Source organism: Callorhinchus milii, unplaced genomic scaffold (genome assembly GCF_018977255.1).
Source record: "Callorhinchus milii isolate IMCB2004 unplaced genomic scaffold, IMCB_Cmil_1.0 Scaffold15, whole genome shotgun sequence".
Classification (NCBI taxonomy): Eukaryota; Metazoa; Chordata; class Chondrichthyes; order Chimaeriformes; family Callorhinchidae; genus Callorhinchus; species Callorhinchus milii.
The window spans coordinates 3,634,149-3,744,577 of record NW_024704756.1 but is presented as its reverse complement, the minus strand read 5'-3'; the positions used below and the strand labels follow the sequence as shown (position 1 = coordinate 3,744,577).

Here is a 110,429-nt window from a genome sequence, read left to right as displayed (position 1 = left end):
AGTTAAGTAGAAACTGTGTATTTGTCACCGAAAGCTGCAGCGAATTTGCACACAGCAATGTCCTGCAACTAGCCAGGTGGTGAAAGACGCTGTACAAATGTGATCTTGTTGTTGTTGTTGGTGAATGATCAAACTATCCAAAAGATTGTTGGTCAGGCCACTAGGAGAACCCTCCTCCCCTTTTTTCAGATAGCACCATGGGATCTGTAACGTCCTCCTGGACCTGCAGACAGCACATTATCTTAACATCTCATCTAAAGGATGGCACAACGGATAATACATTGCTCCTTGAATCCTGTACTGGACTGTGCTCAAAGTCCCTGACCTGGGGCTCGAACCACAACCTTTTGACTTGAGGCAAGAGTGCGATCATTGAGAAAAACTGACATATTTGAATGTAAAAAGGTGCAGAGAAAAAGCAGGGATTTGGGATTTCAATCGTCAGCTCCAGCATAGGTTCAATAGGATTCCTCTGTAACATAATTTCTGTGGTTCTGTGAAAGAATACAGAGCCCCTTTGTATCGCACCGACAGCATCACCATCCATGGATGCACCCTCCACCTTCCTAAGCCAGTCCGAAACCTTGGCATCTTGTTTAACTCCTTTCTACCCTACATCCGTGCCATGACCCGCTCTGCCTTCCCCCACCTCCGCAACATCGCCCGGCTCTGCCACTGTCTCACACCCCAGGCCACCGAAATCCTCATACACGCATTCATTACATCGAGGCTCGACCTAGCAAACTCCGTGCTTGTTGGCCTCCCCAACACCTCCTTTCATAGGCTGCAGATCATCCAGAACTCTGCCACCCGTGTCCTCACCCGCACCAAGCTCCGTGACCCTATCACCCCCATCCTCGCCCGACTCCACTGGCTTCCCATCACACAGAGGATACAGTTCAAGATCCTGGTCCTCACCTTCAAAGCCCTCCATGACCTTGCTCCTCTGCCACCTCCTAACTCCCTACCATCCTGCCGGCTCGGGTCCAAAACACTGACTGTCCAGCGCCTTGGACGTGAAAAGCACTAAACAAATGTAATGTTGTTGTTGTTGTGTTGTTGTTGTTGTTGTTGTTCTTTTAGCCACAAGGTGGCAGCAGTCTCCAACCTGCAGCAAGTAAACATGTTCATTTTTTTTGGAGGGTGGGGAGTGGGGGGAGGTTGGTACAGTGAGGAACACAGAAATGCTGATTAAAAAAGCACTGATAATTCTCCTGAAATTAATTTTTTTTTAAATGGCAAGTGCAGACAGACAGACAATCAAGCTGACAGATGCAAATGACATTTCCCTCACTATTACAATGCTTGCCTTATCGCGTCATCAAGACTTTTCAATGCACGTTACAGGATTGTACTGTGAAGTATACCAGTTTCGACCAGTTTTATATCCGCGGATTCTGTACTGGACACTGGGAGAGTGCGTTCTCTTTTTCTAATCGTACCGTGTTTTTTTTTCTTTCCTGTACAGGAACGATATACGACGAGATAATGCCAGGCTGTCAGTGAAGTTGAGTTTGCCTGAATCATAGAATTCTCAGTTACCCAACAATTAATTCCTCCCCACCAGGAGGCTGCACCCTTTTCGGGTTTAACTTTCAGGAATTAAGGAACACTTTCGGAAGCAGCATGCAAATGAAACCACACTCAGCACAGTCAGGATTAATTCGAACCCTCCACTCATCTTAATGTTAGGCAACCTTCCCTCCACGCTTATCATCTAGCTGCTCTCCATAGACCTGGAGTTTCTCGTGAACTTAACCCTAACACCACTCGTCTTAGCATTTAAGATCATGCAGAAGTTTGGAGAACTCTTGATTCACTTTTAATTTAGCAGACAGTTTTCACAGATCTTAAAAAGGAAATGGCTTCCAAACGAATTAAGACTAGGGGGTAAAATTTGCAGAGTTATGGGGTAAGAGCAAGGGAGTGGGACCAGTTGGTAGCTTATCAAAGAGGCACGATGGGCCAAATGACCTGCTGTAAGATCCTCTGAACTCAAGTTCTCCACAAACTTTTTTATCATGACAATTGGGTTAAAAATGTATTCAGTGATTGTGCTCATCCAATTTAAGACGATTAGTAAATGAGCAAATGGAGAGCTTAAGATAATTTTTTTTCACGCAGAGAGCAGTTAGAATAAGGTATGCCCTGCCTGGAGTGGGAGGGTGACGCAGAATCCATATAAGCATTCAAGAGGGAACTAGATACATACCTTAAGACATGTCAGCTTCAGGGGGTATGGGGAAAGGGCATGTAGTTGGGACTGAAAGGATTGCTGTTGAGGGAGTCGGCATAGACACGATGGGCCGAATGACCTTCTTCTGTGCTGTAAATTTCCATGGATCTATAGTTCATGGCCTTTGCCGTTAGCAAACGCTCCAGGTGTGACCCAAAATGGAATTTCTACCCAAATAAAGAAAAATGAAAGTTAAAACCATGCGATATTTCGCGTTTCAGGTCTGTATTTCTGTCAACAACTTAATGCTGCTACCTGCCAAGCAAGATTCTGCCCTCTCTGATGTCCACGCTCATATACTTCTCAGCTACGGTTAAACAAGGACCAGAAGCAGGAACACTGGCTGGTTCAGCCCAAGGGATGCTGAAGCAAATGGTAGCCCACAACTATGGCTCAGACAGAAATCAACTAAACTTGGCACAAATGGAATGTCAGCCTGGACTGTGAGCTCAAAGCTTGATGTGGGGCTCAAACCCACAACCTTCTAATGCAGACGCAAGAGTGTGAGCAGACTCAGCCAGGCTGACACCTGAGCTTCACAATAGGCAGTGCCCTTCACATTTATGCAACTGGTGGAAAACAAAGAGATAATGCTTTGAAACATCTCAACGATGTGATAAAGCATGATATGAAATGCAAGGGTAATTATTATTAAAATAAAGAGACAAAGAGGAGAGACCCTTCATTGCAGCTACAGGAAGTAGAAAAAAACAGCCTCAATGCAATGTGTTTGGGCTCTTGTGTCTGCTTCTCATCAGGCAACAACAACAACAAATTACATTTGTGTAGAGCCTTTCACGTCTGGAGGATGCCCCAAGGTGCTGGATCCGCACCCGAGCTGGTGGTTTGGATCAGGAGGGGTGGAGGGCGGGGAGGGTAGGGGTAGGAGGGTGACCAAAGGCACAGTCGGAGAAGAGGGTCTTGAGATTAATCTTGAAGGAGGCAGGGGAAGGGGCGAGGTGGAGGGACTGTGGGATGAAGTTCCAAAGGGTGGGGGCAGAGAGGCCAAAGGCCTGCCCATTAATGATGGGGCGGGTAAGGCGGGGTACGTGAAGCAGGCCGGAGTTAGGTGTGGCCAATTACTCCCTCTACACCCATTAGAGCCTGACCCAACTGCACCTCTTCCTTATTGGCACCACCCTGTCAGCATCTCCTAGATTCCATGATCTCACTGTGAGCGTGTTGGTCACAGAGCCATTAAATTGCATTCCATCCCAGCAGTTTACCTTCAGATGTCACCTGCAGATAAGGTGAGCAGCTGTCTGACTCACTTGACAAAATGATGGCTTGCAATGAGGCTGAGGTATTGAATGCATTTGGCTTCAGCAAAAGAGCTGCAGTTCAGCAAGAGATAGGAATGGTTTATGGCTCCCAGACTAACGGCGCTCCTAGTTTCCCTTAGCCTGTTATTTGCATAAGACAAACCACACAATGGGGTGAAATTTGGAGCAGAGGGTGGAGTAGGGTTGAAACAATTGGCTTCCGTTTGCCTTCAGATGAGCGAGAAAGCAAGCAGGATAACCTTCTGCTGACCACAAGCCGGTGACCAGGCATGGAAGGCTGTGGACAGGATCAGGCTGGACTGTGATGCTGTCCGTGTGTTGGACAGAATGCCAGCGCCCACGGTGTGGGTTCACAGGAACAATGGGGGCTTGGGTCAGATTCCCCTAAAGTGTGCGTACGGCCCTCGTAAAATGGTAGCCCGGTCCAAGTGAGCCACTACAGGGAGAATGGGGCGAACACAGAGGTTTGGGGAGGGGTGTGGGATAGATAAACAAATGCCTGGAAATAATTGAACAAAGATTGCGGAGAAAGCCCAGGTTGTTTGTGAGATGCTGCCCCAAATCCAACAACAACAACAACAGATTACATTAGTATAGCGCCTTTCACGTCAGGAGGACAAACCAAGGCCCTTGACTGTCAGAGATCCACACCTGAGCTGGTGGTTGGGATCAGGAGGGTGAAGGGCTGGGAGGGTAGGGGTAGGAGAGTGATCGAAGACACAGTCGAAGAGGAGGTCAGAAATCCAGCCTTCTGTCCTCTATCTATCAGTACACATGACCAGTAATCCTATTCCTAAATCCAATCGGCCATTACTTTTGTCAAAGCCACGTTGATTTGGGACTCAAAGGAATGCTTTTTTGGACAGCGCAGCACTGGGTGGAATCAGTTTGGGCAAATGTATAACAGAAAGACTTGCCTTTCCTAGTAACTGAATGGTTGATGAAGCTTTCTAAATATTGACTTTCCGCCTGTCATAGTCCATCGTTTCAGTTTATGGAAAAGAATCGAATCAATCACCACCAACTCTCTCGATGCTTGCCAGTGCAAAGAGCTTTGAGCAGCAGGAATGAACAGCTCCCACAGCAGCATTCTGGACATCGTCCAGAAAGAAAACACCACATTGGTCTTGAAGATCTTCCTGGTCATCATCACCTTAAGCCTGTCGGTGGCTACGGTGTTCAGCAGCGTGGTTCTCTGGACCATATTCAAGGTGAGAATCCTTCGAGAGGAAACTCGGTACCTGTTGCTCTCCAACCTCCTCATCAACGACTTGATGTACATTGTCCTGGTCCTGGTGCAAGCCTTGGTTCTGGTGACCGACATGCCCGTCTCTTATTTCTGGTGCGGCTGTAACATTACCCTGGAGCTGGTCACCTTCTCCTGCGGCATCTTGAGCCTATCGGCCATGACCGTGGACAAGTACATGGGTATCTGCTGGCCTCTGCATTACAACTCCCTTTGCCTGCGGAAGCGGGCTGTGGTGGTGTGTGGCATCCTGTGGGCCTTCGCCCTCCTGGACCCAGTGGTGAGCTTTGGGATCCTGACGGCTTCCAACACCCAGATCCTCTTTGACATCATCCCCTGGTGCTGCGCTGGGACCCTCTTCACCGAGCAGCTCATCTCTCGTTCCTTTCTCTTCGTGCAGGAAGTGGTCCTGGGAGTCCTCCTCCTCATGTGCTGCATCCTCACCGTCTTCTGCTACGTCGGCATCTACAAGGAGGTCAAGGTGACTTGGGAGCGGCGCTTTGTGAAGACCAATGCCCATAAGATGTTCTGCCTCTACGTCTTCTGCCTGATCCTTTACCTACTCCCAGCAGTGCTGCTCTTCATTTCTGCCAACGGATACCTCTTGCCTCACTTTTTCACTGAGCAGAAGGCCTTCATTCTGGAGCTGGTGACGGTCATGGTCATCGCTGTGCTGCCCAGGTGCTTCTGCCCACTTGTCTATGGATTGATGATGAAGGAGATCCAGCAGTACTTACCTGACCTCAAACCGCGCTGCAGAGCGAACAGAGTGAACCCCGAAGTCAATGACGAGCACTCTGCTTTTTGGAATTTATAATTATTTGATAAATAAATCACCCTTGTGTTTGGTGAAGCGCCTCATCAGGATTCAGGATTGTCTATGAAGCTTAGTGACTGCGGATTTGTAGGCAAATGCGCCAGCACAATTGCGCACAGCAACGTCCCACAAACGGGCATGGAGTGAGTGACCAGTTTTATTTGGGGGTTTGTTGGCCAGGACACCGGGAGAGAGAAACTCCCTTCTCGTTTTGAATAGTGCCACCATGGGATCTTTAACATCCATCTGAACAGGCGGACAGGACCTTGGTCCAACAATTCATCCGAAGTACAGCACCTCCGACAATGAATGTACCTCAAGTAGAAGGTTTAGGTTTGACCCTGCATCAGAACGCGACCGTCTGAACCATTCTGATGAACGGTCACGTCTGTGATGTTAACCGATTGTTCTGTGAACATAATGAGAACAGGAGCAGGAGGAGGTCATTCAACCCATCACGTTCGTTCCACAAGTGTATCATGACAGGTCTTTCAATTATGTTTCCACGTTCATTCTACACCCGTTAACGTTCCTTCCAACTAGGTACCCAATTAGCTAACCAACTCCATTTTAAACATCCCAATCAGTTCTGGCTTCGAGCCTCTGAGCCAGTGCGTTGCACATTCTCACAACCCTTTTGTGAAGAAAGGACCTCCTATCTCACCTCTAACCATCTTAGCTCTAAATTTGAGATTCCGTCCCCTTGTTTTGGATCTCTCTCCCCTGGGTTGTCGATGAGCCTACTGCGCTGGCTGGCCCTTTTCAAGAGGAGGAAATACAGTAACTAATGATTCAATGTTTCCAATGAAGGAGAATTGGCCAGTGACCTGACCAATTAGTGCTGTTTGGCTTCCCTGTGTATGCTGAAGTCTTTCTTTCCCTCCTGGTTAATAGCATTTCTGTTTGTCGTTGTTAAATATAACCCTTGTCTTTGTGGTAATTGAATCTGCTATTATTTATTCATAATAAAATTCTGATTGAAAACTTCTTAAACATTTTTCTTCCTCTTCCTGGTATTGTAGCTTATGTTAAAATGTGTTTTACCCCCACTTCCCCCCCAAACCTCCCCCCCACCCCTACCCCATCAATTTCCCTGAGGTTTTTTTTAAGAAACGGCAGAAAACAGGCTTCAAAGTTAAAACCGAATTAGGCAATTTGTCCCGACCCACACACTCTGAAATGTTATGTAAATGTAAACCCAGCTGGAATTTGTACCCAAATGAGACAAATACTGAAATTAGCAACACAAAAGGAAATAAATTGTCATAAATCAGGTTTACTTTGAAGTGAATGAATGAAAGTGAAGCCTCTTCTGATATTGGTAAATTTGCTGCTCAGTGTGGAACAAAGAATAACAAACAAACAACAACTTGCATTTATATAGTGCCATTCGCATGGGTAGCATCTTGGAACATTCAAACCAGGAATAGCCTTGGTTTGAACTCTGTCCTGAGTTAATCTCTGTCCTAAATTCATTTCTAGACTAAATTTAAAGTGCTCTAACATATTATTTTCCCTGAAGGGCCCTGTATAAAGTTGTGCTGATTGACTTTAGTTATAGTGGCTGTGGGAGAGGGGCTATATTTAGTGTAAGTGTTTTCTGGGCTTCCTAGTAACAAGGAGCGAGAGAGTTCCTGCTCTGGAGCGCTATTCCGTGACCATTGCTGCAAAGTGCAACCGACTGAGCTGGACTGTGATGCCTTGTTGGTTAAATAGCATTGAATAACACGCCGAGATTCACTGCCTAGGCTCAGGCACTCACAACAATCAAAGTAATCCTTACATTTGATATCTCGCCTTTCGTGTCAAGTGGATGTCTCAAAGCACTTTGCAGCGATATACTGTAAATTGTAGTGATTGTGTGTTTTGCAGATGCAGATTATTAATAATAATAATAATCCTTGCATCACGTCTTCGAGACGTCTCAAAGCGCTTCGCAAAAACACCGTAAAGTGAATTGACTGTGTATTTTGTGGACGAAAAGCGGCAGCCAACAGCAGTGTCCTGTGTATTGAGTGACCAAATTACCATTATTTTAATAATAATATTCACTGGTCATTGGAAACAAAGTTAATGTTTTCAGAAAAGGAAGAGAGAAAATTAAGGTGAGGAGGAAGAAACAAAAAAAATTACATGTACAATACCCCTTTTACGGTCCGAAACATTGATTGTCCGGTGCCTTGGGACGTTCTCCCGACTTGAAAGGCGCTATACAAATGTGATTTTGTTGTTGTTCACATCGGAAGGACGTCCCAAGGCGCTGGACAGTTAAGGGTTTGCATCCGAGCTGGGGGTTGGAATCAAGAGGGATGGAAAGTGGGAGGGTGGCTGAAAGCACGATCAAGGAGGAAAGTCTTGAGATGGACCTTGAAGAAACCAAGGGAGGGTAAAGAAGATATTTGAGGGAAAGAGTGATCCTGGGAAGATCCAACCTGCTTTGTTCGTGTCCTTTTCACTGTTAAAACCATTGTTACATGAATACACCCAACAGGATAGAACTTAGTCACAGTCTATTGAGCTTGCAACACTAACGGGAGCAACTACAATAGAACCTGTTGTCAAATGAATGTTAAGACAACCGGTCTGGAGCTGGTACCTTTTGTTCAAGGGTTAAAGTGCTTCACTTATCAGCAACTGTAATCAGTAACCAAGGCATCAATCACAGTGAACATAAAAAAAGGATAGAGATTGTTACAGGGCTCATTTCTTTCCATTGGGTAATTCCCCAGCAACCACTAATTGGTCTGTTGTTGGTGTCATCAGCATCCCTGGCACTGATGTTGCAACAGGGTTTATATTTGCTCTTAAAGATGCCAGCTCCCAAGCCGAGAACCATCGTGGCTCTGGGATCTAAGTAGCCAGCGACGAAACAGAGCCCTAGAAAGAAGGAGGGAGCAAAGGATGGGGTCAGTGGACTTAATGACTGGCACAAAATTCTACCTAGTCTGAGCCTACAAAGCAAATTTTGTCTTAAAATTTCGATTTGTGTAGAATTTGCTGAAAGTAGCTTCCAAATTGAGACAAAATTCAATTTTTTTTTACAATTCTGCACAATCGTAACATAATAAGTGGAGTCCTGTAGGGTAGTGATTACAGCAAGCGAGCGAGAGGAGCTGGATTTGATTCTGGGGCAGCGTGAATCCTTAGGCAAGTTTCCTTACTCCACAGGCCGCTGTTTACCTACCAGTAAGTAGAAACCCAGTTAATCCGATTGGCGGATTGTAACAATCCCTTCAAAATAATAATAATAATTTGGTCACTCAATCCACGAATGCTTGTGGGACACTGATATGTACAATCGGCTGCTGCATTTGGCCCATTAAAAATACACAGTCAATTCACTTTACAAAACAACAACTTGCACTTACATAGCACCCTCCACACAGGGTAGCGTCTCAGAGCGCTTAACTGTGGCGGAGCCTGACTCCGAGCCGGGGTGGTGGCCGCAAGCATGGTCGAATATGAAGATCTTCAGGCGGGACTTGAATGAGGGGAGAGAGGGGGCAAGCCCAAGGGCTTGTGGGAAAATGTTCCAGAGTTTTGGGGCGTAGTAGCTGAAAGCGCAACCTCCAATGGTGGGGCATTGGGTGTGAGGGACGAGCAGGAGGCTGGCGCCAGTCGAGCAATCGATTAGGGAGTGAGGAGGTCGGAGAGGTAGGGAGGTGCTTAGGGAGGTAGGGAGGTAACGGATTTGAACACAAGTGTTAAGATCTTTACAGTATACCCTGTGAAGCACTTTGAGGCGTCTTGAAGATGTGATAAGGCGCTATATCAAATGCAAGGATTATTATTCTATTATGAGACAAAATAGTCTTTTAGGTGAAGACATGGTGGAAACTCAAAATAATGACTCGTAATCATGAGTTACAATTTTTCCTTCAATGGCCTGAAATCTGCAACAAAACTCGGGCACATTTCATCTCGATCGGATGTCTTTTATTGTGTCTTTCGACCCGCTTGTCTTTGCAAACAGTTTCTGATACATTTGGTTGCCGTGATCTATATCATTCGCACAATACTCCCACTTCCATATCAGTTTACATGGAGATCAGTCAATTTTATTTAACTTAAAAAAAAGTTGAAAAAGGAGGTCACTTAATAAAAGGTATTCTGCTCTTAGGAACACTTTGTGAGGAGGCTCGCAGTGAAAGTTATAATATTAAGTAAATGTGTTATCAGTACTGACTGATAGGCCACACGCAACACTTAGCCACCTCACAGATACTATTGTAGGTTCACTGTCTTCAAACAGGTTACAGGGGGTAGATGATATACAGAACAGTTAACAATAAGTTCTTAATTACATTTCTGACCACAAAATAAGGGTCAGATTCCCTTATATTTAACTTGAGTTTCTATTCACTCAACATTTTTTTGTATGTAAATATGTATAGAGCGAGAGAGAGAGAGATTATATATGTACAAGGCCTAAAACTTCAAGAATGTCATGTTTAATAAGTCAATTTCATGCTGTGATGTGATCAATAGTTAGCCCTGTCCTGATCCAAGCATAATGCATTGATTACAAGGTTGGAGATGTCCTGTGTATATCATACAATGCTCCTCGGGTTCAACAGACTATCATTAAAGAAGATCTATGTACTAGAGTATGTGTGTGTCCATGCACATCGTGTGTGTATATTTTGTGTATATATAGTTGTGTGTATGTGTGTGTATACACATCATGTGTATCTTTCTGTGGATCTTTTTACCAATAATGACAAGTTTCGGTTTGTATTTTCATCTCTTCCAAAGTTGTTCCGTCACCAGCGTCACACTGCACTGCTGCTCCCCTCGCAAGCACTCAACAGAGCTAGGAACTCGCTCGTGAACCTTTGTAAGTTTTTAATACTGAATGAGTTTCATGCAATCAAGTGTGAATACTATGCTTTTTGCTCAATCGCTTTCTGACTTTGGGCTTGTGTTTGGCACTTACTCCAACGTTGCATATTGGAGCCATGTCAAGCAACAGTTTTTGGCCTATAACCCAACCAGATCTTGGCGAGCAGGGTTTTATGGGACAGAGTTGAGATCATGCAGGATGAAGCCTTGATGTACATTTGAACATTGCAATTTGATTTCCTCAAACCTTCCTCGTTTCAACAAAGCCAGTGTTATCGCTGAGAGGAATGGGGAGCTGTGTAGATGGGGAACTGTGAAGGGCCCTTTGCCTGAGGATCGAGCCTCTCCTTCCTATTTATCTATGGGTTAAAGTACTAAATAACAAACCAATTGATCTTTCACAAAGTTGTGATAGAGGGAAGGGTACTGTTTGGTGAGTTTATACAATGGGAGGGGTCGCTTAATTTCATGACATTTTATTCAGTCATTTTAAGTTCCAACAACTCTGACTCTCTCCGTACTTATCATACAAGGATTTGTGAGCAGCGCTAAAATCAGACGAGTGGACAGCTTCCTCTCCAGTCTACATTGCAGTCTCGCCAGAACGACCACTCAATTGGTCCTTGCGTTTGATATTGCGCCTTGTCACGTCGGGCGGGAGGACGTCTCAGAGCTCTTCGCAGGGATTTACCGTGAACCCACCAAACCCACCAAACAGTCCACGAATCAGATCAGCTGCGAGCTACCTCTTCAAAGCTATTCGGATTACATTGTTAATTCTTTCTAGTAATTGGTCTCAAGCAAGCAAGAAAGCAAAGCTGGAACACTGCCATGAAAAACATCGATGATTTCAGGGGTGAACTCCAAACACGGGAGAATGGAGGCGCTGACTCCAATTCCACTGCATTCGTAGCGACCGGGACTTCCAGGAGGTCACATGCTCCTTCGGAAAAACCGAAGGCCTCTTTCGTACAGCTGATCAACCAAGATGCCCAGGTCCCTGAATAGAATGGACAAAGAGGGACAGGTTTATTGACTTGCAAACACTTCAGAAACGTTGATTTAGAAACAGAGGAGTTCAGCCAGGCTAGATGTAACGGAGGCCATTTGAAAGAGAGAGTGTGGGAATTGTAATAAAGAAAAATAATCCTTGCATTTGATGTAGCGCTTTTCATGTCTTCTAGACGTCTCAAAGCACTTCACAGTGTATACTGTAAAGTGAATTGACTGTATATTTGTGGGCGAAACGCGGCAGCCAATTGTGCACAGCAATGTCCCACACATAGTTGTGGATTGAAATGACCAATTTTTTTTTTTTTTTTAGGGATTATTATCCGCAGAAAAGCGGATCGACTACCAATCGACTAACAACCGGGTTCCTACTTACTGCTAAGTAAACAGAGGCGTGTGGAGTAAGGAAACTTGCCCAACATTTCGCCCTGCCCGGGAATAGAACCCAGGTCTCTCGCTTGCGAGGCAAGTGCTCTAACCATTGAGATACAGCACTCCACAATTAATTAATAATAATTAATAATGATAATAAACCATGCATTTGATACAGCGCCTTTCACATCGGGATGATGTCGCAAAACGATTCACAGGATTCACTGTGAAATGGAGTGACTGTAATTGTAGGAGAACGCACAGCAATGTCCCTTGAATCCAATGACCAATTCTATTTGGGGGAATTTGTTGGCCGATACACCAGGAGAAACTGCTTTCTCTTTTCTTTTCCTTCGTTAGAGTTTTGAAGGACAAATTTAGGACAGGCACACCTTTATACAGAGGATATTCAACGGCTGGAATGGGTTACCGGGAAATGTGATTGAAGCCAGGACATTGAACATATTTCTCGATGACATGATAAGGGGTTATATCAAATGCAAGTATTATTATTATGATTATAATTATTATTATTATTATCTCGCGACTGCAAGTCTGACCCTAACTTGTGCAGACAAGATGATCATATCAGTGACAAAGCAAACCTGGTTATTAATTCTTCGAAACCACCAATAAGTGATGCCTGCAAACCGCATTACATTTTAATTGAAGAGATAAATTTATTGTTTGTGACTGTTTGCACAGCCTTCTCATTAAAGTTGGTCATCAAATCTGTATGTTTCCAAGTCCAGAAAGCAAAGGGGCACAACGGGAATTTGCTGTCTAACCATTTTCAGAGCAGCGATTTGCGGGGTTTGAACGATGACTTGCTACGAGATAAACAGGAGCAATATGAAATGTGGACAGATATGGATCTACTCATTTCAAGACTTTAATTATTAAATTGGATTCCAGTGACACATGAGATTGCAGATGCACGGATACTTGCTGTCTCTCTAACACTTGCCACAAGATTGGTTGAGATAACCAAGGCCCTTCAGCTCATTTGATCTCACTCTTCCAGAATACCCACCCGACTGTTCTCTAACCACAGCTGTATTATAATAATAATAATCTTTGCATTTGATATAGCGCTTTTCACGTCGGGAGGACGTCCCAAAGCGCTTCACAGAACACACTGTAAAGTGAATTGACTGTATATTTGTGGGCGAACGCGGCAGCCAATTGCGCACAGCAATGTCCCACAAACAATCATAGATTGAAAATGACCAATTTATTATTGTTTTTGGTTTTGGAGGAATTATTATTAGGTGTGTGGAGTAAGGAAACTTGCCCAAGGTTTCGCCCTCTGCCTGGAATTGAAATCAGGTCTCTCGCTTGCAAAGCGAGTGCTCTAACCACTGAGCTACAGGACTCCACGCTTTGGTGGTGGTGGACTTTGGGGTTTGACCTCCCCCCAACCAATTTGAATATTGCAATTGTTTACAGTCGAGAATTTCTCGCCTGTAAGCCAAAAAGAGAACATCTCGTACCTCCAGATGCCACCCCTCCCCCACTGTAAGAGCTGTGCTGCCAGACACTGGGCATCCAGTTCACTCACCGAGTTCCTCCTGGGATGCCGCCTGTCTTGCTTGGGTGAAGGCAGAGAAGGGAAGCGATGCAGGAGAAGCAGCAGAGAAAGACCGAGAGCAATCGTTGTTTGAGGGACATCCTGGTGCGTGACCACAGCGGTTATCACAACAGCAGCGTCAGAGACACTTAATTTGGATTTGCTTGTTATCCTCAAATGAAGTCACTCACAAGATGGCTCATTCAGCCTCTTCGCTCTGCTTAGACAGCGAACTGCAGTGGGAAGGGCATCGAGGCAGCGGTCGCTGTGTGAGACTCGCTCAATTATTGTTACATAAAAAAAACAAGGGACCGTCCAGAAGGTCGTGACTGCAGTGGAACGTTCTAGATGCTTAATGTGCAGCTTTGCCCTCCATTGTGTACAATAGCAATGAGTGAGTCACCCGTTTATACCAGCAAACGTAGTCACGTGCCAAATAGAAGCCTAGAAACTTCCACGTGAAAGAGCTTTCTGACTGCGTCAGTGTCAGGGATGTAGCACGGAGCTGGGCTCCCAGAGCTGAGCTCCTGGCTTCATGACTCAGCTGTATCTGCTGAAGGCCCAGGGAGGGCCTCTCAACCCCCTCAGACCACTCAAGTGTGTCCGCTTCACTTGTGTCACCTTTGCCCATTGGAGGAGCTCCATACTGTATTGAAAAAGAGGGCAAAATACTTGCAGATGCTGGAAATCTGAAATAAAAACGAAAGTGGCTGGGAACACTCAGCAGGTCAGGCAGCATCTATGGAGAGAGGCAAGTTCTGGTGAAAGTTCATCGACCCGAATCGTTGACTCACTTTCCTCTCTCCATAGATGCTGCCTGACCTGCTGAGCGTTCCCAGCCACTTCTGTTTTTATTCCTCACTGTGTTATACGGCAGGCTGGCTCAGCGGATAGCACTCTCGCCTCTGAGTCAGAAGGTTGTAGGTACAGAGGCATTGAACTCGCTGTCTAGGCTGACGCTGGAGAAAGGGATTTCTCTCTCATGGTGTCCTGGCCAACAATCCCTCGAATAAACAAATTGCTCATTCACTTCACGGCTGTTAGTGGGCAAATTGGCTGCCGAGTTCACCCACAAAATACACAGTCACTGCACTTTACAGTAGATCCTGTGAAACGCTTTAGGACGTCTCGACGACGCGATAAGGCGCCATATCAAATGCAAGATTTTATTTGCTTTCCTGAGCTGTAGTAATGGAAACAGCCTGAACAGTGTGGGAGTCAGACTGCGGCAATCAGCTCATTTAGTGGCACCAGGGCCGAGTGTCTGACTATCAGTCTGTTTGAGGCTGGCAGCAGTGTCTGGGTCCCATGTTATCAGAAAGTCCATCGAAGGCCGAGATCACAGTTTGTTTTGTGATGTAAAAAGTACGCAAGCGGCAGATGGTGATATTTACCTTGCGTTTCACCTGTTAATTAACTGAAAGCAATTAAAATTCAGAGCTTTGCTGCTCGAGTCCTCGTTACGCTCTGTGAGCGATCACCCCCTGCCTTCCCCCGGCTTCACCAGCTCCCCACCCCCCCAGAGGATCGAGCTTAAGATCCTCGTCCTCACTTTCAAAGGCCTCCATGATCTTGCTCCTCCCTGACTCTGCGACCTACTAAACGTTTACTGATCCCTACACTTGCCGGCTCCACGACGAGAAAGAAGCTACGTACGTGCAATGAGTTGTTGTTCTTGTCGAGAAACGGCAGGAAATTATTCTGGGAGGATGAGATCAGATGGGTCGAAGGGATTTCTTCACCCAACCCAATCTGGCGATCTCACGAAAAGACAACAAAACCCTCTTAAAGCCAAATAATAAATGATAAGCCTTCCACTTGATACAGCGCCTTCTCACGTCATTGTGGGTTCCCGTAGCGTCACGGTTAGAGCGCTCAACTCATAAGCGAGAGGACCTGGATTGGATGCCCGAGCAGAGCGAAACCTAAGGCAAGTTTCCTTACTCCGCTCGCTTCTGTTTACCTAACAGTAAGTAGGAACCCGGTTGTTAGTCGATTGATGGATTCCAGGGGTAATAATCCCTTAAACAAAAATTGGGACACTCGATCCACGACCGTTTGTGGGAAATATAGTCGATCCACTTTCCAGTATATTCTGTAAAACAGCCTAAGACGTCTCAACGACGTGATAAGTTCCGAAATCAAACGCAAGATTTATTATTATTATTATTATTATTATTGAGACGCCTCAATGTGCTTCACAGGACATACTGTAAAGTGGAATTGATGTGTGTGTTTTCTGGGGCAACATTTGGCGCAGAGCAGTGTCCCGCCCGCCAACCGGCCGCGGAGTGATTTGACGACATTTTATTTCATTTGGGGGGTTGTCGGCCGGGGAGGAAGAAACGTCCCTCCTCTTCCCGAACAACAAGTCCTGTAGCTCAGTGGTTAGAGCAGTCGCTTTGCAAGTGAGAGACCTGAGTTCAATTCCAGGCAGAGGGCAAAACCTCGGGCAAGTTTCCTTACTCCACACAGAGCCTAATAATAATCCCTCCAAAACCCAAAACAATAATAAATTGGTCATTTTCAATCCACGACTGTTTGTGGGACATTGCTGTGCGCAATTGGCTGCCGCGTTCGCCCACAAATATACAGTCAATTCACTTTACAGTGTGTTCTGTGAAGCGCTTTGGGACGTCCTCCCGACGTGAAAAGCGCTATATCAAATGCAAGAATTATTATTATTATTATAACAACAACAACAACAACCACCGCCACCACCGCCGCAACAAGATTCCATTTACAGAGCGCCTTTCACGTCCCGAGGCGCCGCGGGATCTCTGAACGCCCACTTGAAACAGGCAGACAGGACGAAATAAAGTTAAACCCTCCACTCCCCCCCAACCCCAACCCCCCACTCCCCCCAACCCCAACCCCCCACTCCCCCCCAACCCCCAACCCCCCACTCCCCCCCAACCCCCCACTCCCCCCAACCCCAACCCCCCACTCCCCCCCAACCCCAACCCCCACTCCCCCAACCCCAACCCCCCATCCCCTCCAACCCCAACCCCCCACTCCCCTCCAACCCCCCACTCCCCACTCCCCCCCAACCCCCCACTCCCCCCCAACCCCAACCCCCCCACTCCCCTCCAACCCCAACCCCCACTCCCCTCCAACCCCAACCCCCCACTCCCCCCCACTCCCCCCCAACCCCCCACTCCCCCCAACCCCAACCCCCCACTCCCCCCCAACCCCCACTCCCCCCCAACCCCCCACTCCCCCCAACCCCAACCCCCACCCGACCCCATTGGCTGCACGCCCTGGGCCGGCGGGTCCTGTCCTCCCGCCACCAGGTGGTGATGTGAGATGGAGACGCTGTTGTCTGCCTCTCAGCCTCTTGCCTCGTGCTCTGTGTGTTTGGGACCTGGAGCTCAGGCCGCGGAGAGGGAGAGGGAGAGAGCCGCAGAATGAAGTGAGTAGAGCTCCAGCTCAGCCCCCACCCCCCCCCCCCCACACCCCCCCTCCCCCCTCCCCACACCCCCCTCCCCCTCCCACACCACTTCCCCCTCACACCCACCACCCCCCCCCACCGCCCCACCACCCCCCCCCCCCCACCCCACTCAGGGTCAGGCTGGGTGTGGGGGGGGGGGGAGGGTGTGGGGGGCAAGTGGTGTGGGAGTGGGAGGGGGTGTGGGGAGGGGGAGAGAGGGTGTGGGGGGAAGTGGTGTGGGAGGGGGCGTGGGAGGGGGTGTGGGAGGAAGTGGTGTGGGAGGGGGTGGGGGGAGGGGGTGTGGGAGGGGGAGGGGTGGGGGGAGGGGGGTGTGGGAGGGGGAGGGTGTGGGGGAGGGGGTGTGGGAGGGGGAGGGGGTGGGAGCAGATCTGTTGTTTCCGCTTTAGGTCCTCCGGCACCAGTGGCTGTGCTCCGGACGGGCAATCCGCTGCCCGCAGCTCGGGACGTTCGAAACGAGCGATAATGGTCTTTGCGCTGTGACCCGGTTCCCCGTCACTCAAAGCCTCACCGCGGGACACCCCGTAAAGTGGGGCGACGGCGCGGCCTGTTTTGTGGGCGAAACGCGGCAGCCGATTGCGCACAGCAGCCTCCCCGCAAACAGTCGTGGATTGAGCGGCCGAATTATTTATTCTGTTTACTTTCGGGGGGAAGTATTATTTCCCCCCCCCCCCCACCCCCCCCACCCGGGGAAAGCGATCCGTCGATCGACTAACAACCTCGTTCCTACTCACCGCCAGGCAAACAGAGGCGTGCGGAGCGCGGACACTTGCCTAAGGTTTCCCCCCTGCCCCGGGATCATACCTGGGTTCCTCTCGCTTGCGAGGCGAGTGCTCTCCCAAGGTGAAGCTCGTTATATCAAATGTAAGGATTATTTATTGTGCCCGGCTCTAAACTGGCTCTGATCCACTTGCCGTGTTTGTGTCTCTCTCTCTCTCTCTCTCTCTCTCTCTGATTCCATCAGTCCCATAACCAAAGTCAAGCTCATCAATGAGCTGAATGCCCGGGAGGCAGAGCTGGGAGTCAAGGAGAACGCTTCCTGGCATTCGGAATACAAGGACAGCGCCTGGGTGTACATAGGTACGTGTGGCCATTCCAACAGGTGACGCGCACGGAAATCAAGCCGCAGGTGGGACTTTGTCTGGACCAGGAGCCTCCAACCAGTCGATCACCAGTCGGTGGCACCATCACACACGATCAACAACAACAACTTGCGTTTATGTAGCGCCCCTCACGCCGGGTAGCGTCCCAGAGCGCCTGATGGTGTGGAGCACGAGGCCGAGCCGGGGGTGGGGGGAGGGGGGAGGTCACCGTAGGCACGGTGGCAGAGGAAGGTCTTCAGCCACGACCTGAAGATGGGGAGGGAAGGGGCAAGGCGGAGGGATAGAGGGAGAGCGATCCAGAGTTTCTGGGCGCAGTGGCTGAAAGCGCGATCAAGAAGAAAAGAGGAAGGAGCACTGGAACCTGCATGAGTCAAATTGAAAACGAAGCCAGAAGCATCTCATGCAACTGGAAATAAAAATGTCAACTTTAATGTTAAAACTCGGGTAAATTTCGCTCCGGCCTCTCTTTTCACTGAGCAAGTACGAGACCTAGCGCCACCGAGCCGTGACCGACTGGGTGGAGACCCCTGGTCTAGGATATCTGCCATCGCTGAGCTAAACGCACTGATACCAACACACCGCGGGAACCTGACTTAAACCAATAATCGTCTCAACTGATGCAATTCATCAGCTCAACCGACTCCCACCAACCGCTTCACCACAGTCGCTTCACTCCAGTATTGCAAGGCTTAACATAGGGTTTCCCCTTCTCCTGCCTATTCTCCTCTCTCTCTCTCTCTCTCTCTCTCACTATCTCTCGCTCGCTAGCACTGTAAGTTTGATGTCTTTTCCTGTTGCAGGCGGCTTTCCTTATGAGCTAACTGAAGGAGACGTGATCTGTGTGTTCTCACAGTGAGTATTCTGTAAAACTTTGTCGCCAGGAAGCACTTGCCGAGGAGAGGCGGGGGATAGGGTGGTTTGGTCTCCGTGCCTCCCAGGTTAAGGGAGGAGAACGTCAGTCAGAATTCCCGCTCCTGATCCCGACCGAGCACGTGTGACCCCCCCTCTCTCTGCTTGAAAAGAGAAGGGAGTTTCTTTCTTTCTTTCGCTGTCCTGGCCAACAAATCCCCCAAATAAAATTGGTCAATTACTCCATGGCTGTTTGTGGGACATTGATGCGCGCAAACTGTCTGCCACTTGGTCTCAAAGACGTGATAAGACACTACATCAAATGCAAGGATTATTATTATTATTATACACTGGCCGAGTGTCGTATTTGGTGAAATTGGTCTGGGTTTGTGCCAGTAGGTGGCACCCTTCACCATACACACCAATGACCCCAGTGATGCCAGACTTCTATTGAGTGAGAGAACAGCAATTTGCATTTCTATAGCCCTCTTCACATGGGATAACATGTCAAAGTGCTTTGCACTAACTGAGCTGGACAGAGGCCAGGGAGAGGGGTGAGGTGAGGGGTGGAGACGACCGTAGGCATGGTTGAAGAGGAGGGTTTTTAGGTGAGAGGTAGAAAGACGTCTCGGGGTGGGGGGTGGGGTGGGGGTTGGTAGGGGAAGAGGGAGGAAACAGCTGGTGGCACAGAGTGGGAGGGGGAACGGTAGTGAGTGTTGGAGATCGAGCAGAGGAGTGGGGAGAAAATAAGAGAGGGGGATTTTACAAGAAAATGTAGCAGTGAAGCATTGATGTTCTTGTGGCAGGTACGGTGAGATTGTTAACATCAATCTGGTTCGGGACAAGAAGACGGGAAATCGAAGGGATTCTGCTTCATCTGCTTTGAAGACCAGAGAAGCACCATTCTGGCTGTGGACAATCTTAACGGCATCAAGGTAAACAGGGCGAGAGCACGGACTTTCAGGGCCGTGAGCAGAACGTGATGTAATATTAATATTCACAAATGGAGTGAATCATCAGCAGTGTTATTAAGCCTTGTGTAAAGCAGTTAATCAACATTACAGTAAGTAATATGGGCACATACAGCAAACCGATAAGAGGCACAGTGGGAGCTCGCTCGCTCGGATCCAAAGCAAACTGCAGGGAATCGTAATAACAATCCTTGCACTTGATCCAGCGCCTTTCACATTGGAAGCACATCTCAGAGCACTTCACAGATAACATGTCCCTTACCGACTGTCCTTGAGATGAGACGTGGAACTGGGGTCCAATCTGCCAGTTCAGGGAGACGTTAAAGATCCCATGGCGCAATTTGAAAAAGAGATGGGAGTTACTTCTCTCCCGGTGTCCTGGCCAGCAATCCCCCCACCCCACCCCTCTCCCAAATAAAAATAATTGGTTACCCACTTCATGGCTGTTTGTGGGAAATTGCTGTGCACAACTTAGCTGCCGGATTCACCTACAGAACACACAATCACAACACTTCACAGTGGCTCATGTGAACCTCTTTGAGACGTCTTCCCGATGTGAAAGGCACTGTATCAAACGCAAAGTTATTATCTCTTTCGTAAAGTGGAAATCTGGAACTCCACTTTATAAAGTTGAGTTCGCTTTATGCTGCTTTAGGAAGATCTTTTAGGAAAAAAATAATAATAATTTGGACACTCAATCCATGACTGTTTGTGGGACAATGTTGGGCGCAATTGGCTGTTGCATTTCGCCCACAAATGTATACAGTCAATTCACTTTACAGTATATTCTGTGAAGCGCCTTGAGACGTCTCAACCATAGGATGAGGCACTATATCAAGTGCTAGGATTATTATTTATATTATTATAACTCTCCACCCCCCACCAAAGGCGGTGGAAGCTGGATCACTTGAAATTTTGAAGGCAGTTAGATTTTTGTTAGGTCAGGGTATCAAGGGATATGGACCAAAGTCAGGTAATTGGGGTTGAGGTGCATATCAGCCATGAACTAAAATATTGGCGGAACAGGTTCGAGGGGCGGAATGGCTTACTCCTGTTCTTATGTCCCCTGTAACCTCTAAACATCTCCCACTGCTCGCCTGATATTTCGACCGTTCTTATTAAAAACTCAGAGAGCTGACAGAAACGGCACTAAAATTACTGTGTTCCCTTTTCAGATCAAGGGAAGGACAATCCGAGTCGACCACGTGGCCAACTACAAGCCTCCGAAGGACAGGGAGGATATTGACGATGTGACCAAGAAGCTGAGAGAGGAGGGCTGTGCCCCCAAAGTCCCAGCTCTAGCCCCGGCCTCCCCTGAGTCCTCCGAAGAGGAGGGCACGAGTGAGGCAACTGCGAAGAAACGCAAGAAAGGTGAGTGAAGTGAGAGAGGCAGATAGGCTTGCCCTCGGGGTTAACGGTGGTTGGCTGCAGATTGGTAAATCGTGCAGGATTTGATAGACTGAGCTCGAATCTCAATGTGGGGTTCGAGCCCCTCAACTTTCTGACCCGGAGATCAGTCTGTACATAGGAACATAGAAACAGGAGGAGGCCATTCAGCCCCTCAAGCCTATGCTACAGTGATGGAGATGTTGACAGCAATTAATTCTGTATGGATTAGTCTACAACAGAGTGGAAAGCTTTGGGAGCCTTAGGTCCAAAGTTGCCTGGTTGCCTAAAGTATACTACACTCACTGTACGTCACGTCTCAAATTACTCGTACACTGTATCCCCAAAATATTATTTTCGAAAAGAAATCTCTCGTTCGTATTTGAATCAATCGAGACGTTCTGCTTCCACTGTCCCTAGAGACATAATATAACAATAATCTTCGAGACGTCTCCTTTACACGGATAGCTAGATAGATAAATAGGCGAAGGCATGCAAACTCGCTCGATTCTTTTTCCCAGATAAGAAGAAGAAGAAGAAAAAGAAAAAGGATACGGCAAAGAAGATGAAGTTGGAGAAGCGAGAGGCGGAGGGCGGGGAGTCCAGGCAATCGTCAGGGATCTCCAGCCGACCCCAGTCACCCTCTCCCCCCATGCGAGTCAAGAAGGAAAGGGAGGATCCGGCTTACGAGAAATACTCAAACGTTGTCCGGGAGCACAGGAGCGAGCAGGGAGAAGGAGCGGAGGGATGGAGGAGCAGAGAGCGAGGGAATGAGAGGAGTCTCCACAGGAGCTCGGAGAGGGATGGGAGGCGAAGAGACGGTCAGGCCAACCGAGGGAATTCAAGCGATCGGCCCGAGAGGGACGAGAGGCATCATCGCAGCGACGGTGGGGAGACCGGGGCCGAGCAGGCGAGGCAGGTGGAGAAACGGGGGAGGTGGGAGAGACAGGAGGAGGCCTCGGACAGCAGGGGCGACGAGCGAGACAAGTCCAGGAAGCACGAGAGGCATTCCCATCCCGACAGCGGGGCCAGGTACAGAGAGAGAAGCCAGGACAGAGACAGGCATCACAGGGATAAGGACCATCACAGAGACACTGATCGCAGAAGAAATTAAGAGGGGTTTCACTAGTTAAACCTGGTCTGATCTCATCCAATTGAAGCCAAGTTGATAGCGGCTGAAGGTACTGCCAATATTTGTTCCAGTTTTTAATATCAGAAGACCCTCACTCAGAGGTTTATCACCTACCTGTGGGACCTGTGTTTGTTAACGTCTAACAGTACATACACTTGGAGTATATATTTTTTTGTACATAAGGTGAAAAGGGGTTGTGTTAACCCATTGAATACTGCCAGGCAATGTCCGTTTAAAGTGACGCATTAAACTTTTCCGGAGCCAGGTTTTATCAAGTCCCATTTTGGACACTTGGGTCAGTTAGTAAACTGAACAGGAACTTAGTCCTGCTCTGGACATGGTAGTGCAATCCTCAAAAAGGATTCTGAGTGGTATTTTCTTTTACCACTCCCACTCGCCCTTTGCAATCTACTTCTTTAGTCATTCGAGGAAGCCATCTCACACTGACATACACGTCTCACACATGTGCCTGGATTTCATGTGTGGGTCTGGGAGATTAGGTGTTCAGGTCACGTGAGCGTAGCACATGCGTGGGCTGGGGGCTAAATCGCAACAAAGCAATAGGTCACTGCACAGCGATCGGAAGTGGGAACGAATGAGTCAAAAAATGTGATATTTCATGTGCTATTGATCCCATCACCAAGAGTTGTGATCCAACTTGTTTTGAACTTAGACAGGTTTTCAAATGAACACTCTTTAGTAATAATCCGTGCATTTGATATAACGCCTAATCAGTTCATTGAGACGTCACAAAGTGCTTCACAGAATATACTGTCAATTGAATTGACTGTATGTTTTGTGGACGAAACGTGGCAGCCAATTGCGCACAGCAGTGTCCCCATAAACAGTCGTGGATTGAGTGACCAAATTATCATTATGATTTTTTCAAAAAAAATTGGTAAGGATTATTACCCCCGGAAAGCAATCCGCCAATCGACTAACAATCGTTTCTATCAGCTCTCTCAGACTGCTTGGTAAACGGAAGCGTGTGGAGCAAGAAAACTTGCCTAGGGTTTCACCCTGCCCGGGAATCGAACCTGGGTCTTCTCGCTTGCGAGACGAGAGAGCTAACCACTATGCTGCAGGACTCCACCTTGACGTGGGTACCGAGAAGGAGAGGGGAAGGGGGAGATATCTGCAAAAGGTTTGTCATTTTTGATTACAGAAGGTGGCGAGTGCTTCAGTACGGACCAGAAATAGGATAGCAGCTAAACTCGGGCCTGTGAAGCAGCGTTCAAATTCCTGGCTCAATACCGCTTGGTGGTAATCCCAATGCACTATTGTCGTGAATGTCCAGGAAAGGCAGGATGAGAAACTTAATCTGCCTTAAGGCTAATTGCAGGGTTACCCTGGCACTACTCAATGTGCTAAATACCATCAGTGCCGTCCCTTGCCTTAAACGTCACATACTCACACCCTCACGTTGCTGCACTTCAGGAGGTTCACACGACTTATTGCCAACCCCCCCCCCCCCCCAAACATTCATTTCCCACACACAACGAGGCTAAAAGGCGTTATTCAGAGCTAAGGTGAATTAGCGCTCGCGGCTACTCACCTGAAAATATATTTTTGATTTATTTTGTACAAAGGAAAGCTGCGTGAGGGAAACCCAGGTGTTTTCTCAAATGGAGAATTCTATGTCTTAACTAAGCTTGTAAAACTCCAGTCAAACCCGTTGAAATACTGTTGTGAATCATTTTTAGGTTTTATAAATACACTTCTGGTCAAAGTCTGTGAAAGTGTCCTTTTTGGCCCAGCCCCAATCACAGAATTACATTTACACAGCGCCTTTCACATCGGAAGGACATCGCAAGTTGCTGGACAGTTAAGGGTTTGCACCCGAGCTGGGGGGGGAATCAATAGGGTAGGAGGAGGGGGGGATAAAAGCTGAAGGTCCATCTGCCAATGGTGGGGCGTGCTGGGCGGGGACATGGAGCAGGCCAGTGCCCACTGAACAGAGGGAGCAGACAGGTTGGTATGGTGTTCAGAGGTCACAGGTAGGGAGGAGCACCACCGTAGAGGGCTTTAAACGTGAGGATTTTAAACTTGATCCTCAGGCACGGCCAGCCAGTGGAGCCGGACGAGGAGGAGGATAATAATAATAATAATCTTGCATTTGATAAAGCGCCTTATCACGTCTACAACACCTCAAAGCACAGGATATACTCTATAAAGTGAATTGATTATATTTTGTGGGTGAAACATGGCAGCCAATTGCGTACAGCAGTGTCCCACAAACAGTCGTGGATTGAGTGACCAAATTATCATCATGATATTTTTTGAAGGGATTATTTTACCCGGAAAAGCGATCCACCAACCGACTAACAACCGGCTTCCTACTTACTGCTGGGTGAACAGGAGTGTGGAGTAAGGAAACCTGCCCAAAGCTTCACACGGCTGGGAATAGAACACAGGTCTGTCACTTGCTAGGCGAGTGCTCTAACCACTGAGCTACAAGACTCCATTACAGGATGGGGGTGTTTGGTTCACGGAGCTTGGTATGGGAGAGGAAACAAGCTGCAGAGTTCTGGGGTAATCTACAGTTTCCGGAGGTAAGAGTTGGGTTTCCGGAGAGCAGGGAGTTAGTGTAGTCCAGCCTGGACGTGATGAATGAGGGTCTTGGCAGCCCAGTTTCACTGATTTTGTAAGTCAATTCTGTAGAAAGGAACCTTATGAGGAACCTGTCATTATCTGGTTAGGGACTTGGAATTAGAGGAATATTAAACTACAATGCATACAGCCCACACGGGACATCGCATTGACAACAATAACTTGCATTGATATGGCATGTTCCATCACCTTTATCTTTACATCAGAGTTTTGAGACGTCCTCTCGATGTGAAAGACGTTACATAAATAACAATAACAATTCTTGCACGTGTTGTAGTGCCTTATCACGTCGGAAACGTGTCTCAAAGTGCTTCACAGGATTTACTGTGAAATAAAGTGACTATTTGTAGGCAAATACGACAGCGCAATTGCACACAGCAACAGCCCACAAACAGCCATGCAACAAAAATTTTATTTGGGGGATTTGTTGGCTAAGACACTGGGAGAAGCTACCATCACTTTTTGAACAGTGCTGTGGGATCATTAACGTCCACCTGAGCAGGCAGACACCTCTGACGATGCAATAGCCCTGCATTGCTGCATTGGAACGTCAGCTTAGACTATGTGAGTTCAAGTCCCGACCTGAACCTTAAACCTACAACCTTCTGACTAAGAGGGGAAAGTGCTATCGCTGTGCCAGGCTGACATACAATTGTCATACCAGAGAAGGTGGAAGGGTGAGCTAAAGCGGAAGAATTTGGCTGAACTCTTTTCTGTTTGGATGTGTGCCGAGATACTGTCACAGTAGCAAATTAAGTTTAATAACGATAAATACAAGGTACTGCTTTTAGGTAAGTAAGAATAGGAAACACATGTACTCCATTGGATGTGATAGAAGTTGCCAAGAGATCGGGCTCTTCAGTTTTGATAGGAAACCTCTCAAAAGGGGACCTCATAAAGGTGAACAAAAATTTAAATGTGAATGACAAAGCAAACCCAGAATAATACTTTCAGATGCACCAACCCGTAGAAAAAGCAGCCAAGGGCTTAGGTTAGAATTGCAAAAGGCAATTTCGGGGCAGTCACCAGGAAGTATTTCTTTACCCAGAGGATAAAGGATAAACACCGGCTTGTTGCTGTGATGGGAGGATGGTAAGGTGGGTGTTCTGGACGGATGAGATTGAAAGAGCTTTGAAATCTTAAACACGAGCCAAGCGCTACGCTGGTTTCAACCACGTTCCAGCAGTGGCCACTGATAGTGACCAGGAGACAGGAATCCTGCTTGTTTTTTTTTCATCCCACCCTGGACACCTTAAGCTTGCACCGTGTTCCTGAACCTCGATTGTCTCAGCGTTATTGCCATTATAATAATAATAATCCTTCCATTTGAGATAGCGCCTTATTGCCTTGTCTCAAAGTGCTTCACAGAATATATTGTAAATTGAATTGACTGTGGGTGAAACGCAGTAGCCGATTGCGCACAGCAGTGTCCCACAAACAGTGGTGGATGGAGTTTTTTTTTGGAGGGATTATTACCCCCGGAAAACGATCCCCCAATGGACTGACAACCGCGTTCCTATTTACTGCCAAACAAACCCAGCGTGTGTTTGTGAGGGTTTGTTCAGCAGCCTTGCTCCGGAGCACGGGTTATTTTGAAATGAATGCTATCTTCAAGATGCATTGAACCGGAATTCAGAAATGAACAGGTTACCCTCTAAAGTCACAGCCATTTAGCGAGATTCACACAAAAATAAATCTGTACTCTCTGCACAAAAATCTCCATCTGATGGTAAATGTACATTAGTTCTGAACCATGCCCTGATCACTTCTCTTTGTGGGAGACTTGTCTCTTTTTTCTGAAATGAATTTTGAACCTCGCAGAAATGTCATTACCATCTGCCGAGGCTTCACATTTCACATGAAACGGTTTCTGTCACTTGCCTCGTCAAAGGAACTAAAAGGGGAAGTGGGGACGGGGAGGGTGAGAGAGGGGCATGGATTTGCGGTGTTTAAAGAGATGAGAAGGCACCATTTCAACAGCTGCTTCTGCAATGAAAACACGGCCCATTCCTAAGGCAAATGATCATAGATTATTAAAATCTAATTACTACGCAGTATTCAGTTTGGGCAAAAAAGGGATTGGAAGTTGTGCAATCGGAATGCCTGGAGATACGGCTGATTCAATTCAGTGCCTCTTCTGATGCTTATTAGATGCTTGTCTGAAGTACATTTTGTTTTGAAGGCTTTTAACTCTGATCCTCAGTTGGCCTCTGACAGAGATTATTACAGCAGTGTTATCATTGTCTTTTTAGGCTTCGGGCAGATCATATGATTAGCAACTGGTAACGTCTGTGCGCTTAGGAATTTTGTGAAAATTGAGTTTAACAAGCCTTTCCCATCTCTCGATCCAATTGGAATCATTGCTTCGAAACACTTTCCTCTCAAACTACCAATACATTGTCTTCCCCCTTCACTGCTTCCTCACTGAGCATCTCGACAGAGTCCAATCCTGTCCGCACATGGTGCCCAGACACATGTACTTTCCAGTAGGGATTTTGACGAATGTTTTCCTTCCCTGCCCCAAGGGCCAATTGCAGTGTCTTCACCATTAGCTAACATCACAGACCAGAGATTAAACCTGGGACCTTCCTGGTCTGTTTGGCTCAGGACATTAGACAACAACTTGCACTTGGACAGCACCTTTTACAGAGGGCGGAGTGGTCCAACTGGCGGCCCGGGGGCCACATCCGGCCCAAAGGATGATTTCATCCAGCCTGTGAATCATTTCATATAGGCTCCGAGCCAATCAGATTTTGATTTTGATTTGATTGGGGTGTAAGCCAAACGACATCAAGTTCTTCAATGAGTTCTCCCAAAGCTCCTTTCATTCAGCCAATGCTTGCAAAATCAAAATTATATCAATAGAACAGAATAATAATCCTTGCATTTGATATAATGCCTTATCACATCGTTGAGACATCTCAAAGCCCCAACGACCCAACTTACTGCCAGTTAAACAGAGGCGTGTGGAGTAAGGAAACTCGCCTGCCCGGGAATTGAACCCGGGTCCACTCGCTTGAGAGGTGAGCGCGCTAACAACTAAGTTACGGGACTCCACAATTAAAAAGAGTGAACGCGCCCAAAATGATCTCACGATTAGAGTCGATGCCCCTTTAAGCAAGCGTCACTGTAATTGCCCATCACAGCAATTTCTCCGGGTGATAATTGGCTGGTGGCCGGCACAGTCCCCGCAGCACATCTCCACAACAAAGGAGTAGGAGTTCGACATCTGCAAGTCATCCCCTTCCCCACGGCCATTACTGTTCCAGCACAGAACAAACATGCAAATTCTCTTTCTTGGAACTCCAGCTCACTCACTCACTCTCAACTCTCACAGGCGGCACAAATGTCTTAAAAATCCTTCGACTTACGGGTGGGATCCAACCCATTGGATAGATGGAATGAAAACCTCGATCAGACTGCTGTAGGGGCATTGAAATAGAGCAAATTTACACAGCATCAATTAATAATAATAATAACAATAATCCTTGCATTTGATGTCACGCCTCATCGCATCTTCGAGGCATCTCAAAGCGCTTCACAGAACATTCTGCAGTGAATTGACTGTATATTTTGTGGGCGAAATGATGAATGGCAAGCGACAGCATATCCTACCCTCAGCAGCACGCTCAAAAGCTTTGTTGAAGACGTTTTACCAATCAGCCACCCTGAAAATCTCAAGGCTTTATTGTTCCCGACAGAATGTCAACCATAACAATAACAGGCAGCTCCTGGACATTTAGCTTCTAAGCTGCTTTTTTGAGAGGGTTATTGCCTTGGAATTATTTTGTTTTACATTATGTCAGCCTCAATTCTGTCTTTCCGATGTAATTACGAGCTTGTTTCTTTTCAAACGAAACCTCGCAGCTCTTTTCATTTGCCGAGTAATTTGAAATTGCGTACCACCTTGCAATAAAGAGCAGATCCAAACGACTCGCTAGACGATGCTAAGATTGCATTCGGGTGAGTGACTGGTTACATTAACAGGAGGTCGGAACGAGTGCCTGAGCTTACAAGTCAACCGCAAAGAGATAGCTGTTCGGCATGTAAGTGGTTGTTTTAAATCAGGTCGGAGCAAATGAAGGAAGACACTTTAACATCGCAGACTTCTGATTCTTACGGGCAGAAATCTGTGGCTGTTTCACAACCAGCAACAACAGCAACCTGCTCTGGTAGCGTCCCCGAGTGCTTCAATCCGTTCCTCGTCACGGTTTTCGCACGAAGACGTAACTAACGAAAAGCCCCAAATTTCAGCCTCACACTTCTTTAAGTCGCTTTCACTTCTCAGTCACCCCCCACAGCCCTTTCCGTTACTTCCCAGTCACGTGGGCGTCCAGTTAAAGGGGTCGCAAGTTCAGTTCGGATGAAGAAACGCCATCAGCCTATCACATTTCAACCATCCTTCCTGGCAATCCTGTCCAGTTGTTAATCGGCAACAACAACGACGACAACAACAACAGATTGCATTTATATAGCACCTTTCATGTCGGCTGAAGGTCCGACCGCCAATGGTGGGGCGGGCCAGGCAGGGGATATGGAGCAGATCGCTGAAGGTTGGTGTGGTGTTAAGAGGTCGCAGAGGTAGAGAGGAACAAAGGACGTGGAGGGCTTTAAAAGTGAGGGCAAGGATTTTAAACTCAATACTGAAGAGTATTTCTTTGTAATACAAAATACAATACAAAATGATGTTTGTGTAGCGCCTTTCACATCGGGAGGCAGTCCTCCCCTTAAGGGTAGAGAATTATTTCCTGGTGACTGACCTGAAATTGCCCATTGCAACTCGATACCCACGTCCTCTTGTACCACTGTCTTGGTGCATCCGAAAATATCCGCAGCTTTTGGTCATTCTCTCGCCCTCCCCGCTTGGCTCCCACCACCAGCTCGGGTGCCAGGAACGTTAAGTGCTTTTGGATTTCAACCCAATGTGAAAGGTGCGATATAAATGTAAATTTGTACAGTATCGTATTATCAAGAGGACATCACAACAAGAAGAACTAGCCACGCAGATGGCACTCAGCCTTTGTTTCCCCAAAACCCAGCGACAATTGTGTTGCTGTCGCCTCTGTATTGTAGCTTCTAATCAGTGTTCTTTCCCGGGGGAATGTTCTGGATGAATATATCCTGATCTCCAAAGGCATAGAGCAACAATCCAAACACACACATGCACACATCGCCTATATTAATCTGTGACGAAGAGTCAAGGGACAGTGTAAATGTTCCACACAAAAGAGAACACCCACAAACAAAATGTAAGCAGATGTATTCTGAGATTACAGCCTCTTTGATGCAAGTGATAAATAATCTTGTGAAAACTAGTGCATTCGCAGTGTGCGCTTGCCAATTTTACACACCGCCCGCACGCTTCTTAAAAAAAATTCTATGACTCCTTTAAAATTCAGATCCAAGTGAAATGAATTGGGTCAGCATTACTGCCACCTCAGCACTACGCAGTCTGCAACCTTCAGATAACAGCTACAACAAAGCTGAAAGCTGCCTTTTGTCAAGAGGCAAAGGCAAAAATGATCACGGCACATTGCTATCGCACTTCCGGGCTGAATTGAAAGAATGGGACGAGGAGGGCTACAGCACAACAACAGAGGGATTTGTTTGGTGGAGGAGAAAACTCCAAGTGGATTAGAAAGTTAATATTGTATAGAACGCATTTTAACCAGTCAGGAGATAACACTGCGGAGACCACAGGGTGTTTTTCAATTAGCCACTCTTTAGACTGGGATTACACTTGTTTGTTGAATGAAACGATGGGAGGGGGGGATTTTGAGTTAAGTACGAGTTCTCTCAGGGATGACCGTCCAGAAGAAATGGCCTGCAAACAAAAAAAAATCATTGCATATCGCTGTAGGCATGACTTACGCGAGAGCAATTGGTTTGGGCATTAATAATAATCCTCGTATTTGAAATAGCACTTTATCATGTCATTGAGACGCCTCAAAGTGCTTCACAGAATATACTGTAAAGTGAATTGACTGTACATTTTGTGAGCGAAACGCGGCAGCTAATTGCGCACAGCAGCGTCCCACAAACAGCCACGGAGTGACCAATTTTATTTAGGGGATTGTTGTCCAGGACTTGGGGAGAAACTCCCTTTTCTTTGCGAATAGTGCCATGCGATCTTTAACTTCCACCTGAATAGGCAGAAGGACCTCGGTTTAATTTCTCATCCGAAGGACACCATCTCCGACAATACAGCACCCACCCACACCCCCCAGCACTGCCAGTGTCAGTTTAGACTATCCCGAGGTGGGGCTTAAACACACAACTTTGTGGCTCAGAGGTGAGAGCGCTACCACTGTGCTAGGCTGACCACATGTAAGGATTAATATTATAGCCAATGTAAAATGAGTGGAGGTTATGCACATGTTATGTTATACTGTTCAGAACCTGAGACTTTCGGTCGACACCAACACTCCTCCAGCAATATTTAGGATCAGACCCCAATCTCTTCATCTCAAAGCTTGTTGAAACAGCACGATGATATTCCTAATCACAATTTCCCTTTCAACATCTAACATCTAAATCACTCTCCCTTTCATCCTCGTTGCAATTTCGATTTTCCACAACTGGCATCAATCAAATGTCACACGATCATTTAAGACTCGTCTTTTTTTTCCCAGAGCATATGCATTGGCCGCTGCAGAAACCAAGCAGTTCATCGGGTCGCTCTGTCGATTTTATTTTCATGCGTGAAGAGAACAGAAACATTCATTTTTAAAATATTTTGTGAGCGATTACCCTCTGTTCTCTCTTTTAAAACTCAAGTGTAATTGTGTTGCGCTCAAGCTGTGTGAGCTATTATAATGTCCTGCAAAGATTAGCTCATGGTTTGTAAATAACTCTTTCGGACACAAAATTCTTCATCCCTTTAAAACCAAACCAGATCCAGAATACCCGCTCTACAAAACCCCTTGAGATTGTGGTTTTAGTGTTTAGTAAATCTTTACAGTCTTAGAGGGAGCTTTGTATATCAATAACAGTGTCAGATGGTGATGAAGATGGAGCAAGCCGGATGGGGACCTGAAGCAGGCCAGTGCCTGCCGAGTGTGTGGATATCAAGCGAGGATAGGATTGAGCTCAGATGTGATGTCCTCCACAGACAAATACAACAACAACAACTTGCATTTATATTTATTTCGCGCCCTTCAAACCGGACAGCACCTCGGAGCCACTTAAATACCTGCAGGAGGAGAGGGGGTGAACAATGGTCATTTCTTTCAATGAAACGAACAGCGGCATTAACATTCGCGCACAACAATTCAATGCAGAGTTTGCAAAGGTTTAATGAGGATGAGATGAGAAGGATCTGCCAATCACTCTGACTGACTGACTGACATGCCAGCATCACACATCACTGCCTGAAGATCCATTAGAATTAAGCCTCTCTGGAGCCATTGAGGCTCGTGACATTTCTGTCACACCACAAACAAGTGTAAAGGCACAGATTGATCAGTGGGTTAATCAGCCTGTGACTGAGAACAGTTCAATGTGAGTTTGCGTTAATCTAATTACAGGGATGTTCCTGTTGTTAATGTCTTGATTCCTGCCATCACAGATGGTTAAACGCCGATATTACCATAGAATACAGCAAGTGACCTCCTCATTCACCTCCTCAGTCCGGGAGCTAAATGTGACAAGTGGGAGGCAAAAAAAAAATTGCATCTTAATCAATAAAATCTTGCAGTGCATCGAGTTTTACATTCGTTTAATTCGGCAAAGATTTCTGCTTTCATTTTCATGCTAATCGAATGTAATCTGCATGGCCGCAGCTCTGATTTAACTGAGATACAAGGGAGTTATCGCAAAGGTTCATCCCACAACCTTGAAGAAAGTCGCTGTGGTTTGGTGAAGCCTGTTTTATGGCTCGGATTTGAAGGTCGGTTTCCAGGGGCATATTATTGTGAGATATGAGATTACCCTCTTCTTTCTTTTAAAACTCAAGTGTAATTGTGTTTCACTCAAGCTGTGTGAGCTATTATAATGTCCTGCAAAGATTAGCTTGTGGTTTGTAAATAACTCTTTCGGACACAGCATAGGGATTTGGAAGAAGAAAACTCTTCATCCTTTAAAACCAAACCAGATCCAGAATACCCGCTCTACAAAACCCCTTGAGATTGTAATTTTAGTGTTTAGTAAATCTTTACAGTCTTAGAGGGAGCTTTGTATATCAATAACAGTGTCAGCCTGGCTCAGTTGGTAGCGCTCTCTCCAACGAGTCAGAAGGTTGTAGGTTCAAGCCCCACATTGGGACTTTGAACTCACATAGGCTAGGCTGACTCTCCAATGCATTACTGGAGGTGCCATCCTTTGGATGTGCCTATGTGCCCGTTCAGGTGGATGTTAAAAATCCCTTGGAAGTACTCATAAAGAGAAGGGAATGTCCTAGCCAGCAATCTCCCAAATAAAATTGATGGTTCAACTTCATGGCTGTCTGTAGAACAGTGCTGTATGTAGGTTGTCTGCCACATTCTTCTACATAATACTCAGTCACTACACTACAGTAAATCCTGTGAGGTGCATTGAGCTATCTTCCTGACATGAAAGAATTGTATTAAATGCAAGGATTATTATTATTATTATTAATAATAATATCACCGCAGAACATTATATAGTGAACGAATGAACAAAGTCGCCTTTTTGTAGAGCCTATAAATTGAAGCATGTTAAAAAGCTCCACAGTAATTATGTTTTTATGGCCGCTTTTTTATAGGCAGTCATATTTCACACAGCAAAATTGCTCACACAGCCATGAGGTGAATAAGCAATTAATCTGGAGGACAGTTGGCCAGGACACAGGGAGAAACTCTTTTCTGTCACAAGTGTAAAGTGTCACTTTTTCTGCTTCCCAAGAGCAAAAGGAGAACTTAGGATTTTTTTTTAAATGCCCAAATAAGAGCAGAGGAAAGTAGACAAGTAATAATAATAATACTATTTATTAATCCTTGCATTTGATATAGTGCCTTATCACGTTGTTGAGTTGTCTCAAAGAGCTTCACCGAATATATTGTAAAATGAATTGACTATATATTTTGTGGGCGAAACGTGGCAACCAATTGCAATAGCAGTGTCCCACAAACAGTCGGGGATGAGTGACCAAATGAAATATAAAGGCTTGAAGCGGAATAGGGATAAATTGGGGTAGTGGGATTGAAAGGACAACTTGCTCTGAGAGCTGATGCAGAATCGATGGGCTGAATGGGGCTCTTTCTGTGCTGTAAATTTCTGTGAGGGTGGCGGGCGAGAGGGGAGAGAGGGAAAGGTGAACGAAAGCATGGCGGAAGAGGCAAGTCTTGAGGTGGGAGCTGGTCGGAGGGACATCGGGATGGATTTCCAGAGAGTAGGGCAGCATGACTAAAAACTCATCCAGGGATGATGGACTGGATAGGATGGGGGACGTGAAGCAGCAACGAGAACTTGTATTTATACAGCCCTCCCCGAGCCTCTCCTCCCCACGCAGTGTAGCGTCCCAGAAACAGAACAAAAGGAGCCACGGGTCAATAGTGTTGTAGGAAACTATACAATAAAAATACACACCTCGAATAATTCCCTCTTGGATTCCATCCAATGACTGTAGTTATTTTTAGAAGTATTTAAAACTTGCGGCTGGATTATTCCACTGAGGTGCACCTGACGTGGAGGATCACAAAAGACTGGCAGAAATAATTCAAAGGCATACTGCGTTTGCCTGAAATGTCATTCCGATTTCTCCTTGACAGTTGAAAATATTTAAAAATATTCTCCGAGCTGAGGAACGCTTCATTCTGATTACAAGCCAGTCGCTGAACTGTGTCACTGCAGACTAAGTTATCCATCACTTGATGACTAGTTAGCAAATCTCGACAGCCCTGGCGCTGTTAATTGAGCAATGAGCTATGAGCACGTTTCAAAGGCACCATCTCCAGGACGTCTCTGACATCTCATCAACATGTAAAGCTGTAGGAAAGGCAAAGCCGATGATGGAAATGACAGGAGATTCCAAAAGATGTACATATGTAAACCCAAATTTGCCTTGATTATAAATTGATGCCGTTTGACTTCTCGTGTCTGCACAGCAGTTAGTGTCTTCGCGTTCTGAAGCATATCTTGAAATACCTGAAATATCTCCCAATATTGCTTCCTTCCCAGTACGCCCGAACGATTGATATCGTAGAATATTATCGCTCAGAAATACGCTGTTTGGCACATCACGTCTGTGCTGCACTAGTGATTTATTTCCACACGGAATGCCCAGAGTCTGAAGACTGCGCGTTCAAAGACCTACTTCAGGACTTTAAATTCATAATCTTGGCTGACATTTCAATACAGTTCTGGGGGGGGGGGGGGGGGGGTGTTGAGTTGTTGAAGGTGCTGCCCTTTGCAGTAGAGTTAAACTGAGGTCCCACCGAATACCTGTTCAGGTGAGTTAAAGATTCCATGGCACTATTCAAAATGGGAATAAAGTTTCTTCCAGTATCATTGGCCAACAATCCCCCAGATAAAATCAATCAATTGGAGTCCTGTAGCTCAGTGGTTAGAGCACTCGCTTTGCAAGTGAGAGACCTGAGTTCAATCCCAGGCAGAGGGCGAAACTTTGGGCAAGTTTCCTTACTCCACACAGAGCCTAATAATAATCCCTCCAAAACCAAAAAACAATAATAAATTGGTCATTTTCAATCTACGACTGTTTGTGGGACATTGCTGTGCACAATTGGCTGCCGCGTTCGCCCACAAATATACAGTCAATTCACTTTACAATATATTCTGTGAAGCGCTTTGGGACGTTCTCCCGACGTGAAAAGCGCTATATCAAATGCAAGGATTATTATAGGATTATTATTATAATCATTCACTTTATTGGCTGTTTATGTGATATCACTGCGTGAAAATTGGTTGCTGCATTCGCCCACAAAATACAGTCATTACATTTCACAGTAAACCCTATTAAGTGGAGTCCTGTAGCTTATTGATTGACGCACTCACCTCACAAGCGAGAGGACTTGGCAGGTTGAAACGTTGGGCAAGTTTCCTTAGTCCACACACCTCTGTTTACCTAGCAGTAAGTAGGAACCCAGTTATTAGTCGATCGGCAGATCAGTTTTCTGGGATAATAATCCTTTCCCCAAAAGATTAAATAATAATAATTTGGACACTCAATCCACGACTGTTTGTAGGAGACTGTTGTGCGCAGTTGGCTGCCGCGTTTCGTCCACAAAGCACACAGTCACTACACTTTACAGTATTTCCTGTGAAGCATTTTGAGACATCTCGAAGACTTGATAAGGCGCTATATCAAATGCAAGGATTATTATTAAGTGCTTTGAAACATCCTCCCAATCTGAAAGGCATTATCTCAAATGTCATTATTATTATTATTATTGTTATTATAGTTGACCCTCATCCCTTCACTTTGGTCGGCCTGTAAGGCTGGAGTTAGACAATATAGACTGTACAATGTTCCCTTTGTACAAAGAGAGGAAGCGTCATTCGATCTTTACACTGCACAGCATTTTGACTGGTGAACCAACCTTTCATTCTTAAGCGATCTCTTCTGTATTACCACCTGTTTTATTTAAAAAGATGAAACCTCAGTTAGCGTACATTTACTTTGAGCATGTAGTGCTCATCCATTATTGAACAGCATCGGGGTGAGTAGACAATAATTCTCTGCCTTCACCTCGCCTCAAACTTTGTGTTCATAATAATCGTACAAGTAACTTATGGTGACAAGGTGGTGATTTACAGACCATATGCTTTGCCTTTCGGCAATGCTAATGCAGAAAATGGGTGTCAGTGATAAGCGTGTTTGAAGCAGGGAACTATTCTAACTAACAAAGGGAGTTACAAGGGCGTTTTCGGTTACAAGTCACCCCTGTTCCAGGACTATTATGTTACGAAAGATTTATCATATAATCATACCATACATCATTATAGCAGACACTCAACGCAGCTGTAAGGTTCTATGATTCCATCTCAGTTTGTTGGTTCAAGTCACTTGGACCTGGAATCACATAGTGTAAGCTGACACTCCAATGCAGTACTGGGATATGGGGAGAGGATGGGGGGGGGGGGGGTGGCGGTTGAATTAACAGAGGTGCCGTCCTTCGGATGACACATTAAACTAAGGTTCCATCTGCCTGTTCAGATGGATGTTAAAGATCCCGTGGCACTATTCAAAAATAGAAAGGAGTTTCTCTCTCCCGGTGTCCTGGCCAACAAATCCCCAAAATAAAATTGGTCACTCACTCCATGGCTGTTTGTGGGACATTGTTGTGTGCAAACCGGCTGCCGCATTTTGCCCACAAAACACAGTCAATCCTGTGAAAACGCTTTCAGACATCTCAACAACGTGATATATCAAATGCAAGGAATATTATTATTAATTATTATTATTATAATGTTCTACGATTCACACACCAAGTCTGTGTTGGAGCCACCTAATCTCATTCCGCTTTCCTACTCAGTCCATATACATTTCTCTTGAGCGATCGTATTCCCCAATTATTCTTAGGCTTTATTGGGCAGGTATTGGGGATCTCAACTTGGAAGATACAATGACAAAAGTTTTGTTGAATCCACTTTGGGCTTTGTGTAAACTGAAGGGTTATATCCCAATAAGCCAAGCATCAGAGCTTAACTTTATTAAACTTCTGCAAAAGAAACGATTATGGATCCGGAAGAATTATATTGGCATTAATGAAACGCACACCGGTGTAAACGGTGTAATAATTGCTGAGCCACCGACTTGTGCGGTGATTGAAAATGACTGTGCCAAATAATAAAAGCTATTCACTTCTACTTTGCCATGTGTTTTGCTGACACTGGCCCGTTCCTGCAATGATCATTGATTTTGCTCTTCCCCAAATGAAAAGCAACGATAAGATCCAACTTGGAAAGGGTCCAAGACACAGAGGATCCTCTTGTCATTGTGTGTGGGGTATAAAAAAGCAACTTGTTTCTCAGTGCCAGAGGGGAGGCTCTCAAAGCCTGTACTTAACCCAAGCTTTTAACAGGGACAAGGGAGTGGACTGAAATTACGCCATATAAATAAGTCCTCAGTGCCTTGGTCTAAAGCACTCTTTCCTGGTAACCTGTCCTGCTGTTGATGACCCTCTCAGTTAGAGAAGAAATACTTCCTGGTATCTGTCTGAAAATTATTGGTCGTAACTTGTGACGTTTTGCCAAGCAGCTTGTAATCGCTGTGAAGTGCTATGAGATCCTCTGGCATGCTCAGCGAACAACAACAACAACTTGCATCTATACCCTCACGCAGGGTAGTGTCAGGGAGAGCTTGACAGTGGCGGGCACGCGGATAGTCGGAGCCAGTCGAGCGGAGGCAGAGGGTTGTGGGTTGGGGGGGGGGGTAAACAGGTTGGAGAGATAGGGAGGTGTCAGGGCATGAAGGGATTTGAAAATGAGCGTGAGGACCTTGAAATCGATAAAGAAGAACGTCCAAACTCCTCCGCATGAGTGATGTAAACGATGCATCATCAATAACCGCAGGTTACCCAGACCAATGAATCCCAACTGGCCACAGAGGAATCTCGCGAGTTATAAATTTCCTTATTTTATTACTTACTTGGACCAAAACTCTCAGCGATGGTGACTGAGCAACACACAATACAATTAGTGTTATCACTGTTTTCTTTTCTGCCTGACATTTAAATCCAAGATTAATACCGCGCTTGAAATGGCAGATCTGTCTCCTATAGACAAATGCCTGCACACGCAGGCAGTAAATCGCTTTGCTCAATGCCTAATGATGGGTGTCCTTGGGTAGATCAGATTAAATCCAGCGAATTCAGCCCGTTTAGCATGGATGACAAGAAACCCCCAGAAAACAGAACCGTGAGAAGGGAATATAGATGTGATGAGTGCAAACAGTTAACCTTAAACGTAGCTAATTCAAGGACATAAAATTCTTTCCATCGGACTGGGTTTTGGGATAGGGGAGAAATAGTGCTATTTCTGCAGCGAGCTTGTCTAGCGTTAGTTCACCTTTGAGTTACTAAGTGGAACAGTGGTAACTAACACACTGTCCTGGAGCGCAAGCGTTTTCCTGGTGTCCTCCACATCTCGTGGAGTCCTGTGACGTAGTGGTTAGCACGCTCGCCTAGCAAGTGAGAGGACCCGGATCCGATTCCCGTGTGGAATAGGAACCCGGTCGTTAGTCGATTGGTGGATCGCTTTACCAGGAGTAACAATCCCTCCCCCCACAAAAAAAAATTCACTCTACAATATATCCTGTGAAATGCTTTGAGACATCTAAAAGACATAATAAGGCGCTATATCAGACGCAAGCATTATTATCTTCTCCTAACATTAGGTATCTTCCCCACCTCAGTAATAATAATAATCCTTGCATTTGATATAGCGCCTTATCACGTCTTCGAGACAGTCGGATCATAGCAACCATTTTCAGGCAGAAGAAGTCCATTCAACCATTTTGCCAACCCACCCAATTTTCCCAGTGGTTCCTTTAACACATCTCATCAAATAACACTCAACTTTTTTTCCTTTCCAGGAACTTGTCTTGTCCCTTTTTGAAACCCATTATTACCCGGACATCTGATCCCGGGCCTGCAATCCCGTAATTGGCCACCAGAAGGTGCTCAAAAGCAACCCGAGGGCAACCCTTCCTCCTTCTCTGATGAGACAGCAGTTGGAGTCTCCAATGTGGCCCCCTTTACCATTAACACGGGGACAGTGCAATCCCATAGAGAGATGGAGACGGACGGAGGAAATCAGGGAGATAAAGGCAGAAAGAGGCAGTGACTATTCACAAAGCATAATTACTCTCACCACTGCAGACCTTCATAACATAATAATAATAATAACCCTTGCATTTGATATAGTGCCTTATTAAGTCGTTGAGACGTCTCAAAGCGCTTCAACAACAACGACGTGCACTTATATAGCGCCCTCCACGCAGGGTAGCGTCTCAGAGCGCTTCACAGAGCATACCGTAGAATGGAATTGACTGTGTATTTTGTGGGCGAAATTACCTCATTCCCACGTAAGCTCTGCTCTCTGCTGCCAATTCTGGGACAAGCCACAATTAACTGTATTTCTAAAATCATGTGTACAGTTTAGGAGATGACCATTCAACCCACAAGAGCCTAAAATAGCACTAGCTTATGCACAAGAGCTATTGTTCATTCCAAACTCACGCAGTTCAAATGCAGATTGTCATCAATCTTTGTTGAGTTTTATTCTCTGCCAGGCCCCGGATCAGTTGCTGGGCATGTTGAAGTGAGGCAGCTCCCTCGAGTGGAACAATTTCACTTTGTTACAGTCTGTCACATGTAGCACCACTTTCCCTTCATCGTCCCCATCTATTTACTTTGTGCCACTCATCACAGGCTGTCTTCCTTCAGACAATTAATCACATTCGCTTCGAGAGCGTCATTTCTCACAGTGAGCTGCTCAGAACCGAAGCAACACCTCACGGGAATATTTTGCCCGAATTATTGCTCGCCCCCACCCACCACTGACCACCCACCATCCGGGCACCCAGCTTGGTTGCCTAATAAGCTGTTAGTAGATTGGCGGATCACTTTTCCAGGGTAATAAAATAATAATAATTATAATTTAATCACTCAATCCATGACTGTTTGTGGGACACTGCTGTGCGCATTTGGCTGCCGTGTTTCGCCCACAAAATATACATTTAATTCAATCTACAGTATCTTTTGGGAAGTGCTTTGAGAAGCCTCGAAGATGTGATAAGGAGCTGTATCAAACGCAAGGATTCTTCTTATTAATATTATTATTATTGTTGAATGAGCCCTGGCTGACAAAAAATCTGAACGTGTACTGCAATAGATACTGCAATTCTTAAATGTCAACCTGTTAAACGATTTGATCCATTTATAACCTGCAAACTGTCAGGGTTTGAGGACATCCAGTTTACTCACTCTTAATGTCCAGATTCTGAAACAACACCAAAACTCACATTTGTATGGTATCCTTCACACAGAGCAGTGTCTCAGAGCGTTTAGAATCAAAGGATTTCCGGAACTGCAAGGTCAATCGTAGTTTGATGAATATTGGAGGAAATTTATCTAATATTTCCACAGTGACAGCCACCTATTCAGACCTTTTATTGTGTAGAGAGGCTCTTTTCAGGAATATTCATTTGTGAGGTCTCCTTGCGCAAATAATGAGTTACTCGTTTTCCAGAGAATCCCTTGGGATGCACAACTCCTAGTAACTTATCAATGCTGCAATGTGTTTTGATGTTAAAGGCACTGCATCGAATGCAACTTATTCTGAGCTAACGAAACTCAAGACCCACCTGGCTGGAGCTACACATTTCACTTCAGGGATTCTTTTTGTGTTGTTTTCATTATTTTTCTCACAATCACCGTCTGTCTCAGGGAATCGTAACTTGAGAGCGAGGAAATGGACAATATCTGTCTCACTCGCATGCTGGTTGCTCAATGAACAATCTTCATCAAAACCTTCGCCTCATACTTCAGGTGAACCGCGGAGTTTGTCTGCTATCCACATCTTGCTTGGCCTTCCCTGTCCTGTTGTATTTTATAATTCTGCTGCTTTCCCAATTTAATGATGCCCTGTGATTGCTACTGTCATACACAGTGCCGATACCCTGCAAAAATGTCCCTAAAAGGAGCCACTCCAAACACGTCAATAACAATATTAATAATCCTTGAATTTGATACAGTGTTGAGACATCTCAAAGCACTTCACAGGATATATTGTAAAGTGAATTAACTGTATACCTTGTGGGCGATAACTCGTGCGGAGGATCAAAAGTCAACTCAAAGATCAGAAACGTGATAATTGTTTTTTTTTACTATCGGCCTTTGGCGGCTGGGAAATGGAACAGGATTTTCAAGTCAAGTCATTTCAAAAAAGCAGTAATTTGCTCTTTCCATTAGTCCTGCAATTGAGTGTTTCATAGGACACTGAATTAGTCACATAACAAGATGTGTGGACTGGGCTTATGCACCGGGAGTTTCCATTTCAGGAGCTGTGGGAACCCTTGACCTTACATTACCCGTGGTTTCATACACTGACTTGGACATAATAATAATAATAATTCTTTTGTGGGTGAAACGTGGCAGTGAAATGACCACAGCAATGTCCCTTAAATAGTTGGGGATATATTTTGGGGGGGGGGGTGGGGGGAGTTGCACAGAATCAAAGCAACACCTTGTAACAACAAACTATTTTGGCCGAAAACCTGAAGGCATGTTGTTATAGCCTTGTTGCCCAGTCAGCTGTGTAAAGCCCTTGAACAATACTAAGAATAATCCTTGCACTTGATATAGCGCCTTATCAAGTCATTGAGACAACAACAAATTGCATTTATATAGCACCCCTCATGGAGGGTAGTGTCCCAGAGAGGTTGACGGTGGTGGAGCACGAATCCGAGCTGGGGGGACGTGACTGTAGGCACGGTCAAAGAGGAATGTTTTCAGGCATGACCTAAAGTTGGGGAAGTAGGGGGTGAGGCAGAGGGATAGAGGGAGAGTGTTCCAAAGTTTGGGGGCAGAGTGGCTGAAAGCGCAGTCATCGATGGTGGAACGGAGGGCACAGTGGACAACAACAACTTGCACTTGTACAGGACCATCCACACAGGGCAGCGTCTCAGAGCGCTTAACAGTGGCGGAGCCTGACTCGGAGCCGGTGGGGGAGTGAGGTGGCCGTCAGCACGGTCGAAGAGCAAAGTCTTCGGGCAGGATTCGAAAAAGGGGAGAGAGGGGGCAAGGCGGAGGGATTGAGGGCAAGTGTTTCAGAGTTTTGAGGTGTAGTGGTTGAAAGCACGACCTCTGATGGTGGGGCGGAGGGTATGAGGAACGAGCAGGAGGCCAGTGCCAGTGGAGTGGAGGTGCCGGGAGGTGGACTGGGGGAGTGAGGAGGTCGGAGAGGTAGGGAGGTGCCAGAGAGTGACAGGATTTGAAGATGAGTGTGAGGATCTTGAAATCGATCTGTTCGGTGATACAAAGTGCTTCACAGAATATACTGTATTTCTTAATTCTGCTGATTTTCCCATCTTGGTGATGCCCCATGACTGACTCTCAGAACGCTTTGGTGAAACTCAGTGAGAATACCCCACAAAAATATCCCTAAAATGAGCCGCTCTAAACATGTTGATAGCAATATTAATAATCTTTCAAACTTGAAGGTTTCATACGTTGACTTAGTAATCGTTGCAATTGATATCGCGCCTTATCACGTCATTGAGACTTCTCAAAACACTTCACAGAATATACTGCAAAGTGAATTGACTGTATATTTTGTGGGCGAAACTCGGCAGCCAATTTGCACACAGCAGTTTTGTGGGCGAAACAGAGATAGCACAATGTAGCACTGAGTCAGGGGGTGTTTATAGCGGACACCAGGAAATATTTCTTCTGCTTCACGTTGTTATTAAGCTGACAGCTACGAGGAAAACAACAAATGATCCAGTTTCCATCTGTGCCCAGAGAAACACATCACCATGCAGTCTGTTTCAGTTACCGAGCTCAGGAATCCAGAGGGTGGGGGGCGGGGAAATGGGAGTTCACTTAATGAAGCACATGAGACTTTGTTAATTGATTTATTAATTGATCCATTAATGTGCACCACTTAAAAAAAATTACCAGCAGCTCGTCAAAGGTTTTTATTGGATTGATTTCTTTTTTTAAGTTAAAAAAATCAATCAGGAGCTCCTTAATTCCTTACATTACGTAGAGCAGGGTTAGTAACTGGCATCAACCGGGGCAAATCAATTCCATGTGGTTCCCCATAATGGAAGCTTTGGAAAGTTTCCAAGAGTCGTAAGAGAAATATCTCCTCCACCATAAAGTTTCTGTCAGTACGTGCAAGTTTGTTGCTTTACATTACTTGCAGATAAAATAGAGTGGGGCTTTAATGATTACATTTTAAAAAATCCTGGTCAACTATTAATACGAAACTCCAATATAAAAACGCAGGGGCACATTTCAATTTTGATCTTGGACATTAAAGATTTTTTTCCATAAACTCCACATGGTAATATGACTCGAAGTAAGTCTGGGTCACTAAATCTCCATCTCCAACAGTCTGATAGGCATCCACTGTGCGTTTGCTAATCAAATGTTGACGTGCATTTCAGAGCAGTTCAATTATCAGTTGGTTATATTAACCCTTTGTTCACATTTGTGGCATTTGCCCTCAAAGACACAGTTACTCCACAGTCTATTATCTTGTGAAGCGCTTTGAGACGTCCTCCCAACATGAGACACAATATCAAATGGAAGGATCATTATCAAGGAAGCATTGCTTGAAAAATTATATTACTGTCTGGCGAGCCTCAGCTGCTTGCTTAGCTAGGACCACCCGAAGGCTTTAGTGTGCAGTGTTAACAGGAGCTGAGTGGGAAGAGTCCCTGTTCTTTTCCCCACTCCCATAGAACTGGAACTAGTTGTAATTCAGAGCTTTAGCCCCAAAGGGCTGAAAAACGTCCATGTACAGATCAGTGACTAGAAATCGCAGCGTTGGTTTCTATGAGTGACCTGAGCTGTCAACTAACCCGTAACTTGAGGTGAGATGGAACTCGCTGCCTCTGATGGTCATTTTAATTCTTCTCACAAAAACAGCCAGGGTTGCAAATATTGAATCCTGCCGGTAACCTGAAGTGATTCACATCAACCTGAAGAATGCAATCTACAGGGAGTTCACAAAGTCCTCCTGCCCCCCAACCCCCACGTTACAAAACAGTGATGTGAGACAACGGAGGAGCTGAAGCAAGCTGTCAGAGATGCACTTAACCTCGTCATTATCCTAGCCACCGAACATGGCGACAGATCATTATCTGCCATGAAAATGATGGCCCTCACTCACACCGATCCTCTGGACATCTAAATACAGTTAAACATTTGTACTGAATACAATTAAGTGCTTCTAAATACAATGATCATCATTCTTTCATGTTTCAATTGTTAGTCTGCAGGGGAATGAGGAAGAACCTGAAATTGCCTGGCAGGTAGGAAGGGGCCAGAGTGAAACAAAAACATAGAAATTCATTAGAGCAAAAGTACGTCCGACAACCAGTGAAGGAAGAATCTCTGTGGGGAGACCTACCTACATGATTTCACTCATCACTAGCTTGCAAATTTTTATCAAGTGCAATCAGATTGCTCTTGACTAAACATTAGAGATGAGGTTAACAAAACCTATTCTTCTCACTAGGTCAGTATCATCCAGTTTGATTCACTGGACTTTATTAGGTTAATCTGAAACCAAGCACGTGAATCAATTATCATTTGACGTGTTTTACCAGAAACCATTAAACAATGATTGACTCATTAAACTCACTGTCAGATGCTGCACCATTGCATGTGGTTAGAGCAAGCGAGAGGACCTGGGTTTGATTCTGGGCAAGCAAAATGTTAGGCATGTTTCACAAAATATACAGTATATTCTGTGAAGCGCTTTGAGATGTCTCGAAGATGTGATAAAGCGCTGTATCAAATGCAAAGATTATTATTATGTGTAAGTGTCGGTTTGTTTAAGCTCTGGCAAGGCTACATTCTGATGAAGAGCTACCATTGGGGAAATGTCTTCCAAATCCCCCTTGAAAAGAATTACACAATTCGTTAGCATCAGCACACTTGCAATCATTTACAAAACAAATAGTTCAGCTGTTACTACAGTAAAACTCTGATAAATCTGATAAATCTGATCTGTATATCAATAATAATAATAAACTTTGCATCTGATATTGAGATGTATCACGTCCACAGGACTTCAAATAATAATCTTTGCTTTTGATATAGCAACTTAACACATCGAGACATCTCAAAACACTTTATTGTAAAGTGAATTGACTGTATATTTTGTGGGTGAAATACAGTAGCCAATTGCACACAGCAGTGTCCCACAAACAGCCGTGGATTGAGTGACCGCATTATTGTTTATTTTAATTTTTTTTTGAAGGGATTATTCCTCCCACTTCCAACACGGGAAGTCCAGACCTATTGCACAGAGAGTTTGAGAGCGGCACCCTCCTGAAACATACACAACTCTGCTGCAGTTTCATTTACACCAGCGCCCCCCCACCACCACACTCCTTTACATTGTTATGCTTATTTACATAGGTATCTTGGATGGGGAGCAAGAGATGAGGGGGAGGGCCAGGGGGGAAGAGAGAGAAGGCAAAAGGCAGTCTGTAGTTTATCCTACTAGCTATGAAATTCAGACTGAGTTATCTCTCTTTCACACACGCATACACAAACCACATGCACACACACAGAGCCAACCCTGACCGTCCTTGGTCCAGGATGTCTCAAAGAGTTCTGCGGGATGTATTGTAAAGTGTGTATATATTCTGGGCATTTACTGCATCCTGGTTCATAATTGTGTTTATTTTAACATTTTATAATGAAGTAATAAAGCAGCAAGCGGTTAAAACAGACTTGATTCTCGCCAATTGTGTCCTTTTAAGTCAGTTTATATTATTGCATTGCTTTGAGCTGACTTTAAAACGGGGACTTACTTAGGTTAGTTCTTTGCCCCCCACCCCTCTGTCAATCAGAAGAGATTGATGACTCACTTCATTATTCTCCGAGCTCCTTATTATGGGTTCACTGTAACATTCAAGTACCTTTTCCATTTAATGCTCTCCCACCATTAGAAGAGAGCTGGGCTTTATCTGCCCTTGCTCTCATTTTCATTGAGCAAAGATTCTTAGTCTCTTTTCACCGCCGTTAATTGTCGTCTTTCGTGTCCAATCTCTGCTGTGAGAATGTAATTACATTCCAATATAATCGTCCTGGAGGCTTATTTAAAAGTTCTACTGTTTACATTATCTATCGTCATTAGAAAGTAGTCAGTTGACTGCTAAATATGGAGCGTATTGGTTAGAGCACTCCCCTCACAAGCGAGAGGACCTGGGTTCGATTTCCGTGCAGTGCGAAACATTAGGCAGATTTCCCTACTCCACATGCCTCGGTTTACCTAACAGTAAGTGGGAACCAGGTTGTTCAATCAATTGGCAGATTGCAACCCCATCAAAAAAAATAGTTGTCACTCAATTCATGACTATTTGTGGGACAAACAAGCCTGATTGGAGTGCAGCCCTTGTTAGCTACACTACTACACTATTTTAATGTAGTACACGGTGAGTACTAGATTACTTAGGGAAGTAAGAATGGAAATAACAGAGGTTCTGGCCACAATCTTTCAATCCTCCTTGGACACCGGGGTGGTGCCAAAGGACTGGAGGGTTGCAAATGTTACTTTCCTGTACAAAAAGGGGCAGAAGGGTAAACCCAGGAACTGCAGGCCAGTCAGCCTAATGTCAGTGGTGGGGAAACTTCTAGGGACTATAATCCAAGGACAAAATTAATTTCCACTTAGAAAAATATGGGTTAATAAAGGACAGCCAACACAGATTTGTTAAAGGCAAATCATGTCTAACAAACTTAATAGAGATTTTTTGATGAAGTAACGGAGGGGGTGGATGAAGATAGTGTAGTTGATGTAGTTTCTATGGATTTTCAAAAGGTGTTTGATAAAGTGCCACATAAGAGACTTGTAAGCAAAATAGAAGTCCACGGTATTAAAGAAACAGTGGCAGCAGATACAGAACTGTCTGGGAGACAGAAAGCAGAGGTTGTGGTGGACAGCTGTATTTCTGACTGGAGGGAAGTGTGCAGTGGTGTCCCCCAGGGGTCAGTTTTGGAGCCACTGCTGTTTTTGATCTTTATAAATGACCTGGACTTGGGTGTAGGGAGTACAATTTCCAAGTTTGCAGATGATACTAAGCTAGGAAAAGTAGTAGACAGTGAGGAGGATAGTAGCAGACTGCAAATAGACATAGAGAGACTGGTAAAATGGGCAGACAGATGAAGTTTAATGTGGAGAAATGTGAAGTGATGTATTTTGGGAGGGAGAATGAGGAGAGGCGATATAAGCTGATGGGACAATCTTTAAAGGGGGTGAAGGAACAGAGAGACCTGGGGGTTCATATAAGTAAATCTTTGCAGGTGGCAGCACAGATCAATAAAGCTGTTAAAAAAGAGCATACGGGATACTGGGCTTTATAAATAGGGGCATAGAATACAAAAGTCAGGAAGTTATGATGAACCTTTATAAAACACTGGTTAGACCTCAGCGAGAGACTGTGTTCAGTTCTGGGCCCCACACTTTAGGAAGGATGTCAAGGCATTGAAGAGAGTGCAAAAGAGATTTACCAGGATGGTACCAGGAATGAGGGACTTCAGTTATCAGGAAAGGCGAGAGAAGTTAGGATTATTTTCCTTGGAGCAGAGAAGGTTAAGAGGAGACTGAATAGAAGTTTTCAAAATTAACAGGGGATTCGATCGGGTGAACAAGGAGAAACATTGGCAGGTGGATCGGTAACCCGAGGACACCGAATTAAAATAGTTGTTAAAAGAAACAGAGGGGAGGTGAGGAGAAATGTTCTCACACAGCGAGTTGTTCGGATGTGGAACGCATTGCCTGAAAGGATGGTGGAAGCCGATTCGATAACAACTTTTATGAGAGAAGTAGATAATTATTTGGGAGGACAAGTTTGCAGGGCTGTGGGGAGAGAGGGGGAGTGGGATTGATTTGGGTAGCTGTTTTCAAAGAGCCGGCACAGACACGATGGGCCGAATGGCCTCCTTCTGTGCTGTGTGATTCTATGATATAACTTTACAGTACATTCTGTGAAGTGCATTGAGACCTCTCGAAGATGCGAAAAGGACTATATCAAATGTAAGGAATATTATTATTATAATTCTAGGATCCTATTTGTTGTTTTGTGAGAACTAATATTTTGCACAGAATTTTTTCTATTAAAAAACTCATTATCCCCTTTACAACTTTAGGATATGAGTCAAGAGCTGGTCAACAAGCACCACCCACACAGATACTTCCTGTTTTAAGTGAAACTAAAAGTCGCAAACGGGCTTAAAGTGAGATGGGGTCTGGACGGGAACTAGAAAATATGAAAAACGAAGCCATTTTTACAAGGAACCGGTGACAATCGAGTGTGACCACAACTTCTGCAGAGCCTGTATTTTACAGTGTTGGGCGTCAGTGCGAGGAGATGTCTCCTGTCCACAGTCCAGGGAGCAGTTTCTTCAGAGGAGCGTTTGGACCAAAAAAACGTTGTCCAACATGGTGGAGAGTGTTCAGATACTGAGCATGAAACCGAAATCGAGCCTGAACGAGACCAGCGTCTTTGTGAGGAACATGAAGAGAAGTTGAAATTCTTTTGTGAAACTGATCAGAAAGCTATCCGTGCGACGTTGGCTGATCACAAGGATCAATCACACCGTTGCTCCCATTAAAGGAGCTGCTGAGGTCCACAGGCAAGACGTACAGAAAGCATTGGAATTTCTTAGGAAACAGTTGGCTGAACTTTCTCAGCATCAGAGTAAAGAGGAAGCAAATCAAAATAAAGTGAAGAAACGAGCGGAGTCTGCAGAGGAACCTCGAGTCTGAATTTTCTATGTGGCAGCAGTTGACTAAGGAGAAGCGAGTCCTGATTGAGAAGCTTAGACAGCAAGAGGCGTAGGGAAAATCTAAAACAATACGAGGGAAATTTCCAATCAAATTACTTTTAACAACCAAATAACAGTGGAAATCCAGACAAGACACATTCTCCACAACGTGGAATTCCTGAAGGACATCAGATCAATCATTAACCGTTCTGGGGTTGAAATCAAGGAACCCACAAAAGTGGCCTTTGACCCAGCTGTGGGGGAGTTCAATGGGCCTCCGGGGAATACAGTGAAGCAACAGCTATTGAAGGCCATCACTCCAGCTCAAGTGCTAAAGGCCACCACTCCAGCTCAACTGCAACTTAATCCAGAGGAAGATGAATTTGACCAACTTTGTAATGTGTTCGAAAAGATTTCACTTTTCAACAGACTGAGCAACACCTCGAATTATGGCTCTTATAAGGGGGGGATCACCAAAACTACGTGGGCCAACTTTCAGGGACTCCCAAATCTCAGGCCTCGCCCACTCGGATTTTACCAACCTGACGAGACCCCGAGTCTTTGCCCCACCATTGGCTGCTGCCAGCGTGGAGGTAAGGTTGCCACCCAAACCCCCCAAAAAACCACAAATTCACTGCCATGTCCCCCCCATAAACAGAAACTTTGGCCAGTGTCAATCTGATGTACTAAAATAGTTTAGCGAACCACTTTACACAAAAAACACAATGTGTATTTTTATGTTACTTTCATTTTTCTTACCTGATCTTGTTCTCACCACTCATTTGGCTTTTGAGTCACTCTTAGTTGGTTCTCAGCTTCTGATCCTGTTTTTTTTAAAAACATAGACTTTTAAAACTATTTACGGTACTTGAACTAATGCAGTTTTTTTTTTATTTTAAGAAAAATATGATTAAAGATTTTGTATATCATACCACCTCTTAAGCCAGTTTATTGAATTTGTATTTGCCGTTTGATTTTGCTGTTGCCAGCAAGAGACCTCTCCTCTCAAGACTTTCCAACTTATTTCCTTGAGCACAGTACAAAATGAAGCACTTTGCTTGACTGAAGCTCACTTATACAGTAGCTCCATGCGTTGGGCCAAAAAATTCAATCAAGGTACTTTATGCTTCATTCACATTTGTTAGCACCTAGAAGCTTTGTGAATGAATTGTCTTTTGACAAAAGAATTCCGCCACAACCCTGTACTCAATCGCCGACTCCATCCTAGGTACACGATCTCTCAGCACATTGAGTCTTTAACCAATTAGTGGCAACCCTTAATGGGGAGTCTGCAACAAGCACTGATAAACCTATACCAGTTTTACCCATCCACACCCTCGGCTGCCAATAACGTGGCGATTTCCCAAACCTGAGGGAACACAAATCTGTTTTCCAGCGTTGGAAGTCCCCAAACATTGGTAAACACACAGCAGTTTTTTCCCCAGCCTCACCTGTTGTGAGCACAGAGGTCCCCAAGCCTCAGGTCTCACCTATAAGTAGGTAGCTGTCTCCTCAGAAGGTTGTGGGTTCCAACCCAACATTAAGACGTTGGGCTCAGTCTAGGATGATGTTCCAGTGCAAAGCCAGGGTGAGCTACAATAATGCTTGCATTTGATAATAGCGTTGTATCACATCGAGACATCTCAAAGCGCTTCAGACTATACTGTAAAGTGAACTGACTGTATTTTTGTGGGCAAAACATAGCTGTAGCTATGCATTGTCAGCAGTGTTGAAGTTTAAATTAAACACAAGATTTAGGTTCCATCTGCCCTCTTAGGTGGGCATGACATTATTCGGAAAAAAAATAGGAGTTGCCCTGGTTTCCCGGTCAACAAATCCCTCAGCAAAATTGACTTCACTTAATGGCCACTGAGCCACGTTTGCCTAAAAATACTGTCATCAACTTTACAGTAAATCTTATTAAGTCCTTTAAAACATTTTGGCAATGTGATAAGATGCTATACGCGGAATCAAAAGCAAGGATTATTGTAATAATGCTTACAAATAAATAATAATTTGGTCACTCAATCCACGACTGCGCAATTGGCTGCCGTATTTCACCCACAAACATTATAGTCAATTCTCTTTACAGTATATTCTGCGGAGCGCTTTGAGACCTTCAATGACATAAGGCGCTCCATCAAACACAAGGATTATTATTATAATAGTAAGACTATTGCCTCTATACGAGAGAAAATAAAAATGCAACACAATAAAATCTGTCTTTGACAACCACTTTGAGCCAAAGTGGCCTTTATATAAGGATGGCCTCTGAGTAAGGGTTCGTTGATGTGTTTTCTATCTGTGCCCAGGCTATTCCCGGTGGTTATTACCAGAGGGTGGTTGCTGAATTGAGGTGGTTGCTTCAACAGGTTTGACTGGTCCAGGACACAAACCCGAGTGAAGGCCGATATACAAGTGCAAGTTGTTGTTGACTGTAGTATTAACAGTTTGACTTATGAATAAATAAAAACGATTCTTCTTTGTAATATCACATCCATGTAAATAGTTTTAATTTGTTGCAATTGTGATACAGAGCAAATAAAACAAGAAACAGATTACTTTATACTAGTACAGAACAGTCATCCTCATTTTAAAAAAGTGGTTACTTCAAAACTAGGCTTTACTGTGTTTTAACAGCCATTCATAATAACAACAAGAATTAAACATTTTTTTCTCAACAGAGAACTATTTCTTTGTTCAGTACAGCGAAACGTACACAGAAAGAAAACGTGGCAATATAGGAACACAAATATAGAAAACAAAAATTGGGGAAAAAAAACGCGTACAATACAAACGTTAACACCTGCTCAACAGGAAATCCACAGTATCTGAATTCAAAAATGCACATTAGCTTAATTACAAAAAGTAATTAAAAACTCATACAGTATAAACTACCTTGTTTGACAAAATTCAAAGCAATAGGCCCCTCTGCTGGGTTTTGATTTCAGACTAATTATACTCAATGTGCTGCTTGCTGTAACAGAGAAAAACTCAACTGTACTGAGGACATTCTCATTTGTTTTTTCACCCTGGTTAAATTCAGCATTTTCCTCAATGGCTGAACTAAGTAGGTCACTCCTAATTTTGAAAATGTTATTGTACACAAAATTGAGCACTGATTTGCCAACTATTTTCACGGATTTAAGCGATACGCTACATCGACTGGTGTTCTGTATGAATCAGTTGGGTATATTTTAAAGATTTTACCTTGGCAAGGTGGAATAATTACTAAACTAGTATTGTTATTATTGTTAGGTCTTAGTTGGGTTATTCTTGATCAGTGCCTGGGAAGGGGAAGGTTAATAAACTCAGTTATATTTACATGAAGGTATTTCAAGTATTGAGGCAAGCTAAATCATACAACCAAAGTAAGAGACTATGACCTAGGACACAGTCTTCTCTTGCTATTGTCCCTATAAAACTAAAATGCCTCCTTGGGTAGCTAGCTGCTGGTCACCTGTCAGTCTTTCAACCAAAGTTGATACTCAACGTATGGTCAGATGAAACCAGTGTTCTATTTTCGGTCTGAAAGATTGGAAGGATAGGCTGACTATCCCCCATGCTACACTGCAAATATCCATAGATATCGTATCAAACGATGCCCATTTTTCTTTATATTTCACTCGAGTATGAAACTCTGCCAAGAATTTCAAAACATTGGGGGACAAGAAAAGGAATTATAAAACTCATTAAAACCAGATCACCGAACGTTTTTGAAATCAATTAAAAGTATTGGATATTAAAAGATAACAATGGCTGCATAGGTTACATCTTTCAAACCTCCAAGAGAATGCAGCAAACCTACCTGAAAAACACCAAAACAGAAGCCCCACAAATCAGCTGATAGGAAGAACGGCAAAATATGGAATATGCTTTCGTTAATAACACAACTATTTAAAAACGCGAGAAAAGCCCTCCCACGTTAATATAAAAAGATCATGCTAGGCAGAGGTATAGACCCCTCTATCGTTCAGTGAAGTTTAAATAGTACTTGAAGGTCTGTCATTTACTCTAGTTACTTCCAGAAGCGGGCACAGGCAGCAATAGCCGTGCAGGCCTTCAGTGTTGCCCCGCTAGCAAAGTGAAGAGCAGGATGTACCTGCTGATCAGCTTATATCAGGATATTACAATCTCAAAACCAACTGAATACACCCAACGTGCTTTCACTGAAGTCCCCCAAGATTATGGAGAATCATTATAAAATGTCTACTGGGGGAGGGGAAGATACAGGAGGAGACAATATGGGGGTGGGGTGGGGGCAGGGTGATGCTGCTGGAGGAGAGAATCATTGTTTTTCTATATCTGCCAGATATTGTGATAGCAACCCTACAATGCCTATGGCATCACTGTTCTCTCCAGGACGTCAAAGCCGAGGCTTCAACCACGTTACTGCTCTTCTCCTGCTACCCCGATTGGGACGATAAATCAGATCACTGCAGTGGAGTCTGTCATTAGGAGAGCTGCTGGTTTTGCTCACTGGGCAACGCAAGTTGAAAAGACAGATGCGCTGCTCTCTGGTCCATTTGGTTGGTGTGTCGGATGGATGACTGCCAAGGCCAGATGTTGCCTGGCTCACAAAGAAGAATCGTAGGAATGGTCAGAGACTGGTAAAGTAACAGAACGATATTGCTTTTGGCCACTGGAGTTGGGAGAGCTGCACAGAAAGCAACTCACCTGGAATCCTAAAGGCAGTGGCTATCATCAGTATCAGGAGCCTGAAATCAGGTTCCTGTCCAGTATGGGTCAATGTACTTTAAAGCTTCCACTACTTCCTTACCCCATGTGGCTGGAGACCCAGTAACAAAACATTTGCACCATTCTGATAGAGGGTCTTTGAAGTCACTTCCAGCAAATTTACCAAAATAATCCAGTCAATATTTGGGGAAAAATATGTGAACCCAAAAGCAAACGTAGGCGGCTTCCACTGGGTGAATTCTTTTGGAATATAGGTTAAGCTGACAGCAGCATCTCGTAAGGGCATCGTTTGGCTGATACATAAACACCAAGTCAATGGGCTGATTGTGCTGTGAATACAAAGTGAAAGGAATCAAACTCAAATTCACTCCCAATCATGAAACATGTACTTGGTAGCCTGGGATTGCAACACCTCTCTTACCTCATTTCCTCTTCTATCCACCCCCCCCCACCCAAAAAAAAGTTGTCATAACCTACTGTCTATAAAACTGCTGGGATGGGAGGGTGAGAAAGCTCTTTCTTAATTCTTAAGTTTATCCCCACTTGAATTAAGAATTATCCTGCCACTTGTTTTGGTGAAATTTTTGGTCCACTTTTCCCCCTTTCATCTCCCACCAAGTTCCAAGTACAAAAGGGCAGGTCAATTGCCAATATCCTGAGCTAACACATTATTGCAAGCAGATCACTGTGTGGTAATGAAGTTTCATTGCCCTGATGCATATATAATTGGAGCTTATATCAGAGCCATTGCTAGCATCTGAAGCCGAGGATCATTGATGAATTTATGAAATAGTGCAACTTCATACCAACCACTGTCGAACACACCCGAAAACATTTTATGCTATTTCTTGCCAAGTGGCAGGCTTGGTGCAAAGGAATTGCCAGCTTTTGAGTTGCGGGCCTGGAGAGAGATGAGCAAAAAGTGGTTTCACACCTTACAATTTGAAATCAAACCTTAGAAGGCACGAGAGGTTGCTAGTTGCAATTTTCCCCAGGGGAAAGCAGATACCAAGCTTACAATAAGCCTCCTCTTAGGTGAGTAGTCAGTCAACAATCAAAATGATATTGTAATCACTGTTTTTAAATACAAATAAGATCAAGACATCTAATGATGAAGGAGGTGCAAATAGCTTTCCACTTCCCATCATCTTTAATAGCTAAACTTGGAGAATTCTAAAATGCAAGTAATTGGGACACTAACTGATGTGATGTGTGAGTGCTAGCATCGATCATTGGTGAAGGAGGCATTGACAGTAGTCCGGGGCACATCAACAAGTTGACTTAGCAGGTTGGTCAGCAGTCGTTTAAATCATCTAGAAGGGCTATATGATCATGTACAATCAGGCTGCATTAAGCAAACCTAACCACTGGTGTTGACTTTGGGGAGATATCTTCCTCTATTCTTCCCATATCCACAGTAGTCGGATGTAAATGAATTAATTCACCACCATCACTACCAGTAGTGGTGATGTAAGAACTTACAATTTCACATCTCAGTGGGAAAGTCACCTAGAATGATATGGTAGGAAGGAGCAAATGCGTTGAAGGACTCTCTGAACTCGTCAGGGTTACTGTTTTCGAATAAGCATTTCATTTTGAAGTACATTTCTATATTGAGGATAATGAGGCAACAACTTCAAACCTTGTCAAGATGGAAACCCAGTTTCCTGGGTTTCGTAGGATAGAAGACCATGTGAGCATGTGCGTCCAAACACAACAGTAATGGAGAAACTACTGAGGTCATGTGTGCTCTGGATACAAAACCCTTCAAAGAGCCATATATTTCTCCAATTTTCTAGGCTGAAAGACTTCATTGAGCCTCGGGTAGGTGGGATATAACAGGTTAATCTTTTCTTGGTAGAGATGGGAAATCAAGATCTTTTTTTTTAGCCCAGTTTGTTATACTGAAAATTGAGACCAGCCCCGACTACTCTGAGCACAATTAACTAAGGTACATAATTACTCCCGTTCACAAGAATGTAATAGTTCATCGCTTCCTTGGTTCTTTAGTGTTCCACTAGCATGTTCGTTCAATTCAAATCCAACATAAAAATGTGATTTAAACAATGCTTTGAGTAATGCTGTACTCAGTATCATTTATAAGTCAGCAAGCTCACGTTATTGCTATTAGCTGTAATTTATCATAAAGAATAAATACTGACTGGCTCTACACAATTTCTCTAGAATTTCTTTTGTGGAAAAAAGATACATTTCAATCACTGAAACCTGTGCCTGTGCAGTCTAGCAGCTGAGCAATGTGCCTGTGTCCACTCCACATAGTATAGCAACTTCTCTCACATGTTTCAGAAACACAAATAATGAAAACAGTACCCAAAAATGTGAGACTGAAATCAATATTTACACAACTGATTTATAGTCAGGTTTTCTATTTTTAAAAAAAATCATTCAATAGATATACAGGTACTATTGGGATTACAAAGTATTTTTTTAAAAAAACACTGCAGTGGATGGTGATGGAGCTAGATTTATCCACAACTGTGTAGACTAATGGGAATCCTCAATTCTGCTCGTCACAACGTTACACCACACCTTTTACCCAAAAGAAAATTTCAAACAACCCCATTTTGCCATGGCAATGAAGAGAGATCAACTGCATTCCATGGCTCAACATTATTGATGTTCATAAATAATAAGTAGCTACTGAGATACTGCTCTCCTGAAGCATATTAAGATAGGCACAAGCGTCTACTGGCTTTGCATTTTTAAGTACTGTTGTGGCGTATAATGTAGTTCTATACACTGGACCCGTATATAAATATAGCTTGAATAACTCCGCTCAAGTAATATGAACTTACAAGAGACATGAAACAGGAAAACAAGACTTCTGTTTTTTTTTCCTTTAAAAAAAACAAGGTTGAATCACTTTTCACTTATAAAACAGCTGCATTAAAATTGGATCGATTTTGGTGATATTGTTTCCATCTTCTTTTAGTCAGGCTTGGAGCCACGTGCTGAGCATGCCTTCATTACATTCCATCACATGCACGCATGGAGCAGTCAAAAGGGCTTGCACCAATTACACAGGCAAGGTGCTTAAAGTATATAGAACTGCATTCTTCTGCCTACTGTTTCCTCTGACTCAAAAAACATTCTATTGTTATGTGTAAACTGCGGTATTATAACAATGCAAGTCAGCACATTGATATTGTAACATTAATACCCAGGTTCCCGTGATCTGCAAAAAGATGGGCTATAGAGGTATCAAAGACTAAGCAATCACTATTCATGATTGCTGCTGCTACCCCATCATGGATAGACCTTGGGGTGGCCTCCCACGTGAGGCGTCTGCGGTTTCCATTCAGTTCCAGTCTGTAGGCAAAGTTTTCAGCTTGCTTCCGAGTGCCTATGAGAAGAACGATGGCAAAGAACTGCTGGTGGCCCTCGTACTTCTCCTGTTTCTCCAGCACGAGCATAAAGTGGTGACCAAAGCAGGATTGCATCATGACCCAGTCCACAGCACCAGGAAGGTTGATGTCAGTTGCCAGGAATACTATGTCCTCTCCTTGCAGGGTTGTAATGCTTTTGTGTGCATGCATGAGGTGAGGCATGACGGCTTCCAGTGATCCTTGCCATTTGCAGGAGGCTCCCGGGCAAGGGCATGTGTACGGGCGGAATTCACACACCTCCTCATGTTCTGGCTTTTCCGTGTGGTGCAAAGACAAGAGACATCCAGCTGAGGCATACTGCATCAAAGAAGAAAAAAAGTACAATAAGAAAAGAGAAACTAAATTTGAAGGATAATGCAAAAGAAACAAGAATGCTACAATCAGTGTCATATTTCAGCAAGTAATTGTATGATAAGAATCAATGAATTCAACCTCCACATATAAATTCAAAGGTAGAATCACCCAAGGCACTTTTCATTTAAAGATATTTGTAACAACTACATCTCCAATTCTTGATACAGAGCTCGGTTTATAGGAAACTAGATTAATCCCAAATTATGGGCAGGATTTTGCTGTTGCTGAATAATATTCATGGAGAGGTGTGGAAAAAAAAACTACCCAAAGGCATTTCAATTAAGAAGAAGAATAGCTAGAGACAATAGACTCCACAATCTGGGCCAGAGACCTTCATTTTCATTATAATAAACTGCAGAATGTATTCTACAAAAACACAAATACATTCTACTGAAATACCACATTTGACAATATTCCACTTCTTTCTTTCCACAAAATAGGACAATACAAAATTCGGTCCCACTTTCAGGCATTCACTCCTCTCTGCACTGCTCTTGAATCTGCACATACCGAGGAGAATTTACTTAACAGTCTCTGTCGTGTACGAATCTGACCTGCTCTGCGCTTTACCTATTCATATGGCCAAGAACTAGAACTCACCACGAGCACTCCACAGTAGTGTGGCAGTGCACCATCTCCCATTAGCACTGAGGTAACATTGAAACAACACATTATGTTGTGTATCCGCAGAAGTACAAATCCTTTTCTTTTTTAAATGAGAGCTTGACAAATGAAAATCTGACAGAAAATGTGCAAATAAATTAAGCCATTCCATCCTAAATATTTAATCTTACGTAAAAATTTCAGAGCAGTTTAATGAAATGGCCGATTTGCAAAAGATCTTGTTTTGAGCCAATTTCCTCACCATTGAAAATATTTATATAAAAATTCATCCAAGCTGACATGGGAAGCACCTGCAAAACCTCCACATGATATGTGTAAGCCAGACTGGAGGTTGCTTTGCTTTGAACTCTTGGGTTCTCCATTGAGGAATACTTTTTAAGTTGGAGTGAGTTGATGTAAAATCTCTGCACATTTCACATCAAACAACTTTTCCAATACACAGACAATATCCACCTGACTTTATGTTCTTGTACAAGACTACCAGTCAGTCTGCATGTCAGCCTTATACATTTGGTAGCATTCTCACCTCTTGAGTCAGGCTGACATCCAATTGTACTATTTCAGCTGTAAGTAGTCCATCATTGAATAAACTTAAATAAATGACTTTCACTTCCCTTTCTCCTATTGATATGCCGACCATACTCCTGGTATACAGAGAACAGCGGGATTTATTTTCCTACAACAGTGGCACAAAATTAACTGAAACAGGTGGAATTGGAAAGTTAGACTGGTTAAAAATGACATGCAGCACAAGGAACTCAGAGCTCTGAAATAATTTTATGATAGTTGGATATTATTCTCAAGGGATTATGTAACACACATTTAGTATGCCTGCATTGTGTGTTTGACGCTGAGATATTCAGAGGTAATCTGCTGTAAAGCTAATGGAGGTCACAAGAAATCTCTGAAAAAATTAACATTTAGCAAAGCAGTGTCGTTTTGATTTAATGCTCATTATAATCCATATCTATCTAGGACAGAAGGAATTAGCCAGCGAGTTTCAAAGTCAGATTTTCATAACTTTACATCAATATGATTTAGTAATTCAGGGCTTGCAAATGATTCTGCAGCTCGACACAGCGTTCAGGCATTAAGGCAATCAAAGAGGAGAGGTCTTTATTAAACTGGTCTATCTTCCTCTACCTCTCCTATTCTCTATAAACTTCTAAAACGGGCATAAGGTGCATTAATGAACAGGTTCCGATGGTTCAAAAAAAATGTTGTATGGTGTTAACATTTTACATTTAGATGCTGCTCATTTGATCATTTCATTCAATTGAGGGGGAGAGGCAAGGCCAGAAAGCATTAGAAGTCAAAAAAATCGAGCACAAATAAATCACCTTTGCAAGATTAGATTTGTCAAGGTAATATAGATCTATAGATATGCATCTTGCAGTATATGTGCCATGAGGTGCAATGGGAAGGGTTTTACATATCCAATCCTCATGTCAAAATTTTCAGTTAGTTTCACAAAATAATAATCCTTGAATTTGGCTGATGTAGAGGATTAATAATATTCATAGAGAGTCTTAAAAAATGAAAATTAAAGCAACTTTCATGTCACAGAATGTGCATGCAATATGTCTCAATTCAGGTTGTACTGCGATGACATAAAATGATCAATTATACTTATATTTAACTTAGAAAACTAATCACCAGGATTGGGTACATAATTACATTTGGATCAGAGCTCTTCACTATTTATGTGATAAAGATATCATATAGTATTAGACAGTAATGCTAGAAATAAGCTACCTAGCATTTAATAAGCAGAACATACAAATTCTCTTTCTTAGAACTTAATCTCACTCGCACTCAACTCTCACCGGGCAGTACAAATGGCTTAAAACTCCTTTAACATATTAGTGGGATCCAATCCACTGGATAGATGGAATGAAAATCTCTATCAGGCTGCTGTAGAGGAATTTAACCGGAACAAGTTTACACAATATCAACAATAATAATCCTTGTGTTTGATATAGCGCCTTATCACTTTGAGGAAACGTCCTCAAAGTGCTTCACGGAATATACTGTATACTGTGGGCCAAATGCTGCAGCCAATTGCCCAAAGCAGTTTCCCCACAAATAGTCATGCATTGAGTGACCAAAACAATAATTATTTTTTTCTTTTTTGACGGGTTTATTAACCCCGGAAAAATGACCCACCAATCAATTCACAACCGGGTTCCTACTTACTGCTTGGTAAACACGCGTGTGGGTGTGGAGTAAGAAAACTTGACCAATGTTTCACCCTGTCCGGGAATCAAATCCAGGTCCTCTCGCTTGCGAGGCGAGTACTCTAATCATTAAATGACAGAACTCCACAGCCCAATGTTTAGGCAATACGATTGTAGCTGCCCCTGATCTCTACATACATGTCAAAGTCATCCAGTGATCAGTAAGATGCTTTTTTTGTCCTCTTGTGTGTTCCCAGCATCTGTCAATGTAACACATCGTGGAACGCATGATCTCTCCCTCTCTTACCTCCATCCCTAGTGTTTATGATGCTATTTCAAACAAAATGTCAAAAGCCTAACACTGGCCTAACAAATTAACTCCACCAGTCATCAACAGAATCAAAGTGAAATGTAAGAAAAAGCACATTTCAACAGTAGTGTTTTCAGCCCAAACTGAATGAACACGACAATGGACGAGAATTTCTTGCAGTATGCTGCGACAATGAAATTAATTATGTATTGCTGACTGTGGTGGTAAATCCTGTTACATTTTGTGTTGATTAGTTTAACATCGATTACCAAATAAACCCAAACAATAAAACTAGCCTTCCAGTCTGTAACAACTTCATACAGATTTTGGAGTCTTCAGTATTTCCGTTGTTCATATTCTTGCCATGAGCCCAGGTTAGCGCCAAGATTTCTCAACTGAGTCATCAGCAGGAGCTGGATAGCAGTAAACATTTTACTGGATGTGTGTAATTAAGCGTTAGACTGGTAAAATTGAATAAGAGCCAAATTTAGTTCTTCAAAAGGTAGGTCATGGAAGCAATTGCCTCTCAGCTAGAAGCAATCAGTGCTAGAGCTCCCCTATAGTCTCAACTTCTGGTGTTGGTACAAAAGTGCTGAATGAAGAACACCAAATAACATCAATCTGTTGTGTCACGTTCAGCTTCATTTTTGTCCCCATCCCTTCTTGCTCGGGAATTTGTACTTGCTAAAACAGGTTTTAAAATAATCTGTGCAATTTGATCTAGGCCTTTCACGTAAGTAGCCCATCTCACAGGACTTCAGTGTAAAGTACGGTGACTGGGTTTTTGTGGGCAAATGCAAACATATCTATTTTCTTAGCACCTGCTTCTGGTTCCATATCCTTTCTTGTGTAAATCCAGGTTAAGTTTCATCCATCTTCCACCAGGCCCATTCACAATCACCCATACTGTTACACTGTCACATAGAGCACTGCTCTCACCATTTCAGCTTATCCATCCTCTCCGCTACGCCTCAGGGCCCTGATAAACGCTCAAGCCATAAAAGTCATCAAACAAACTCAGATGCCGATTGACTACATTTTCGGCATCTGTTTTTGTTACTCACTTGCTTTTAACAAACCACCCAAATATAATACTGTCCATAATTGGTGCATCCAGCAGCACCTAGCCCCAAACAATCTGCTTATTCCTCCTTGGAAGTTAACATACAGAAAAATGTATCTGTTATTTTACAAACAGCTGTGTGTTCATCCATCAAGTGGTAGCTGTACCCAAGGCTGATCTCTCATTGAATTGCCAAAATATTCTGCACATCAAAGCAGTATAAAAATAAACATGGATACTGTATTCCAAAAGCTGATCCACAAACTTGGCAGGTGAAATAAACTTGGTATTTAACAACTTCATACAAATAATTTTTTGATTATACACGTACAACGTATAAGATATGGCTATAAATGTAACTGCATTTCCATGTGTAGTCTGTGGTTATTATACTTCTTTTGCATTTGATATAACACCTTATCACATTGTTGAATGTCACATTTTGTCTGAAAGCATTGCACAATGTGGCGGAAGGCCACCTGACCACGTGTAGCTGAACAAAATCATGCCATTCTCTCAACCCCACACTCACTTCAATAAACTCAATCCACCCATCAAGATACAAATGCAGTAATTAAACGTAGACTAATAAAACATACCCTGCAGAAGAGCTGGTTTAATTCATTTATACCTGCACTGCACTTCAAGAAGAAGTGCCTTAAGCACTATAATCTTTCACTGCTTTAAGTACTGTAATAGCATCATTATCAGCAGTTAAGCTTATTTCCCCAATTTTCTCCCATCCAATTTTGAAGGTGCTGACTCCTGCAAGACTATTTCCAGAGGACTCAGCAGCCTAATTCAACAATCTTCAACCATCACTAATCATATCCCTCCTTTGGCTATTGAAAACAGTTTTCAAAAAGTTACTATATATGTTGCTCAGTTGGATCATTGAGTTCACAATCTAGGATGACATTCCAGTGCAATACTGGAGAACTGTGTTGTCAAAGTTGCTTTTCTTCAGATAAGAATTGCACTTAAGCGCTCCGAAATGCCACCGTGCATGAAGGGCACAATAAATTGCAAGTTCTTGTTGTTGAACTGATGTCCTGTCTGCTTTTTCAGGTGAATGTTTAATATCCCATGACACCGTTCAGAAAAGAGCCTTTGGATTTTTTTTGCAGTGTCCTGCTCAATGATCCTCCTAAATTGGCCATTTGTTTATTAGCTATTTTCGAGACCTTACTATACACAAATTGGTTGCCACACTTGCCTACAAATACACTTAACTTCAATTACCTATGAAGCACTTTGAGATATTTGAACTGTGTAGGTGTTATGCCAAATGCAAAGATTCTTATTTGGTAATAAGCACTGTTGAAAGTGCCATTTGTATATTTATATTCTAGACTGTGCAGCAAAATAAAAATTGCCAAAACCAGTTTCCCAAGAGGGATCCATCATATTAGATTTTAAGACTATCTTGATGATATGAATTCAGACAAGATTTCGACTTGAAATACTTGCCCAATGTAATTTTACTGGCCCTGAACAGATGGATGGTAATTTATTCCTGAATATGCTGAAGGTAGCATTTTGCTGTCTGAAATTGTGATTGACGTTTTAATAATGCCATTTAGCACAGAACGCAACTGGAACAGTAATGCCTGCTTTCAGCTCAATCGACCTGCCCTGTATACACAGATTGCATATTTCCCATGTACTCTGATGTCTGCATTCTCTCACCAGCTGCTCCAGTCATACAGCAAATATATATACAGCACCTATATAAAAATGCAAGGCAAATTAACACAACTGCTCTGCTATCTTGGAGACTTTCCATTCGCTATCCAATTCATTTGTCAGTTACCAAGTTATGAGGTTGACAACAAGTTTCAAGGCTCTTGTTTTTGTAACTGAATCCAAAACCCTAAAAATCTGATTTCCAATTACATACATATCATTTACACCTCCTATGTTCTGCTCAACAGATAGGTATTCAACCTTTAACACAACATTCAGGTATCTCCATGATTAGTACCCGTTGTTCAGAGACGGCTTCCTGTAAACAAGCCAGCTGTACACATCACTGCTCTTTCTGGGACACGCTTGAATTACCTCAAACAATTGTATTTTCTTATCGCTTTATCACTCACATTTAGATTTGGTAATTAATGCTTGTAAGGTTCCCAGAAAGGGAATCATTTTTCTAATTACGTTCTTGGAGTGTGGGTTTCAGTAATCTCTTAATCTCAGAACGATCAGAGAAGCCTAATATCTTTGGTTATCAAAACAGCAATTCAATCCAGTTAGATCATTCTCCGTGTACAAAATCAATTTTTCCACAACATGTAGGACATCGAAATGAAGAGTTCCACCCAACATTAAATCAAAGCATTAGAGCATATCTTTTGGAAAGCAAAGTATTAACATCCAGAGTCAATTATTGAAGGAGTAAAAGATGCATTACTTAACCCACTATTGCCAGATCACCCCAAAAACTAAATAAGTTCACATCAAACAAAGAATACTGGGTGGGAGAGAGAAAATTAAGATTAATTCTTCTTTTGCATAATCATTTTTTATACTTTTATAGAAAGAGGACACCAAGCTAAACTGTTCATCAACACCCCCAATAAACATGTTCTGGCTTTAAACCATAATTTTGGAACAACTAGCAAACTGTCATTTATTTGAACCATTAAATGCAGAACATAGGCAATTAAATATTACACAACAATTATTCCTAATCAAAAGTGGATATTTCTAGTGTGGTGGCTTGAATGTAGCTTTTCATTAAGCAAAGCCATGTGAAAAAAAACCTCCCCAAAAATAAATAAATAATATTTGGTCACTCAATCCACAACTGTGTGTGGAACACTGCTGTGCACAATTGGATGCCGCAATTCACCCGCAAAATCCGTCAGCTCATCTCTAAACCCAACTTACTTAATGAGACTGATGCAGTGCCAATTTATCACCGGGTTAATTCAAGGCAAGGAGGGAGTAATGGATGGAGTATTTGAAGTAATGTAACATTGGCATTTCCAGTAATAAAACTTCTTGGTGTGTGAGTGCCGGGAGCCAACTTAACAGTGGAGAGGGGCTGATGGGATGGGGTTCATCAAAGCAGACTTAATCCCGGTCTTCAAATTGCATTCATACATGTGCATGTACAGCAGGAGACCATAGCAACTTGCTATTTGTTTCTTCTTCAGACAGAAGAGTCAGCTGAGGCTAACAGCAGCACACAGATCACTTCTTATTTACGGATGAGGACTTGATCTAAAAACATCAGTCTGTACAGCTCAGTATTATACCACATTTACCCACTGGGGGAGCCAACGAGGATTTACGATACAATTGGACAATTAACTGCCTCGTACTCATTCAGATTTATTGCATACTTTTGTCTATAAAATCCACAGTTCATTCTCCCGAGACTCGTGCAGAATCACTTGCAAAATCTCCTTGAAAGGTGGAACGGGTTGCCTTGTACGTTGTATTGAATTATACCTACGTGGCTTGTCCTCCAGATGTGAAAGGCGCTATTCAAATGTAATATTGTTGTTGTTGATCCTGCTGTTCAGTTCACCGACGACACAAACAGTGTTGCTCGTTGGTTAATAACTAGAAGCCCACTGTTACAATCTATGAAATGCTTCTCTTTTACCTTCCAATCTAAAAATTATATGTTCTCCTCTTAACCCCTCACTGTCTGTGAGTTCCCTCAGTGGTAGACAAGAAAATGTTTGCCAGCTGTATAAAGGCACCAGCTGGCAGCTTTCTTCACAATTTTGCTTTCCTGGACAAATGTGCCTGCTCCCTGTTGGACAACTTAAATGGCACAATAAAACTCAGCAACTGCAACAAGTAAACCTACATCCATCCTCCCACGCCAATATGACATTTTAATTATACCCTGTAACTTAGTTACAGGCAACTGAAAAAGATGTCGACTAGGTTTCAAAATAAAATGACTTAACCAAAACATTTTTGCAAAACAAGAGACAAGTCTAAAGTAAAAAATATGGCCCATTTAAATGGGATACAGGGAAATCTTGTTATAACATCTCCCAGTATATAGAACGGTCTCGCTTACCGTACTGGTGTCCTGCGAACCCATGCTAATGGGAAGCACAGCTTCCAGCACCGACAGGATGATTTCCCTTAAAAAAAAGGGATGTTTTCTAGGCCCTCAGGTCCCCACTAACATCACTGCCTGCACGTTGTGTATATGCGTTTTTGCTGTAAAAGCTTCTTTTACATCGGTGGTCGGGCCTTCAGCCTCTCAGCCCCCAGGCTCTGGAACTCCATCCCCCAGTGCCTTCGCCGCTTCCTTCCTTTCCTCCTTCAAGGCCGGTCTCAAAACCTTTCTCTTTGACCGTGCCTTCAGCTCCCCTCTCGACTCTCTTCCCCCTCCTCGCTCCCTCCCTTCCCTCCCCTCACCCTGACCATTTCCCCCCTCCTCGCTCCCTCCCTTCCCTCCCCTCACCCTGACCATTTCCCCCCTGCTCGGGTCATGACCCAACTGTGCAGCGCCTTGGGACGTCCTCCTGACGTGAAAGGCGCTTTATAAATGGAATCTTGTTGTTGTTGTTGTTCTTGAACCTTTCTGAAATTGGTTACCTGGAACTGAGCTGCATTATTTAAATGGAGGAAATTGTTAGAAAAGTGACTGAAGTTTCAGCCAACTGAGAAGACAGAGCCAAGAGAAAAAACAGAAATGCACAACTAAATTAATCAGCTTCCAAAAGTGTGGGAGACAGTTTGACATTTCAGGCACGAACCTGCATCAAACCACAAGATGGAAGTCAAGTTGTCAGTTTGGAAGTCAGTGTTGCAGTCAATATTTTAAGATCTGCTGTCAAGGCACATAGGATCAAGAGAGCCACCTGCACACATCCTCATTAGGATCATGTGGGTTTGCACTTCAAGTCACTACATTCAGTTGAAGCTCAAAAGACGAGTCACAACACTTTTTACATGGACCTGTCTATTCCGTTTATACAAAATGTTGACAAACCTTGGCGGTCAACAGTAAGATTGATGTATCTTTAATTAAGGTTCACTTAAAATTATTTTAGCATCCATAAACTGCATAAACATTTATAACAATCCTTACATTTGATATTCTATCTATCACGTCAGGAGGATGTGTCAAAGCTCTTCATAGGACATACTTGCCAATGTAGGCAAAAGCATCCGAACAGACAGGCTATGCAGTCCACTGGATTTCCTTTTGTTTAAAATAACAGGTCATGTGTGATTCACAGGGGAAGTAATCTAAATTTTACCTGTTGTAGTTGAAATCCTTTAAAAGACCTGCTCAAAGGATTTGAATGGCAGCAGATAAAACAGATTTGCAGCCAATTGTGCACAGCAGTATCCCACAAACAGTCATGGATTGAGTGAACAAATTATTCTTAAAATTTATTTTGAAGGAATTATTACCCCGGAAAAGCGATCCGCCAATCGTCCTATTTACTGCAAGGTGAACAGAAGCGTGTGGAGTAAGGAAACTTGTCCAACATTTTTAAATAATCTTAAAAGCAGATATCAATTTCAGTAATCATAGAATCATAAAGCACAAAAAGAAGCCATTCGGCCCATCGAGTCTGTGCCGGCTTTGAAAAGAGCAATGTAACTTTCCAATGCCTTAACATCCTTCCTATAGTGTAGTGCCCAGAACTGGGTACAGTATTCTAACTGAGGCCTAACCAGTGTTTTATATAGGTTAATCATAACCTCCTGACTCTTGTACTCTATGCCTCTACTTATGAAGCCTAGAATCCCATTTGCCCTTTTTACAGCTTTATCTACCTGTCCTGCCACCTTCAACGATTCATTTACCTGAACCCCCAGGTCTCTCTGTTCTTTTACCCCCCTTAAGATTGTATTACCAGCCTATATTGCCTCCCCTCATTCTTTCTACCAAAATGCATTACCTCGTATTTCTCCACATAGAAATTAATCTGCCATGTGTCTGCTCATTTTACCATTCTGTCTATGAATTCCTGAAGTTGGCTACTATCCTTCTCACTGTTTACCACCCTATCTAACTTTGTGTCGTCCACAAACTTGGAAATGGTACTTGCTATACCCAAGTCCAGATCATTTATGTATAATAAGAAGAGCAGTGGTCCTAATACCGATCCCTGGGGGACACCACTGTACACTTCCCTCCAATCAGAAAAGCAGCCGTTCACCACAACTCTCTGCTTTCTGTCTCCCAGTGAGTTCTGGATCCGCTGTCACTGTCCCTTTTACACCATGGGCTTCTATCTTTCTTACAAGTCTTTCATGTGGCACTTTGTCAAATACCTTTTGAAAGTCCATATAAATTACATCAACTTCACTACCTTTATCCACCATCTCCATTACCTCATTGAAAAATTCTACTAGATTTGTAAGATTTTCCTTTAACAATTCCATGTTGGCTGTCCCTACTTAACCCATATTTTTCTAAGTGAAGATTTATTCTGTCCCGGATTATAGTCTCCAGGAGTTTCCCCACTACTGATGTTAGGCTGACTCGCCTGTAGTTCCCAGGTTTGTCCTAACCCTTTTTTGTAACATTGGCCACTCTCCAGTCCTCTGGCACCATCCCTTTGTCCAATGAAAATTAAAAAATTGTAGCCAAAGCCTCCGCTATTTGTACCCGTGCCTCCCATAGTAACCTTGGCTACATCCCGTCCAGACCTACATTACATCCCTAATGTACAGTGTGTGAACTCAACTGAGCCATGCTCTTCACTAATGGACTCCTAAAAATTGCATCCATAGTCTGAGTCACATAAACTGACAGGACAGTTCTCAAATGGTCATCAAAATTCTTTTTGTAAGAAAGTTCCCACATTTAACTTCTACATCTATAAGCAAGGAATATTTATGAGGGATTGTGGAATATCACACTTAAAGCTGCATTTTAACCACAATATCAGAAGCCCTCATTACAATACATCTCAAATAGAAAGCAATTTTCAAATGTGTCCGTAGAATTTTTAAAAACACACCTTTGAATCTATCAATTTCTTCCCGTTTTGAATAAGTGCTGTAATCAAAATAAAAATTGAAGCAGCATTGCAGCTGTAATATACAGCAAGTTTCCTCTTATTCACCATAGGAAAATGTTTCATTCGGTTTGTCTTGTCAAATGTCTTCACATTCCTGAACACCTTAGTTTTATGGACAAGTAGTAAATAATGTTCCCTGACATTTACCTCAACACCACTCAAGTCAAACTAAGAACATCCAATGTTACAACCACATGAGAGTTCCATTCCTGCACAAGCCACCTTACGTCTTCTCAGAAACTGCCAATTGGTGCCAAATTCTGGGCATTTATGCACTGCAGGCTTGTATCCCCAAAGAACTGGGTTGAGACTGCACATGCTCTTTTCGCATAACCCACTCATTAATTATTTTATTTTTTGATATATACAGGCAGATGTGTGGAGATAGCTACCTGAAAGAGAAATGGGGCAGAAAAGGAGAAGCAGTGGTTTACTTTAAAAAGTTCATAAAAAGATGTAAACACCAGATGGCACAGTTAGACTTTACCGCACACTGCATCCTCACGCCACTTGCACTGACCGTGCAGTTTTAAGAGGTTGTGGAAATTGTGCAAAGGGCAGTCAAAATTTGGAGATCACAAATAAGGAAGGGCAAGTGAATGTGCAAATGGTACTTCAAAACGAAGGCATAGTTTTAAAACCTGGAACGCTATACTGTTCTTATAGTGCAAAATCTATTCATATATTGCTTGTGTCAGCACACATAAGGAAACTTACAGTGAGATGTTCTGTGGAATTTTCAGATGGAAGTGCTTGTGTTTTCGCTGTCACCTATAATTTATAAACATCTGTCTTTTCAATCATTGTTTTGGTAATGTGAACTGCACCCACTGGAGGAAAACATATTGCAAAGGAAACACGTTTTTGCAGAAAATGTTCAGCATCTGATTAGAGAACAGACACTTACAAAAACTGGCTTAAATTCAATGAAATAATTAGAATTTATTAGTGCTGATGAACAGACAGAAGAGTGCTGGAATTAAAAAACTCCCACTGATAACCGCTCCTCAGAAGTGGGTGGGAAAAAGATTAGTGGGGTCCGAGGGAATAATAGAAAAATAATCTCCCATAAACTCTACAGGAGAGGGAACATTGCAATTGAAAGCATTGAGGTTCAGACAAACAGAATTACCACTCATTAGTACTGAATTGCTGGATTGGATCTTCAACACTGAACAAGCATTAGAAATTTTAACAGCTAGGAGATGATCTCTATAGAATGCAATCGGGCTCTCAAAAAATCCCCACTCTTGTCCAGCTAGGTTTTCCACTCCTAGTTGCTATCCATTGCTGGAAAAAACTATTTGTGGAACCTGGTTGAAATAGAGCAATTTTAAGTTATTGAACTGCCGAGGTGCTCATAGATATGCATAAGTAAAAACTATTTTTTGCAAGTGCTTCTAATACACCAAGGCTTCCAAAAACTGACTTGATGTCATAAAATTTCTCATATTCCGATTCAGGGTTTAAAAATCCTAGCTTTGCAAAGACAGGTATCACATTGCCTTTGGTGGCTTATTTTTTAACCAAAATAAGCAGATTTAACAGGATTCAAAACAGTAACTTTGCATCGGCAATCTAACACTCAACACTGCAAAGAGAGACATCGACTTTACAAATTTTCTGACAATTCTGTTGTCAAGCATTGGCAAGAATTTCTAAGTGCATGCCTGAGTGATTGTGTAAGACAAACAGGTCTCTAGAGAAAAGGTAGTGCTTTCTGAAATTACTTCCAATAAAATTGGCAGCTCTCTTTAATGAGCTGATCACATATTGGATATATTTTGCTGCTGCTGCAACTAAATGCTTAATTTTAAGCATTCCTATTTCATAAACCTGAAGTTAATCATTTCACTGAATCTTTTAACTGCTAAACAATATTGCAGAACCTTTTTCATTCTTTTCTGTAAATAACTGTTCATTAAAGAGCAGTGACGGAGGAAAAAGCTCCGTCAGCGCACCTCAAATTAAGATTTTAAAAAGATGAAAGATTGGTTACCGGAATTATCTTTGGCAAATGACAGCACCTCACTGAAAATTCATTAATTGTTCCAAGTTAAATATACACAATGGTTTCAAAGGCCAATAATGATTTAAAACAAACAACTAAATATTTTAGTGAGCGTGATTCCTTTACTTGGAAGAAGCACTGAATCAGCTGTTAGTTTTCTCAAGACTTACCGTACGCCTTTGCTCTGGACGGACTCTACACACATGTTGTGCAGACGATGATAGCAATCGTCTGGTTTTGTTGAACTGACATTGCAAATGCATAAGATCCAGCACAAGACTAAAACACTGAGCAAAGCAAAGCATTACAACCATCTGTGTATCAAAATTTAAAAGAAAAAGCCAATAATGTTTAACACAAGTTCCTTTGTGACAGAGATTTACAGTTATTGCCACAACAGCATTCTCATACTTTACTCTCACTCTCTCTCTCTCTCTCTGTATATAAAGTAGCGAGGATGGAATATTGCTGCAGCACTGAAACAACCAATGAGCGGTCCAATATGATGCAGGGTCATGTGATCGTGCCTCGAAGAGCATAACCATCTAATTAGATCTCCCAGCTCAACATAGATGATGTTTTGAACTCCGTGGAGAATTCACAATCAGATCTGACCTCCGGGACCATTTAATCACACGAGCGAATTGGTTGCAGTTCATGAGAACTTCTGCTGATATCCTACCGCTGATATTATGGATTGATGTCGTGATTTCCAACAGCCCAAACTACCGATTATGTCCTATCTGAAAATCCAAGAGGATCCTAACAAACAAAGGCAACGTCTGATGGAATACAGACCCTTTCAAAAGCATGTGAAGCTGCAGAACACAGAAAGCTTTTTACTATTATATTAAAGACCACGATTAGAAAACATAATTGAATAAAAAGCATTCACTCACATCAGATAGCATTTTATCATTTGACACAGATTTCAGTTATTTACTAAATGGCTTACAGGACACGATCTACATACCACAATAACTACAATGTATTTGCAGCTCAGACGCACTGCAACAAAAGCTGCATAGAAATAGACAGATTATTGTAGTGAACTGTGGTGTCAAAAACACTTTCAGAAATTGCACCTTTCAAAGGTTATCACAAACAGAAAAACATTACTAGCAAATTCAAATGACGTCACAACATTAAAGACAGAAAACCGCAGGACCACGGTTTCGTTTCTGGAGTGAAGGGGGAAGGAATTTAAAACTGTCAAAAAAATGCGACAAAGCTTTGACCAGATACACTGACTAACTCATAACATCATAGATCAGCCAGGTCAATCTTTGAAGTGCTTTTATGCACCGAACTGAACTGGTTGATAACAGTCCACAAAAGCAATGGTGTGCCAGAGCTGCTTTTTGAATGCAAGTTGTGACAGTAGGCTTTAGGTAATCTTTTTTTTAAAACCAGCAAGAGAACGAGAGGGTCTAAGAGATTCACAGCTGTGGTCATCACTCCAGCTGACCCGGAGACAGGGAGAAAGAAGGTGGCACTAACTAGATTAGAACCGATTTGCCTGCTTTTGTAAAAAAGTGCTGTGTTAAGCATAATTATTAAGGGCACCAGGAATAGTTAAGACTGAATAAAATGCACCATAATCCATAAAGTTGTTTCAAATTTCTGATGTGACCCATTTTCTCCCATCAGTTCAGGAGCAATGAACTATCGTCTGTCAAGTCCCCATCTTAAACGAGTCACTGTCATTTCTGGTAAATGATATCTGCTAAGGTTCCTCATCCATCACCGAATTTACTGTGTAGACAGGAACAAATAGTTGTAACAAACGAGAAGGGAGTTTAAGGAAACATACATCTCCACTACACTGAAGTAAGGAAACACTGTTCCCTGTTTGTTGGTTCGGATTGGCCAGAAGCTGAAACCAAGCTTATACAGGTTCCTTTTACTCCTGAGAACCATAATATTTCATTATATTTTGCTGTGTCAGTGTGAATTGCAAAATGTATTACAAATATAATAACTGCATATCGATCACAAGACAGAACCCACTCAAAAGAAAAATCAAAATTGTCAGAAGAAACCAACTTAAATTTGCTACAAACCATAATTCTAATGGTTTTCAGTAACAGTATCAATTTATGTAATAATTTAATGTCCAATACTTAGCTACATGCTGTGAAAGCAACTGTGTAATTGACTATAGTATTTTCCATGTTCTGTACTTATACAGAAGTAATAAGGGTTCATTTAAATAGCACTCTTTAGTGAACTGTTAGCACAGTGCCAGAAGCAGTACAACCAAGAATATTTTTTGGAGCAAGTGATTGCTACAATCTTAAATTAATGATACTTTTCTGTATTCACCCTAAAATGGATTTATGCAGGCTACATTTGTTGACTTTCTATTAGCTACCACTTCTATGCTTTGGGCAATCTAGTCTTTCAATGGTAGATATCAATTTGCTTCCAATTGAGAAATCAAATTCTGATTATAGAGAGCAGGCAGAATGGGGAGCAATGCAACATCCAATCTTCAGTCTCAACTGAAAACAAGATGAGCTGATGATTAGGACGTCTGTTTTTCAGTGTTTATTAATTTCATTTTCTGGGGTTTGTTGTTAGCAATTTGAGTTCTATGTAGATATCCAAAATTGTTTTTTTTGGGGGGCTTTCACTTACTATAAGATAATTCAGGCGCACCTGTGCACATGGAGGAAAGAGACGGTCTCCTCTCCGTGTGTCCAGAGAAAACCTCACCTCTGAGTTACATTAGGACAAGTAACTATTTCTGGTGTTTTTCTGCTATTTATTGGATGAACAAAGATTTCATTTTTTTTGTATGGGGGGGGTATGTCATCAATATTCATCAGTCAAAACCTCAAATGAGAAACCTTACTTATGATTAATGGAGCACAGTAGGCATTCCAATATGAACTCAGCTTATGAAATGGATGTAGGGAATAATTTCAAATGTTTAGAGTCTCCTACTGACGTGATTATTCTCATTCTTTGAATTTGTTACAACCACTACATACAAATTAAAAGTATATCATCTGACAGGGGAACAACATGTTTAGGGATACAATCTACTTTGTTACTGGAAGCCTTCGCATATCATAAGCGGACCGTAATGTTCTGGAACAGTGTGCTTCCTATAATTAATCCACTGGTTTGAAAAGATCACAATATCTGATCTGAGTATCTGGTTAAAATGTGGAGATTCTTATAAACTTAAGGGGATAAGTTTATGTCCATGGGCAATATAGCTTGGAACATCAATCCAAGGAATAGTGGGAGAAGTGAGTGTGAAATGAACAAGCAAAAAAAGCTTTTTTATTGTATAAAAAAATTGCAAGGTAAAAAATAGATTCTAAAGGCACATTTAGCCTTGCAGCCAAACTATACCGGACCCTTACCAATCTCTATAAAGATTACACAGCAGGAGGTATTATGGCTCGCCTGACATAACAAATAATGTACAAATGGTTTAGACTGTACTAAAACAAAGGAAGAGTGCTTCACTTCTTTTCCTATCTGCCTCTCTTTCTTAGAACCCAATCTTTGGCCTGTGACCACACCACCAACAAACTGCCATTCACTATTAAGACATTGTCAGGATGGAAAACTACATGAAAATAAAGAACGGCTATATTAATGAGTAGACTTAGCTTTCAGACAAGGTTCAGAGCACGAAGCACTTGTGCTCCTTGAAAAACACTAATGTTAATTATACTGCATTCTTCCAGGGGCTGTTCGAAGTGACAGATAGGTCTGTCAACCAGACGTTTTTTTGTTTCACCACAACATTTTCATGCATCAATGGCAATGACAAACCTTCTGCAGTACTATATTAATTACACAAAAACACTGCAAAGCCTGAGCTGATTGTAAGTGGCTTTACGTTACTTTCTAGGATTAGAAGCACTGCAAGGTACTTTGCAATCCAATGACTAACTGCATGCTAGAGTGCACACAAAGACAATTAGAAGTGCACATCAGTTACTGTATAGAAATACTGTATCTGCAAAGCTGTCTCTATCAATGGCACTTTCCATCTAATGATTTTTTCCAGTGGTGAGAAAAAACAACTCATCTTCAGGTGATTTTGAATGCTGGTAACATCCTTTCCTGTTGCAACTGTGATGTATTATAAATTCCATTATCTTATGAATTTTGCATTGCCTGTCTTCCAGAGCCTTTTAACACTAATTTGTCAAGTGCAGGTCAAATGCTCTATAAAGCTGATGGAAAAGGAAAGAACTAGCTGTCACGATGTTTTGCTAAGGCTTACCATGAAGCTTTTATATCACTCATGTGAGGGTTCAGACCATTGCAGAAATTCATTACTCAGTGATCTCACATGCATAATTTATTCAAGTATATGAACTAAGAGTATCTTCCATAATAATATTTTTTGCAGTTGATATAGAGCATTATTACATCATTGAAATATTACAGTGTTTTACAGGAGTTACCATAAAAGTGTAGAACTTTATATGCAGGAAAAAACAATACAAGTTCAGAGCTTAAACTGATATTCTGAAATTCACACTTTAAAAATCAACTACAATTCACAGGAAATATATTTGTAAACCAAAAACTGGAAAGCAATAACAAAAGTTAGCTCAAACATTTACTAAAATATGCAATTGTTTGGACAATATCTGCCTCTAAATCAATCAATTTATTTATTTGAGTTTGTACAGGAAAATGCTGAACAAACAATGTAAAGAAACCACCTTTAATCAAAAGGTGCAATCACAAAACTGCAACCTTTAACTGCAAGGTCAGCAGCATCATATGTAAAATAATTCTTGTATTCAGAATAGTGCCTTATCACGTCGATGAACTGTCTCAAAGCGCTTCACAGGATATACAGTAAAGTGGATTGCCTGTATTTTGTAGGCAAGACACTGCAGCCAAGTTTGCTAACAGCATTGTCCAACAAACAACCATGGAGTAAGTCACCAATTTTATTTGGGGGATGTGCGGGTCAGGATACCTCCTTTCTCTTTTCGAATAGTGCCATGGGATCTTTAACGTTCACCTGAACACGACCTCAGTTTTACATCTCATCCAAAGGACATTGCAGCTTAGACTATGTGATTGCAAATCCTGACTTGAGGGATGAACCTTCTGACTCAAAGAGGCGAGAGTGCTACTACTAAGCCAGGTTGACATACCATTATGTCATCAAAGGTTAATAGAAACTGAGAAACCTGCTCACCATTTAAGCAGGGTTATTACAGGGAGTCCCAGAAGATATTGGCTGAATCTAGCACAAACACAAAATAAGTTTATTTTAAGAGGTAAATTTCACAAGCAGAATTAGATTTTTGGTCAACATTAAAATGCCTCCTTGAGTCGCTCAACCTCTCCAGCAATCTCTGGGTCCTTAATAATAATAATCCTTGCATTTGATATAGCGCTTTTCACGTCGGGAGGACGTCCCAAAGCGCTTCACAGAACACACTGTAAAGTGAATTGACTGTATATTTGTGGGCGAACGCGGCAGCCAATTGCGCACAGCAATGTCCCACAAACAGACGTAGATTGAAAATGACCAATTTATTATTGTTTTGGTTTTGGAGGGATTATTATTAGGCTCTGTGTGGAGTAAGGAAACTTGCCCAAGGTTTCACCCTGTCTGGAATTGAACTCAGGTCTCTCGCTTGCAAAGCGAGTGCTCTAACCACTGAGCTACGGGACTCCACAAATCCACGAATCCTTAGGATTCCACGTACATCCAAGTATAGAATGCAATGATTCATCTCAATGCAATATGCTCCTCTTTATTTCAGGTGGAGACTGCTTCCTAGATGGACTCAACCAAAAGGAGCATTTGTTGGAAGTGCAAGGAATACTTCAAGTGTCAGTATTATAGATTAATGAATTAAGGCTAGCTCCAGAGGGGGGCATACATGAAGTTAAATGACTTTCAACACTTCCCAAGTGGACTTCAATACAAACTGCATTCAAGGAACCAATTGACAAGTTAGTTCAAGTACTGAAAACTCCAGCACTCCAAGCTCTGTGTAAAAAAAATCAAGGGTCTGATTTTGTACAATGAAAAAGATCAAAGCAGTAAGTTCTACCTAGTCCATATAAAAGAATATTGTATATTCCCCACGTCTAAAGGTAAGGATTGACTGTACTTTGTTGTAATACTGTAGATATTTCTGAAAAAGATTACATTTAGACACTATTTTAGAGTAGGGGAAAGAAGCTAATACAGTATTCCCACATCGCTTATTGGAGACCAAAGGAGAAACAGAATTGAATTTCAGTTACGACAACACTTCAGTTTGACTGACCATGAATAAAGGCCAAGAAGCACATGGCACAGCAAGGTGGTCATAGCTATAGCGAATAGGACAAAGGCCACAATTAACTCCAAGCTGTATAAGGAGTACTATCCCCAATGATACTCCAAAAAGAGTATCTTCTTCGACCGAGCTTACAGGCACACCCCCCACCCCTGCCCACCGGCTCAGAGTCAAGCTCCGCCACTGTTAGGCGCTCTGAGACGCTACCCTGCGTGGAGGGCGCTATATAAGTACAAGTTGTTGTTGTGGGACAGGGACATTGCCGTGCATAAAACTAATTGCAACATTGCCCACAAAAATAGACCCTGCACCTTACAGTATATCCTGTGAAACGCTTGGGACGTCATCCCGACATGAAAGACACTGTACCAAACATAAGGATCATTATCTAGCCACCCCCTCACATCAGACCCCATCCCAGACACAGATGAGAGGCATACAACCTGCTCCCAAACCTCTGCAAGTGCGGCTTAGACACCAGCCTTTAGGAGTTGGTTCAGAGGTTAGGAGATGCCCACATAAATCCTGCTCCTCCTGCCGGGCATCTAGCAATAACCTAGCAACTGTTCATTCAGAATAAGAAGAGCATGGTGATCAAGTGTACACATTAACATTTGTACTCCTGCAGCATTGAATAGTAAATCTTCAATACAATGTGGTACGCTTCAGCCTTTTAGACAACAGATACAGCAGTCAAAGTTTGCAACACAAAATACTATTTCCATTATCACAATGAATTTTGTACCCCCCTCAACACCAGACTGAATGTTATGGTTATACAGTACTTTAAAAACACGTTCATTAATAATATTCAGATGTTTAATATTTTCAGTACACAAGTGTGTAATGTAATAATTTTGGTCCTTTATGTAAATAGAAATATAGCATGGTATGTAAAGTACATATTTTTTAATAAGCTTATCACTGGAGGTTTTATACAGTAGTGCGATAGTTCTCATGTGTGTATACCCGTGATGTGTGACTCTCCCACCCTCGCAGAGTGTATGTACTGGGTGGCCTCTGTGTTCGATCACTCTCTGATTGCAATTTCCCTGCTCTAAGGTGTACTTCACTAGTGAGAATTACCACGACGATAGGGCCTGACAGTTGCTGTTTAAATCATAATAAATTGGGAAGCTTCTGTCAGCAGTCTTTTGCACTAGCAGACTGTGATATAGGCTCAACTGGTTTATGTGAATCCCCTTCCCCCTGATTTAAAACAGACTCGAGAAAGCACCATCAAGAAAACTCAACGGAATTTTATTGTCATTCCAAGAAACAAACAACCATTGGCATTGAACTTAAACTGCTCATTAAATACAAAAACTGTTGCAACTTAAAAATAGTAAACCCTACCGCACTAAACTAAACAAACTAGCAGCCACTTAAAAACAAGTTAGTGAAAGAATGACGAAAAATCAATTCCTGACCTAGAGGACTTTCCAGGGACAGTACCCTCAAGTTTAGAAAATGTGCAATATGTAGGCACATTCTGATAACGTGTACATCAAGTTTTCATAGGAAGGATTGCATCCGTTTTCCTGGAAATAAGGAAATAAGCCAAAATTTTACAGTAAATCCTATGAAGCACTTTGAGACGTTTTAATGAAGTGATAAGGCCCTATATCAAACGCAAGAATTATTTACAAGGAATACTGCCAATCTGGATTATCACAAGTTTGTGCCTGGAGCATAACTGTTATGCGTCAGAGATGATGCAAGATAGTTCCAAAAGCAGAAAATGTATAAGTACTGCAACTCGGATTAATTGCAGTGCTCTACAATCGATCTTGAAACAACAGGCACATTTGGAGATAAAGTTCAGTTGACTATTTTCATTCTGGTAGCATTTATTCCAAATCTTTCCTAGGTGAAGCACCACTTTAAAGGTTAATAGGTAAATATTTTACGGCGTGTGAGAAACGACCATCTAAAACAACAATAATAAATTGGTCACTAATTCCACGACTGTTTGTGGGACACTGATGTGCGCAATTGGCTGTTGCGTTTCACCCACAAAATATGCAGTCAATTCACTTTACAGTATATTCTGTGAAGCACCTTGAGACGTGATAAGGCGCTATATAAAATTCAAGGATTATTATTATCTAAAGATTAATAAGTAAATATTTTAAATCTGAAAATGTCATAAAATGTTATGAGCTTATTGTGATAATATACAGGAAAAGCAAAGAAAATAGTTTTTTTTGGGGGGGATTGCTTGAATTGTTTGAAAATGGAGGACATTTGCTGTAGAAAAAGAGCTAAGAGAATCTCCCAGAAGGCAGCCTTATATAAGAGATCTCCTGATCACACAAGCACAGGGTCAGTCTCTCAAGTGCTGTTCCTCATGGGATGACTGTAATATTCTATTTTTAATGGAAATAAGTCAACATACTTTTTTTAAAAAAATTAAATGCAAATGAAGCACAAATAGTCAGATATTTCCTAAGTAGTGCAAATTTAGGTGTAAAGTTCTACCCACATGGATGAAATTACAGGAAAATTATGAGCTTTAACTAACTACTCTCCAAGGTGCTCTCAAATGAACATACATAATATACACTCCTTAATAAATAATAAGTGGAGTCCTGTAGCTCAGTGGTTAGAGCACTCGCTTTGCAAGCGGGAGACCTGAGTTCAATTCCAGGCAGAGGGCGAAACCTTGGGCAAGTTTCCTTACTCCACACAGAGCCTAATAATAATCCCTCCAAAACCCAAAACAATAATAAATTGGTCATTTTCAATCTACGACTGTTTGTGGGACATTGCTGTGCGCAATTGGCTGCCGCGTTCGCCCACAAATATACAGTCAATTCACTTTACAGTGTGTTCTGTGAAGCGCTTTGGGACGTCCTCCCGAAGTGAAAAGCGCTATATCAAATGCAAGGATTATTATTATTATAATAGTTACATTTGGTATAGCACCTTTCACGTCAGGAGGACGTCTCATTGTGCTTCACAGGATATACTGTAAAGTGAAGTGACCGTGCACCTTGTGGGCCAATATGGCAGGCAATTGCACGTAGTAATATCTCTCTCACAAACACCCTTTACCATAAGCAACAAAAAATTGCATTTAATATAGTGCCTTTCACGTCAGGAAGATGTCCCAAACCGCTGGACAATCAAGGGTTTGTACCCAAAGGTTGCAATCAAAAGCGGTGGAGAGAAAAGAGGGGATGGGAGGATGACTGAAAGCAAAGAGGAAGGGCTTGAAGGAGGCAAGGGAGGTGGTGACGTGAAGGGACTCCAGGATGGAGTTCCAGAGGGTGGGGACAGAAAGGCTGAAAGCTCAACCACAAATGGTGGGGCGGGCAGGGTTTAGCAGACCAGTGCTTGCTGAGTGGAGGCGAGTCTTTAACAAAGGAGCTGAGAAACCTGATTGCACCAAGGACCCAATTCAAAATGACTATTGGGCCCAAATTTAGACCAACCAGGATAGCACAATTCCAACAGAGTTGATGCCTTTGGACACTTCAAGAGGAATTACTTCCATTTCTCAAGCAGTGGCTTTTAGTTTATCTTTCTGACTGATTGTTGTGGAGATTGCAATGCTGAGGTACAAAGCAAACATAGCATAAAAATCTCAAGGCCCAAGATTTTGCATTCAATGTCAAAAAATGTTTAGCAACGATACCTTGACTTAATTATAAATTCACCTAACTTTCTGGAGAACATGCTGCCAAAATCTTCCTATAAAATCAACTCAAGACAGCAAATGCTCCTGGGGGCAGGGGAAAGAAAGAGGGACAAACACTCTAGTCTTTATTCCCTGCTGTACTTGATTTTTGGGGGTAAAACAGAAATCTGAACGTATAAATTAAATGAGATCAATTTACAGAAATTTCTTGTAGAGGTCAACAGGCATGAGAAAAATAGTTAGCTATGGAACTCAAAAAATCAGATCTTCCAATAACAGGCAACACAGTAAAAGCCTAGAATTTCCATAGAACTGATTAAGCCATTACTTCAATATTGCCCTTTGGTCTACATTCAATATACCATTCCATCTCATACAGTATGCATACAATTTCCCCAAGACAGGTCCATAAACATTCAATACACTATTGCGCTAATGAGGAGCAATTAAGAATATTGCTATAAAGCAATTTTAGTGTAGTCTTATGCAGAGCCTCAAGATTTAGACTTTTTACAATAAACCACAGAGGTCCTGTATTGCTTTTGCATTTATAAACAAGCTCCAGCTACATGCTCAATCATCACTTCAAGAGACAAAGCAATCTTCTGTAAAAAGGCCCAGTTATTGATCTTGTATAGAGATTTGTTGTGGGTTTACCCCCTGAGACATCCACCGTGGAATCAGGCAATAAAAGAGCCACTTCATCAAAGTCAGAATACATATAGTTCTCACTATCAAGGCTTTATTTACAATCCTTAAAATGAACTATGAAAATTATTCATTTGACCTGATTTATTTTAAACAATTGTTACATGGGACAATTTGAGCAAACCAAAATGGCATTTTAGATTCACTTGAATATTAATATTTCACCAACAGATACACAGTCACTGAACTTCAAAGTAAAATTCTGGGAAGTGCTGAGACATCTTGACGACCAATGATAATAATCCTTGCATCTGATGTAGCGCCTTATCACAATGTTGAGAAGTCTCCAAGCGCTTTACAGAATATAGTCTGAAGTGAATTGACTGTATATTTTGTGGCCGATAAGGTACTTTATCAAATACAAGGATTTTTTTTACTATTATTTGATTTAATATTATAGGATTGGGCATTGAAATTGGAAATTGTGCTCATTATACAAGCATCCTTTAGCACATTTGTGCAGACAGCAGTGGACTCCCAGGCCTAGGAAGCCAGAACATACCTGTACTCAGGACAGGTAGCGCCACGATCCTCAACAGGATCCTCTTGGGTTCCCGGTAACTGACTACTCGAGATTTGCAGCAACAGTTTTCTTATAGTAGTGGTGTGAATTTGTGTGCGGGGGCCCACCGCACCCCAAGCCCTCACCAGCATATTACAATTGCCCTGCTGCCCTCGTGTTGTGGGACCACCGTTGCATAGTTCGAGCACCCATATTTCTAAGGAGACCAGGAAGAGGCTCTATGGTAAACTTGATCTAGGAGAGAGGAATGCCAGGGAGACTGCTACCAACTGAGCCAGGTTGAGATATATTCTCCACCCATCGAAAGAAAATAAATTACTCAGCCCATTGCACGAGAAATGCATACCATAATCCTGTCATCTTAATCCTTGCATTTGATATAATGCTTTATCACGTATTCAAAACTTCTCAAAGCGGTTCACAGAATACACTGCAAATGAATTTACTGCATATTTTGTGGGTGAAACGCAGCAGCCAATTGCACACAGCTGTTTCCCACAAACAATTGTGATTGAGTGACCAATTTATTATTATTATTCTTTTGAAGGAATTATTAGCCCCGGAAAAGTGATCCACCAATTGACTTAACAACTGGGTCCCTACTTACTGCTAGGTAAACAGAGGGGAGTGGAGTAAAGAAACTTGCCCAATGTTTCGCCCTGCTGGAATTTTTTGTCATTCAAAATTTCCCTTAGAAAACTGCATAATAGGCTGAAAACAACAAAAGCTGATATTATGGTTCCTCGTTATTGGGAGGAACCCATTATCATTGAAGCGGTATTGTGAAACTGGAATCTGTCATTGACCACAAACTAAAGAGGCGTCAACCAAACTTTAGCAGATTAAGTAGGCCAACAACAGTGCAACAAATACAGAGTGCAGAAAAATTACAAGCACTTTTCTATAAATTGCTACAGAACTATTAAAAGAAATACTTAAAGATAACAATAACACTCAACTCTATCTCGCTGCCTCCACACTTGACTCCAGGACCACTGCTGCCCTGATAGGATTGTGTGTTAGACATCGAGTCCTGCATAAGAGCCAATTTTATCCAGATGAATATCGACAAGAGCAAGGTCCTCCTGCTTGGCGCTTCCTCACTTCAGGCATTGGCAGCATCACTGTTCATGGATGCACTCTCCACCTCACAAAGCCAGTTTAGAAGCTTGGTTTCTTGTTCAACTCTCAACTGTCTTTCAAAGGCCACATCTATACCATAAAGCCTTCCCCCACCTCCACAACATTGCCCGCCTCCTCAACTACCTCTCCCTCAGGCTGCTGAGACCCTAATCCATGCTTGGGACATCCTCCCGACGTGAAACGCACAATACAAGTGTAATTTTGTTGTTATTGTTGTTGTTTCAAAATGTCGAGGCTTCACTATGCCAACCTCCTGCTTGCCGGTCTTCCCAACACTTACCTCCACAAACTGCAGGTTATTCAGAACTCTGCAGCTCGTGTCCTCTCCTGCACTGAGGTCTGTGAGCCAATCATCCTCATCTTTGCCAGGCTTCAATGGCGAGTTTAAGATCCTTGTCTTCACTTTTTGAGCCCTTCACAGTCTTGCTCCTACCTATCTCTGCGACCTACTAAAACATTACCAACCTGTCTGCTACCTCTGCTTGGCAGTCACAAGCCCTGCCCATGTCCACCATCCTGCCTGCTCCATCATCGGTGGTCGGGCCTTCAACTTTTCTATCCCCACCCTCTGGAACTCCAACCTAGAACAACTCATCCCTCCTTGCCTCTTTCGAGGCCTATCTCCAGATCTTCCTCTTTGACTGTGCCTTCATTCATCCTCCCACCTCCACCCTCCTTGACTTCCACTGCTCTTAACTCCAACACCCCAGCTCGGGTGAAAACCCTTCACTCTCCAGCACCTTGGGACATCCTCCCAATGTAAAAGGTGTCATACAAATGCAATTTTTTGTTGCTAAAAATAACAAAATGGCAAAAAAAATATTGGGAGTGTGTGGACAAAACAATTTTTGCCATTCCATTGTCTGATATACAACGTTCTACATCAGAATAAAATATATACAAAACTAAATAAAGATACAACAATTGATCTGAGAACCAGCATTCTATGGCACAGTTTGCTCCTTCCACATCCTTGACCATGTATGAGGAGGAATAAGATGGCACACCATACCTAGAACGACACACTGTACTACAAGTATATAAATAGCATTTCATACAGAATGTGACAAAATAGAATACAGAAAGCGTGACTCAAGGAATCTTGCAGCAATGGGCCAAATTTAAAAAGTATAACAAGCACAACTTTTTTTTTTGAAGAAAAAGGCTACTTACTAAGCCAGATTAATAAGAGAACCTCGATTTCATGCCAGTTACTTCACATTATGGCAGTAGTTTTAATTTATGGTTCTCTTTTGTGTTTACTTATCATAGAATCATAGAACCCTACAGCATGGAAGGAGACCATTTGTGCCTGTGCCGGCTCTTTGAAAGAGCTATCCAATTAGGTCCCACTCCCCCGGTCTTTCCCCATAGCCTTGCAACTTTTTTTCTTTTTCAAGATTGAAAATTTTAAACATACGATCAGCTAATTCGAAAGCTGCTCAGTTAAGTGCATCAAGCCACCATCTTAGCTCCTCTGCTTTTGCCCTGAGCAAGTGGTTAACCTAGATTCGGTCATTCAATTATGCTTACACGTTTTAAAAATGCACAGAAAGGTTATCTTGTCAACATGAAACAAAGAACCTTGAATTCCGTGCCCTGAAGCATTTGGTTATAATAATGAAGAGACTGGCCTGAACTTTCATACAAGTGGAGAAAGTCAGCCACCTGATTTAGAAAAAAATCACTTTCTTAATCTCATACTCTATCAACCCTGAAATGTGATCACATCATTTCTTTTTATGCTCATTGTAACATTTTAATTGCTGTGTCATATACAGCAGAGTACAATATAAAATTGCAGTGACCCATATCTTACTGCTACCAATTCACTGATGCCACAAGCAGTGGCAAAAGCCTGCAACGATGACCGAAAAAGCAGTTCTAAAAATCAAGATGCTTTATAGCAAGCAGCGGTACCATAAAAAATAATCCACTCTTATAGTAAGCTATAATTATAAAATATTAATTGAAACGTTTTACTGTTTTTAATGTGGTTTGATAAATTGCAACAAACCTGTTCTCACACTAAAGAATTCCACCATCTGAAAAAAAATAGGCCTCTTTGTGCAAGTGAAAATAACGAAAATTAACTAAAAATTAAAACCCCATATATTCTGTTCAATAGTAACACTAGGAATCTCATTTTTAATAAAGATCTATTTCAAGAAAAGATGGGGGTAGAGAAACTGCAGTGGTTACATCTGATGTGAGGGATTTTTTTCTGAAGCAATTTGTGTGGGCACACAATTTCCCTACCAGTCAGGCTGAAATCCATCAATTCTCAATGAAAAGGATTTAATCTTACAGCTGCAAATGGTTGGATTGGAACGCATGCTGCTCTGTGGAGATTTCTCTTCATATCGTGCAGCCTAGCAACAGGGCTTGCACCAAAGTGAATCTTCTTCATAATCTGCCCTTCTTTTCCCCACTTCCCAAAGGTTTCATACACCATACATAATACTTTTTTGTTAAAAAAACAACTCAACACATTTGAAAAATTAATTCAGCAAAGATTCCATAAACAAATTATTGGACATTACCAGGTCCCAGTAGCGAAATGAAGAGTGCATTTGCAAAAATAAGTGTTGGAAATGAATACCCAACAATTGAGTAATTGTGTATTTTAAATAGTATTTTTCAGGCAGTCTCTCATGAAATAGAAAAACTGTAAAAATCAAGACTTCCAAAAGCAAACATAATTCAGAAAACTTCAAATAGAACTAAAATGACATTAAGTTAGGAGACAAAAAATGAATAGAGTTGATGTTACAACATTATAAGAAGGGGTTTATCAAAAGTTGAACCACAAGATCCAATTTGTGTAATACCACTGATAAATGTTTGGTACCAAAACGGCGTTGAGTTTTAGTTTAACTTAACTATTCCATTGTGGGGACATAACCACCATGACTGTAGGGAAAGGGTAAAATGTAAAGAGATGCAACAGCTGAAAGGACATAATACTAGAATGAGGACTACTTTTACTGTCACACAAGAATATGTTTTCTAGCATTTTATACAAAACACACTAAATTGTTTTTTCCTTTCATAAGATCACAAGCATCTTCATCATAAGAAAACAATTTCTTTGAGACAAAAATAAAAGGAGGAGAGCAGGTTGTGATTGAGAGCACAAAAGCTTCATTTCCCTCACTCTGGAGATTCCCGACCTCCAACCTCCCAGCCCCCAGTTGCATGCTTTGGAATCCCACTGTGTTTTCAAGATAACGGTCTAGCTTGATTTACTTCATTTTTAATGTCAGTCAAATCTGCATGCAAAATACGTTAAGCCATTTATCATTTAGACGCCACTCAGCATGCCTGTTGTAACAGTTGGTGGATTAAAAATGGATATGCCACAAACCAAATTTATACAGTGCATGTATAAAGATAAGTATTATTAACAATCCTGCAAAATCCAATCAATAGTAAGAAGCAATGCTTTCATGTTAATAGAATTTCACCAACATGGTTATCAGGGATAGTCGTCATTTAGATTAGATTTCATAACATTTTGCTTTACCTGAGATTGATTCAGCATTTCAAATTATAAATTAATTTGCAGCAAAGTCCTCAGGGGTCACTTTATTATTTGCAACTAACAAACCCCAAATTAGTGATAATTCTTAAATATGCAGAAATTGTTTTTAACACATCATCTTTACTGAAATAAAATCAGCAAACGACTTACGCATACATAGCACCTTTCACATCAGATAACATCATGAAGAGCTTTACAGAGATTATGTGGACCACCAAGCAAAGTGGGGGATTTGAGCATGTTGATGGTCATAACGATATTTTTTTAAAAAAGGGTGGTTTTGAAAGCAGGGAGAGTTTGGCAGATTTCATGGGAGATAAGGGTCACAATTAAACAGATACTTCAATAGATGCACACCAATCTTAGGAGTTCAACCTATTTAGAGTGTGGGTGGAAAAAAAGCTGATAAACACCATGTCTATTGCCAATGTCTCCCAAGAACAGCGGTATAGAGAAAGTTTAATGACAATTGCTAGTATGAAGCCGCTTTGAAAAATAAAAAAATTAAATAATGCACAATGCAGAATTGATTTTTTTCTAAAAAAAAGTTAAGAGATACCTACAGGGCAAGTGGAGAAAGTGTCATTTAGCCCTCTGTGCTATGATAATTGGGTTACATGAGCCAACGGTACTTGAAAGACACAAAGGAACGCAAATAAGGTAAAGAACTTGGAAGCAGATACTTGCACAGATAGTAATTAGTGCTAGTTGACATTCTGGACCTCTTGAACAATCCAAGCAACTTAATAAACCTGACAAGAAAACAACAATCTTGTTTATATTACTAGCCATTTATAAATTGAACTTGAGCTAGCTCACTGACTTTCTCTCTACTGAAAGGGTCAGACTAACATGGACATAAATCAACATCTACCAGTTTGTTAATCAGTTCGTCTGACACCCCTGAAGATCAGTGTGTGTACAGAATGCACACACAGTCTACCCACTGATGCACTACAAGCCCACCTGATCTCATCTAAATCCAGTCTGTCAAGCTGCCAGAAATGGTTGAAATTTATTCTTTCCATCACTGCCTGTTTTTCAATGCGTTATCTGTTAAGCATATGATCTGAAATGTGAAGAGACAGGAAAGCCTCTTTGTGGAGCAATAATTCATAACAAAATTAGATGTTAAAACAAAATCTTGTAGATGCTGGAAATCTGAAATTAAAGCCGAAGTCGCTGGCAACACTCAGCAGATCAGGCAGCATCTATGGAGAGAAAGTGAGTTAAGATTTCGGGTCGAAAAGTCATAGACCTGAAACATTAACTCGCTTTCCTCTCTCCATAAATGCTGCCTGGGCTGCTGAGTGTTCCCAGCGACTTCGGTTATTTTAGATGCTAAAATATCTTTACATCACTCATTGTTAGCACTACCTTAAATTTAATTTTTAAAGGTGCATGTAGAAAGTTGTAATAGCTAACTGACGATAATGACTTAGAAACACAAAGTTCAACTAAAGGACCTCTGCAAGTGTTGGCAGTACTGACTCACAAAGTCTTTGAGCTCACCGACTTTCTCTCTACTGAAAGGATCAGACTGATTTGGGACATAAATTAACATTTACTGGTGTGTTAATCAGTTGACTTCTGACTTTGTGTGTCAGTACCTGCAAGTGCTTCTGGCCTTGAAAGGCACTGACTACAAGCAATTAAACAATTAGTCCTCTCAGCATCGCTATGTAACTAATAATTTTAATCACTTAGAACTGATGATAGTGCTGGGAGTGGGGAAGGGGGAAGAAAAGAGCAGCAGTAATTTTGACCATCTTGAGTTCCTGCAACACAATAATGGTTTACATTTAGACTGGTTTAAAAGGTAGTCGTAGCAAGCCATACCCCCTGAATTCAATCTCTCACAATGTTTATTAAATATCTCCCTCACTCTGAGTCACAGTAATACTGTACACAACAACAACAACAACAAGCACGTATATAATGCCTCCACACAGGCTGGCGTCCCAGACTGCTTAACTCTGGTGGATCTTGACTCCGAGCCGTGGGGGTGGAGGTGACCGTAAGCACGGTCGAAAAGGAAGGTTTACAGACAGGACTTGAAAAGGGGAGAGAGGGGGTAAGGCAGACAGATCGAGGGAGAGTGTTCCAGAGTTTCGGCATGTACTTTATGCAAATTAGTCACTAAACACCTAAAAACTAACTCATCGTCACTACATGCTATTCCTGCTGGAATTTTTAAAGAAACTTTAATTGCATTTCACTTTCCCGTAGCAAATTGTTAAACTGAGTTACACCTCATCTGAAAAGTCTGTCATAACCAGTATGAAACTAAATTCAATCTATCTGCTGCAAGGTAATAGAAATAATGTAATGAAATTGGCAATGAGTGCAGGACTCAAGAAAAATCCAATAGTACTGCCACAACAAATAGGAATGTAAGACGACCCAAGTCTTCAATTAAATGGTCACAAATGCAATTCTACCCATCAATCTCTGACAAACTGTACTGGAACTAACTAGCTTCAATGTATCATTTGTAAATAAGTTAATACAACATCCATTCCGTCCCAGAGTAACTGAAGTATACATCATTAAGACAAACAGCAGCAGACAGCTAGGCCTGTTGAGAGACTGTGGTGTGCACATACAGAGTAACTGTTGCAGTTATGCCCTCAGGAGGTTCTTGTCAAAGAGAAGAGTTATTACTAGCGAGTGACCTTTCCTTCACTTGTCAATCAAGCATTGAAGAATTCAGAAGTCTCAATCACTCGGTCCTGTGCAATAATGGATGCAAAGTAATTAGATTGAATATAATTACCAGTCTTCTCTGATCAAATTCAAGGAGCATAGTGCAGCTTTGTGCAAAGGTGGAGTGCAACAAAGCACACTTGATCTCTGACCTTGACAGTTAGCTTTCTACTCCACTTGATTCACCTCATGAGTGTGCTTTAACCAACTGAAGGGCACAGAAAAATACAAGCCTAACTAATTGGCCTGTCTTTTTTAAACTGAGTTGAAGAGCTGCTCTTTAGGTCCTAAAATACACATTTTCCCTTAGTTCCCTTAGTTTGTAGCAGAAAAAAATTGTTTTATATGCAACATCGTACTTTCTGGATTAAACCTCAGTCACAATACTTTCCTATTCAAACAAGCATAACTTTAAATGTTGCCAATATTATTTAAAAGTCTCGCCTTCCTTCCTGTGTGATTTTAAAAAAAACGGTTTTGAAATGAATGAGGGAGCACACCTGCTGCAATGCATTAATGGAACGAGAATAACTCCAATGGGAATCAAAGTCATCAAACCCAGCACCATCTTAACCTTGCAAAAGTTATGTGAGAATACAGTTTTCAATTTGAATATGCAAACTTCCCGATGCGTCATATTCAAACTTGATTCCTTGTTGCCAAAATACAATAACCTATTTTAAAAAAATAAATTAAGAACAATTCCAGATTCAACCTGGAGTCAAACACCACTTCTCATGTGATGTTTGACTTAAGCTGTCCATCTTCAGACTAAATCTAGATCATGGAATCCAAAGTAAAATGCAGCATCGCGTTCCAAACCTGGAACAAGTGAAATTGATCAACATAAATTGATAAGCAGCATGGAGTCAACACATTCAGCATGTCGGAAACAATTTCCAACAAAGCACTGTTATATGAATAATAGCATTCGAAGAGACTTAAAACAATGAAAATCCATTCCAACCACTCGATTGCATAAAGGTGGAAAGATTCCAGAACAACACATCAATCTGACAAAATTGTTAACTGCTTCAAGGCATGACTTACCAAATGTCACTTTAGTTCAAAGACATTGATGATAGATAAATACATTTGATATAGTATTTATATCAACCATTTTATATCAAACGTCACAAAGTATTGCACAGGGAATTGCTATAAAGTACAGTGACTACATTTATAGGTGAACGCTGCAGCAATTTGCATACACACAATACAAATAGAAATAATGTTTGGCTTCAACGGCTATGAAGTCAGTGACTAATTTTATCTGGAGGATTTTTGGCCAGAGCACTGGGAGAAACTTCTTTCTCTTTTCAAATAAAGTTACATTATCTTTATTGTCCACCTCAAAAGGCAAATGGGACTTCAGCTTCATCTTGGTTTCATCTAACTCTGATAATGCAGCCTTGACCAGTACTATATTTGATGTGACACATTTCTGCCAATCTTCCTCATAGCACCAAATCCATGTAAGGATGTACAGTTGTGCTATAGCCGCAAACAGGTTACCCATGAACTATTTTACATTACAAATGAGATGATAGTAAGATATTGAGTGTTTTGGGCCAATCTGCTGAGCTGTGAAAAGAAATATTAAAAAGAAGAAACTAAACTGTTACTGCATATAAAGCAAAGTATCCCCTCCAGTTTATAGCATTCTGGACGTATCTATATTGTCAATGAGTACACAAAAAGGATGTATTTAAAAAAAACTGAATGGCCCAGTTGGTCCCACAATTTGGATATCTTTTGGATTTCATGTCTGAAATTCAGCACACAATGCGTTACTGACCTCAGCTATGACACTGCACACAAGACACAAAAGGCAGTTACTTCTCTGCAGGAAAGGACCAGCAGAAAGGAAAAAAAGGGGAAGTCACCACAGCATTCAAACACCTCTGGTAACTGGTCATATGTTTGATGCTTAGAAAGACGTCGTCATCTCTTAGAACAAAGAAGTGAAAACAATATGCATTCAACATGTACAGATTCCATATTCAACTCAGGAAATTGCCTTCAATAGAAGGGAAAACCTTTCTTTTACATCCATATTACATACCACAAATGGTTCAGAACCAAAAGACTAATCAAAAAGAATTCATACAGGCGTGAGAACTGCAATTTTATATTTACTATCCACACCAGTAAATGGTTTGCAAATGAATGCTTGCAATAATCCTTCAGTATTACAGCACACAATACGCCAGTTACTGGTGCCATGTGCTGATAAACAGATTTCCAACTACAATGGTTAGTTAAATGAACCACAGGTTGTACAGCAGCTTGTGCAAGTGACTGTGTGCAGAAGCCAAAATAATATTTATGCATACTAGTTCTTCTATCTTGCAGATATCTTTATGTCTTGTTTGGCTAGAGTTAAAGTACAGCTATGATATTATTGTATAAAGTGCAGATGATTATGGGGATAAGGAAGATATTTTGCACAAATTCCTACAATATTACATACTTCGGTGAAATATACATTGCTTGAGTCTGTATGGCATGAAGACAACCAATCTTCCTAACCTCTGTTTGCATTAAAAATAATTTCTCTGAATGAAAATACATTACAATGCTTTTTAAATAAAATTGAAATGAATAGCTTCCAACTGCAGTTTTCAAAAATGTTTTGCGTTAGAACTCATAATTGTAGATTTAAAAACCTACAAAAGGAAGATCAGTCGTCAAAGCAAAGCTCCTCCAGACTCTCAAAACCAACCAAATTATTTTGCCTTCTGTGAGTTCTTGATGTAAGGTTACATTTCATATCAACAGCAATCCAACTGTCAAACAAATGCATTCAAATTGTGTTTGGAAACACATTTGCATATGTAGCAACTGAAGTACATACAGCTTGCTTACTGATTGTGCCATATTTGCAATTGAAACAGCTTTAATGCAAATTAACACAACCCACAAAACATGCACAAATTTCCAAATGTGTTTGAACCAGTGTTACGAGTTGTAAAGAACAAAGACACATCCGCACAGATTGCTGGTTAAAACAGCTTTTAAAACATAAGGGAATATTTAGGAAGCAATTGAACAACTCTCAAAACATAACAGAGTACTGCACTAAGTAGCAGAGGCTGCACTAAGCAGTAAAAATACACTCTTGTCTCGTATTATTAAACATGGTGAAAACAGGAGGATTGAACAAATCAGATTAATCTTGAGCCATCTGTTACTTTAATCCATACATTAACCTCTGCTCACTTAATGGGGGGGTTGTGGGCAGGGTTGCAAAGGAGGAAGAGGTCACAGGTTTTTTGGGGGGTCAGCCGGGTGTCTGACACATGCGGAAACCGATCACCATGCTTAAGAATAACCAAACCAAGCTGAGATTTCCTACACATGCAAATCCCAGAGATAGATTGTTCGAATGGAATGCGCACTCTTGCCCTGTAAGGATGCATCTTGCTTACCTAATTCCAGATGTATTAGACGCAGGTTGACAAGAGCCAAGGCTTGGGGACCCCAGAGTGTGCACTGGGGTACTGCTGGAGTCTAACCAGTTAAACCGCATAGCTTGCGATTGATATTGCTATCCGGCAAACTTTCTCATTGCTTGTCCAGCTTGGACCACCCTATCCATTAGGGCTTTGGCTTGCAGGGTTAACAGGAGCTGAGCAGGATGACTCGCTGCCCCAAGTGCCTGCTCTGCCCTTCCAGGTCCTGCTGATGAGCCAAGTGCTGTCATCAGCAGTGCCCTGGAGTACTACAAACCCGCCTGGCTCAGAAACCGGACCGCAGAGGGCTGGCTCGATTCTGACATTCCATTGCCAGGCATGCCATCTTGGAGCAAGTTCAGCTCCAAGGAGACCCCACTTGCTAGGAATAATGTAACTAAATTAAGAATAAACCTATGATACCGATACACAGCATAATGATAAAAACATGTACACTATAAACTACACATATAAGAGAATTATTGTATTTTCTAAATTAAATTCAGCAAATCTGTCCAGATTTTTAACAACTGGCACAGAACATGCAAAAACACTGCTTCAGAAAGCCTATGAAATAGTTGGATCCTCAACAACTGCATTGCACTACAGTCAGTGAAATAAGTTTGCAAACCCAATTTAAGATTATGTTTACAGTACATAGAGTGAAGCTAATGTAATGCTCTCCAGGCTCTACTGGTTCCTCATTTTGCAGTGGATTGATTTCAAGGTCCTTACAAATCCCTACACACCACAGCCCATCCCTATCTTCGTAACTAACCTCCCAAGCCTCACTCCCCCATCCCTGCCCCTGAGCTCAGGGGACACGTGATTCCTGTGTACCTCAACTATCCACCGCATCACTGGCAGCCAAAGTTTCAGGTGCTATGCCTCTACCCTCTGGAACTCCCTCCCAAAATCCCACCCTCACCACCACTCAGTGTCCAGCACTTTCACTGTGAACTGTTTTGAGACTAACTACAGTAAACTCCCGATAACTCGACCCTGGCTTAACTTGTCACTAATGCTTGCTGTCAATATACCAGCCATATTTATTTATGTATTTATTCATATGCCTAACTCGACACTCCAGATAACTTGGCACGGAGTCCTTATCCCTTGGAGTGGCAAGTTATCTGGAGTTTACAGTATGACATTTAGTACAATCTACATAGAACTAGAATCTAACAGTGAATGAAGATCCCTTGTGGTTAATTAATAATCCTTGAATTTGATAGATAAGAATTTATAAAAATTGTGAACTTTATAAATAGCGTATTAACTAGTATAATGGAACATTTCAACTCAAAATGTTGTTTATTTAGTGTAACTATGGTCTACTTTATTCTTAAATGTTACCTCAAACTCCACACTGATATTCTTACAGGTTGAAAACACAACGCAATGCAGTGCTGAATTGGGGGGGTGGGGATTGCTTTTTCATGACTGTATATTTGTGGGCGAAAGTGGCAGCCAATTGCGCACAGCAATGTCCCACAAACAGTCGTAGATTGAAAATGACCAATTTAATTATTGGTTTTGGTTTTTGGAGGGATTATTATTAGGCGTGTGGAGTAAGGAAACTTGCTCAAGGTTTCGCCCTGCCTGGAATTGATCTCAGGTCCCTCGCTTGCAAAGCGAGTGCTCTAACCACTGAGCTACAGGACTCTAAAGATCCCATTGCACAATTTGAAAAAAGTTGGGAGTTTCTCCCAGTGTCCTGGCCAACAATCCCACCAAAATAAAATTGGTCACACTGTGACTGTTTGCGTGACATTACTGTACACAATTGGTTGCCAGATTTTGCTCACAAAATACAGTCAATCCACTTTACACTATATCCTATGAAGTGCTTTGACACTCAACAACGTGATAAGGCACTATATCAAATGCAAGGATTATTATTATTATCCAGCTTAATCAGCTCCACTTCTTCCCATACATGCTTAAGGTTTCTTTCTGAGCGTGAGAATGAGCATTGGAAAGGGAAAAACTAAACTTAAAATACCTATGAAAAAAGGCGCATTTCTTGAGAGGAATCAGAATTTGAAGCTTGTGTGTGGAAGATCAACAAATGCAATGCTTGTCTGGATTCACCACCCGTAATTGACTTGGGTTGTTTGCTGCATCTTTCTACTGTTCTTGGAGCAGGTGCCATACTTGTAGAAATCATGTGATTTCAGTAGATAATGACACTTTTGCAGCTGCTGGTCACCAGGAAAGATTTATGGCATACGATGCAGATTTTAAAAATAGACAACCGAGGCAGTGAGGCTTGTCAGATCCTTTGAATTCAAATCAAAAGAACACAAAGATGTGACTCAGTTTAAGCCCTCACATACACAAGTATCAAGATAGGGAAACATGACATTTCAATGTTCCTACATAGCATTTGGCTCTTAAAAGCATCTGTGTTCCTGGAGCATTCATTTGGACCTTATCAAAAGTGGAGTCCTGTAGAATATTGGTTAGAGCACTCCCCTCATAAGCGAGAGGACCCGGGTTTGATTGCCAAGGCTTCACAGGATATTCTGTAAAGCAAGCTTCACACGACAATGTCCCACAAACAGCCATGAAGTGAGTGACGTATTTTATTTGGGGGATTGTTGGCCAGACATTGGGAGAGAGAAACTCCTTTCTCTTTTCGAATAGTGCTATGGGATTGTTAACGTCCACCTGAACAGGCAGACCGGATCTCGGTTTGACATCTCATCTGAAGGGTAGCACCATGGACAATGCAACACCCACCCCCCCAGCACTGCATTGGACTGTGTGATTGCAAATCCCTACATGGGGCTTGAACCCACAACCTTCTGACTCAAGAGGCGAGCGTGCTACCACTGTGGCAGGCTGACATACAGATCTTCTGTTAAAACTGAACCAAGCACTCGCCTAAACAGGAATATATTGTAAACACGACTTTTGGGCAGGTAAATAAAACTCATGCTCTTCATGTATTTTAAGTGGGGTTCAGAACTTTTTACATTGCCTGTGCTTGAATTTTCATAAAGGTTTTGTTTCACCAAGGTGTTTTGTTAAATTTCTTTTGGGAGTCCTGGCAAGTAAATTTCAAACACAGCTGCAGCTCGAAAACTGCTGCTTAAGGCAACGGGATTTGTAGAAATGAGGATCTGACTGCAGCTCAGATCCAGAAGCAAGGACCCAAAGTGAGGTGTATGATAAATGGGTGGGGTGAGAGACAATTCCCCAAAAGATGAAGTAAAATTACTCAAGGCCATGCATGTATCTAAGTATTTATAGAGCATGAAATCTGCCTGCTCCCAGCTAAGACCACAATGCATGATGAATCTTTTGAGAAAGGAAGGTGGAAGGGATATAGCTTGTGACACAGTTTATTTAGTGCAAATGATTTCAGCAACATTAACTGAACACAACTCTGCAAAATAAAGAGCAATTTAGTCCTGATTGCCACTTAGTAATGCATTGTTCTCTGAAGTCAGTGTTTCACATCTGCATTTATATTGGACATCTAAATCAGTCACAATTGTAATTCAAGTATGGAATTCCTTCAACTAGTGCTGATTCAACAATATTAAAATTCAACTGAATTTCAATTAAGGTTATAACAACTAAGAGAGAAAATTTCAATGGATGTTGGTAAGAACACCAAGTCTTTGAAAATAGGCTTCAACCTTTCAATCCCTGGGTTACAATTTTCAAAGGTAACTACGGGGAAACCTCGTTATAATGGGATCCTCTGGGTCCAAAATTTCAGAGGTCATGTTCGTACCGAAATGAAAACAAATGTCTGATTTCCAGATCATCAGATTTCTGCCATTAAATTCTGCAACCTGCGCATGTGCAAGAAATATCACTGAATCCTGAAGCAATGTCAGTGGCCCTTGTCCAGTGGCCCATCCGGCACAGAGCATGCAGGAAGTGATGCATCCTGTGCAGCAAAATGTATCAGTGACACTGCTAGTGCTAGTACACAAAAGGCGACGTCAATAGTAATATGACCATTCAGAAATGGGCCATTTTATAGTGCGAGAAGTCAGCTAGTCAGCACTTGAACCCAGTGCACCATTCTTCCAGGCAGCACAGGTCCATAAGACACCAGCGCTCTGAGGAAGGCAGCTCTATAACAGGAAGTGTTATAGTAGAATTCCCCTGAACAAAATACTTCCCAGATGGTTCAGTTCCACTGCTTACTTGATGGTTCACTTCCATTGCCTACTGTGAAACTAAGTCATACAGACCATGATCCTAGCTCGATCCCCACACCTAACTAAAATCAGCTAAGGATCCTCCAACCCAACTGGAAAGTCCAGTTGTGAGATATTGAGTGAAAACATGATTAAGGTCTGTACCCAAGCACTTCCCCACCTGACAACACTCAACAGTTTAGCTTTCTACATGAAGAATGACAAATTGGTCGAAGTACTGGAGGGGGCAACAGGTGCATGTGGCGTCACATTACTCTTGAAAATGAAACAGTTTGCAATTTTTCTGCCCCGTTTTCTGAAGATAGTAACAACAGCAACTTGGATTTATATAGTAAGTTCTTCCTGGCACCTGCAGCTTATGAATAAATGCAGCAAATATTCTTTCCAACATCAGGCTCCATACACCCAGTTTTCCCAACTTCCACTAGCTTCCAGTACCCAGCAGATCAACTTTAACATCCTTGTCCTGACCTACAAATTCTTTTGTGGCCTCCCCCAACCAATCCCACCCAAAATTATTCTTCCGCTCATAAGTATTTCTCTCAGACTCTGGTATGCCCACTCCTCACTGTCTTCGATCCACTAAAGGTGGGCAATCTTTCATGCATTATTTCCTGGCCTTTTGGAATGCTATTTTAAAATTTCTTCACTTTCTTTCATCTCTCCCTGCATTCACATCCGTCCTACAATATCTGTGCTTTTTCATCAACATCCTTAATTCTCCCAGTTATAGTGCTCCCATCATATTTATTAAGCACTTGGAGACATTCATCCTACCGGGAATTTCTGACCGGGAGTTGCAGTTAAAGCCCTAACCTTTATCAGCAGCAAAGCTTCATTTATTTTTTAAAACATTTTAATGCTTCTGTTACAAGTTTCAATACAACTTCCATTTAAGCCTATGATGGCGTATAAAAGTAAACCAACATTACAATTAAATAAAAATAGAAGTCACTGGGAACATTTGGAAAATAAATGCTGCCTGACCTGCTGAGTGTTCCCAACGGCTTCTGTTTTTGTTTTCAGATTTCCAGCATCTGCAGTATTTTATGTTTTGATTACAATTAAACAGCTATGTTAAAAATGATATAAAACCCCAGATGTTAATATAAAGAGACTCACATCCATAAACTCCTGTTGAATATTTATGATATTGCTTTGGAAGCAGTTTTAAAACCTCAAGAAAACTTTTATACAAATGCAACTTCAAAAGTTGCATTTGTATAAAAACTGTATAGGAACTGCAGGATTGTACAAGTAACTTACACCAACATTTCCAAATGTCATTTGAATTCAAAACAATCAAAGAAACATACTTATGCTATAAATGTATGATTAGGAAAGGCACCATGTGTTTATTTTTCCTGAAATCCAGTTTTGCTTAATGGTGCACATTAAATGCATATTAAAATTCCAATTGCGCTTGAGTATAAAATTCAGAGCATTGAAAGATAAATGAAAAAATGTTAAGATTGTAATATCAGAGATCTATTGCATAATGACACATGATATGATTATCTATAAAAATGGACTTTGCCAGCAGTATCTTAACTTGTTAACAAAACATGTGACAATGCAATTTGCAGCAACTGCCCAATTTAATCTGCCAATGAGGTGGGACAGCAAGAGGAAGAGAAAGTTTTTAAAAGCTTGCACGTGCCAACAATTTGCTCATATTCCACTGAAAATATTTCCTGTAAAATACACAGGATTAATGGTTCAATGATTTTCTGGGAGGTGATGGAAGAAGAGATGAATCTGCACTTGAAGCAAATTCTTCAGTGTCGTCTCTCGAATAGTGAAGCACGTTGGGAATATTAATCAAACTCATAAAACCAAAGAGTATAAAAAAAATCCCTGATAAGATCGCTTGGGACCTTCTCCCAACGTAAATGGCGCTATACGAATGTTATTTTGTATTGGATGGTAAAGGTGCAATGCAGCAGTGGGTGGGGCGGGGGCAATGAAATCAATGCATAGGATTATCTAGAAAATTATACTAGGTCACTTTCCACCTATTAAACCAAATTATTTAAAGCCAACCTTTCAACAAAAAGGGTGGTCAAGACTTACATGCTTACTATTGTTGAACTATGTGCAAACAAACTGGAAATATCTAGTCAATTGAGTCCAACAATAATCACTCTAAATATGTAAAAGCATTTCATTCTTCAGATTTTCATTCTTCGGGGGTGGGAGTGGGGGGAGGGGAAAATCAGACTTTCAAGTAGTGCTTTGAAACAGCGAATGCAATGTAAATAAACCAGCACAAGCTTGAAACTATTTTCTGTATAGATTAAAATTTCATGAGCTGTTTCGTGAGTTTGTATAGCCCCAAGGTGAGAGTTTGGAATTATTCAAAATACTGTAGAATATACATAGAAAATACACCTTGATATAGCAAAATACTGAATTGAAATGTTAACATATAGTGGCATTCAGCATTAAGCAGATATGCATGCGATTAGACAGTAGAACTGCATGGGTAAAATAGTTAGATGGTAGAACAGCGAAAGCTTTCAAAATTTATTTCAAAAGTATACTAAAGATTCCATGAAACAGATTCAGGTCACTTTCCCTCATGTATGCCACAAATTGTGGAACTTAAACAAGGATGATAAAACCACCATAACTCTATGTAATGAACAACAGATTCATACCTAGACATGTTAGTGAGATGTGAAGTAAAAGATATTTTTTTCAGAAGCAAAGAACAATAACATTATCTGGGAGGACAGAACCCCTACATCAAAATATGCAACAATATGGAAAAATAATAATAATAATCCTTGCATTTGATATAGTGCTTTTCACGTCTTCCAGACATCCTAAAGTGCTTCACAGAATATACTGTAAAGTGAATTGACTGTATATTTGTGGGCGAACGGGGCAGCCAATTGCGCACAGCAATGTCCCACAACAGTCATGGATTGAAAATGACCAATTTATTATTGTTTTGTTTTTTTGGAGGGATTATTATTAGGCTCTGTGTGGAGTAAGGAAACTTGCCCAAGGTTTCGCCCTCTGCCTGGAATTGAACTCAGGTCTCTCACTTGCAAAGCGAGTGCTCTAACCACTGAGCTACAGGACTCCTACCACTGAGCTACACGAAAAAGCAAGACACTCGTTCTCTGACAGCAAAACGATTACAGTTATATAAAATAAGATCATTGACATTGGACACAGTATAAAGCAATGATCCACTGATGGAAACCCAAAATGAATTTACAAAACATTAATCGGGAACAATTCATATTCACACGAGATGTGCAAAAGAAGCGTGCTGCACATCTTCAATAATGCAGGGAACAAGTGCTGCTTGGGAATGCATTCTCTAGTCTACTAAACCAGTCGACATGGTTGATGATCCGTTACTAAGTATATTGACTTTGCTCTGGCGATTCCCATTTATTTTGACACTTAATAATAATAATCTTTGCGCTTTGATAGAGCGCTTTTTACGTCTTCTAGACATCTCAAAGCGCTTCACAGAATATGCTGTAAAGTGAATTGACCGTATATTTGTGAGCGAAAGGTGTAATGCTTGAGTTTGCTCCTATTCAGTGATCTGCAGATTTGTTTATGGCAGGAATGCATAATTTGGTGCTCACCCAATGTCTATGCAAATGATCTCAACACACTCGCAGAGGCATTACTGAATGGAGATCAAGGACAGGAACTGAATTTTTCTTTTCCCTAACATACAAGCCATCCACCTTACAGAAACTCTCCTCTTGTACTGTATTTACAACACTTTCATACAGCAATAACAAAACCACAGATCCTCAATTCTTATTCAAAGAGAATATAGGTCAAAAAAGTATTATCTTCATATGAACATATGCAAGTAAAAGGTTACCCTTTTTCAAAATCATAGTATAACTTGTACAAAAGTGAACCAACCAGCAAGTCAATATTCCAGCCCTGAAAGTTCCAGATTCTCAGCATATCACCATCTAAAACACCCTGTAAAGGTGTTGACACTTTAATAGTTTGCACTTGTGGAATGAACAGAGTTGTTTGTGAAAGCGATCACCCAATCCTCCACTATAAATAGATTGAACACAACAAAATCTCCACATTCATTAGTTTTTTTTTCTTTAGTTTCTTACTACTGAGTCCCATTAAAGTGTTCCTGAACAGAAAGAGATATGCTCATTACATGTCTGCCGAGCTCAGTTGGCAGCACTATCACCTCCAAGTCAGAAAATTGTGGGAATTTGAGCTCATCCAGCTGACACTCCAACGAAGTGCTAGGGGTGCACTGCATTGTCAGAGGTGCTTTCCTTTATGAGATGCTAAATCAAGGTCCCATCTTCCTCTTCAGGAAAACATTAAAGATCCAATGAAATTATTTGAAAAGAGAAGGGAAAATCTCCCTTTCTACTGGTCAATAAAGATCCAGGTAAACTTGCTCATTCACTTCATGGCCAAGTGTAGGACTTTGCTGAGCACCACATTTGCCTACACCACAAATACAGTTATCCACACAACGGGCACTTCATAGTAAAATTCTGCGAAGCACTTTTTAGACATCATAAGCTGTTGTATTATTAAATGCAAGGATCATTTTAAAAAAGAATCAAAATTCTTGTCTAGATAAAGGCAGAACATGTTGGAAATTCACACACAGTTCAGCAAACAAAGATCTCAGCTGAAAAGTTCATTTATCTTTTGTATGCCTGCCAGCCTTCTGTGTCATATGATGCAATTTTTGTTTTCCTTTCACATTTCCAATCAACTGCCAAATACATCTGTCACCCAATACGAGTCGTGGCCCATGTGGATAAAATGTATGTGAATGCGTTATGACCTTGTGCGTACCCTGCCTACAGATACTTGGTCGACTTGCATGTGGCAGCATTCTTAAAAAGCCAGAAAAACAATGATTGACACGATCACATCTGGTGACACACCAGTAAGAAGCTGCCAACAAACTCTGTGACCGATGGAAGAGAGCAAGTAAACTCAAGCCTGTAGCTCAGAGATTAAGAGCACCTGCCTCGCAAGCGAGAGACCTGGGTTCGATTCCCTGCAGGGCAAAACGCTAGGTAAGTTACCTTTCCACACGCCTCAGTTTACCTAACAATAAATAGGAACCCAGTTGTTAGTCGGTTGTTGGCAGATCGCGTTCCCGGGGTAATAACAGCTTAAAAAAAATAATAAATTGGTCACTCAATCCATGACTGTTTGTGGGACACTGCTGTGTGCAATTGGCTGCCGTGTTTTGCCCACAAAATATAGTCAATTCGATTTAAAATATGTTCAGTAAAGCACTTTGAGACGTTTCAAAGACATGATAAGGCACTATATCAAACGCAAGGATTATTACTATAATAATAATATCATATTGGTTTAATTCTAAGAATCGGGAAGATTATGCCAGCGAGGCAACCCGAACAATTGCCAACCACTTCAGAATGAACCTGAACATTCTGAAACCTAAACAAATATCACATTCATTGAGCACAGAAGTGTTTGACAATCAAACCACACCAAGCATTTGTCTGCATTACACAAACGGGCATCATACAACGGAGCTCAGAGACAATGACTACAATGTTTCAGTAAATCTTATGGAACCCCTATCCACAGAACTATTGTATTTACAGAGATGCCATTTCAATTTTAAAAAACGCAAGTATTTAATATACATAGGGCAAAAGCTTAAAAAATTGGCAAATGCTCCCAATTCAGAAATTCTAGATGCAAAAATTAATCTAACCTGTGTCAGATTAATAAATAAATATTGTATTTGACATAGCATCTTTTGCATCGGGAAGAAGTCTTCATAGAATATACTGTAAACTTTATATTCAAAAAACAGGAAAGAACAGGAAATTTTCTGCCATTATTACACTTGCTTTATGTTTCTTGTGGAGTCCTGTAGCTCAGTGGTTAGAGACTCGCTTTGCAAGCGAGACACCTGGGTTCAATTCCAGGCAGAGGGCGAAACCCTGGGCAAGTTTCCTTACTCCACACAGAGCCTAATAATAATCCCTCCAAAAAAAACAATAATAAATTGGTCATTTTCAATCCATGACTGTTTGTGGGACATTGTTGTGCGCAATTGGCTGCCGCGTTCGCCCACAAATATACAGTCAATTCACTTTACAGTGTGTTCTGTGAAGCGCTTTGGGACGTCCTCCCGACGTTAAAAGCGCTATATCAAACGCAAGGATTATTATATTTTTCTTAGTTTGACAACCTCTGGAAATGCAATATTGTATACTACAGAAGTTACAATCTGTAATGGACAATAGAAACTGCTGCATACCTCAACATGATCAAACTTTTACATCTAAGTAAAAGTCCCAGAACTGTGATAGGGTTACCCTAGTCCTCATCTGCCATCCCATCAGCCTCCACGTTCAACAGATAACCCACCGCCATTTCCGCTACTATAGCGTGATCCCACCACTAAACACATTTTTCCATCCCCTTCCCTCTCAGCATTCCAAACGCACTGCTCTCTCAGTGACTCTCTGGTCCACTCCTCCATCACCACCAGCACCTGCTCTCCCTCCTCCGGCACCTTCCCATGCCAGTGCAGGAGATTCCACACCTGCCCATTCACCTCCTCCGATACCACTGCCCAGGGCCCCAAACACTGCTTCCGAGTAAGACAGTGATTTACATGAACTTCCACCAATGTAGTATATTTTATCGACTGCTCACGCTGTAGTCTCCTCTACATCAGGGAAGCCAAACGCAGATTGGGTGATCGCTTTGACAAACGCCCTCTGTTCCTTCCACAAGTGCAACCCTGAGCTTCCAATCCCTCACCACTTCCAATCCCATTCCCACTCTGACTTCTCTGTCCATGGGCTCCTATGCTATTCGAACATGAGCTCGAACAACAGCACTTTATCTACCTCCTAGGTACCTTACAGACCTCTGGCCTCAACATTGATTTTAACCAACACGCAAAACACCACATATGCTGGAAATCTGAAAAAAAAGCAGAAGCCGCTGGGAACACTCACTTTTCTGCTGAGTATTCCAAGCGACTTCTGTTTTTGATTTTAACCACTTCAGACATTAAACACAGCTCACATCTTCTCTCAGCCTTGCCTCCAACCTCTCCCTCTTGCGTGCTGCATGTTCCCAGTAACTTGTTATTATTTTACATCTACGTATTGGTGCCAAACATTAAAACTATTTTCCCTCAAAAAGCAGTTTGCAAGAGCATAATGAGACATTCAGCACAAAACAGTTCCAACAAAACCATAAAATAAGCAATAAGAACTTAAAAATCCCTGGTGGTTGGAGTTATTAACCTATGTTTTCAATCTGTGCGAGGCCAGAAATACCAGTACCCAATTAAAGGGAATCTCTCTCTCTAGATACATTTATAGACATGTGTACAAATAATTGAACTTTTCCCCAATTTTCACTATTAAGAGGTACAGTTCCACTGGTAGCCCCCCATCTACATCTCTATTCATAACGGTGCCTATATTGTGAATGAGATCCAACTTTTGAAGGCTTCAGGCTTGTCTAAACTGCAGTGCCTGCGCCAAGAGAAAACTGAATGAATGTACAGTACAACTGCTTGTTGATATTGTAGCCTGGATCCAGTGGGAAAATTGAGTTTAAGATGGTACTCAATTTCAGTAAACATTTACAAACAAGAAGCAATGCCAATGATCTTAATTTTAGATAAAACACTGAGCTGCCCACTCAAGTTGACAAAAAAAATCAATAACTTAGTAATGGGTAGGTGGAGATTCACACTCTAAAGACTTCCTAGCTTCCAAACATGTGTCTGCAGTTATTCATCCATTTATTTTCAGTTACTATAACAGCAGTAAAATACTGTCCAACTTTTGAAGAGCCATTAATATTTTGACTGAATAAATAGAACTCAGTCAATGCAACAGTACTCAAGTAAGGTTCTTATTCTTCAGTAAATTCTTTCCACTAATTAGAATTTGTAACCTATTGCACTCATTTAAAATCGGTAACATTTGAGCTCAGCAGTCAGCATTCATTTATGTGTTGCTTGAAACCACCATGAAAATAAAATGGAGACTTTCTCTACCCAGCATAGTAAAGAGGTTCTTCCCTTTAGGAGTAGTCACTACAACTACAAGTAGTGTGATGACCTTGAACGAATACTCAATCAGTACATGTTAAACAGAATTGAGATGAAATAGGTTACAGCTTGCATAACCATTGCTACTTTTAGTGTTCTGCACTTGCATTAGAAAGACATTCAAAGCCTGGCTCATACCCAAAGCAAATACTGTATGCACAATTTAATCAAGTGACTATTGGGCAATAGGCTATGTATGCTACGATGCAGTTTCAGATTTCCAACAAGATGACAGAACATTACTATAGCTTCTCCGATTTTCCAAAGATGAAAAAGCACCAACTAGGACAGCACTTGGCCATAAATACCAACAGGCTACAGTTTGAACTCCGGTTCGTGGTAAATTAACTGGTTGAGGTGGCAACACTAGTTGTGGAAGCAACATCCCTGATTGTTCAACACCCCCCAAATTTTTATTAAAAATAAATATTCAACAAAAAGGAACATCAGGCACCACTGTACTTGAGGACAAAGGTTACACTATCCCTGTTCACTAAAAACTGCAATAAGTTCCTGAATTTTTGTTGAAAAACCAATATGGAATCAAGGTGCAGTAAATCCTTTACTGCAGATTTATCCTTTCTGAAAAATCAAATCCTTAAAAATTATTTAACGCATCATCACTTTACCTCAGATTAATAAAAAAGCGCAGTTTTGTTACAACATTGCACTCAGTAGAATGCTTTTTATAAATCTCGAATAATGTATTATAAAACCTATGCTGTATTTTATAAAATAATAAATTATTAAGATAGGTGCAAACCACCTAGGTTAGACAGAATTTAAGACCGGACACTTTCCAGCAGAAGATATTTACACTGAGGATAAATATAGTGTTGGTACAATGGTGACCGGTAAACATCACTGATCACATCACCGCATAGGTCTCTGTATACAAATATGGCATAGCACCTTGCAAGGTGGAATAGTCTCTAAAACTTCCTGGGAACTGCAGGCAGAAAATGAATCAAGAAAGTCAATCTCCAAGATAATTGAAGAATGTTAAAATATAATATCAATTTATATTTAATATAGTGCCTTTCATATTGAGAGTATGTCCCATGGCGCTGGACAGGCTCAGCGGCCCAAGTGGAGAAGTAATGATGGAGACAGACAATGTTACAGAGGAGGGGGAAAGCTGAGAGGGTCAGAGCAGGACAGTTGAAAGTTGAAGAAGACACCAAGGTTCCACAGAGGCTCCCCGAGGTGGAATGCGCATCCGAATAGTTTGATGCTGTCAGAGTTTGCGATGAGAAGACACTAATGGAAGCCAAGCAGAAGATCCTCCAAGATGACTAAATCAGAGCTCATCTGAGATTTGGTGTCCGACAGAAAATTGGTCAGGACAGCAGTGGTCCTGGAATCGAAGGTGGAGGCAGAGAGATAAGAGTTGGATGTCATCCGCATACATGCGAGTTACCCCATGTCTGCAGCTGACAACTCTGACCGGTAGCACGTAGATAGTTAAAAGGAGACCAAGGTTACTGCACTGAGGAATGCCGCATGTGACAGTGTGGGAGAAGCAGGAGAAGAACATCGGGATAGGTAACCAGAAGAGCCATGAAGGTGGAGCTGAGAGGCGAGATAGTGGAGAAGGAAAGCATGATCGACAGTGTTGAAGACGTCAGAGATCATGAACGAGTAGGTAGAGAGAACCCCAGAGAATGTCATTGGTAACTTCCACCAAAATAAAAGCATTAATGCTTCCAATAACTTGGGCTGAAATATTGTTGGCAACATACACAATAGTAAAAATTCATTGCTAACCTGAACACGTTAGTGCAGAAAATACCACATTTGCTGCTGCTCAGAAATTCAGCAAAGTACAATCTGTAAGTATCACAACAATTCAGAACTGAAGTCACTTGAACTCAAAACAATGTCCTCGACACCTCTTCCACCTTCAAGGAAGAGGACAAAATACCAGCAACAAAAATTAGATAACAAAAACAGAAAACGTTTGATTGTCTGCCATTAAAACCTCAAGATTCTCAGTTTGATGTATAAACCCCCAACCACGACTTGCATTTATGACTGCGACGACGACGACTGCCCTTCACGCAGGGAAGCGCCTCGCAGCGCCTAAATACAGAAATCACCAAAAATATGACCGATTCCAAAGTACTGCAGGTGCACAATTCATTTCGGAGAGAACCCCCCCCACCCACCCAACTGTTTCCAGTTCCATCCGTTATATTATTTACCCGCCATCAATACTGGACCACGCTGTTTCTGTGTAGGGTACAGAAGCATCAGGAAAGAAGACCCAACTAACTCCCAACCACAGTTATTCCCCCAAATCCTCAAATTGACCACAGATCCGACTGTTTGTCGGACTGACTGAAAAGCTCGATTAGGCCAAAGTTGGGCTGCATAGTCGGGTTGAATTTTTTTTGCGCGCGCGCGTGTGTGTGTGTGTGTGTGTGTTTTTTAAAAAATATAAACATGTCCAACTTCCGATGCACTCCGGGAGGCGAAGAGGATTGCACTTTGTGAACTGCATGCGACTGCGAGTAAACAGGACCCACTTCCTTTCGGCGTCTCACCAATGCAACTCGACCTCACCTCCACCAACCAACCAGCACCACCACCCCACCCACTCAGGGTGCTCTCTTTCTTTACCACTCTCTCCCTTAAAACAAGTTCGAAAGCAGCAGGAGGTGGAGTGGTGGGTGGGGGGAGGGAAGAGGAGAAACCCTGCAATACAACCCAAGTCCCGCACAAGCACAACTCGCGTATTTAGGAATGGTGTGAGTGGCAATGAACATTTTCCAAGTCATTTTGTCAGCTCTCTCTCTCCTCTCCTCTCTCTCTGCTGCTGGCCTGTGTGTGTGTGTGGGGGGGGGGGGCTGCTCTCTGGACTCACCTTGCAGGGGAAGGGGATGGTGGAAGCCACCTTCTCCATGGCCAGGTTCCTGATGCTCGGGGTGAGCGGGCCCCGGCAGGTCGGGCAGCAGGACAGTTTCTGGCGGCACTGGTTGCAGACCAGGTGCCCGGCCTGGCACTGCAGGATGGGCGGCAGCACATAGTCGAAGCAGACGGGGCACTCGAAGAGGGAAGTCAGTTCGGGCTGAGGCGGGGTGGCTCCTCCCGCCGCCGCCGCGGCCGCCGCCGCCGCCGCGGCCGCCCCGGGGTTGCCTCCCGCCGCCGCGGCCGCCGCCGCCGCCGCCACCGCGGCCGCCGTGGTGGTGTGTTTGCCCGCTTTGCCGCCGCCGCCGCCGCCTCCTCCGCCGCCGCCGCCCCCGCCTCCTCCGCCACCGCCGCCGCCGCCGGCTGACGAGGGCCGGCTCATGGCGACCGGGCGAACCCACAACGCATTCAAAATAACGGCCCCGTCCGCCTTGTGCTCGGTACAAATCAAACAACCGGCAGCTCTCGAGCTTCTCCTCCACCTCAACCCGCTCAGGCGGCACCGGCGACTCGTCCTCTCGCCGCTCTTGAAGCCATTCCTCCCTATTATTATGAATATTATTATTATTATCGCTCGGGCGAACGTCCCTCGCCGTCTCTCGCTCTGGCGCCACTGTGCGTCAACATGGCCGCTCGACGCGTAACCTAACCTCACCTCGCCCGCCGCTCCGATTGACGTTCGGCCGTCACCAATCGCAATCGCGTCCGTCCGCCACGGCCGCTTCTGATTGGTTCTGACGCCCAGGAGGCGGGAGCTATTTTTTTTCTCTCTCGCCGCTGAAGTTCGGTTGGGGAGGAGAGCGCCGCAAAGCATGCCGGGAGTTGCAGTTCGCCCGTGCGGCTGCCGTGTCGTCACCCGACGGCGAGGTGACTACAACTCCCAGAGGAGACTGTCACAGCCCCCAACGCCCAATGCTTTAAGCCTGTTGTCACGTGTGCTCACCTACAGCAACAACAATTTGCATTTATATGCAATTTTTCAAGTGGGAGAACCTCTCAAAGTAATAATAATAATAATAATCCTTGAATTTCATATAGCGCTTTTCACGTCGGGAGGACGTCCCAAAGCGCTTCACAGAATACACTGTAAAGTGAATTTGACTGTATATTTGTGGGCGAACGTACTTGCGAAGTACTTCACACATAAGGGATAGTGTGGGGAAGCTGAGCAATAATTCCTTCAAAAATAAATAATAATAATTTGGTCACTCAATCCACGACTGTTTGTGGGACGCCGCTGTGAGCCATTGGCTGCCGCGTTTCGCCCACAAAATGTACAGTCAATTTATTTTGCAGCATATTCCGTGAAGCGCTTTGAGACGTCTCGAAGACGTGATAAGGCGCTATATCGAATGCAAGGGTTATTATTATAAGATGGAAACACAAAGGGGAGGGGGAGTTTTAAGGTGATTCGACAGATTGGATTTCAGAGTAATAAAAATAATAATTTTAAAGATAGGGATGGAGAGAGAGAAAGAGCAGAGGGATTTAGCCAGGCAGTTTACCAGCTGTCGCTATAATCGCTCCGTGAAGAGGTGACATTTACATTTCAGCAGCAAAAGTTTTTTAATCTTATGCGGAAACGGTTCCACAAAAAAGAACCGAAAAGGAGCAAAAATATAAACTTTCTGTCTTAGAAACTTTCTGTATTGTCATTACGTCCTTTTCTAAAAATAACATTTGCATAATGGTTTCATTATTTATTTAGATTAATTTTAAACTCAATTGCCATGTCATAAATAGTACGATTATAGTCCAACATACTGTACAAACCCAGTAATCTTCAGTTCGAAGAGGACTTTGTCAACCATGTGATCACATTAATGATCCAGTATTTAGCTGAAACTAAGGCAATACTTGACAAAATGGTATTAAACATCTTTGCTGCATACAATATTTGCACAAAACTGAATAAATATACTTATTTAATCGCATGCCTTCTAGGAAATAAATTCCAATATTTAATTTCCAATATTTAATATTTTTTTTTTGATTTCAGAACCAAATTGAGACTTTTACACACAAGAAACAAAAGGACAATGTTTAAGGTTGTTAATACAGAAATGTGAAAAATAGCTCATTCTATTTCATTTAGTATTTATTCCAGAGAATGCAGCACTATTTTTTTGTGGTACAGGTGAGGGAAATTAATTCTGGGACTCAGTGACAGTATAAAGAGCTCCCAGGTCAGTGCATAATTCAATGTAGAATTAAACTCCCTGGCACAATATGAGAAACACCTACTGCACCAATCACCA

At 42.3% G+C, this 110,429-nt stretch overlaps 3 protein-coding genes across 3 annotated transcripts; 2 read left to right on the top strand and 1 right to left on the bottom strand.

Moving 5' to 3' along the window:
* The first annotated feature begins 4,586 nt into the window (after positions 1–4,586).
* LOC103179288 (olfactory receptor 14A16-like) lies at positions 4,587–5,582 on the top strand. The gene has a single exon (XM_007894500.1). It carries the CDS (start codon positions 4,587–4,589, stop codon positions 5,580–5,582), a length of 996 nt encoding a protein of 331 aa, XP_007892691.1.
* Positions 5,583–16,673: 11,091 nt separating this feature from the next.
* Positions 16,674–23,009, top strand: LOC103177399 (RNA binding motif protein X-linked 2). Its single transcript, XM_042340905.1, is given in 7 exon segments — positions 16,674–16,789; positions 17,790–17,905; positions 18,729–18,780; positions 19,584–19,624; positions 19,627–19,712; positions 20,924–21,119; positions 21,656–23,009. Coding segments are annotated over 7 exon segments (1,089 nt in total). The 5' UTR covers positions 16,674–16,784; the 3' UTR covers positions 22,249–23,009.
* A 28,794-nt stretch (positions 23,010–51,803) lies between these two features.
* On the bottom strand, positions 51,804–108,553 carry siah2l (seven in absentia homolog 2 (Drosophila)-like). Its single transcript, XM_007891525.2, has 2 exons — positions 108,128–108,553; positions 51,804–57,709 (listed from the first exon to the last, which is right to left on the bottom strand). Exons 1-2 carry the CDS (start codon positions 108,551–108,553, stop codon positions 57,158–57,160), a joined length of 978 nt encoding a protein of 325 aa, XP_007889716.2. The 3' UTR covers positions 51,804–57,157.
* Between the last annotated feature and the right edge of the window lie 1,876 nt (positions 108,554–110,429).

What these genes read in the sequence shown, in the direction of transcription:
- siah2l (XM_007891525.2), bottom strand. Translation starts at nt 108,553, where the DNA reads ATGAGCCGGCCCTCGTCAGCCGGCGGCGGCGGCGGTGGCGGAGGAGGC. An exon ending in CCATCCCCTTCCCCTGCAAG is followed by an intron (nt 57,710 to 108,127) that starts GTGAGTCCAGAG and finishes TCTTTGATGCAG; the next exon opens with TATGCCTCAGCTGGATGTCT.
- LOC103179288 (XM_007894500.1), top strand. Translation starts at nt 4,587, where the DNA reads ATGAACAGCTCCCACAGCAGCATTCTGGACATCGTCCAGAAAGAAAAC.